Source organism: Sarcophilus harrisii, chromosome 1 (genome assembly GCF_902635505.1).
Source record: "Sarcophilus harrisii chromosome 1, mSarHar1.11, whole genome shotgun sequence".
NCBI lineage: Eukaryota > Metazoa > Chordata > Mammalia > Dasyuromorphia > Dasyuridae > Sarcophilus > Sarcophilus harrisii.
This window is the reverse complement of record NC_045426.1, coordinates 429,674,125-429,818,303: the sequence shown is the minus strand read 5'-3', so window position 1 is coordinate 429,818,303 and position 144,179 is coordinate 429,674,125. Positions and strand designations below refer to the sequence as shown.

Genomic DNA, 144,179 nt, shown 5'->3' with positions numbered 1-144,179 from the left:
ACCGCCAAATTGGCCTTAGGAGAGTATACATGACACCATATATTTTCAACTGTAAGAACTTGAACATATATGGAGGAACAGGGAATGGACCAGGAGTAGGAAAATCTGGGTTCCCATCCTAAATCTGGCATTTGTTTTCCACCTTGTTGTTTAATTTACTATGACTTTCTGCAATATGGGGGAAAGTATTGAAACAAATGATCTTCAGAGCCCCTTCTCCCTGTGCTAGGCAATATAAAATTTCCAGTGATTCTATGAAATCATGGGTCTGATTTTGTAATGAATTTCAAAAAACCAACTACTCCGAATTGCTTATTTTAAACATGAGAAAACTGAGGAATAGAAAGGTTAAGTAATTTGCCCAACATTACACAAATAGTAAGCATCAGAGTTGGGATTTGAACCCCAATCCTCAAATTTCAAACCCATTTTTTTCCTCTGGATGATGACAATGAACAGAACTGGCTGTCACTAGCCTATCAGAGGTGTCAGTTTTTCTCTCTTCAGTATAAGATAATATTGACAAGCAAGATAAGTATTCAAATAATTTGCATTCACATTCATTTGGAACAACATAATCATTCATTTTACAGATGAATAAAAACTAACTTGAAGACATTACAGGAGAATTGTCAATGATCAACCAATTGCTACATATCAGTATAAAGATTCAACCCCATATTTCTGGAATCTAGGGTTCTTTCTTTCCATTAAACCCTAATGCACTTTAAGTGTAGTCTTTGTAATTTTCACTAGGAATAATGCCAACCTAATCTGTCCAAGAGTGAGAAATTACTCCTTCTTGCAATCTACAGTTATCTCTTACATATTTTGATTTTCCTCACCATGATTTCAATATATTATAGTTCAGCATAAGAAATTAAAAGGGAAAATTTTAGGAGTTTTGCAGAAGCTGCAGGTGACACACAAAGGTCAGTAGGTGCCATAGAAAAAGTTTGCAAATTCAGAAATGCATAAAATATATATCCAGTATTATAAAATATCAATATATTTTACCTTTTGATACCATAATTCAGAGTTCTTCCCTAGTATTAATGGAGCCCCAAAATTTTACAAACATCATCTAGATTGTATCATGTCCTTAACCCCTTGGGATATGGAATGGGTAACTATACAGTCCAAATTTTGTATAATTTCAGAGTCAGACAGATTAAGGGATAATTCAAATGTTTACCTAAAAGTTTTATACTTACACAAAAACATAAGACTTTGGTATTTGAGTTTATTTAGACAATATCCAAATCTGACTTGCATAAATTTTAAGTCAGATCATTCTTTGCAAATTGAAAAGATCCACCCATAGCCTTACTTCTATGATGTAGTATGACATAAAATGCTTGCCTGTTATCTTTGATAACTCAGTATCTTTTTTTTCACATCTAAAGCCTACTGTCACAGGAGGATTTGGTATATTCTTCATTTTAAATATTATAGGGGAAATGTAGTGTATAGAGCACTAGCCCTGAAGTCAGAGGACCTGAGTTCAAATCTAACCTCAGACACTTAACACTTCCTGGCTGTCTGACCCAGGAAAAGCCATTTAACCCCAATTATCTTAGCAAAAAAAAAAAAAAAAAAAACCCTCTAATATAACAAAACCAATTTAGGGATAGGTAAACAAACTGTGGTATATGAATTCATGTATCTTGCATTTTTCTGAGCTAATCAAATTCTGATTTGCTCATAAAGCACAGAATCTCTGATAAGGACATGCCATTCTGAGTAGTCCTGTGCCAATGTCTTCCATGTCATATGTGGGAGATGTGCAGTTAAAAAGTCCACCCGAAAATGTTCATAGGGACTATTTGAATCTGACCTGTGGCAGAGCATTCTGACCTCATCTAGTGGCTAATAAGCTATAGCTGAATGACTGTAACTCAACGTTACCATAGTCCTCTTTGAGAAGAAAGGATAACAACCAAAAACTGGTATATGAATGTAATGGAATACTATTGTCCAATAAGAAGTGATAAACAGACAAATTTCAGAAAAACCTGGAAAAACTTGTATGAGCTGATGCAAAGAGAAATGAGCAGAACTAAGAAAACATTATACACAGTATTAGCAACGTTGTGTGATGATCAAATAAGAACGACCTAATTCTTCTCAGCAATACAGTGATCCTGAACAAGTACAAAGGACTCATAAAAGAAAATGCAATAAAGAACTGATTAACTCTAAATATAGATCCAAGCATGCTTTTTTCATGTAATTTCTTTTTCATGGTTTTCTTTTTATTTTTCACAATTGTTGCTAATATAAAATATGTTTTACATGATAATGCATGTATAAACTATATGAAATCACCTACCATTATCAGAAGAAGAGAAGGGAGAAAAATTTGAAACTCTAAATCTTGCTAAAAATTACCTTTACATGTAATTCTGGGGAGTGCTATTTTTCAAATGTGTGTGTGTGTGTGTGTGTGTGTGTGTGTGTGTGTGTGTAAATGCAGTTCTAGGCTTGAAGTGAATAAATCATTGGTCATCTCCAAAAATGTAGGAGGAACAACATAATAAAGAGAGAGGATTTCTTTTGTTCGGCTCCTCTTCAGAGTCAGCTGAAGAGTCACTAGTGATAGAATGATCAGTTTATCTGACCTGATCCTGTCTAGGAAAATTGCTCTTTTGGGGGAGTCAGTTTTTTTTGGCATTCTCATTTAGGCAATTTGAAAAAAGTTTAGATGACAAATGTCATGGAGGGATTGCCCTATCCCCTGCAGTCATGCAACTCATCTCTGGTACCTTCTTTCACATTTTTTACAAATTCCCTTGATATCTTTGAACTCTTATTCTTACAGAAGAATTTTATTATTTTTTCTTGGTCTATAAAATATTTTTGACAGTTTGATTGGTATGGCATTATGTAAATAGACTAATTTAGGTAGAATAGTCACTTTTATTATATTGGCTCAGTCTACCCATGAGCAATTAATAGTTTTACAATTATTTAGATCTGACTGTTTTTGTGTGAAAAGCATTTTATAGTTGTGTTAATATATGTCATAGGTTTGTCTTGGCAGGCAGATTCCCAAGTGTTTTATATTGATTCCAATTATTTTTAATAAAATTCTTCTATCTATTGCTGCTGTACCTTGTTGGTAATATATAGAAATACCAATGATTTATGTGGTTTTATTTTGTATCCTGAAACTTTGCTAAAATTGTTAATAATTTCAAGTAATTTTTTAGGTAATTCTCTAGGATTTTCTAAGTATAACATTATAACATCCACAAAGAATGATTGTCTATTGAATTTCCTTTCATTTCTTTCTCTTCTTTTATTGGTATGGCTAATATTTCTAGTACAATATTAAATAACATAGATGGGCATCCTTGCTTCTTCTCTGATTGAATTAGAAAGACTTCTAGTTTATCCCCATTACAGATAATGCTTGCTTATAATTTTATTACATTATATTATATATAATTTAAATATATTATTTTAAGGTAAGTTCCACTTATACCTATGATCTAGTGTTTTAAATAGGAATGGGTGATATATTTTGTTAATGGCTTTTTCTCTATTAATCGTATGATTTCTGTTGGTCTTGTTATTGATGGGGCCAATTATGGTGATAGTTTTACTAATATTGGATCAGCCCTCCATTCCTGGAATAAATCCTACCTGGTTGTAGCATATGATCCTTTTGATATATTACTATAACCTCTTTGCTAATATTTTATTTAAAATTTTTGCATCTATTCATTAGAAAAATTGATCTATAATTTTCTTTCTCTGTTTTGGTTCTTTCATAATTTGAGTATCAGTGCCTTATTTGTATTATAAAATGATTTGGTACTCTTTTTTTGCATATTTTCCCAAATACTTTATATAGTAGTGGAATTAATTGCTCTTTAAATGTTTGGTAGAATTCACTTGTGAATCCATCTGAACCTGGGGATTTTTTTTTAGGAATTTCATTGATGACTTATTCAATTTCTTTTCCTAAGATTGGATTAATTAAGTATTTTATTTATTCTTTGATTAATCTGTGAAATTGATATTCTTGTAGACATTCATCTATTTCATTTAGATTGTCAAACTTATTGGAATATATGCTACTGGATCTGTATCTCAAAGAGATCATAAAAAAGAGGATAAAGGACCCACGTGTGCAAAAATGTTTGTAGCAGCTCTGTGGTGGCAAAAAAAAAAAAAAAAAAAAATGGGAAATGATTCTCATCAATTGGGAATTGGCTGAATAAGTTGTGATATATGAAAATGATGGAATGTTATTATAATGAACAGCTGATTTCAGAAAAGCCTGAAAAGATTTACAAGAACTGATGCTAAGTGAAGCAAGAAGAACCAGGAAAACATTATACACAGCAACAGCAAGATAATGTGATATATCAGCTACTATAGATTTAGCTTTACTCAGAAATTCAGTAATCCAAGACAATTTTAATAAACTTTGGATGGAAAATGCCATCCACATCCACAAAGACAACTATAGAGACTGAATGTGAGTTGAAGCATACTGTTTCACTTATTTTCTTTTTCATGGCTTTTTCCCCTTTTGTTTTGATTTTTTTTTTTAAAGAAAATAAGTGACAAATAAGTAACTTTTTTCTTTTAAAAAGCTTTTTTTAACAATTGTCTTAACTTACAGATTTTACTCTAGCTTCTAAACTTTACCCTGTGTGTATCTCTCTGCTTCAAATGTTTCTTGTAAACAATTAATTGTAATAATTTGGATTTTAATCCATTCTGCTATCCACTTCCATTTTATCAGTGAATTCATCCTATTCACATTTATAGGTATGATTAACTGTTTCCCTCTATGCCATTTTTCTCTTATTTATCTCCCTCTCTCTCTTATTCCCCTATTTTTCTTCTGATCAGTGCCTTCCCCAATATATCCTCCCTTTTATTAGTCCCTCCTCCTCTTCCTATTATCCCCCCCATCCCCTTTGACTTCCCTATAAGGAAAGAAATTTTTATGTTCAACTGAGAGTATATATTATTCCCTCTTTTGAGTAAATTTTGGTGAGACTTAAATTTAAGCTTTGTGTGCCACAATCACCACCACACAACCCATCTTCCTCTCCATTATAATAACTCTTTCATGCCTCTTGTATGTGAGATAAATTATCCCCTTTAAATCCTCCCCATTATTTCTTTTCCCAATTTTTCTTTTAATTAACTAATTTGCCTTTTAAAATCCCTTTTAAGCTTTTCCAGGAAATTGGGAAGATAGATCTGAGACCAAATTACATTTTTCTTTGAAGCTTCAAATGTAGTCATTTTGACCCTATTATCCTCTTCTAAGTTTATGCCTTGATCCTCCCTGTAATCATAGTAACTTTTTTCTTTTTTTTAACAATAGCATTTTATTTTCCAAATATGTATAAAAAGTTTTCAACATTCATCCTTTCAAAACCCTGTGTTCCAAATTTTTCTCCCTTCATTCCCCCTTCCTCCTCCCCTAGACAGCAAGTAATCCAATATATGTTGAACATGAGTGATTCTTCTATACATATTTCCACAGTTATGCTGCACAAGAAAAATCATATCAAAAAGGGAAAAAATGAGAAAGAAAACAAAAAGCAAGTAAACAACAATTTAAAAAAGATGAAAATATAATGCTGTGATCCACATTCAGTACCCATAGTACATTTCCTGGATGCAGATGGCTCTCTTCATCACAAGTCTATTGGAATTGGCCTGAATCACTTCATTGTTGAGAAGATCCATGTCCATCAGAATTGATTATCACATAATTTTGTTTTGCTGTGTACAATGTTTTCTTGGTTCTACTCACTTCACTTAGTATCAATTCAGGCCAAGTCTCTCCAGATCTTTCAGAATTCATCCTGGTGATTGTTTCTTATAGAACAATAATATTCCATAGCATACATATACTATAACTTATTCAGCCATTCTCCAACTGATGGGCTTCTACTCAATTTCCAGTTCCTTGCCACTACAAAAAAGGCTGCCACAAACATCTTCATACATATATGTCCTTTTTCTTTTTTTATCATCTCATTGGGATATAGATCCAATAGAGACATTGGTGGTTCAAAGAATATGCACATACCTTTTGACCCTGCAATGTTTCTACTAGGCTTATATCTCAAAGAGATCTTAAAGGAGAGAAAGAGACCCACATGTGCAAAAATGTTTGTGGCAGCCCTCTTTGTAGTGGCCAGAAACTGGAAACTGAATGGATGCCCATCAGTTGGAGAATGGCTGAATAAGTTATGGTATATGTATGCTATGGAATATTATTGTTCTATAAGAAACGACCAACAGCATGATTTCAGAGAGGCCTCAAAAGACTTACATGAACTGATGCTAAGTGAAATGGGAAGAACCAGGAGGTCATTATATATGGCAATAACAAGACTATATGATGACTACAAGGCTCTCTTCAACAATGAAATGATTCAAACAAGTTCCAGTTGTTCAGTGATGAACAGAGCTATATATACCAAGAGAAAGACTGTGGGAACTGAATGTGGACCGCAACATAGCATTTTCACTCTTTCTATTGATGTTTGCTTGCATTTTGTTTTCTTTCTCAGGTTTTTTTTCCCTTCTAGGTTTTATTTTTCTTGTGCAGCAAGATAACTATGTGTTATATATATATGTGTGTGTGTGTGTGTGTGTGTGTGTGATTTAACATATTTAACATGTATTGGACTACCTGACATCTAAGGAGGGGGGAAGAGGGGAAAATTTGGAACACAAGGTTTTGCAAGGGTCAATGTTGAAAAAATCACCTATGCATATGTTTTGTAAATAAAAGCTATAAAAAATAAAAATAATAAAAAAGAATGGTTGGGCCAGTTCACAATTCTACCAATAATGCACTAGTATTACAGTTTTCCTACATCCTCTCCAATATTTATCATTATTTTTTTGTCATCTTAGCTCATCTGAGAGATGTATAGTGGTACCTCAGAGTTATCTTAATTTGTGTTTCTCTAATCAATAGTGATCTAGAGCACTTTTTCATATGACTAAAAATGGTTTTAATTTCTTCATCTGAAAATTGTCTATTTGTATCCTTTGACTATCATTTAGAGAAAGGCTTATATTCTTATAAAGTTGAATCAATTGTCTATATATTTTAGAAATTAGGCCTTTATCAGAACCCTTGGATGTAAAAAATTTTTCCCAGTTTTCTGCTTCCCCAATCCAGGCCACATTGACTTTGTTTGTACAAAAAAAAAATTAATATAATCAAAATTATCCACTTTGTATTTCATAATGTTTTCTAATTCTTTGGCCATAAATTTCTTCCTTCTCCACAGATCTGAAAAGTAAACTTTCTTTAGAAAGAAAGTAAGTCCAGAATAAAAGGCCTATTAAGAAAACTAATTAAGGGGGTGAGTCTGAAAAAGATTTTAGACTTAAACAGTGATTTTCAAACTTGTCTACAATAATAAAATTTTTAAGTTTAAACAAAACTTTGGCAGAACAATTGTTGTAAAATCCTGTAAAATTATTCTTTTTAATGCCTATTAATAAACATTATTGAGTTTAAAAAAACAACTTGTGGTATTTCAAAATTTTTTGTAGCATATTTGGAGAAACATTAATTTCTAAAGAAAATTAAAAAGAAATTTTTAATCATACTTCCAGCTTAGAAATGTCTGCTACTATTATATTATCATTCAAATTTCAACCACTATCACATAACTTAGGTTTGATTTATTTTCTCATTTTATATGTGTAGCTTTTGTCTTCCAAACCAGGTTATAAGCTCACTGAGAACAGAGGCAATATGGAATCTTGTCAGCCATAGTGCAGTTTAACTTGGTATAGATAATATCTAAAGGTTTGAATGCCATGCTAATGAATGTTGTCTTATCACACTCCTTCATGGAATTTGCTTAGGGGATGTTAATGCTAGAACAAGTTAAATTGTGATAGTTATACCTTGATTGCAAGAACATTGAGTACCACAGAATGGCTTAACAAGACATTCCAGTAAAACTGGTTTACTTAACTATTTCCTGAACACTTTCCATTCTTTCCAGCATTCCTGACTTTGCTTGTGTTGTTCCATACATAAATGCCCACCTTTCTCAGTTATGTCTATGCAATTCTTATTCATATTTTGTGTGGCTTTCAAATTGTTTTTAGCTTTCCAATGAGATTGTAAATTTTTTTTTGCAATAAGAACGAATGACCTTTATTTCCACATAAAAAATACTTGTTGAATGAGGAAACCAGAAAACTATAGTTCTGATGTTGAAGCAAAGCCTAGTCTGGATATTTCCCCACTTACAACTAATGCTAAGAATTTTCTTTTAAATGTCTTTTTTTGCTCACAAAAATCTATGATGAATGGGGACCCAGAAGCAAGAACGTGGTTTCATGGAGTAACAGAACTCATCTTTCTACCATAACATATTCCTCATGAGAGTTTCCCTAATCCAAGACCATCACCCTTTTTCCAGTTTTTTAGATTCTGCAACTTACTGTCTTCCTTCATTCCTCACTCCCGTTCATACTGCATAAACCATCAGTGGCCAAATCTCATTTCTATCCCCATCACATCTCTCACAAAAGTCCACTACTCTCCTAGTACAAAGTCAACAATCTAATTCTGGGGCTCATAATCTCAAATAAAATCAGCCTTTAAACCATATATAAGGATACTTGGGGGTTACATAATGAATTAGAAAGCCACATAATTATATTATTTATGTTGTACTGTATTTTAATTTGTTTCTTTAAATATTTTCCATTTACATTTTGGACAGCTTTGGACAGTGGATAGAGTTTCAGGGTCTGGAATCAGGAAGACTATTGTAAGATTACTTATTTCAAGAACACTTGGCCCTCTACATCTTCTGCTTTCTTTTGTTTTAGAACACAGGTGGTCACACCCTCCATGACTTCTCAGGAAGGGAGGTAAAAACACCAAAAAAGGAGGTGATCACATCCTCCCTGACTTCTCAAGAAGGGAGGTAAAACACCAAAGGGAAATGGAGAATCAAACCAGATTTTGTTAGCGGGTTTCTGAAGAGTCTTACTTGAAACAGGTATACATAAATCCATCAGCATGGTAGGTATTACACAAGCACATAGTAATATAACACAAGTTAGTAGTGATGTAGCAAACAACATGAATCAACATGAGGAATTATACATGGCCATAAGATAGTCCAAAACCAATCTATTGTTCATTACTTCATGTGTCAGGGAAGCCAATGATTCCTGCAAGTTTTGAAGTCCTACAACAGTCTCATCATATGTCAGGGAATCCAATGATTCCTGCAGATTTTTAAGTCCTGTAGTAGTCTCATCAACAATATAATATAGTTCTACAAGTTGACATCTTGTTGTAAGATTACTTGTTTCAAGTACACTTGGCCCTCTACAGAAGATTTATCTTCCTGAGTTCAAATCAGGCCTCAAATAATTTGTAAACTCTGGGCAAGTCATGTTTACCTCAGGTTCATCATTTGTAAAATAAGCTAAAAAGGAAATAGCAAACCACTATAGTTTCTTTGCTAAGAAAGCCCAAATGGGGTCATGAAGAGTTGGGCTGAAGAAGTCTAAATAACAACAAAATTTACATTTTAATCTGGTTCCAGTCTTACTGTGGAATGTTGGGTCTGCATGCAGCCTGTGGTCTGAGTAACTAACACCCAGACTATTGTCATAGTTGATTTGGTTTCTCTATCTCAAGTCTCTCTTTACTCCAATTCATTCACACAGTTTCCAAAGTAGCTTACCTGAAGTGCAGACCTGATCACATCACTCCCTGATACCTGTTATTCAATAAATATCAATGGTTTCCTTATTCACAAGGAGCTTACATGCTAATGTGGAAAATAACTATGATTCCATGTCTAAATATAATCATATACAAAATATGTGTTTTTGTGTGTGTGTGTGTATGTTTGAAAGACCACTATCCATTGAAGGGACCAGGAAAATCTTCAAGCAGAAAAATTGATCTTCATGTTAAGAAAAAGAGAGACACTATGAGGAAAAGGGTAAGGAAGAAGAGGAATGCAAGAAGGAAGGATGACTAGTGTAAAGGCACGAGGTGGAAGATTAATATCATATATGAGAAACAAAGAGAATACTGATTTGGTTACATTATATTACAGATTCAAGAGTAATATCTAATAAAGTTAGAAATATAAATTAAAGCCAGATTGTTAAAAGCTTTAAAAACTAAACAGAACAGTGCATCTTTTATCCTATAGGCAATAGGAATCCACAAGAGTTGATTAAGTAGGAGAGTGATATGTGCTTTTCCTTTATTAAAGAAAATTACCTAACTAGAAATGTGTAAAGAGATTGGAGTGATGAGAGACTTGAGGTAAGGAAAACAGTTATGGGAAGAGGAGAGAGAGTGGAGAAAAAAGGAGGAAGATAAGCAGTGAAGGAGAGGAGGGCATGAATATCAGACAGGGGAATATCCAGTGCAATGGCATGGGGGGAGGGAGGAGGTTCTCAGAGCAATACCTGGGGGAATGCCTACAATTAGAGGGCTTAATATGGATGGTGGACCAGCAACAAAGACTGAGAAGGATCAGAAAGGTAGGAGAATCAAGAGAGTAAATTCTGTGACAGAAACAGAAAAGAGAAAGGAGGGAGTATATGCAGGAGGAGAAGGTGGTCAATAGTGCCAAAAGCAGCAGGTGAGTCAAGAAAGGTAAGGACTGAGAATATACTATCAGATTTGGCAATTAAAAGATCATTAGTAACATTGGAGTGAGCAATGTGTGGGACAGTGACCCTTACTCAAATTAAAATCAAAGACTCTCAAGGCAAAAAGCAAAAAAGATTTATTATAATCTTGCAAGCAAGGACAACTTCCAATGATTGCAGTATCAGCATAGGAATACAAAGCACAAGCTGCAAAACACAGGATTATTTAGATGACCCTGATGAAGAAGCCCCCAACTCCTTCTGAACTTTTCTTCCATTGACTGGAAATTCTAGAATTACATAAAAGTTACCCAGAAACAAAGAATACTAGCCAATGACACACTCTTTACCATAATGCTAATTTTGGCAAAAAGGGCAGGGGACAACAGGAGGGAAATGTATGTTTATCTAAGATAAACACCTATGGTTTTAGTCCATAGACCAACTTGTTATTGCAAAGATATAAGTAATAATGAGGGTATGGGTCAAAGCCACATTCTTATGAAAGAGCTTTGCTCAGATTATAACATTCAGTCCATCCTCTTATGTATTAGCCTTTGAAGACCTCATACCATTTTTGATACATTTCTTCAACCATCTCCTCAGTCTCCAAACCTTCTGGGCTGGGCTGCTAAAAAATCCAGTGACTTAATTATTTGACCTTGACCTGGAGTCTAATGAGTCTATTCATCATATAAATTGGGGTTCTGTATTCCCAACTCCCATTTGGGGGCCACCTATCATCCCAACCCTTTGCATACTCAGTAATTGGAATAGGTAGGCCTTCACAAATAAAGATGCCTATCATGAGAGTCAGCAACAATAGAAAGGCTAATAGAAAACAGACAGACATATGCATCTAGTAACAGATAGATGACTGGACCAAATACTCATTTACCTAATTATTTAGGATATAAAGACCACATATTTTCAAATTGAAAACTGCAAGATCTTAAATATTTGAATTGTGCTCATGGCTTCTACTGACGTTTTGCTTTGATTATAGAAATTTGCTATAAGTGGAAAAAGCAAGGACATGATTACAATAGCATCAAAATTAAGTCCTTCTGGACTCAGCCTGAGAGTACAGACATTTCAGAATAAAGCATACCTAGCTAAGTTTGACTTTAGGACATTGTCACAGTTTTTAATCAATCATGCAGTAACAACTCCACCTAATAGCCAGACCCAGGTGGATTCTTATTCAAAGGAATGCTATGGAGAAACTGAGTCAGAAAAATCCTATTTTAAGCAAAGGCCAACGTTGTGTTCCCAACTCATGCCCAGATACTAACCTCCACCTGTAACAATTCAGGTCACACTCCTCTGAGTAGCTTGTGACATATTTCTTTCAGAAGGTGGCTTACTGACTTGATCCATCAGATAATCATACCTGAATTCAAAACTCTAAATAATATCAGCTACAGTCCCAAGAGATTTTATTCAAATAGCAAGTTTCATTAATCAAAGCTTCAGGTGAATTTAGCTCTCAAGGATCACATATCTTAAATAAATATTGACTATAATCTTACATTGATAACAGTAGGAGATTCATCCCAGAAATTCACAGCTTATCTTCATATCTAAGGATGGTTTTAAACTCAACATTACACAAATAATTTTACTTTAATATTCTCAATAATCAATCTGTAGCAAAACATGTTCAGGTATTAACCATTTTCAAAGGGATAAAGACATAAATAGATCACTGTTCTCAGAATCTCCCTAAAAAATGGGAACAGCTTTAAGATGACCCAATACAATCAATTAAAACTCACATCGAATATAGAAGTGGGTGGGAGTGTTCTAATTTTATATTAAAGAACCCTGTCAGAATTAACATTAATAATTTCTTCATCCTAAAATATGTCAATTCAACTTCCTACAATCAAGGAGTCCTTATAAACTTTTCTACAAACGGAAATAACAGGACAATGTCAATATTATTAAAATTCCTCTAAGCACAATTAATCTCCCTTCCCACCAAAAACATTCCTAATTGTCCTAGTGCAAAGTCAATTTTAGAGGTTATAAATTGTCTTTAACAGTCCATTCTTGAGGTACCTCCACATGTCCTTTAATATTAGTGTAATGAGTCCATCCCTTTTCAGCCTCCAGACTGTGGTCTTGGTCATCAGTAACCAAATAAATTCCTTCCCATTCTACTCATTCCAGGATTTAGTAATCACCCAGTCTCCTGGAATTTCAATCTCCAAGGGTGTTGGCTAGGCCCACAGTCCTTGCTTCCTAAGACCTGAAAGGGTTGAAGACACTGCCAGTATATAATTCTTTAAAACCTATCCTTTGTTTCAAAAAAGGGTTTCCCCTCCCAAATAAAGTAAACCAAACAACATTTCATATGGGGAAACTTCTGGGATCAGTTCTATTTTGTTTAACAAAGAAATAGGCAAACATTTGGTCCAAGGCAATTTAGTCTCTAACATCAATTTAGTAATCCACTTCTTAAGAACCTGGTTTATTCTTTCCACTTTCCCTGATGAGGGCAGATGCCCAGGTGTTTGGAAATGTGACTCCATTATTTCTTATAAAACTTTAGAAGTAAAGTATGTTCCATTATCAGAATCAATAGTTTCTACCAATCCATACTTACATACAATTTATTCCAATGTTATTTCATTAACCCCACTTAAAGCAGCAGAGCTTTGGGGGAAAGCTCCCACCCACCCTATCAAACGGTCTACTATAACCAGTAAATACCTCAGTTTTCCCACTGGTGTCATTCAGTAAAATCAAACTTGAACGTTCTGGAGCCAGGTTCCCCCTCTTTGGAGAGACACCTCTTCAATTTTTAGACATTATTTTTAGGCATATTACAAGCCTTTTAGATATTTGTTTTACAATTATACATATTCCTATATGCCAAATTTTCTTTCTTTGTTGACACTGGGCTGGGGCTGTGACTAGGGTTGTGTTGGCACAACTTGCAAACTAGCTGAAGCTGAACTAGCATGCAAGTTGTACATGAGGACTGCAGGCTGAACTCCCATTCTGGTATCACAACCTTTTCTGCTGACTTTCCAAATTGCCTTCAGCTAGAAAATATTCTATTCAATCTTTTTTGGGTATTATATTTAAAGGAATTTGGAGTGGTTTAGCTAAGAGGCTGAGCTAGTTCCTTCCTTTACTCTACTATCTTGACTCTGTCTTCCCAAATTTTCTTAAAAAGATACCACACAATCTAAGTTATATTTTAATATATTTAACATCTACTGGTCATCCTGCCATCTAGGGGAGGGGGTGGGGGGGGGTAAGAGGTGAAAAATTGGAACAAGAGGTTTGGCAATTGTTAATGCTGTAAAGTTACCCATGTATATATCCTGTAAATAAAAGGCTATTAAATAAAAAAAAATTTAAAAAAAAAAGATACCACACATTGCTTGAGCACCCCAATGACTTCGTTAATGCAATACAACTAAAATCTTCCTAATCATTGCCTTATTTAACATTCTCTTCCCATAAGGTAACATTAGGTATCCTTCAAATTTTTTTTGCTGCTCTAATATCTTCCAATTTTTCTCTTCCTTTTCTGAACCAGAAAGATTTAAGTTCCTGATAAGGCAAAATACTGTTGCTACCAGTTTTTAAAGTAGCAATGAACTGCTTTTTCTTTTCCCCCAAACTCCCTGAGCCTTCATTCACACTGTTTCCTTTCTATTTTTCTTTCTTATTCTGATCCAATAGTTTTTCTACTTTCTTCTATCACTTTTACTATGCAGAATATATTTTCTTTTCTTCTCTATTCCATTCACTCATCCTTGAAGCAAGGAAGGGAATAGTGAGGTTTGGAGAAAGAAACTTTCCTTCAAAATCTTTAGTCTTATCAATTGCTTTCCCAAATAAACTTTCTTGCTTTTAAAGCACCTTTTTTTTTCCTATAAAATTTAATAAACTTTACTCTTTGAGTAGAGGGAGAAAACAAGATAAAACTTAAAATTCATAATATAGTTAATATCTAAATAACTTTGGACCAAATTTCACAAAATTTATACCACATCTGGCAGGACTGAAAAAATTTAAAAGCACAGCCCATATAATTTTTACAAATTGCCTAATATACAATTTAGAAAACAACATGCTGGCTTAAATATATTTCATCCTCCTTCAACACAAATTGTCCCACAATCAGCAATCATAAGGCTGCATACTCACTCTCCTCAGTATTGAATGGCTCCTTTGAATTTACATATAGATTTAATTGTTGACACACTCAGACCTCAGGGGAATCTGTACTTTGGCCAGAAGACATTTCCTTCAGTGGGCCACCTACTCAAACAAAACAACAGTATTTACTTCATCCCAATTCTTAAATCTATTTCCTAAAGGACTATCTTCCAAGACACTAGGTTTTTAGAGCCAGCTACCTTAAATTGTTACTTTCCCATGGTTCACACTGTCTTTTCCCCTTTGATGAAGGAGGACTCACCCAATCTTACCAAAGAGAAATAGGAGCACTTTTACAGACTCAAACTGCTTAGAGTCCCTTAACATCCAAGGGAAATAGGAGTATTCTTATGAACTCTTAACTGCTTAGAGTCTTCCCAATCCCAGTCACCCCAAGCAGCTCACCAGTTTGTACAAAAAGGAAAGTACTCTTACAGAGTCTAACTGCTTAGTGTTCTCCAGCCTCACCAGTTTCTTGTCTACTTAAGTTGTACACATAACTTATGCGACTGATTCCAAATTTTTCTCCATTGGCTATCTTCTGAGGTGAATTAATCCTCTATCTTCACCAGCCTTGTCTGGAGCTCCATTTACTTTCATTTCTGCTTTTTCTGAATTTCTCTTCTTAGGAATTTAGCCAATAAAAGTGGGGGTTCCCAAGCTGAGTGAAAGGACAACCAGAAAACTTTCTGAAGGATACCTGCCCAAGGATTCAGTATGGGAGAGACCCCTCACAAACAGGAAATATCCTGGAATGAGCCCCCAAATCTGTGTGAAACCCTTCCACAAATTAAAATCAGAGATTCGCAAGGTAAAAATCAAAAAATAGTATTTATTATGATTTTGCAAAAAAGGGCAGATCCCAATGGCAGCAGTGTCAGTATAAAAGTGCAAAGCACAAGCTGCAAAACACAGGATTATGTAGACCCTAAGGTAGAAGCCCCCATCTCCTTCTGACCTTTTCTTTCATTGGCTGGAAGTCCAGGATTACATAAAATCTACTTTTTACTATAATGATAATTTTGGTGAAAAGGACAGGGGGAACAGGAAGGAAATGTATGTTTATCTAAGATAAGCAAACACCTGTGGTTTTTGGCTATAACACAACTTGTTGCAAAGTTTCAAATAATTATTAGCATATAGGTTAAGGCCACATTCTTATGAGAGATCTTTACTCAGTTTATACTATATAACAGTTTCCATTGAATACTAAAGATATAAGCCAGATTACAGAAGTTTGAAAAATAAGTGAAAAGAAAAGAAAAATGTTAAATAAGGTCAATTTTCAAAAAGAATTTGGCTAAGAAGTGATAAAAGATTTGAGACAATAGTGTGAAGAAATGGCAGGATCTAATGAAGTTTTGTTTTGTTTTACTATTAAAGACAGTAGAAACTTGGTCATGTCTAAGGCAATGGGGAAGAAACTAGTAGATAGGAAGAGATTAAACATTCTAGAGAAGCAGTGAATGTTCAGATTGCAGACAAAGATGACCAGAGAGAATGGGATGAACTTATCTCTGATAAAGAAACTGATCACCTCATAGAAACTGGGAGATAGAAGGAAACTAAGGAATAACGTCGATAAGTTTTGCAATAAAAAATATGTAGAAGTGGAAACACATTTAACATTCTTATTTTTTTCAGTAAAATAAGAAATAGGGATGTTGAATGAATGAACCAACATAAAACAACAATCTTTCTTTTCTATTCTTTTTTGTCCATATTCATTGGGGTGGGAGGATCTTATCTGAGGCTATAAGATATTCTTACCCTATTTTTTAGTTGAGCCCACAAAAATTTGTTACTGGATATTAAAAAAAAAATCTTAAATTTGGTGGAATCCAGAATATTTTTCCCAATGTTGGTTGTCTCACCAATTAATGAGAAAAATGATTGCTCAAAAAAAAATGTCTTTTTCTTCCTTGGAAAACTCTAATTTCTCCCAGCTTTGTCATTTAGCAACCAAACTTTTTTAATTAAGAAAATGCTGAGCAAGTACTTTTATCCACAGCTACTTTTTGGCCATGGACAAATGAAGACCAATAGGATGAGTGAGAGGCAAAATTTTGAAGGCAAGAAAGTTTGACTTCTGCAGATCCAGACTTTTTTTTCCTAACTCCTTCTACTTTCAATGACATTACCAATATATATTGTTCTTCAGTATCCAGTGTCTTCCTGCTTTCTGATTTCTTCCTCCTGTCCAATATAGTAGATCTATAAATCATCACTGTGTTAATGCCAAAGAAATTTAAGATAATCTAATTTTGCATTAAAAGAGATTACAAAAGATAGAGATAAAAGATTGAGAGTATCCACTGAGATCATGAGATCATTGAATCTAATTCCTTCATTTTACACAGGAGTAAACTGATTCCTGGGCAGATTCGCTAATAGGACCAAGAGAGTTGAGCTCAGATTTAAACCCAAACTTTCTAAATCCAGATTCTTGTTCTTTCCGCCATACCAAAAGAATACCTTCAAATCTTTTCTATAATTATATAATGAAATATTTTGTTTCTTGTCTAGAACCATCCAACTCACTATAGTGAGTAGTAGGAGAGATTTGGGATTTGGGAGAAGGAATTTGCTTCTATAGATTTGTGTAATTTGGTAGAAAGAATCCTCAATGAGAGTAAAGGGCCTTTAGTCTTTACCCTGAGCCTGCCCTATCAAGCTGCGTCATCTTGGACAAATCATTTAACATCTCAGTCTCATTCTAATATGAACTCTAAGGTGCTTTACACTTCAAATATGAAATTCTAAGGCTATCTGAAGGGTTTCATTTAATACTGCCCACAGAATACTGTGCTAGGCACTTGGGACTCAAGGGACGAGCAAAGTTTAGAAAAGTTAGGGTATGTAACCCAATGAAGATTATGGCACATATGTGCATGAGAGGTTCCAGAAAATTGCCATATGAATTGCCATTCCAAGCATAAGAATTGCTTGCTCACTCAGTTTGTGCAAAGCACTTTTCCAGGGACTAAGAGGATTATAAGAAATTAGAGAAAGATAGTGCCTGTTGAAAAAAATTTATTTCACTTTATGTTTTTTAAAGAATCTCTTCCATTTTCTGAGGGTCAACTTGGAAAAAAGGATTTTCTCTCCCATTCCAACCTGGGACATAACCAAAAAATATACACGTAAAAAAGACAATATGACACTAAAATTACATTATAAATGTCAAATGAATTCCATTAGAAGATGGATATAAGGGAAAAGGAGTAGTCCACCTTTACAAGAGTATAATATATATATATATATATATATATATATATATATATATCATAAGGTATGTGGCTAGAAACACAGAGAGGCATGAGATGATAGAAAATCTTAAATTACATGCCAAGGAGCTCAAATCTCACTGGGAATCACTGGGAAGACTGTTGTCAATAGCAACAGAATTCCAGATGCTGGGAAATTAGATTTAGGATTGCTGAGTATTAATTTCTGAGCATGAAGGTGCCATTGAAAATATATAATATGAAGCAACTTTCTCAGCATTGAGGTCAATTGTGGATACTAGAGAACTAACCAAGTCAAAAGGAAAAACTATAGACTTGCAAACTGTTTTTTAAAATAATACAACTTGCTATCATTTCTAGTTCATTAATTGTACCTAATTATTATACAGCAGGATGATTCTAAATATCATAATCTACACTTTATTTGTAAGTATGAAACTGACTTAAGTGTGCTTTATTTGAAGTTATACATGGAACACTAATTTTGTACACAGGTGTTCTTAATTTACGGTTTTGTCTTCAGGTATCATTATCTGCTGACAATTTTTAAAAATTAAGCATTCATTGTGTTAAATCATAATCACAAAAGTCAAAGGAAAATATATTTAGAGCTACAACAGAAATTACTGATGATCTAATCCTATCACCCCAATTTACAGATGAAGAAACTCAGGTTGAAGTTTGAACCCAGATATCGCACATCAAATTCAGTCCCTTCTTCATAAGGCCTCCATATGCTTATCATTCATGCCTAATTACCATAAAGTACAAAAATAATCACATATATATAAATATATACACACATATATGTATAAAAACATAATAGATGCTTCATATTTATGTATATATAGCATTTTTCTATTTCAGTTTTATCTTCGATGAGGTAAGGTCAATTAAATTCAATAAGAATGATTATTAAGCTCCCAGTATATTCCAGATATTGTGCCAGGAATTGTAAATACAATGACAAAAATAAAAAAGATTTTGCTTTAAAATACCTTCTAATCAGGGGAAGGCAAGTACCTTCAATTATGGAAAAACAATCAAATGAAAAATAAATATATAGTATTCTCTCAACTTCAGTCTCCCAGAATAAAGCCAGCAATATTGCCCTCTCAGGGTCCTAAGTATACACTAAATGGGAGAAGAGTGTCCTTAAATTATATCAGCTCAAGCTTTTATTCTGAGTGTTTTCTACTGTGGCTACCAGTCACTAGAACCATAATTTTGTTTAAACACTCAACATCAATTAACTTTATAAAAAAAGTATATTGAAGAAATTTATTGAAGTATAAAATACAAACTGATCCATAACTCCTTTCTATAATACCAAAAGTAAATAATAGAAAGAAGAATATATAAAGTATATTATAAAATAATTTTAATTAGTATTTTTATATCATATTCTCTGAAAAATAAATGATTTTGTTTATGCTCATTCTTATCACCACATTCATAATACTGAATCTTGGCTAGCTATTGTCAAAATATGTAATACAGCTATTCACCAGAAAAAGAAAAAAACAGCTGAACTTTTCCAGGTCACTAATAATTAGAGTAATGCAAATTAAACCAATTCTGAGACTTTACCTCATACCCTTCAGATTGGCAGAGACAAAAAAGAAAAAGAAAAATGAAAATGTTACAGGAGCTATGGAAAACAAATCATATCTTTTGATTTGGCTATACCACCAGTAGGTTTATATTAGAAAAAAAAATTAAGGAAAAGGATCTAAATTACCCAAATAGCTAAAAATAGTGATATAGGAAAGTAATGATATTTTATTGTACCAAGAAAAAAATAAATGGAGAGTTTTGAAGGAAAATCTGATTTGATGCAAAGTGAAGTGATTACTAACTAGAATAATTCACACAATAACAATGTTAGAAAGAAAAATAACTTTTAAATGACTTTCAAACTCAGATGAATGTAAGCACAAATTATGAGACCAGAGACTATGAATAAACATGCTATTTAATTCCTTCTAAAAAGGATTTTAAATCCTTTGAGAATTGAATTTTGGAATTTCATCAATGTGGCTATTTCTTTTACTAGATTATATACTTATTGTAAGGGTCATTTTTAAAAATTGTTCAGTTATGAGAGCGTAAGGCAAAAGAGATATGATAAAAATTTCCAAAAATAAATAAACAAATAAATAAAATAATTAAGAGGACCCAAAAAGTATTGAAAAAAATCATAATGGATAAAAGTTGATGGCCGCTTATTACCAAGAATAATGTGCTTGAAAAGTGGCATGAAAGATATCCTTAAGGACACTTAAGCTGGAACAAAATTGTATGATGATCAGCTAATATAGACTTGGCTCTTCTCAATAGTTCAGTGATCCAAGACAATTGTAATAAACTTTTGATGGAAAACACTATCAGCATCCAGAGAGAGAATGGTGGAGATGGAATGTGAATCAACACATACTATTTTCATCCTTTTTTTTTCTTATTTTTTTCTTGTGATTTTTCTCTTTTGTTCGATTTTTCTCTCCCCACATGACTCATATGGAAATATGTGAAAAAAAATAAAATGACATGTATAACTTAAAAACATAAAAATAAGTAATAAATAATTTTTTAAAAGGCATGTATCCTCATTCTCCAATTGATAAATGGTCAAAAGATATGAACAGACAATTTTCAGATGATGAAATTGAAACTATTTCCACTCATATGAAAGAGTGTTCCAAATCACTATTGATCAGAGAAATGCAAATTAAGACAACTCTGAGATACCACCTGTCAGATTGGCTAGGATGACAGGGAAAGATAATGCGGAATGTTGGAGGGGATGTGGGAAAACAGGGACACTGATACATTGTTGGTGGAATTGTGAACACATCCAGCCATTCTGGAGAGCATTTTGGAACTATGCCCAAAAAGTTATCAAACTGTGCATATCCTTGGATCCAGCAGTGTTTCTACTGGGTTTATACCCCAAAGAGATACTAAAGAAGGGAAAGGGACCTGTATGTGACAAAATGTTTGTGGCAGCCCTATTTGTAGTGGCTAGAAACTGGAAAATTAATGGATGCCCATCAATTGGAGAATGGTAGTAAATTGTGGTATATGAATGTTATGGAATATTATTGTTCTGTAAGAAATGACCAGCAGGATGAATACAGAGAGGCTTGGAGAGACTTACATGAACTGATGCTGAGTGAAATGAGCAGAACCAGGAGATCATTATATATTTCAACAACAATACTGTATGAGGATGTATTCTGATGGAAGTGGATTTCTTCAACAAAGAGAAGATCTAATTTAGTTTCAATTGATCAAGGATGGACAGAAGCAGCTATACCCAAAGAAAGAACACTAGGAAACTGCTTGCATTTTTGTTTTCCTTCCCGGGTTATTTATACCTTCTAAATCCAATTCTCCCTGAGCAACAAGAGAACTGTTCGGTTCTACACACATATATTGTATCCAAGATCTACTGTAACCTATTTAACATGTATAGGACTGCTTGCCATCTGGGGGAGGGGGTGGAGAGAGGGAGGGGAAAAATCAGAACAGAAGTGAGTGCAAGGGATAATGTTGTAAAAAATTACCCTGGCATAGGTTCTGTCAATAAAAAGTTATTTTTAAAAATTAATTAATTAAAAAAAAAGCCATGTATCCTAGGAAATGGAGGTGGGCCAGTCAAATACTGAGAACAAGGAATAGATAGCAAGAAAACAAACTTTGGGCAACTTTATGGAACAATGGACAGAGCACTGGGCCTGAAGTCAGGAAGAGATGAGTTCAAATCTGGTCTCAGGTATTTATTAGCTGTGTCATTATTAATTTCTATTTCCTCAGTTGATATATGGGGACATACCAGAGAAGGAAATGGCAAAACATTGCAGGATCTTTACCAAGAAAACCCCATGGACTACATAAAGTCAGATACAACTGAACAACTGAACAAGTCGAAACATAGCCTGGATTTGAAGATCTTAATCTGGTGCTGTTGAACTAACCTCATTTCATGTTCCTTCCCAGTTTTCCCATCAGGCCCCACCCTAATTTGTCATGTACAGGTTGTGCTCCATGCCTGGGCTCATATTGTGGCCCTACCCCAAACCCTCTCCCTTCTTCTTATTGGTTCAAAGACCCAATCTTTACGTTGCTACTTCCATGAAATATTATCCAGCTATGACAATCCACAGTTGTTTTTACTCTGTCTTCTCTAAATTCTTGCATCACATATCAGTCTCCCATATAAAACAGCTCTTCATCATGTATATATATATATATATATATATCTACTGGCCATTGATTGTTTAAATGTGTTTCATTTTCTATTTAAATCAACAAGCATTTAGTAAATGCTAATTAAATAAAGTCAACAGATTAGGCTCTTGTGAATACAGTCAAAAATGTTAAACTGTCCTTATTTAATAAGGAATATATATTCTACTGGAGTATAAATCCAGTATGTCATCAGATATGTAAATACTGGTTAATTAAATGCGATTGTAGCTACTGGGTTGAGGCAAAGTTTTCTAAAGAAGGTGGTCCCTGAACTGAGGATTCTTGGGAGAGAAAGTGAAGAATAAGCACAATAATTTTAAAGCCTGTATGGCATGCCTGCCATATACCTTTTCACTAATCCTCTAGACTGTCTCCTTAACCCTGGCCCACCCTCACACTGACAGTCTAGGAGAGGGGTCCTCAAACTTTTTAAATAGGGGGCCAGTTCACTGTCCCTCAGACTGTTGGAGAACAAGGCTATAGTAAAAACAAAAACTTTGTTTTGTGGGCCTTTAAATAAAGAAACTTCATAGCCCTGGGTGAGGGGGATAATCATCCTCAGCTGCCACATCTGGCCACGAGTTTGAGGACCCCCTGGTCCAGGATTTCAAGAGGACTACCACTTAGGTCCTATGAATGTGAGTGTCCTATGGCAAACCCTATTATGTAAGATTATACTCCTTGACTCATAAAAATAGTTCTCAAAATCCCATCAATGTAACTTTTATTTGTACAAAATCATCTATTTTCAATTGATGGTTCATTAGATTTTAATCATGATCACTTAATGCTAAAGTAAAAGTAATTACAGTCATAGCAATAGAAATACTCATATAAGGTGAATGAAGGAATAATGACTTTATCCCAATCCATACATAAATTCTATTACCAGTGCATCTGTGGAGAAGAATGAATACATACTTGTAAAAATGTTTCAGAGAGGCACTTAAGAGAGGAAAACCCTTTCAGGGTAACAGATTTGAAATAATAAATTTTAGTCTCTTCTTTTTGTCTCAAGAACTACCCATAAAAGTTCTTTGATGAGAAATAGGTTCAGTGTTAAACAGATCCTTCTACTATTAAACTGAGTAGATTACATTGTACTTGATTAACATCTCACTAAGTAGGATATTTCTGCTAAATTATTTGATCCACTGGGTGACGTCTATGAATCTTTACTTCCAAGTTGTTTCTCTGCTTAGTCAGACTTATTTCTCAACAGAAAATGTAGCATCTATTACTTTCAGCTACAAACTGGGCCTCTAAAGATTTTATCCAAAAGCTTTTATCTAAGGCTGGCAAAAGTTACCTCATTTCTGCTTGCAGGATTCTTCTTCTCCTTTTTAACCTCACAACAACAACCGATAACCAAACAACTAAGTATTTTCTGTCCTCTCTTCTGTTTTTTCTTTTCAGCAGAAAATCGTTATGGACAGCTAAAAAAATTCTCTCATTAGTATTCTTTATTTAGCAGCAGGTGGCAGTAAAAAGCACTCCAGGTCCTCATTGTGAAACAATTTATAATCTCAGAGTTTAATTTCAATAATTCCTTCCTCTAAAGCTTTCATCATATATGTCAAAGGTCACTCCTTTACCCAAACGTAGACAAAGTAATAGAAATAGGAAATTGATTTGTAAGTTTTGGAATTGTGAGCTAATTTGTCTGGAACATTGATGTGCTATAAAATTAATCTAGAAAGGTCAGGTAGAGCTATATTGTGTAGGACTTTAAATAGCAAGCTAAGCATTTTGTATTTTAAAGAAGTCACTGATGATGCTTGAACCAAAGGAATAATGTGTTAAGATCGGTACTTTAGAAAGGATATCTAAGAGCAGTTAGATGGCACAGGAGGTAAAGCATCAGCCCTAGATGAGGAGGACCTGAGTTCAAATCTGATCTCAGTTACCTAGTAAATTACATAATCCCATTTTCCTCACAGAAAAAGAAGGGATATCTGATAGTTCTATTGAGGCTGCATTGAAGACAGAGGGAGAGAAAGCAAGAAAACCAATGAAACTTTTGCAGTAGTTCAGGGGAAAGTTAATAAGGCCTTGAGCTAAGGTAGATAGCTACGGGAAAAAAAAAAAACCCCTCAATATTGTATTTTTCTTAAATTCCAAACAGCATATATCCTATTACTCAATAACTCAACACTCAAAAGTTCAACAAGTATTCTAAAGGCATACTGTGTGAAAAAAAACCTGGCCCAACTCTGGAGAATATACAAAATTTTGATAAGATAAATTGCCTGATCTCCTAGAGCTCACAATCTATCAAGCACAGTTTTATTTGTTTTTTCCCCCTAAATCAGACTTGATATTCCACTGGCACATGGAATTACTTGTGAAGATCTTCTGCAAGTGCAAATTTACATTATCTCTTCAATTTAAAGCCTTATGGAGCTGATTAAGACAGTAGAAGGACTGGGCTTATATCCCAAAGAGATCTTAAAGAAGGGAAAGGGACCTGTATGTGCACGAATGTTTGTGGCAGCCCTCTTTGTAGTGGCCAGAAACTGGAAACTGAGTGGATGCCCATCAATTGGAGAATGGCTGAATAAATTATGGTATATGAATATTATGGAATATTATTGTTTGGTAAGAAATGACCAACAGGATGATTTCAGAAAGGCCTGGAGAGACTTACACGAACTGATGCTGAGTGAAATGAGCAGTATATACCATTATATACTTCAACAACAATACTGTATGATGACCAATTCTGATGGACCTGGCCATCTTCAGAAACGAGATGAACCAAATCAGTTCCAATGGAGCAGTAATGAACTGAACCAGCTACGCCCAGCGAAAGAACTCTGGGAGATGACTAAGAACCACTACATTGAATTCCCAATCCCTATATTTTTGCCTGCTTGAATTTTTTATTTCCTTCACAGGCTAATTGTACAATATTTCAGAGTCCGATTCTTTTTGTACAACAAAATAACGGTTTGATCATGTATACTTATTTTGTATTTAATTTATACTTTAATATATTTACATGTATTGATCATCCTGCCATCTAGGGGTGGGGGATAGGGAGAAGGAGGGGAAAAATTGGAACAAAAGGTTTGGCCATTGTCAATGCTGTAAAATTACCCATACATATAACTTGTAAATAAAAATCTATTAAAAAAAAAAAAAAAAGATTGTAGAAGGTTGAATGATGAGGTCTAGATCTCATATGGGGTCTTGTAACTAAATGTGGGAGTTGTGAAATTATGATTTATTGCAAGTAAATGTTTGATATGTATACTATTTTATATACCTATATATATTGAGTCACATAATTTCTCAGGTATAAAGGAGTCATGAGTGGAAAAAGTTTAAGAAAACCCACTTCTTAAATTGAGTCAAGAAGTGAACCTAATACTCTCCCCTTCCTAAAGACTAAGGTAGAATAAACAGAAATTATGCCCCAATCCCTGAGTATTGATCTTGATTTTGTATATTTATTACTGCAATACCTATATATACACATTTACTATGTGTCACAGGCAGAACTGAACCCAGTTTTTCCTGATTCCAATGCCTGTTCTGCATACACTAAGTGAAGCTGCTTCACAATTCACACATATTAGATACTTGGAAAAATCCTTTGGGGCATTGAGATTGGGGAAAGGAGTGAATAATTTTAATGATCTCCACTCTGTGTTAGGTACAGGTCTTGCCCAAAGGTCTGTCATAGGCACAAGGAGTTTCAAAGAACAAAAATGATGGATGCCCAAAAGCTTTGCCCTACTCACTTGAACTATAATAAAGTAGTAGGACGTATTTCTGGAAGAAGACATTTTGCATAGTAAGTAAGCCATGAACTAAGCTGAGTGAAGGTAAGGGTTTTTTTCCCAGTTTTTTAAGTCCTGTGGTCCTAACAGGATGATTTCAGAAAGGCCTGGAGAGACTTACACAAACTGATGCTGAGTGAAATGAGCAGGACCAGGAGATCATTATATACTTCAACAACAATACTAGATGATGACCAGTTCTGATGGATCAGGCCATCCTCAGCAACGAGATCAACCAAATCATTTCTAATGGAGCAGTAATGAACTGAACTAGCTATACCCAGAAAAAGAACTCTGGGAGATGACTAAAAACCATTACATTGAATTCCCAATCCCTATATTTATGCACACCTGCATTTTTGATTTCCTTCACAAGCTAATTGTACAATAATTCAGAGTCTGATTCTTTTTGTACAGCAAAATAATGTTTTGGTCATGTATACTTATTGTGTATCTAAGTTATATTTTAATATATTTAACATCTACTGGTCATCCTGCCATGTAGGGGAGGGGGGGGGGGGTAAGAGGTGAAAAATTGGAACAAGAGGTTTGGCAATTGTTAATGCTGTAAAGTTACCCATGTATATATCCTGTAAATAAAAGGCTATTAAATTAAAAAAAAAAAAATTAAGTCCTGTGGTCCTGAGAAACAGGATTGGGGTTTAGGTCTTGTTGGTTTGGTCTGCCCTTTTCAATCTGGTTTTAAGAAACGGAGTCTCCAGATCCAAGAGTTCAAGCCATGGTGTTCTTGAAGGTAGGATTGAAAGCCAGATGTTGCTGACAGACCAACAGAATAGCCCTGAGAAACCAGAGGGCCAAAGACTCATAACTAGGAGAGCTTTGGACTTGGAATTTAGTGATATCATGCTATATAGGAACCGAATCAAGCTGTGAATGAAGCTAATCCTTCTCCCCTTCTTACAACTTGAGGTAGGGTAAAAAGGAATTATGTCTCTATCCCTGGGTATTGAATGAATTTTGTATATTCTTGCAATATCTTTAAAATAAATATTCCTTTGCAAAAATTATTTACAATCACTGAGATAATATAAAGAGGGCTTATGTCTTCCAAATATTTGATGGAAGATGTAAGACTACTAAAAAGATAGGAAGAGACAAAGTTGTAAAGAATTCTTATCTCAAAATAGGTGGGGCAGTGAGTGGATAGAGCACTGGGCTTGGAATCAGAAAGACTCATCTACAAGAGTTCAAATCCAACCTCAGACATGTGTGACCCTAAGTAAATTACTTTAATCTGCTTACCTCAGTTTCTTCATCTGTAAAATAAGCTGGAGAAGAAAATGGCAGACCATTCTTGAATCTTTACCAAGAAAACCTCAAATGGGGTCATGCAGACACAACTGAATAACAAACAACAAGATTTAGGAAGTTGTAGAATACTTTAATACTTGATCCAATACAAGAAAACATGGAGCATTACAAGACAGTCAAGCAAACAAGTTTTATTGAGGGTACATATTTATAATGAGGGCAACCAGAAAGAATGGCAGAAATTGGGGCCCTGGATGGAAGCAAGTCATCAAACCTGTAAAATCTGGTGAGGTTTTATTGCGTTCTTAGCTGCACTGAGCAAATTTTTAACATTGGAGGCAGGGAACAAAAAATCTGGAACTGGAACTGGTACTGAATCATACAAGTTACAGGATGAGGAGAGGGAGAAGGGAAGATTCCTAGGGAATTATAATGATAGTTGATATCTAAATTCTCCAGAAAAGAGATTTTTCAGTCTTTATAATTAGTCTAACATTGACAGATTTAACTCAGGGGATTTGAGCTTTCACAAAGCATCTTCATTTTAATGGGGTGAAGAAGCTACTAAAGTCCTTAAGGATTTAAAAGCCAAATAAGATTTTCATTTGACCCTGGAGGTAAAAGGGAATTTATTGAGTCAGAGAGGGGGATCTGACATGATCAGACCTGTGCTCTAGGAGCAACTAAGTATAGGAAGGGCAAAACTGAGGAGAGACTTGAGTCAAAGAGCACAAACTAAAGCCTTATGCAACTGTCCAGATGTAAGGTGATGAGGTTCTGCAGCAGAGTGGCAGTAGTTTTAAAAGAGAGAAGAGGTTGAAGAACAAGACTTGACAAGACTTATTAGTAAATTGAAGATGGGAAGTGAATGATAATAAGGAGAAAAGAATAATACCAAGTAATTATTACTAGGAGTTTTATGTGTGTGTGTGTGTGTGTGTGTGTGTGTGTGTGTGTGTAACTAGGAGTTAACTAGGCATTAACTAGGAGGATCTTAGTGTTCTCAACAATAATAAGGCAGTTCAGAAGAGGGAAAAGGAATGCATCCCAGACTCTTAGATTTCACCTATATCTCCTCAGTTGGGGAATGGCTGAATTATGTTATATTATCATGATGGAATACTATTGTACTATAAGCAAAGATAAGCAGGATGGTTTCAGAAAAACTTAGAAAGACATATCAACTGATGATGCAGAGTGAAGTGAGCTGAACCAGGAGAAAACAGTAATAATGATATTATAAAAAAAAATCAACTTTAAAAGACTTAACTCTAATTGAAGAGGTCAGTGGCAGTGCAGAGAGTTGTGAGAACCCCTTTGGTCGAAGCAGAGATCCTTTGTAAAGGAATTTATGAACCTGAAAAGCTAGACTGGCAAAAAGTTTATTATTGGCATTGGGAAGTCAGCCTTTGTTATGCATGAATACAAAGACTGAATTTCTTGATAGCAAGGTCCTGACAGAAGGATATAAAGTTTCTAGTGGAGGAGTCCTAGCAGAGAGAGAGAGAGAGAGAGAGATAATGTTTCTACCAGAGAAATCCTGACAGAGAGCTGAATAAGGTCTTGTAAGGGAAATAGGTGAGAAAGATAAGGGGTAATGCTGAAAGAGAATATCATTTCAGTGGGCAGAGGGTTGCAGCTGAGCAAGCTACTTTAGTTCTTCAAGGAGTGAACCCCAAGTTGCTTCTTTTTATAATTGAAACCTTGGCTAGAAGCTGGGGGCAGCTCTTAGTGGGGGCTGGGAGCAGTTTGAGCTGTAATCAAAATAAAAAATCTTGGAATTGAATGAGGGTCCCTGAATTAATCTCCAACTCCGGCTAAGTAGGAGTGGTCCTGTACTCACCTACCTCCCCCCCCCCCCCCCCCCCCCCCCCCCCCCCCCCCCCCCCCCCCCCCCCAGATAACAGAATGAAACCACTTTAGCTTGATTCCCTAGGACTGGTCTCTCAGGGGAGAGCTTAGCATTCCCCGCCAAAGTCAGAGAAAGAGAAAGAGTTTCAGGGCTCCCCTCATCATAATCATTTTAATGATCAACCATGGTTTCAAAGAATTCATGATGAAAAATTCTGTCCATTTCCATATAAAGAAATGATGGGGTCACAGTGCAGATTTGTATATTTTTCCTCTTTCTTTTTTTTCTGAAAAAATGGCTTATATAAAAATATTTTTGCATGACTTTATATGTATAATAGGCATAATATTTCTTCTCTTCTCCATGTGTAGAGGGCCAGTATTGAATAAGTCCATGATTAGTAAAAGTCTGATTCAGGTATTACTTGAGACCTACTCTCTATTAAGGCAAGCCATTCAAACTATTGACTCACCATCTCCCTAACAATGAATCATAAAGACATATTTGATAAATTTAGGATAATCTTGATGGATGATGCATGACAGGAACTAGGCATTTTAACTATACTATTTACCCCTTAACAATGAATTAAAGACATACTTGAGGTAAATCCATTAATATGATAATTTCTGCCATTTACTACTCTGTTTCAAATACTTTGGTATTGATAAACATCACAACTATTTTGTTGGTGTTGATGAGCATCACAACTATGCTATTTACAAGTCCCATGTTGATAAGTACCTTGGTATTAATAGTTAAGGTAGATACTGAAATGTCATAGTATGGATTATTCATTAACCCTGGAAGGGTTATATGATGTCACCTGAAGGTAGCTAATAATATTGTAACACTAGCTTAAAAGGCATATAAACCCTGGCACTCGGATTAATAAATGGAGATTGCAAAGCATATCTTCCACCTGGTCTCAGCTATTCATTCACACTCTTGGTATTCATTAGAGGTGGACTCCAATAGCCATGGGAGCAAGGAAGTGTAGGAAGGGAGAATTTGGAACCAAAAATAAGAATAAAATATAAAAGAAAATTAAACATTCTAGTTATTTCAACCAGTTCTCATTTGACATGAATAAATTTAATTCAACAAATATTTATTTGTTAAGTGTCCATTATATGGTTCTATAGGGATACAAAGACAGAAGTGGAAAAAGTTCCTACCCTCAAGAAACTTCTATTTTATTAGTTCTCAACTCCTCTTTATTAAGGGGCAGTAACTCTGCCATAGAAGAGAATAGTATTGCTTTTGTTGTGTCGAATGAGGAAGAGAAATGGGTGGTCACATTTAAATTCTTCTTTCCTAGAAGAATTATATCCAACCACAACACCAGTAGCAGCTGCTGCTTCAGTGCCCTCCTCATTCACCTCCACATAGGACTTATGGATGACTTTGGACACAGCCAAACCCTTTTGTATTGTCATTCCTGAAAAGTCAGCACTTTCTGTATCAAATATATCTGTCATCCCCATGGCTTCCAATATGGGCTTCAGAGAGTAAGTCTCTTCTACTCTAAACCGTGGAAAATGCAAAATAACTTCTTTTTGACTCATATTTTCAGGTTTCATTGAATTTAGTAATTTCTCAAAGGTGAGTCCTTGCTGTAACTACAAAGAAAAAAAAGGAAAAATGTCATAATTGTAACTGAAGTTTTAAATCAACAGAATTGTAAACAGTGTGTATCCGTGGAGAAAACTGGTTTCCATTCACATTATAAATGAAAAAAGAGAGAAATATGAATTAATAATATAAACAATGCTTTAAAAGTGTTCTCATCCCTGTTCTTCAGAATCAAGAGAGCTATGGGCAGCTGTCCACCTTCTTCCTTTCCCTTCCCTTCCCCACCCCCACCTTGTTCCTCTCCTGCTAAAGGATTCTTCTCTACTTTCTCCCCCTCCCTTACTTCACTCCTTTTCTTTACCTTTCCCCTCCTCTACCCCTTTCTCCTTATCCTGAGGATCCTGTATGTGCATACATGTGCAGAAAGGTATGTGAGAAAGGGGAAAAATGACTCATCCCAATTGATCAATACATCTGAAGACATATACAATGGGTGATACCTGGAGATCTCTCACCTCCAGGAGCAGGAAGAAAAAAAAAAACAAATGTCAGCTTAACTACATAACACTCAGAGGACAAGTTATTTGTGGCTGGAGATACTATCTCAGAGAATATTCCAGTTACTACAAGCTTGCTCTCGGTAGAAAGTATGTGATACTTATGGCAGAAGATATTGTGTCTGAAAACATTCCCTCTACTACAGCCTTGCTCTCTGTAAAAACATATGGAATCTCAGAGCAATGAGACAACAAGAGACTTTTGACATGATTCACAACATTTGATAACATTTCAGTTGCCTCAAGCTTGATCTCTGTAAAAGCTAATCTAATTTGAGAAAACTCAAACCTCTCATTTTGGTCATGTTTCATAAGAAATAAGGGTAAACTGAGGTATCAAAAAAGGTATCCTTTACTGTAATCAATCACAAGGAAGGTGATTGCCTATTTGTGGTTTCATAAACTTAAAAGCCATTGCTAAGAAAATGTTTGAATATACTCTGAGCAAAGGACTTCTGGTTCTTTACCTTCTCTAAGCCATCAACATCCCTAGGCAGCAATACAAACATACTTAGATGTTTGTTTGTATATGGTAGTTCAAGTATCTTCCCTGCAGGTTCCTCAATGTATCCCATATTGAAGAATCCTGTCCGTTTCATCATCTGTACAGGTCTGCTTGTGTCCTATAATAAAAGAAAACATAATTATCCAATAAATGCTTTTTTCCCTTAGAATTTAGCCTTTTAAAAATTCAATTATATCAAAAATGTCAGTATGTTTAAAAAAAAATAAACTAACAACTTCAGCAAACTATTTAGTTTTAACCATGGCTGCATGGGATTAACTAATTGATCGTTTTAGTATCAACTTTAGAGTGCAGGTTACCTTAAGAGCAGATTTCTCCAGAAAGATTCAGATTAACAATCCAGATCTACATTGGAAGTATTTCTTAGTCCTTTATTATCAGATATATAAATATAAGCATGAAGTCAAAGGATGTGAGACATACAGTTCTACATTAAAAAGTCTCAAAAATATAAGTTAAATGAAGCAATTAAAGAGTAGTGAGATGTATTTGAATGCTCAAAATAGTGGCAGGTTGTTATTTCTGCTTCTCACAAATGGAATTCTGGAGAAGCTTTGCAAGTAGTGTAAACAAAATGAATGGATTAATTTCAACAGATTCATTCAAAATCAACTATTCATTTTAATTTTAAAATAACAATCTTTTCAAGACTAAAATATTGTTCTAGAATACAGAATAGGAATTATTTCTCATACTTGTTCAGTCATATCCGACTCTTTGTGATCCCATTTTGGGTAAAGATACTGGGGTGGTTTACCATTTCCTTCTCCAATTCATTTTGCACATAAAGAACTGAAGCAAACAGCTTTAAGTGCCTGACCTAAGGTCACACAACTAGTAAGTGAGGTCAGATTTGAATTCATGAAAATAAATCTTCCTAATTCCCAGCCCAGGGAATCTTTGATTATACTTACTATCCATTTTCTTATTTCTAACATTTGATTATGCTAACTTACTATCATTTTTCATTTCTAACATGCATCAAGAGGAATGACATTAATAGGGGGTAATTTTTTTTTCTTTTAATGGATTGTGGACTATTTTTAAGATCAAGGGATACCTCTATAATAAAGCTAGAGTACTTTTCTCTTTTCCAGCTCCTCTTTATGTATTGTTTTCTCCCATTAGAATGAAAACTCTTTGAAGTTAGGGTATATGTGCAAACACATTATATACATATATATGTGTGTATATATATATATATATATATATATACATGTATATATATATCAATATTTATATAGGCATATACATCTATATGTCTATACATAGATGTGTAGAAACATAGACATACACTCTGTCTTTAACTTTCACTTTCTTAGAAAACAGCTGTCAAAAATATGAATGTTGATACATTAAACCTATGGGAAATAGGGGGTTAGGTTCCTGCAACCACCAGAAACTATAATTTTTCACCAAGAATTGTTGAAAATATACTTTTCTATATAAAATCCTTTATAGCAAAACATAGTTTTGACAATATGCTCTTTTCCTAACCCAGTAACCATGAAATAACACATAAAAACACAGTACACAAGTAAAGCTGGTAACATGTTAAACATTTTTTCTTGCTAGTAATTATAACCTTTTCTGCTGACATTTTTAATTAAAAAAATTTCAGACAATATTTGCTTTTTGTAACATGAAAACTACAATATCATAAATACTGTACAACAAATAAAATTCTTAAAACTAAAATATTTTTTAATTTGAATCTTACTGTCTATTGTGTCAGATGGTGGTGCAAAAGAGTTGTACTGCTTACTATACTTCCCTACACCTTTCTACTGTAGCTGCCCTCTGAAAATCAAGGGAATGTTGCTAGGACTCTAATCACTCAGCACTCCAACATGGTCAGTCCCATGTACCAAGTCTCGAGTTCTTTTTAAATGCTCCAGCTACCGTTCCTTCCCTCCTTTTTTCACTCTCTCTGCCACAGGAGAGTTTGGTACCAGAGTGAAGAGGCAGCCAAGATTTGCCTCTAGCAACATCCCCATTTGCTTGGAAGATTCCAAGCCTAGTCAGATCTCAATATCATCCCTGACATTCTGACATTCTATCTCTGCTGCACATAGCTGGGATTGTACAAAATTGTAAATGGTAAAATGAAAATAAAGGTACTAATACAATCATATGAGTGTTTAAAATCATGAAAATTGAAAGCAAGAATGCTAAATATTGACTATATATACACTTGCGTATGAATATGTATACATATATGTGCATATGTATGTATGTATGTATATATATATACACGCACTTAGACCAGTAGGTATATATAATATATATTATCTTAGAAATATTATATAATTTATAAATATATATTTTAGAGAGATATATTTATATCTTTATCTCTTTCTATATTTCTATCTCCAATATCCGTTTCTCTCCTAAGAATTAGTTCAGCATCACCTATTTCATATCAAACTTTTCAAAGTTAATGCCCCAAAGATATCTCAACTCAACTAAACTTATTATCTTGATTCAGGAGCCCTCTTCCAAATGTCCCTGTTTCTGTTAAAGGCACTAGCATCTTTCTGATTTCTCAGATTTGTAGCTTTAAAAACTATCCTCAACAATGTATCCAATCAGTTGCTAAATCTTGCTACTTTTACCTATGCAATACCTCTTGTATCTGATCCCTTCTCTCTACTTGTGGAGCTCAGGTACTCATCACTTCTTGCCTTTATTATTACAATAGATTTATAATGATCTCCCTGACTCAAGTCCCTCATCACTCTAATGCATCCTACATACTGGTACCAAAGAAATTTTCCTTACACAAATATTTGACCACATGTCTTCCCTAGTTACCAATTCTAATGGCTTCCTATTGCCTCAAGGATAAAAATCAAAATGTTTCAATTTAATTTTTATAACTCCTTACAATTGGCCCTAACCTATCTTTCAAACCCCCAAATCTTCTTTCCAAGTATAATGGGAATTATTTTTCTTCCTGCACTGTATAATCTAGCCAGTCTGTCTTTCTCTCTCTTCCTTGTAAATAATATTTCCTACTTCCATGTCTTTGCACTAAGCATGTAATGCACTCCCTCTTTATAGATATCTCATGGAGTTCTCTCTTCCTTTAGGACACAATTCAACTACTATCTTTTGTGTCTATTTTCTTTATTGTCTCCCTTTCTTGATTCCCTTCAAATACTAGTACCCTCCCTGGAGCCACCACATTTATAAAGGATTCCAGACTCGTGTCTGGACTCTCTGGATTCCTTCTTCTTACATGCTGTCTTGCCACTTTGGAGAAATCTCTGACAAGAGGCTCTCCTCTCCTTTTTGATGAATCTCTCTCAGGGATCACAATTTTAGGAAGGACTTTTCCTTCCTCCTCCTTTATATACTGTCTTCTCCCATGAGATTGAAAGTTCATTGAAGCTAAAACTATCTTGGATGATCATGTTTAAATAAGCAGCATTTAGCAAAGTACCTGACTCACATTAAGTTCTTAATAAATGTGTTATTTGTCAATATAACTCTCTCTCATACTATCTTTTATTTAATTGTGATGTATATTTTTAAAATTTATTTGTTTTATATTTATGTTATTGTAAAAATATTTTGAAGATACCCTATTTCCTGTAATGATTGCACTAGCATCCAGGATACTCCAGAATCACCCAGAGTCAGGATAAGCAAAAGTCTTCAGTCTTTATTCTTGGTCCCCAGATGCAGGATTGAACATGATGGAAGAAGAATCTCTGAGACCACCTTCCCTCTCGACTACCACCGAGAGTGTCCCTCTGGCTGGCTTTACTTTACGCCCAATCCCTCCTACAATCCTCTATACATCAATCATTGAGCCAGTATGGATAGTGGAAAGAACCATTTTCCAAGCATATGCCCATAGAGTATCGTCCAATCAGAAGTTAGCCTCAAGCGCTCAGCAGTCCTGACCTCCTGCATCAACTCCATAATTTCAGCCCTCTACAGTTTCCCAGAGCTAGGGCCCAGGAAGCAAGCTGTGTCCTGAATTTGGAATAACAATTATCCTTTGCACCTTGAAATTATCTCACCCTTTGGCAAAATGTCACTAAGGAATTTAGCTTCCCTTATTTCCCTGAGCCATCTATCTCATGTTCATAATCCCTGTTCCTTGGTACTGACAGGTATCACACTCCTGTTACCTCCCCAGAACTCTGGTTCTGTAATCCCACAGGGTAGTCACAAACCCTAAAGGTTGACACAATAACTATTCCCATGATACTCAAGAACATCTGTGTTGTCCTAAAAAATGTGAAACATGAAAACTGTCTCAAGACGTAAGAATCATTATGTAGTCCAATCCCTTTCATATATACAAGTGATCCCAAAATCAGCAGAGAAATGCCCTCCTCCTTGGGGGTAGAGAAGGAGGGTGAGGAAGCTCCCATTTGCAAATGTCATTTACCTCACTCTGAAATTAATTAAACTGCTGTTTGTATCCTGACTCTATCCTGCTCTATTCAGTTCTGGCTTCTCACAGGTTAAAGGTTAGTTCCAGGTCTGTTGACACTGTATGTGATTACACTTGTACTTTGTTGTCTCCTGCTTTAGAAATATAAACTCCTTTGTAGCAGGAATTCTTTCATTCTTTATACTTTTGTTTGCAATATCTACTACAGTGCCTGACACATAATAAGTACTCAGTAAATGCTAGTTGATTGATGATAAAATGAAGGAAATAACCTGGAACACAGTGTATTCCTGGTTGTCCTCAAATCACATCAGGTCTTATACCTATTCAAGGCTTTATTTATTTGCTTTCAATAAGACAACAATGCTTTCTATAAGACAGCTCCTATTCTTGAATTTGCCAAATCCCAGTTGTCCTTAGCCAGAAAAACAATCCATTTTGATTGATTTCTGGCATCTAGTGGTCCTGAGAGTCTGTCACTTTAGTTTTCTTTAAGATAACATATACAAAGCAAATATGGTGAAAGAATTATTTAGACTCCTGGAAGACTCTAGATTCAACTAACACAGACAAAAGTCAATAGAAGAGGTTTGCACTGAATAGCCAAATTAAATGCACCAACTACAGAGGAAAAGCCAGAAAGCCTGCAGCTAGTTTCAAGAACAGGGAAGAAATGGATTCTCCTCCCTGCTGCATCCTAGCATTGGCCTGAAGCTTCTGGAACCTTTTGCAGGGTGGGAAAAGTTTTGGGGGGTTAGGGAGCGGGCAGGGAGACAAGGAAAATGCCCACAAAAAGAAAAACAGGGAAAGTGTGCCTGGCATAGTGAGAAAGAACTAAATAAGGGGTTAGATTGGTTCTCGGTAGAGGTGTGCCACTGGTTAGTTGAATAAATGTGGATAATTTGCTTAATTTTTCTCAGTCTCATTACCTCATCGATAAAATAAAGGGATTATGCTCAATAATCTCTAAAATCCCTTCTTGCTCTAGATCAGCCAATATCAACTAATATTTATTAAGTACTTACTATGTGCCAGAAATTTTGCTAATTACTAGATCAATCATAAATTTAAGAACTTAAGTTAAATATTTATTAAAAACTACTATCTACTATGCCAAGGCAGCTAGGTGAAGCCATAGTGTACATAGCATTGGGCATGGAGTTAGAAAGACAAGAGTTAAAATCTGACCTTAGATGCTTACAAGCCATATGTCTCTGGGCAAGACACTTAATCTTGTGAAAAGGAAATGGTAAGCCAATCAAGCATCTCTGCCAAGAAAACCCAAATGAAGTCACATGATTTGGGCAGTACTGAAAAATGACTGAATAACAATCTTATACCCTGATTCAGGCCACATGTAGGTGGCCTGAATGCCACATCTAGGTTTAGTTTCATCCTGACCATTACATTTTAGAACTAATTTTGATTATTTGGAAAGCATAGACCGAGATGAGCAGCAAGTTATGAGAAAGTATCTTGAGAAGTTTAGCTTGTAGTGAGTATTCTCTTTAGGCATGACTTGGAGTAAATAGTCAATGGACTAAATAAGTAGTCTCCCAAATCTGTGAATCTATCTTGAAGAAATTTTTTTATAGTCATTAAATCATAGATCTAGAAATGGAAAGTTCTTCTGATGACTTATATTTCTAACTCTATTTTGCAGCTGAGAAAACTGAGGGAAAAAAAGCAGATTACAAGACTGAGAATAGGGGAAGTCCCTTAAGAAGTGAGATTTAAACTAAAAGCTACTTTTCTTTCCACTGTATCACGAATCATCATCATCATCACTATCATCAGAGATGTTTCATTAGTTATGGTAAATATGATGGTCTCCAAAGTTTCTTTTAACTCTGATAACCTAAGATTGTGTCCTAGGTTCCAGGAATATAACATCTAAAATAAATCTTTCTCTCAGAGTTCATCCATCTGGTTCTTCATACAGGATATAGTAATATCCTTTGTGCTTGCATGGAATTAAAAAAAATAGTCTTTATCTTTTCATTATTCTTTCCAAGTAAAATTTCCTTTGACTGTATCGTATGCTTTTCTCCTTAACTAGGATACCCTCCTTCATCTGTTATGATTTTTGAAAGCTTATCAGTCTTTAGCATGCAGTGCAAATTCTTCCACCACCACCACCATTTCCCAACCACTCTAACCCACAGTGATTTTTCCCTGCTGTAAACTATAATATTTCTTATCTGGATTCAGTAATTAGCTATGTAGTGTCTTGAGAAATCTATTCCAGTGCTTCCAAATATTTTATCTTTTGGTATCATCTTTACCTAAAGGAATTGTGCCTCTTAAAGATAATAGCTGTTTTTCATGATTCTTTGTGTGATACTTCTTCCTATATTGTCTGGCACATAGTTGATGGTTAGTAAATATTTGTTGTTTTGTTCCTTGGTTAAAAGCACTTGTAAATAAAGTCTTATGATATAAAAAAAAACTTTTTTCTAGTTTAGTAATATAAAATGACTATTTTTCTAACTTCCTGCAGATAAAACAGCAAACATTATTGAAAAGTTTAAACATTTTTGTGTTTGCATATTTTTTCTGAACTATGTTTTTTCTTTTTTGTTGAAAGGAAAGGCTTGCTGATTAAAGAAGGAAAATAAAGGTAGTATAAAAACAAAAGATATCTATTAAAATAAAATTAATAAAAGAAAATAATAAAAAGGAAAACAAAAGGTATCTTTTCAGTACCTTGCTTGTCCTGAAATTTGTTTCTTGAGTTTTTTCTTGCTTAAATTTCATGGCCCACTTTCCTTTGAAATAAATGGCATTTGCCAGTACCAGGACAGTAGTTGGGTCAATAGTACCTGCTGAAAATAGCTCCTTGATTTTTCCTTTGACAAAAATAAGAAGACAAAAGAATAAATATCACATTTTCTCTCTTTTTTTTTTGCATTTACAGAAACTGTGCCAAGAAGTTTGCCAACAAAGATTGCAGCATTCTCATGGATGGTTAATGGGACTAATATATAATCTCTGTAGGATAGACATGGGGTCAGAAAAAAGATTCTTCCACATTTTGAAACCACTCACATTTCCAAACAACTCTTAAAAAGGGATTGATAGGTCAATATCCTCCCCCATACCCACACCCACCCCTGGAGTACCAAAGGTCTCATCTCTTTTATTCAATTCAACCAAAATGTCTTCCATGTCTTCAAAGTACTACACTAAGCCCATTTAGATGAAGAGGTTTTCAATCTATGCCTACCCAAACATAATAGCCTTCAATGGTGGCACCATCCCCTACTAAAAAGCTGGACCAACCAGAATCATTAGTGGATTAGACAACAAAAATAAACATTTTGGAAAAAAAAAAAAACTTTGATTAATATTTCTTGGGAACAAGTCCTCTATCTCTAGTTCATTAGCAAATTGCCACAGGAACTATTTCTAACTTTAGTTAATCCCTTGAGCCAGAGGAGATTAGTTTCCATGAAGATAAGGGTTGAAGCAAAGCAAACACAAGAAGTTAGACTTTGAGGAGAAAAGGATATAACCCAAACATTGTAGATAAAAGATAAACCTTGGGGCCTAAATTCAAATCTAGCTTGGGACACTTACTAGTTATATGACTCTGGGCAAATCATTTAAACCTGTTTGCCTCAGTTTACTCATCTGTAAAATGAACTGGAGAAGGAAATGCCAGACTATTTCAACATCTTTGTCAAGAAATCCCCATTTGGAGTTTTCTCAAATAATAACAAAAAAAGGTTCTAAACTAGAAAGAGCATATGAGGAAACCCCTATGGTGGGAGAAAAAGACATTTTTGGAAAAAAGACTGATAAAATACCTCTACTTTATTGACACCCTTTTCCCCTGAGATTATTTGTTCCTTCTCACATCTCAAGTTCAAAGTATAAACCTGTGCCATTAGGATCTAAGTCACATATAGGAATTCAGGCTTCTAGGGAAAATTCAGTCAAACTACAACCTGTATCCCTAATCCCCACAGCTAATTCCACACAAATGGTGCATGTCACATAACATCATTCCACCAACTTCATTTGGAGTTGCTGCTCATTTAGAACTGGAGTAGAGCAAGGAATGCAATTAGCTCCATCCTGGCAGATGGGTTTCAATGCTATAGGACCCTGAGGAGTAGCAACCTTGATCAGACAAAAGAGTGTTCAAGAGGCTGGTTGGACTGCCCTGGGAAGGGAGAAGGGAGTCCTTTAGCCCATTAGAATATAGGGCTCAGTCCCCTTTACCCCATGCTTTCAGCTCTGAACTAGCACCATTTTAAATTCTTTACTTGATAAACTTTGCTGATACTCTGGATCCTTCACATTTAGAGATTATGTCCTTGCCAGAGGACAGACTATTAAGCAATGGAAAGGTCAAGGTTCCAGGTCATTGCAGAGGAGGATCAGACTATGTAAGAGCTAATATTGCACTTCACAGATCTTTCTTTTAGAAAATAACAGGTTTGTCTTTTCACTGCTGGAGACCCCTATTGGTCTAGTTACACACAGTGATAAACACTGATCATTATGGGATTGGAGAAAAGTATCAGTAACTATCACCAATACCTCTGTCTTCTAGAAATGAATCTGTCAAGGAGCAAGAACAGCTAAGGAACAGAGAAAGCAGTCTTTGAAATCACAAACAGTTATAGGATGGAAGTAGCAATATTTAAAAACAAACATAGGAGGTATGTAAATAGAGATATCCTAGATTCATCTTAGGTACCAGAAGTTTGACAAGTCATTGACCAATTCTTTTCAACAGCAGTGTTTGAGAGTTTGTCTACTTAACACACTCATTTCCAGATTTAGAAACCAAACAGTTTACCTGGATTATCACCAATTAACTAATTGGCAGAATTAAGATAGAACCCAGACTTCTTGGCAATTCCCAGCTCACTGATTTTTCTACTAGACAACTGTGTCAAATTTAATGTGCATCTAAATATTACCTTTTAGAAAAATCAAGAAAAGTAAAGCTTTTTTTTTTCTTATTTACCATTTGTTTGATCTTCAACCCATGAATTAATCTTCCTTCGACTGTCTTCAGAAGCATGTAAAAAGTCCACTGTTTCCAGTCCTGCTTGGTAGATATTCTTTACACCTTCTAAGTAAGGCTTTGAAACAACAGAGAAATATGAAAATATATATGCATGTATTGGCCAAATACAGGGAATAGAGAATACAAATAGCTAATGCCAAGGGGGAAAGTGTTATATCTTAAATGTTATGGAATGCAAAATATAAATATATAATATTTAAATAACTGTACCACTCAACAATCCTAAAACATGGTCCCAGTGGTTATAGACTTGGGGTTGGAAGAAACTTATAGTTCATCTAACCCAAATGCATCAGTTTGCAGATATGAAATTTCTGTAAAGAGAAGTTAAATTTGCCTCAGCTCACATATAAGTGACAGACAGAATTCAAGGCTAGGCCCTTTAACTCCAAATCTAACCCTCTTTTCCTTGCCCCATACTGACTCAATGGTAATTGGTCATGAGTTTCTGTGGTTACTCAAAAGGAAAATAAGGATCAGTCTATTTGGCATGTTTATCTGGAAACAGCACTAAAAGCAAATTAATAACCTATAAAATGTTTACAAGTACCTTTTTTAATTATAAAAGCTGTAGTTATAAATGTGGATAATTGACCTAGTGATAGATTAACAAAATGAGAACAGTTGCATTTAGATAAACAATTATAAAAAGCATATACTCCAGCAATGGGATGGGCAAAATAAATAATAAATAAATAACTGAGTGTGGATGGGTGTGGAACTGAATAGAAGAAGAGTTATGTTCTGAATAGTCTGCCAGAGAACAGACTATTAAGCAATGGAAAGGTCAAAGTTCCAAGTCATTGCAGAAGAGGATCAGACTATGTAAAAGCTAATACTGCACTTCAAAGATCTTTCTTTTAGAAGATAACAGGTTTGTCTTTTCCCTGCTGGAGATCCTTATTGGTCTAATTATATATACATATTGATAAACACTGATCATTATGGGATTGGAAAAAAGCATCAGTAACTGTCTGAAGAAACCATCTGAAGATGGTGGCATGAGAGTCCCCTGTGGGGTTCAGAAGGTCTCCTCTAGAGTTGAATGGTTTCTTCTAATAATCTCCCCATTGTTGGATATGGCTTCGAGAATTGACATTTCAGCACTTAATGGTCACCTAAATTGAACATAATGATCACATCTCTAGAGGTGGGAGGAACTATAAAGATTACCTAGTCCAGATCTGTCATTTTAGAAACAAGAAATGAGTTAGAGTGACTTGATCAAAGTCACAGAGATAGTCCATGGCAAAGCTAAGAGGTGATTCCATAACTCCTGACTTTCTAATCCAGTCTGATTTCTACTATACGTGGGTATCTTGACATTAGACATCTGGACCATTCTCCTCAAGTATTCTGCAGGTACAGACTGGGCTCATTCTTGGAACTTTAGAAGTCTCAAGAGAATCTAAGCTTTTCAAGCAACACTTCAGAGCAACTTGAGGCAAATACCTTAAACAAGTCAGCAAAAAGCTTGTAGAGATCTAGTTCTTAGTTATAAGAAGAAAACCTCAAAAAATGGATGCATTATAATGGAAATAATCCACCATTATAGTGACTACTTATTTTTGTTCTGAACCTATGACAGATTTCATATTATCACTGTAGTAAAAATTCCTCTCTTATTAAAGATTAAAGACCTGAATTCAAATTCTGCCTTAGACAGTAGCCTTATAACCCTGGGCAAATCACATAATCCTTTCTCATCTGTAAAACAGGAATAATAATTGAACTTATAACACAGAGTTGTGAAAAGGATCAACTAAGTTAATATGTAAAGTGCTTTGCAAACTTGATGCTTTATATGCATCATTATTATATATTATATATATTACATATTATCATTATTATTATCAACAAAGAATATTGAGAAAAATCTGATTGGATAGAAAAAAATTCATTGGTTTATCTACAATGTTACTATTGTCAACAATCAGGTTTTTTTTTTTTTTTTTTTTCTGATCCTTTGCTTACAGAGCAAATGTGATATGTAATTTAGACTCTTGATGGGACAAACTCCACTAAGCAGAGTCTTTTGCAAATGACTAATCATAGATATCATGTAAAATATATATGCTCATTGTAAATTACTAAATTGGAAATTGAGTTTCTGAACCTGAAAACCTAAGGACTCTGAGCCCTGAACACACAGAGAATCTAAAAAAGTGAAAAAAACTCCGAAAACCAGTTTGAAAATGCTAGACATGTGCCGTACATCTTCACCTGCTACTCTTGTTACCTCTATCAATTGAGTTGGTGTAGGTTAGAGAAAATGATGTGTTCTTGAGACCAATGTATTCCACATCTAACTTTAAATTATCAGTGATAAAGCCAGAGCACTTACCTGCAGGAACTGAAATGTCTGGCTTCCATAGAGTCTGTTAGCAATGGCCAATGAATAATCATCATTGGGTTTGTTGATTTCTGCTAAGAGGGAATGAAACTGGGAATGGACCTCTTCAGGTGTGCCGCATTCAGCCTTCAGGTAAAGAGAAGATTTTTGAGCTGATCCTAGACCAGGAAAAGCTTCCTTCTGCTCTCTTCTATGTATTTTTAATATGTCATGTATGCTTCTTTTTATATCACTGTCAACATCTCCCTCCCCCCACACACCCACACACAACTCTCCCAACCACTTCCACCCAAAACATGAAAACTCATTTGCAACAAATAAACACATGGCACAGTGGATAAAATGTCTTGTTTATCTCAGTTTTCTGATCCATAAAATTAGCATAAGAAAAGAATGACAAACCACTCCAGTATCTTTGCTACTTTTTAACCAAATAGGGTCACAAAGAGTCAGACATGACTAAAAATGACTGAATAATAACAACTATAGCTTTTTCTTTACGCCACATGCAGAGCCTGTTCCTATATCTTTCACATTTCAAATTTAGAATAACCAACTCTGGGTTTGAAGCAAATAATAAAGAAAGAGAGCTTCTTCCTTGAACATTAGAGGACAGCTTCTTCCCTTTTGAGTCAACAGAAGGATCCTGGACCTAAGGTACTTCTTTATCAGATGCTAGCCTATATCCCTTTTTGGGAAAATCAGCAAATCAGAAGAGCTAGTCTTTGTTTCTTTTTCCTTTTCCGACACTCACATTTGTGTAATGGGGGTCCATTTGTAGTATGTATTGGTTCATGGATGGGTCATCCAGTCCCTACTGTCATATAGCTTACCTCTGCTGATGCACCATGACTTTCTTCCATACTTGGCCTGACACCTTTTGTAACTTCATCTAAATGAAGCACCTGAAAAATATACAAAATATTGTTATAGAGGAGAGGAGGAAAGAAAATATGTGCATGTCTCAATTATAGATTTGGGAAATAATAGTAAATGGATTGTGGATATATAGCTGAAAGGGACTCTAGAAATAAAATCCAATTCTCTCATTTTACAACTGAGGAAACTGAGGCCCAGAGAGATAAGATGACTTTCCCATAATCACACAGAGAGTAAAATGCAGAGTTAGGATTTTAATCCAGTAATTTAAATCCAGCATTATATATATATCCATGTTTTATTTCATTCTCTCAGTTTCAGTTAAGACTCCTTAGCAGAGATGTTAGCATTTCCTAAACAAACAAAGTGTGTATATATATATATATATAATTGTGTTATGGGATCAGACCAAGGCTTTCAGATTCCTATCAGTTTATACTACCTTATAATTAATAATGGATACACTCTGTATACTTTTCAGATTATAAAAATAAAGTTACATTAAAAAAAATTTAAGCCCTTCTATCTAATTTGGTGTATACTAAGAAAATGCAAACAAATCTTAACCAAGTGCAAATAAGAATGTACTTCAACTGGGTGATTGAGACATGCCTTAGGCAAATCTAACATGAAAGTCTGATTTGTATGGCAGAACCAGATTTTTGCTATGCAAAAATTACCTTAAATTAGGACTTATTATAAAATTCCACAAGTCTTTATCTGGCACACAGTCTATAGAACAAACAAATAAATATATAAAATGAAGCAAAAAACCTTCTTTCTGTAACAAGACCACAAAATAGCCATTTGAGGAAATGAAACCAAACAGTTTGCACTTATTTACCTTCCGCATTTGAAATGCAGTTTTCTCTCTGGCTCCAAATAAGACCATGGCCATAACAACTGAGATACTCAGAGGGGAAATGACCACATTATCCTTCGCATTTTGTTGCAATTCTCTGAAAAGCTTAAAGGCAAATTTGGCATTTGCTTCACTGAAATAACTCATTGTCCAACTGCTGAGACCTAAAAAAAAAAAAAAAAGAAAAAGAAACCCCAAACCCTGAATGTCAATCAATCAGACCAAGTGCTGAAAGAAAGAGAGAGAGAGAGAGAGAGAGAGAGAAGACAAGAAGGAGAGAGGAGAAAGAGGGAGGGAAGGGAAGAAAAGAAAGAAGGAAGGAAGGGAGGGAGGAAAGAAGGAAGGGAGGGAGGAAGGAAGAGAAGGAGGGAGGGAGAGAGGAAGGAAGGGAGGGAGAAAAAAATTCTCACCTTCAATGATTTTGTCACCAGACATGGAATCAAAAAAACCTTGAATTCCACTTTTGATATTTGCTACTTATGTGAACAAGAGCAGGTCACTTTACCTGTCCAAGCTTCAGCTTGTCCATATTAAAAATAAGGATGATAGACATTAATCACAGGGCTGTTGTTGAAAGTAAATGAATTGGTATATGTTAGCATTCCTTTGGAGAGCTCACAGGGGTGATGAGTGAAGGCTCTACTATGGTGAAAAGGTTGAGATCCCAGCCATTTCTCACAGTGATGAGAAGGAGTGACCAGAGAATGAAATCAAAAGGCTCAAAAAGGAAGATTAGCTAAGAACCTCATTAAAGCCTCTTTTTCATTCTACCATCATGTAAAGCTTGTATAATTCTTCTGTGGACCCTGCCTGCCATGCAGTCTTGCTTATTCCTCTTTTGTGAACTATAGAGGCAAATTTTTTTTAAATCATTTTTAGCATCCCTGGGTGATTTTTATAAATGACTCCTAGCTCCTAAAACAATATGGAATAGAGTGGGAAGCACTTTGCAAATCTTTAAGTACCACACAAATGTCCATTATTTTTAATCTATGTTAATAGCCACTGATCACATAACTATAGCACTTTAGAATTTGCCAAGGCTACTTCTCAATCACCCGTAAATTGGAGAATGCAAGGATCACTGATTTAAAGCTGAAAAGAATCTTAGGGGTCAACCAATCCTACCCTCATATTTTAAGGAAGAACAGACTGAGGCCTGGAGACATTCAGTGAAGTGGGACAAGTACTCAAACCGCCCAGACTAGTGAATTTTATAGTCCAGAGCAATTAAATAAATGGTTGATAATCACAAATTTATTAAGTGTCAAGAGCAGGATTCAATCCTCAGTTCCCTGAATTCAGAGATCTCCCATGGTCTCCCAGCAGACTAGTCATTGGTTTCATTTTACAAAGGTTAGTAGTTCTATTCTGGGAGCTCTATTTACAAGAATATAACAATACAGAGACATAATAAGCACATTTAAATATTGCCAATGACCAGCAACAGGCAAAAGAAAAGCAAATGTTCTCAATTAAGATCATGGGAAAGGAATTTATTCCAAAAGTTTGTATGATTTATATTAGGCTTGCTAACATGCAAGAAGCATAGAACAATAAAATTATTTAAATTCTAGATTCAAGAGAGTTCTTGAAAATAATATAGTTCAATCCTCTTTTTTTATAAAAAAAAAAAAAAAGAAAGAAAATTGAGGTTCTTAGCAATTGAAGGACTTTATAAAGATCTTTCAGCTTAATAAGTTAATAGAGATAGAAATAGAACCCAGGTCCTTTGATTCATCATCCAGTATTCATTCCATTATTCCACACTAGCCATGACTCATTCATTAGCTTTGTTATTCCCAGAGCCTAGGCACAGTACCTGGCACATGGTAGGCTATTAATAATGTTTGTAGACTGATAAATAAGCATCTTTTTTCAGGAGGGACAAATTTCTTGGGTCAAAACTGATTTAGACAACAGAGTTAAAATATATTTTACATGACCTCATCAATGCTTTTAAAATACAATATATGGTAGGTCAACTGACATTAATCTTTGCTTCTGTTTTGCCTTTTTTGTTTGCTGAGAAGCTAGTCAACCTTAAAAACTTATATTCTTCTTACATGACTTCTTCTTCCCAAGAAACTATTTACAGTATATACTTTTGACAGAGTTGCATGGCAAGAGAATACCTTAAGAAACTTAGGAACAATAAAATAATAGTAAAAAAAATGCATTTACCTTCCTTTTTTCAGCTACAAAGTTACCAGTCAGTTGAGTGAATTTGAAACCTCTTTCTGACTGAACAACATATGTATAAACCCCAGGGTGGCCCCACCCATTCTACAGCTTGCCTGACTAGTGATTCATCTCTGTAGGGTGTGTGTGTGTGTGTGTGTGTGTGTGTGTGTGTGTGTGTAATCTATGGGACAACTTTGCATTAAATGAGAAGTGTGCAATAGGGGAAAGAGCATTAAATCTGAAGCTAGAAGAGCAGAGTCTGAAACTTAGACCTGCTAATTACTATTTGCCAAGTCACTTTATCTCTCTTGTCCTAAGTTTCCTCATCTATAAAATGGGTGAGACTTTCTAGCTCTAAAACAGGTAATCCTTTAAAGCAATTTACTTCTCCCCAATTTTTCTTTTTGAAAATTGAAAATTTCCACAGAGGGTTTGCATAAGGTGAGTTAAAACTTAAATGCAAGAGAAAAAAAATGTCCACTCATGCAGAAAAGACATTTTTTTGGATTAATAATTAATATTGCTTTACAAATAATTACAGGAGGGTATCTATAAGTAGAAAGTTATTTTAATTTCTTAAAAAATTGATGCCATTTACCATAAAAATATATTGTCATGGGACTGTTCAGGGATCTATCTACTTCATGTAGTGAGGCATGCCTCTACTACTTCGAGTCAAGGAGAAAAAAAACCAGGTGCATCTATATATCAGCAGGACAATCAAAAAGCAGCTGCACAACTTCTTAGGGTCACACAATCCTATTACGGGCACAGTGTTATGGTTTTCCCTTTACCTGTTTGACTACTCATTCTCAGTGTTCTTTGCTGGATTATCATTCGGTTTCTTCCTGCTAATTATGGGTAGCTCTCAAGATTCTATCCTGGACCCTTCTCTCTTTACTCTCTATACTACTTTTCATAGTGATCTTATCAATTCCAGCAGATTCAATTATTGCTCTGCAGATTATTCTCAGGTCTTTTTATCCAGCCTTAACATCTCTCCTGACCTCCAATTTTACATTTCCAAGTGCTTGTTGATGATCCTGAATTCAATGTCCTTTAATGATCTTAAATTCAACAGGTCCAAAACTAAACTCATCTTCAACTTTCATCCTCAACTTTTGACAGTCACTCCATATATCTGTTGCTAGCTCCAGTCTATTCTACCTTTGTAACATATCTTGGGTAGTACTGTTCTCTCCTTTGACCAAAAACCACCATCCCGGAGGCCTTCATCACTTTAAACCAAAATACTTCAATGACTTTCTGCTTGGTTTCCATGACTCAAATCTCTCCCCACTCCAATTCTCAGTTGCCAAAATGATTTTCCTAAAATATAAGTGTGATGATGTCAACCATTTACTTAATAAACTCCAGAGACATCCAGGTTCAAATATAAAATTGTTTGTCTGTTTGGCTTTTAAAGCCCTTGATAATCTGACCCCTTCCTACCTTTCCAGTTTGTTTTGAACCTTACTCTTCTCTATATACTCAGCTATCTAAGAAGATAGCCTCATTGTTGGTGGAATTGTAAATACATCCAACCATTCTGGAGAGCAATTTGAAACTATGCTCAAAAAGTTATCAAACTGTGCATACCCTTTGATCCAGGAATGTTACTACTGGGCTTATATCCCAAAGAGATCATAAAGAAGGGAAAAGGACCTGTATGTGCACGAATGTTTATGGCAGCCCTCTTTGTAGTGGCCAGAAACTGGAAACTGAGTGGATGCCCATCAATTGGAGAATGGCTGAATAAATTGTGGTATATGAATATTATGGAATATTATTGTTTGGTAAGAAATGACCAACAGGATGATTTCAGAAAGTCCTGGAGAGACTTACACGAACTGATGCTGAGTGAAACGAGTAGGGCCAGGAGATTATTATATACTTCAACAACAATGACCAATTCTGATGGACCTGGCCATCCTCAGCAATGAGATGAACCAAATCAGTTCCAATGGAGCAGTAATGAACTGAATCAGCTACGCCCAGCGAAAGAATTCTGGGAGATGACTAAAAACCATTACATTGAATTCCCAATCCCTATATTTTTGCCCACCTACATTTTTGATTTCCTTCACAGGCTAATTGTACAATATTTCAGAGTCTGATTCTTTTTGTACAGCAAAATAATGGTTTGATCGTGTATACTTATTGTGTATCTAATTTATATTTTAATATATTTAACATCTACTGGTCATACTGCCATCTGGGGCAGCGGGTGGGGAGAAGGAGGGGAAAAATTGGAACAAGAGGTTTGGCAATTGTCAATGCTGTAAAGTTACCCATACAAGTAACCTGTAAATAAAAGGCTATTAAAATTTAAAAATAAAAAGAAGAAGAAGAAGATAGCCTTCTAGTCATTTCTTAGACATGATATGCCATCTCCTGACTCCATGCATTTTCATTAGCTAGCCCCTCTGCCTAGAATACTCTACCTTTTCATTTTCACCTCCTGATTTCCCTGGTTTCCTTCAAACCTCAATTAAAATTTCATATTTTATAAGCTTTTCTTGGTCTCCCTTTATGTTAGCACCTTCCCTCTGAGATTATCTTCAATTTATTTTGTTTATATATTGTAAATGCATAATTATTTTCATGTTATCTCCCCATAAGGATGTGAACTTCTTGAAAGTAGGGACTATTTTTGCCTTTTTTGTTCTCCAGCACTTAACACAGTAGCAGATACATATATATTTAATGAATACTTTTGAACTTGATTTCAGATTCTTGTCCAGTTCTCCAACTAGTCAAAATAATACTTAAGGAACTGAATTATTTCAATATTGATATTCTCACAATAAAATTAGTAAACAAAAGGCAGTTCCAGGTAAATGGAAACATTGCTCAAAGATTCCTTAGAGAGGGAAATAAGTGAGTCAAAAGGATTGGTTTTCTCAGGTTGTCACAGAGAAGAGGAAACATCATTGCATGAGACACTTGGATCTTTTCACAGCATATTTACCCCCATAAAAAGAATATTTGTAAAACAACCACCCAAAAGAGAATGTAGGCTATGCATCAATATTAGAAGGCAGAGAAATATTGTGAAGAATTTGGTAAGATCCTTCAAATCAAATTCACATATATTTTAATGACTTCAATAAAGAACTGTCACACAAGGGGAAATCTACATCTTTTTCCCAGCAAGGAAAGTTTTGGGGTCTTCTCCCTATGCATTGACAAAGACTGAACTAACAATAATAATTCATAATAATAAGCCATAATAATCCAAAATCTATAATCAGACTAAGAGTAGCTGGGAAGAAATCAAGCTCTCCATGATTCAAAGTAGCTAAGATTTCATTTGGGGGAGAAACCAGTGTACTCACTAGGAAGTTTCCAAAAATTGTATAGGAAGTTCTTTGTTATTCTTTCTTATATCAATAAAATATTCCTTCTTTTATTTGTGGTCTCCATACACTCCTGCAGATGGAAATTAAGTCTTAGCATTCTGTGAGATATCCAGCAGATATTTTCCCATGAGGAAGGGAGATCACTGTCCAAGGAGTAAGAAAATCCCATAAAATCTACTAAAGTCCTATGTATCAGATAAGCATCCCAAAGCAAGAGTAACATATATACTTAAAAAAAAAAAGTTTTAGTCAAGCCTCTTTGCTTTTATCTAACAGTCATTTTTAATATATTCTTTCCCAAGTCCAACCATCCAGTAGGATTTCCTTATAACAAAGAAAATCAGTTAAATAAAATCAAAAGAGAGACAATTCCACACCTATAGTTCCAACTCTTCATGGAAAGGAGAGAATTTTGATTCTTCATATCTTCCCCAGAGCCAAGATTAGTCTTTAGGATTATCCCTTGGCACAGAGCAAACAATAAATGCTTATTGATTGATTATCTAGAATTCAATTTACACAATATTGTGTAAATTTTTGTGTAAATTTTGTGTAATATTGTGTAAATATTGTGTAAATTTAAAAAGAAAGTTTTAAATTAATTTTTTCAATTAACATGTTTTTTTTGTTTTCCCCCACTGGAAAAAAAAAATTATTGTAGCAAATATGTATAGTCAAAGAAAATAAATTCCCATATTTGATATTTCCAAAATGTTTTATTCTGCATATTTAGTCCATTATCATTTTGTCAGGAAATGGGTAACAGTTCATCATTAGTGTTCTATTATAGCTTTGATCAGAATTCTTGTCTTTTAAAGTTGTTCACTTTTACAATATTTTTATTATAATATAAAGTGTTTTCTTAGTCTTGCTCATTTCATTTTAAATCAGTTCATACAAATCTTTCCAGGATTCTCTGAAACTGTACCTTTCATCATTTCTTATTCCATTACATTCATAAATTACAATTTATTTAGTCATTCCCCAACTAATGGGCACCCCCTTAGTTTCTAGTTATTTGCCATCATGAAAAAAGCAGTTCAAATCTTTTTATATGTATAGAACATTTTTGTCTTTGATTTCTTCAGGACATAGACCTAGTAGTAGTATAACTTGAATATAGCTTTTATATAGCTTTTAAAAACTAAATTAGTAAGTTACCTATGAATTTGCATCAGTTTCTTTAATAGAATCAATAAGATTTGAGTTCAAATCAGATACTTACTTGGTTGTCTGACTCTGAACTAGTCCATATGGACTACATTTCCAAATTTCTCTAACTAGCAGGATGGCATTAGGTAAGTCACTGAATGACTCCAGGTTTCAGTTTCCTCACTTGTGAAGTGATTGTTATAAAACTTGTTTTGTCAACCCCACAGACTTGAGGATCAAATGAAGTAACCTGAGAGCCTTGTGAAATATATTGATTGTATGACCTGCACTCCCTCCTTCCACAAGAGGGCAGCAAGAATCTATCTTTGATGATTTGTCCTGGTGATTTCCCAGCTCAATTACTGAATGCTAAACAATTACCTGAAATCTAGGTTGTGTTGCTCTTTTATTTACTAGTATTTCTCAAAATTTAAATAAGTCAGATGCAAAATGGTATTAATCTGAAACCTTTTTTTTTTTTTTAATTAAATACTTCTCTCTTGTCTATCCTGACTCCAACTTTCTGTGATTTGTGCTTTGAAGATCTCTCTATAGAAGAAAAAAATTATAACAAGCTATTTTCTTATCGAGAAAGCTGAACTCTTCTCTACCATTCTTGGGTAAACTGGACATGACTTACAATAAGGAAGAATTTTTTAAAAGTTTATGTTTCCTGTGGAACTTTCAACAAATCACTTCATCTTTCTTGATTTGAGTTTCTACTTGTCTAAAACTGAGAATGTTGAATTAGATCAAAAGTTTTTAACTCTTGTTTTTTCCAAGTTCTCTATTCCATATCCTTCCAGCTTCCTTTTAAGTGTATCTTTCCCCTTTATAATGTCAATTCCTTGAAAGTATATACTGTCTTCCTTTCGATTCAGATTTGTATATCCGGCATTTAGCACAGTGATAGACATAAATATAGCTCTTTATAAACTAACATTTATTAGTTTACAAACTAATATTTATTAGTTGACTGGCAAACAATAGCATCAAAGATGGATTTAAGGGGGTCCAAGAACTTTGGAAAGGAAAAATTCACTTTAAATTTTTTTTTATTTACCCTTTTAATAAAATTTAGCATTTCTTTCAATTATGGATTATTTTAAAAAGAGGTCCATAGACTTCACCAGATTTCCAAAGGATTTATGATAAGTCTTCAAGTTAAGAACCCCTGCACTAGATAAATGATATTAAGAATTATTTCTATAGATATGTGATCTCAAAGCTTTTACACAATTCTAGCCTAGTGTGGTGTATAGAACTAACACTGTATTTGTCAGTTGATCACTTGAATTTGAAAATCCCAACTCTTTCAGCAATGGTGTGCTGAAATTGGTTCAAACAACTCAGAGAGCTACCTGTTAAATTTTTCACTGAGCATTTATACCTCACAAATCTGTAAAAAAAAAAAAAAAAAAAAAAAAAAAAAAAAAAAAAAAATCTACACATCTGAACCTGATTTAATGTTTTATTGATTGTCTAGGTGTTGGAGAAAATATTAGTAATATATATTTAAATTTAAAAGTGTGTTATTAGGTATATCCATCCTTTCCCCCAACCTGCTATAAACATTTACTAATATAGCCTTACTTTAATGTTATGATCTTAGGCAAATCAGCAAATTACTTCAACCTAAAGGACATCCTCTGCCACAAAATGAGAGATTTAGCAAGATAACCAATAAGTTCTCTTTTAGCCCCAACCTCTAAGATTTTGAGAGCAGCTACTATTATTGATCACTTATTTAATGGACTTTGGAAAGTAGGAAGAATTCTTTGTCAAAGGTAATAAATTAAATGTTGAACCCTCCATACCCCAATCTCGGGCCTTGCATAGCCTTTGAACATTCTTGTGAGATGTCTGGATAGGATAAAAAGTATAGCCTGTTATCATTGGAAGATCTACCTTTCTGTAGATCTAATAATAAAGACTTTATGTGGTACTTTAAGGTTTTACAAAGTATTTTACATCCATTACTGCATTTGAGCCTCTCATTAACACTATGAGGTATGCAGATGTAATTATATACATTTTAAAATACATTTAAAATGTTATTAATATGTTATATATAATAAAAAAATCATATGTTATTATATACATTTAAAATACATTTTAAAAATATACATATTTTAAAGATTAGAAAACTGAGGTGCAGAAATATTGTATCTGAGTACAACATTTGAACTTATGTCCCTACTAATTTAAAGCCCAAAGCTCTTTCCACTATGCCATGCTACTAATCGATGTTAACAGACTCACTGGTTTTTTTTTAAAATGGATTGTCAATCTTGATTAATCAGCAATCCAAAACTTCTTTTATGACACTATTCCTTTATAATTTTCTAAAGCACTTTTACAGGGTTTAAACTAGTCAAAATGGGAAGTGTTCTTGGGTACAATATATAGTAGTGGAGAAAAATTTGTATCCAGTCTGTAATTCTTATTTGAGAATCAGTCAAATTGCATATTTCCCAGTGAAGAATCAAGGGAAACAGTGCCCTCCATATAGAATAATACACAGAGGGCATTCAGTGTTCAAAAATTTTCTGCTCCATTTTGGCTCTATATTCCAGTAGCCTATAGGGAATCAATCTTACTAACCTGACCAGAAAAGTCAAAAACCATTGCCATGGGGGAAAAAAATCTGTTTCTATTACAAGGTTCTGCAAAGCAATCTGGGACCAAAACTTGAGAGACAAAGAAACAAAGGATCCAGATAGGTACTCTAGAACTATGGCAAATGATCTCCTGATGAATGGATTCCACAGAAAATCTTTCAGGTAAGACCAATTTAAATTGGTTACCAAAGGAGTTGAAAATCAGTGAAAGAAGGAGGCTTCAAGATATAGCTAATAAAGAGTGGGATCTGGAAGATCCAGGTTTCATTCTAACTTCTGATACATGTCAATTGAGTGTCCCTGAACAAGTCACTTAACTTACTTTTAGCATCAGCTTCATGATCCAACCATTCTGGAGAGCAATTTGGAATTATGTCCAAAGGGCTATCAAACTGTGCATACCCTTTGATCCAGCAGTTTTTTTACTGGGCTTATATCCCAAAGAGATCTTAAAGGAGGAAAAGGAATCCACATGTGCAAAAAATGTTTGTGGCAGTCTTTTTGTAGTGGCTAGAAACCGGAAACTGAGTGGATGTACATATATACCCCACATTAACTTCTAGTCAGTTAGGCTCACTTGAACTCTCCAGTCAGATAACTATAGTAAAATTGCATAAGAATCATGATAATTAATTAGACCCCCCATTTTAATCTAATCAGTACTAAAAAGTTTGATGTGCTTCCACAGGGATAGTGAATATAAGTTCTGTATATTACACCCCAGAGCTATAAACTTCTAATTATAAAGTTTACTTATCTAACCACAAGAATGCTGATGACCAAAGGCCAGAGGCCTTGACATGATATAGAAAGTCCCACAACTTATTTTTGTACTTCCAAACCACTCTCTCTTGCCCAACATGAACAGGTGACCATCTTGTGACTACTTAGTCAGCAGAGATGGATCATGCCTTGCCCATCCTGTGACTACTCATGCTAATGTGTCATTCTTGGCCTTCCTGGAGGGCCAAAATCAAGGTCTATTAACCAATTTTATTTTGCCTCTTCTGGGTGTTTGGGTATATCAAGCCCCATATAAGTAAGGACCTTAAGAAAGGAAGCATCTCAGATCATGAGGAAGATCTGAGATCCACTTTATTAGAGGAAGTCATGGCCCCTTTCATAAAGTGCTGTTGGCTTATAGTCTCTCTTGCAGTTTGGATAATTTTGGACTCCACAGAATCTAACTTTTGATCTAATAAACTCAAACTTAATCTTTAATCCTTGGTAAAGGATTAAAAGTACCTTTCTTGTTCGTTTAAGAAAAAAGCCTGTCAGCCTCCTTTAAAAGAAAAGCTGATGGGGCAGGTATATACTAAATTGGGAACCTAAAAGCCTCAATGATGTCTTCCCGATTTGGTTCTACAGATCTAATTTGGGTTAAGAGCCCTAGAATATGTCTATGTTTGGAAAGTACTCTGGCAATGATTTGGTCTACTCTTAAATAGAGAAAATAAAAACATTAAAAGGTACAAAGAGCTTCTCTGGTATTAAGCTGAATTGAAATGAAACAGATAAATAATTTATATAGAGAGTTTAGGGCAGAGTTGAGAATTAATTAGGAGATGTAGCCTCTTATTAATACAATATTTTTTAAAAAATCTCTTAAATCTGTAATCAAATACATCTTGGTAATACAATGAATAGTCAAATTGTCAGATTTGGAGTTATGAAATTCTGAGTTCAAATCCAGCCTCAGAAAATTACAAGCTCTGTGACCCTTGACAAGTCATTTAAATTCTGCCTTAATCTTATTTTGCAGTATCTCAATGTATTCCCAACTGCCTGGTGACCTCATAATAGAAAATCTCCAAGGAGAAATAAAATATAGCAAACTATGTAAGAATATAGGAAAGTGGATAGGTCTTCACTGTTGTAACAACTACTTGCTTTCCTTGGAGTTTTGTTTAAAAGGCCTAATTTCACAATTATAAAAATATTTGGTCACTTCCCCTTGTTTCCTGTCCTTTAACAGGGAGTGTGTATGTGTGTGTGTGTTTAATAAATCCTATCAGTTGCATTCCAAATACTCCCCTTTTTCCCCCTGGTTGTTCCCCTTTTCTTAATTCCTTCTATTCCTCATTTGTTTGGGTTTTAATAACTCAGAGTGAGTTTAAATAGTGATTGTGTCTGTTCTGACTAGATACTCTAAGCGTCTTCTCCCAGAATGATTCATTTTGGAAGTCACCCTAGGCCATTTTTGCTTCATTTCTTACCTAGTCTTTAATCACTGAATGGCTGACTGAGACTTGGAAAAGACATCAGCTTTAAAAAGCCAAGGTTTCCCACTGCATCTATGGCCATCTCCAGCCTTTCTGATTTGTGGTTTTGTTACTGGACTCAGATGACTCTGAAGTGAGAAAGTGAGATTGATGACTTTAATTCTGCCTCATTTAAATCCAATTTGCAAGTCAAATTGCAAGTCAAGACATCACCTTCCAGATGATTTTGATCCTTTTCAAGAACAAAGAACAAACTATCTCTCCTGTGAAACGTTTACCCATCTGTTCAAAGTTACTGCAGAATGCTGCTGATTGGCTGTGCCCTCTAAGTAGGCCTAAAAGGTTATAAAAGTCAAATCTGTATCCTAGGAAACTGAGGGTGTTATTTCATAAGAACAGTATTCCTTATCTCAGTAATACAAATTTCAATTTTTCAATACAATTTAAGATTTTCAGTTTGGCTTCCTATCTTTGACCCACAGTCATCAGATCCTTATTGACCAGTACATCTGTCCCAACAGGTATCATTTCTTGTGATCCAGAAAATCCCCTACATCTCCTAAGTTTTTGAGAAGATAAATTGAAATAATGTATATAAAGTACTTTGAAAACCTTAAAGTACTGTGTAAATATAGATATTCTTATTATTATTCTTTGTAGTATTTAATACCATTGTCCACCTTTTCCTTCTGGATCTGGTCTTGTGGCTTCTGTGAGAGTGTAATCTCAAGTTTTCCCTTCCACATCTCTGATTGCTGCATTTTTGTGTCTCTTGCTGATTCTTCACCCTTTTCTTCTCACTTAAATTTAGTGTTTTATCCTTTGAGGTTTTTCCTTCTCTCTATATTCTTAAGGTGTAGTAGATAGAATGCTGGGCCTGGAGTCAAGAAGTGTTAGGTTCAAATCCAGTCTCATGCACTTAGTAGGTGTACAACCCTAGACTGTTTGCTTAACCTGTCTGCTTCAGTTTCCCTCTCTGTTAATGGGGATAAAAATAATATCTACAATCAACAAATGAGATATTATTTATAAACAACTTGGCATAGTGCCTAGCACTTAGTAGGCATTTAACAAATACTTGGTCTCTTGCACCTCAACAATATACTGTAGAAATTAGCTATTTGACTAATATGAGAAATTCAGGGAGAAGGGAAAAAGTGGGAAAGAACATTTTAAATGGAAGAAGTCAAATATTTCTATTTATGAAGCCTCCCTTATGGATGAGGTTTATAATAACTCTTGCCCATCATAACACCTGGAACCCCTTTGAAATGAGGAATCATCCATACTAGATGATTTCAAGCTGTGAAATGCCTCAAAGGACATTTCTTCCAATTCCTTTATTTTACAAATGAAGAAACTGAAGCTGAGAAGTAAAGTGAATTACCCAAAGTCATAGCAGCTTCCATTTCTGGCTCAAAAATAAATGAAATTTTAAAACACAAGGATGTGACATTATTTCATACAGAGTTAAAAAATACATTTTGTAACTTGAAAAGAAAGTTCCTCTGGTTTTGGATGGTCATTTGTTAAACATTTACTGTGTTCTAGGCATCATGCTAAGTGCTGAGCATGTAAATAAATAAAACGATGTTTTAGTTTCTAATCTTTAGTATCACAGTATAGCTAGGCTTTTTAAATAGTCCTTGGATTGTCCTTGTACTTTTCCAAAACATTTGTTTCCTAATACATCTTGCTTTCCACTATCTCTAGGTTACATTGCAAAGGCAACATGTTTATGTAAGATCAAAAGGTGTGGGCCACAAGTTCTGATGGCTTTGCACAAAATTCATGAATTACACACAAACTCAGCTATATTAATTACACTATGGCAACTATTATGTCCTAGATAATTAAGTGATATTATAAAATACCTGAAATTAAAAACGAATAAGGAAATATTAAGTGACCTAATTAAAATCTTTGGAGTAGCCAAATAGTGTTCTATGTGAACCACAGACAAAATTAAGAATTCTCCAGCAGAGTCACTAGAACCTGTTTTTCAGTCAATAATTATCTTCCTACTATTAGCTTCCTTATCCTTTTTTTTTTTAATTTAATAGCCTTTTATTTACAGGATATATGCATAGGTAACTTTACAGCATTAACAATTGCCAAACCTCTTGTTCCAATTTTTCACCTCTTACCCCCCCACCCCCTCCCCTAGATGGCAGGATGACCAGTAGATGTTAAATATATTAAAATATAAATTAGATACACAATAAGTATACATGACCAAAACGTTATTTTGCTGTACAAAAAGAATCAGACTCTGAAATATTGTACAATTAGCTTGTGAAGGAAATCAAAAATGCAGGTGGGCATAAATATAGGGATTGGGAATTCAATGTAATGGTTTTTAGTCATCTCCCAAAGTTCTTTCTCTGGGCGTAGTTGGTTCAGTTCATTACTGCTCCATTGGAAATGATTTGGTTGATCTCGTTGCTGAGGATGGCCAGGTCTATCAGAACTGGTCATCATATAGTATTATTGTTGAAGTATATAATGATCTCCTGGTCCTGCTCATTTCACTCAGCATCAGTTCGTGTAAGTCTCTCCAGGCCTTTCTGAAATCATCCTGTTGGTCATTTCTTACAGAACAGTAATATTCCATAATATTCATATACCACAATTTATTCAGCCATTCTCCAACTGATGGACATCCATTCAGTTTCCAGTTTCTAGCCACTACAAAAAGGGCTGCCACAAACATTCGTGCACATACAGGTCCCTTTCCCTTCTTTATAATCTCTTTGGGATATAAGCCCAGTAGTAACACTGCTGGATCAAAGGGTATGCACAGTTTGATAACTTTTTGAGCATAGTTCCAAACTACTCTCCAAAATGGTTGGATTCGTTCACAACTCCACCAACAATGCATCAATGTCCCAGTTTTCCCGCATCCCCTCCAACAATCATCATTATTTTTTCCTGTCATCTTTAGCTTCCTTATCCTAAAAAATCCTGTTCTCAAGAAAAATTTAAAGTCATTTCTCAATAAATAACTGAACAAATGGCATAAACAAGAATTCTCATTCTCAAAAAGAAGTATAAACTTTACCATCATATGAAAGAATGTTTCAAATTAATAATAAGATACAAAATAAAATAACTCTGGAGTTTCACCTCATATCCAGCAAGTTGGCAAAAAAAAAGACAAACTATGACACTAGTTAATGTTGAATGAGTTGTGGATAGATGGATATACACTATATTAGTGGAATTGTAAATTGGTTTATCCATTCTGGAAAGCAGTTTGGAATTGTATTAAGAAAGTAAATAAAATATGCTCTAGGCATTAATTCAGAAATTTAGAAATTTTAGAAATTTAGAAATCCTATTGCTAAGAATATACCTCAAGAAGGTCAATAATAAATATTTATATCAACACTTTTAATGTTTTAGTTTTAGTTTTAGTAGCTAAGTACTGGAAATAAAGTACATCTTTATTACTGGTATAGAGATAAAGCATCACTTTATCACTTCATCATTAAGTGAATTGTGAACATAATAAAATATTGTGCTCTAAAAAGGAATGAATACGATATCTACAGAGAAACTTGGGAAGACATATGAACTGACACAAGATAAAATAAATAAAACCAAGAAAATAATATAATGAATAGAAAGAACCCCCATCACCAAAACTATTGAAATTTAGTACTCCCCAACGGAGGTATTATATATTGCACATGTTTGGGGACTTTTAAAACATTAATTTGGGGCAGCTAGATGGTGCAGTGGATAGAGCTCTAGTCCTGAAGTCAGGAGGATCTGAGTCCAAATCTGGTCTCAAATACTTAACATTTACTAGCTATGTGACTCTAGGAAAATCACTTACCCCAATTCCCTTGCAAAGATAAATAAATGTATTGATTGTGCTGATTGTTTCTTCTGTTTTATTTGTTTTTTTTTTTAATATATATTCTTTGTCCTATGAGATGGTTTTCTAGGAGGAAGAAAGAAAGATGATGGGGAAAACTTTGATGATATAAAAAACATCAATAAAAACTTATTTATATAAAAGAAATTGAATGACAATAACCAAGCTTGGCTCCAAAGAAGAGATATGACAAGATACCCTCCACCCCATTGTTACAGAGGTAAGGAGCCATGGCCATGGAATACCGCATGTAATGTCAGTTACTTTTTCAGTGTACTGGTTGATTTTACTGCAGAGGTTCCCCTCTTTTCTATTTCATGTTATAGGGAATAATCATCTATGAGAAGAAGAGATCTTCTTTTTCTCTAAAAGTTACATGTAAATATCTTTACTTAAGCAATCGTCCAAGTCACCCCTTCCATAAGGATATAACCCCAGTAGATAGAAATAACTGCAGCCCAAGCTTCATCATTCTTCCATTCTCTCTAAGCACTGAATTTTTCATCTGTCTGGTAAAGTGACCCCCATTCCTCCTGTGACCACCATCTTATGGTTAGCTCTGGAAATCTGCAGTTTCCCTGGCTTTGAATTTACATAATTATAAATCCCTTAGTTCTACAAATGAGCTACATTGTTTCAAAGGGAAATTTACTAGGTAACCAAAAAAAAAAAAGAAAAGCACAATTCAAAAGTGTAAAGATTTTTAAGTGTAAAGGACTTAAAAATCTTTCCCTAAAAAAAAAAAAAAAAAAACTATAAGTACAATTTGCTGGCAGAGTTGACCCATTCTTATTCTTTTTTGTATGTGTATTTGAAGATCCTGGTTAAAAAGAGACTTTTTTACTGGGTTTCTAAGGATTTCTACGTAAGTTGTTTCACCTTTCTGAGCCTAAGTATACTTCTCTGTAAAATGAGAGATATTTTCCATTTCAACAAATATCTATATCTATATAGATTATAGATATTTTTTTTTTTGGCTGAGGCACTTGAGGTTAAGTGACTTACCCAGGGTCACACAACTAGGCAGTGTTAAGTGTATGAGGTGAGATTTGAACTCAAGTCCTCCTGACTTCAGGGCTGGTGCTCTTATCTACTGTGCCACCTAGCTGACCCTACACATTTTTAAAAGTTTTTTTCAGTCATTTTCTGGGCTCCCTTTTCCAAGCTGTTGGCTTTTACCCAAAATTTACATAATTCTCTTGCATTGTTCTTTCTTCATTTCTCTTCTATCTCTCTTTTAAGATCCTTTTTGAATTCTTCCAAGAGAGCCTTTGAGGCTTGAGACCACTTTATATCTCCCTCCCTCCCCCAAACTCCCTTGAGGCTTCATATGTAGTAGGCATTTTGCCATTGGTGTTACCTCCTAGGTTTGTGTTCTGATCCTCCCTGTTTCCATAGCAGCTCTCTATGAACAGGTTTTTTTTTTTGGTTTTTTTTTTTGCCCATTTTAAAAAGTTGAACTCTGCTCCTGGGCACAAGGGGGATTGTCCCAAACTTTTTCTGCAGGAAGACAGAAGCCTCTCGCTGATTGTGCTAAGATCAGTTCTGCTGCAAGCTTTCACACTGAGTTGAGTGAGCCTGGCCATGTCCCCCCTGGGGGGTCCAGGGGCTCACAATTCACCTTCTGAAGTTGCATTGAAGATTTCATACTTAGTCTGCTAATCCACTGGCCTTCTGAATCAGGAGAGAATAGCCGATGCTGCTGTACTTTGGCTAGGAGCATCCTGCTAGATTTCCCACTTGGCCTCCCTGCACCAGGCTTCCTCTTGTTAGGCCTATGCTGGACAATGTTTCCCCTACTCATCCACCCAATTGAAACAGGCCTTTCCTGAAGTCCTTCCACAATATCTTAAACTGGAAAATTTTTATACTCCAAATGTTTGTGAATTCTGTCACTCCAAAATCTGTTCAGAGACTTAATCTAGTGTTAATTCTGAGGGAAGCTGGGAAGAGCTGACAATGTCTTTTCTACTCTCTACTATCTTAACTCTGCCCAAAATGAGAGTTTTTTTTTTTTCAATAGACAACCATTGAGGTTTCTTCTGATTCTAAAACCATTATTCTATGGCCCTATTACTTTCTTGCATTATTCCTAGAAATCCATGTTACTATCACTCCTGAAAGACCTGTTCTCAGGCATTTTTATGTCTAAGTCAGTATTCCCAAATATCCTGATTAGTCATAAAGTTGATCATATTATCCCCCCCCCCCCATTTCCATTTAATTTTATAAACTCCAGTGGCTCCCTGTTATCTCCAGGATCAAATACAATATTCTCTACTTGGCTTCTCAAGCCCTTTTTAAACTAGCCCCTTTCCTACCTTTTCAATCCTACTTATACCTCCCACATACTGTGAGATTCAGGAACTCTGGCCTCTTTGCTATTACTCAAACAAGTCTCTCCATCTTAGAATTCATAGTTTCCTTGGCAGCCTTCAATGCCTGGAGACCCTTCTCTCTTCCATTTCCTTGCTTTCCTACCTTCTTTCAAGTCTTACAAAATTTCATCTTTTGCACAAAGTCTTTCCTAGTTCCATTTAATCATAACTGAAGTTACCTCCAATATAACCATATACACATATACATATTATAGTCATTATGTTTTCTTGAGCACTTGAGTCAACTAACCTTTTCTTCCTATCTTAAAAGTCTTACTTCCAGTTGGCTCTCCATCCAAGTTTCTCTTTCCAGACATCTCAGATAATTAGAGGTGTCTATTCCCAGAAGAGAAATGAGGGTCACACCCTGGGCTTAATGAATGATCACACCTTTCCCACCATTGATTATCAACTTCAATTTGTTTTCCCAACTTATATCATACTTAGGTGCCTTTTCCTCCCCAAGTAAGTAACTTTCCATGATCCCATAAGGGAGTTGACATATAGTAATAATAATAAAGATAACATCCTCCCATGGAAAAAGAAGTCATTTCTTCTCCCATCTAGGACACAGTACTATTACCGAGTCCATAATCTAACCTAATATTATCCTTTTTGTTCACATCAGTATTTCCAAACCCATATTTTAATTTTATTACATCAACACATCCATCCTAACTTGTCTCGGGTCATCCTTCAATCTATACATATATAAGGAGGTGAGTGAATTTAGTAAGAGATTCCTTCACTATAGATTCCCATGTTCTATTCAGTAGTTGTGAAAAATTCATTCTAATCTACTCATTTGTAACTATCTCCATAAGAGCTTGTTATTTATTTCTAGTTATCTTGACAAGGTGCCAAAAGCATTGGGAATTCAAAACTCATCCTGAAATGAACTAGATTCCCTGTTGTTGTAATACTTGGTGGTGGTGGTCCTTCAGGTGGTCTCGATTTACATATGAACTGAATTTACGTGAGATAAGAGTGGACAAAATTGTCAGCTTAACTGTCTTTTCCAGAGTCACTGAAGTCTATTGGCAGAATGAAAATTGAGATGACTGGTAATGGCCCCAGATGCAATGAATGACCATAATATCTTCAATGCTGACCAAGTTCTAATTTTAGATTGACTATTTTATTAGGAAAAACATAGTAGAGAAGACATAATTAGAAGATAAAGAAGATAAAAAACATGATAAAACACAATAGAAAACTGGCTTTGTGCCAAGAAAACATGAGCTCAACTTCTGATAGATTTTTCTCTTCTAGATTATCAATCAGTAAACATTTGTTAAGCATTTGTTCATTATTTATTTATCCTAGCTCTGTGCTTATGTGTAACAAGTCCCTCAACCTGTCAGTTTTCCTAGAAACTCTGTGACTGACAAATTTATATTACTGAAGATAATCTCCCATACCAGATGTAACTCTTCTTTGACTTCATCAAAGAATGCTTGAATTAGCTATCTTGAAACTTAGAGCAGCAGGGCATTTGAATAAGCAATGACATATATTTTGAAGTTCTTGATGCAATGAAATACTTAAGAAAGGAAGGTGAATGATCTGGAGGCTGATCAATATATATGTCACTATCTATTGAATGCCCTGGCCTCCCACTCCATCAAATTCAACTCTCAGAAAGACAGCCTAACAGTACCAGATTTTAAACTATACTACAAAGTGGCAATAATTTTTTTAAAAAATCTGCTACTAGAAAATTTTAAAAAATTCAACTCACAGAAACCATACATTCATTCTACCTCAGCCACAAATAAAAATGATCACAACTTCAATCTCATCATCATCCATAATTCTATTACCCAAAACTCTGAAATTTCTTTCTCTAATCATAAATTCCTAGCTTTCCATCCTTTCTCTTGACTTCTTCCTATTTCTACTGGGAACTCCAGTCCCTCCACTCCTTAGTGCTCTCGCCATGCACTATCTTGTACTCTGGCCTCATTTTCCTTCCTTCAGCATTAATCCTAATTAATCAATTATACACTAATATAAACTTTTCATTCCTTTTCCCATTTGTCCTGTCCTCAGTCATTCCCAGTCAAATATCAAACCTGGGTTACTTCTACAACTTCCCTATCCCTTCCATGCTCTATGAAAAGTTGTATAACCTTATTAGTTTTATCTTAAATGAGTCTTTGCTGCGCTTCACAGTAATTCTTCTATTCTCCCGATAAACCATATAGCATGTTCTCAAAAATAGCCATTTCAAACATTCTCTTCTCTCTTTAAGCTACTTATATTATCTTCTATCCCTTTCTCTCTCAGCAAGAACTTTTCATGCTTTACCAAGACTATCTATTGTGAATTCCTTCTTCCCTATGCCATAACCTTAAAATTCCTTTATTTTGTTCTTGACTTTCATTTCCCTTACTCCATTCACTTTAACCTTTGATCCCATTCTCTCTTGCCTCATCTAGGAGTTTGTCCCCCATATCATGCCTTCTTTTTCTTAACTCTCTATCTTATTTAACTCTCTTATTTCCCGCATAATATATATATTCAGATCTCCCCTATTAGAAAAATTTTCATTTGATTTTTCATCCTCTCAAGTTATGTTTCACTTTTCAAACTTTCACATACAGTACTTAGAGATAATCAACATTTATTCCATTTCCTCACTTTCTATTCCTCAACCTCTTGCCTCCCATTTGGACTATTATAATAGTATTGTCATAGCCTTCTAATTGGCTTTTCCAGTCCCTCCTTTTATTTTCCACAAAGCCTCTAAATTAAAATTTCAAAAGTTTAGTTATGGTCATTCTTTTGAAAATCTTCCATGCTTCCCAGTTGCCCTAAAATACTCAACCTGGCTCATTTAAAATTGTCTACAATCTGTCTCTAATTTCTCTGTCTAGATTTATTTCACATTGTTCTTCTTTCCATGCACTATGTATTAGATAAGAGTTCAGAGTACAAATTAAAACATTTTTGGTGGGATTTTTTTGGACATTGGTAAAACAGAAATGTATTATATGTGACTATAATTTGTAATGGGTTTTGTTTTTCCTGACTTCTCACTGGATAAAGGATAGGGAGGAAGGAGAGAATTGAGAATTTAAAATTTTTTTAAAAATCCTATCCTTTGTAATCATTCCTAATCTATGCCTGTTGAGAGTCCTGAGTTTCATTTAAGGCTTAGCTCAGTGTTATCTCCTAGACATATCCTTTCTTAATACTTCCAATTGTTAGTGCTTTCTTTTTCCTGAAATTATATCTTCAGCAAAATGTACACTCCTCCTGGGCAAATTATTTCATTTTTGTCTCCAGACTCATAGCTCCTTGAATAAAGTATGTATTTATCATTTTTAATTGTGTCTGTCTCTTAATGACCCCATGGCAAACAGGGTTAAGTGAATTGTCCATTTAACTAATAAGTGTCTGAGGCCAGCTTCAAACTCAGGAAGATGAATCTTTCTGACTCCAGGCTCCTACCTTGACATCTATCTGTTCAATAGGTATTTAATGTTTACTAAAATGATAGAACCAAGTCATAAGACTATGTCTTAAAAGGAAAAAAAACTACTCCTCCTCTGGAAAAAATGAGGTCTAGGTGTAATATAACTAACCAAGGGAATGGCCACATGGTCTGAAAAGAAATAAGAGCACAAAAGGAATTGTTTAGAGGTTTAAATCTCTATGTATAGTGAATTTCAATTGTATGTATCATGACTGAACTCTTGAGCCTACACAGATTAAATTTGTCTCTTCTTCAATTTTTTCTATCAGTAGTACCTGAATTTAGACAACCTCTTGTAAGAATCAAGGTAATCCTGGGCCCAGAGAGACAAGTATTAGGACTAAATGTAACTAACATGGCAGCCCATTTATGATAGATCTGAACCTACACAAAGGATTGTTGACTGTGATAGAATTTTATATATTGCTATAGATTATTAGAGGAATGTAGATTTCTGGGGAAAATATTGTGACTAATACTACGGAACCCTCCAAGTCAATGGAGAAATATCCAGTTTTGGGGCTGCAGTTAGGCTATTTTTTTTTTGAAAATGAAAAATTATAAATGAGTACACAGGGTAGGTGGCATTGGATAGGAATGAAAAAGGTAGTAAGGCATTAAGACGAAATTTCCTTTATAAGATTTACTTCATGTCAAATTTAACCTCCCTCTAACAAGGTTAAGATGAATTAGGTTCTTGCTCTGGCATTAATGACTTCATATTACCCTGAATACCTATTCCCCACTAAAACCAGATTTGAAGAGAATTTGTTTTGCAGCCAGTCTGAATACCAGAGCTTATTTACTTGGGCTTAGCTACTAAAAGAACTTCAAGAGCAGTAATTTTTCAGTCTTTTTTTGCATGTGCCATGAACTCCTCAGAATGCTTCTAAAATGCATATACTAGGTAAAATTACAATGGAAACCAATTCTAGTGAAAGGGTTATCAAATATCAAAATTTTTTAAAAGCTTAAAGGCTACTTGTTTAAGAGGCTCAATGAACAAAAAAAGACTACAGAGGGCAGCCTTAGATCACTTGCTGGCAAGAAATCTGATCTGTACAAATGCCCCATGGAATCTTTATACTCTAGAGATTGAAACAGTAAAGTAGCAACAGCAGGGAAACACAGTTCCTAAAGAACATGCTGTGGAGAAGATGCTGGAACAAGCAAAGCCAAGAGGCAACAAGGTAGAGACATGACATGGAGCAAACTCAGACCTTATATTTTAATGATATTGAGTCAAATAGACAGTGAGTGTCTGGGAAGGTTGAGGCTAAGGGAAGAAAGTAGAGATACAGTGTGGAAGATTGTATAGGTTCCTCAGGTGATGCTCTCCAGATGGAAACTTGTTCAACCCTGTGGTGACCCTAAGAGCTTTCACAACTTGGGAAGGCCTCAATCTTTAGGATACAAGTCTGGATGTACAAACTTCTGTTGAAAAATTGAGACTACTGGAAAGAGAAAGTTATATTGACTATGGGTTCAGACGCAAGTTCTTTGTAGTTTTGTTTTTTGTAAAGTTTGATGTCCTCAGTCTTTTGAATAAGGGCTTAAAGTCCTCTTATCTTGCAGATATGAAGGCATGAGCTAAATTCAGTTGTCCTCAGATGTCTTATGAGGCCGCAAGCCAAAATGAGAAATGTTTAGAAAGACTAGTTTGTCTGCAACTAGAGCTCAAGATTCTTGGTGAGTTATGTTTTAACATAAGCATCTATCAACTCTTGTACTTGGGGGGGGGGGAGGGGTAAGGGGGAGGGAGAGTGAGGAATATTTGTCCTCCTATCAGAGAGAAGAATTGCTTTCTAAAACTAAGAACAAAGAGAACTATGATTATAAGTCACCAAGAGACTGGAAGGTAGGAGAACTTAACAAAGAAGAATCATAGGAAACAGAACCAGTGAATATTTGTAATTAAGTAACAAATGTAACTGGGGCCACTTCAGTTGTCCTGATCTTGGGGGACTCAGGTTCTGGAAGATTGAAAATGATGACTGAACAGATCTCCCTTAAATCCAATTTACATGCAAGTCATGGCATAACTTTCCAAATGACATGGTCCACATCAAGAATGAAGGACAAACACTAAGTGATAAAGATGTTTTCAGTAGAGGAGGGAACTATCTTCTCAAAGGAAGGAGTCAGAGGAAGTGAAGTCAAATAGTAACAAGCAAACAAATCTCTGCTTAATAATAGAAAAAAAAAAAAAACTAATAGAAAGTATTAACCTGACACTAACAATAGAATTCAGTTGCATTTCTAAGGCATGTATCCTATAGGACCTACTAAGATTTATCACACTTGATAACAGTAGAGGTGCTGTTTTCATCTCTATTGATGATAAAAGGAAAGGACTTCTGAAAGATATAGTTAAGAAGATAGTATCTGGGGAAAAGTTTTGTATTTCTGAACCATGACTTAAGATATAGAAATAATGATTACTAAGAAGGATGGAATATATCTAAACAAGGGCTAGTTAACCAAAAAATCTAAAGGCACATATAAGGTCAAGCACAAAATACTGAGAAACTGTCTAAGAGCCTACTTATTTGCTAGAGATTTGCTTATCTAATTTTAAAAAAAGTTTCTAAATGAAAAAGTTTTAAAGGAAGAAGAAACTTTTTTTTTATATAACTACCAAACTAGATACTATAGCCAAAAAATAAAAAAAAGCAAAAGCCCAGCAATCTGACAAAATTCAATTAAGGAGCTTACAATAAAACCCATGACTTCAAGTTTCTGTATGTATATAAATGCACAGAGTTTGGATAATAAACAAGGTATACTAGAGATCTAAAATTCAAGGAAGTAAATTTGACCTTACGGCTATCACTTAAGACTTGTGATAGGGTCCATGTCTAGAAATTACTTTGGAAGAACATGCATTTTATATAAAAGACTGAAAGGGGAATGGAGAATAGCTAATTAAGAGAATTTATTTTATGTGAGAAACAACCTAGGAGTCAGAAGGGGAAGCAGGGTGAAAAAGCACTTGAGCAAAAATCAGATGAAGGAGTATTGTTGTGGCAGTATGCTATGGGCTCACACATACAAAAGGAGGAAATAGAGGTCTCTGTAAATAGAATCTTTAAAAAAAAAAAAAATAACTCTAGCAAGAATGATACAGCTGTAATAACAAACTACAATTGCCCAGACATCTACAGCTTTCTCTGCCCAAAGCAGAGTAGCCAATTCTTTGGCTTGCCTTTATAACTTTATCCTTCAAAAGGTAATGGAAGCAACAAAGTGAGCTATAGTCTAGAACTGATTCACAGTAACAAAGAGAAATTGGTTAGTTAGTAGAAATAGCAACCTAGAAAAGTAACTATTCCATCTTAAAGTTGTGAAAAACTACCACACTCTCTGAGATAGGGGATAAAACAGAATTCAAAGTTCAGAGAAAGAGTAAAATTGTGCAAAAATGTCAGCCCAGGAGGGATAGAAAGCTCTCAAGGATGAAATTCTGAAGATATGAAAAGCAATTCTGAGAAGGAAAAGAAGGGTTAGTTTTAAAAGTCTCATGTAGATACACAAGTAACTCATTAATTAACTAATTTTTAAAAGGTTAGGTAATTGAGGGCAAATAAAAAAAGCATTAAATGGTACTATAAAAACGTTTTTAAAAAGCATTAGATTTCAGAATAAACTGAGACTAAGTCAGGAATATAAAGACAAAAAAAAAAAAAAAAGATGTATTTAGCTTATACTGATAAAAAGAGAAGAATAAAAGATGGGATAGTACCACTGCCTAGAATGAATAAAACTACAAAGACAAGCAATAACAATAATAAATACATAGCACTTTAAGGTTTACAAAAAGTGCTTTACATAGATTATCTCATTTGATCCACAGCAAAATTACTCAATTCTTTATTTCTCTTCCAAATGGAATAGTCTTTGGACTGGAAAAGACAGAACAAAAGTAGATAACAGATAACAGAAGCATAAGGATAAGCCAGAATATATTGGGAACTCATGACTGCATAAATTCAAGTGACTAGGCCCACATGAATTACTTTCCAGGGTATTTCACTTAAAAGAGTATGTGATTGCTAAACCCCTGTCAGTAATATTTGAAATAATAATAGTTGATATTTATCTATCTTTTAAGATCTGCAAAGCACTTTACATGCATCATTTAATTTGCACCTCATAACAACCCTGTGAAGTAAAAACAAACATATTTCAGGGATGGGGAAACAAGTTCAGAGAAATTACATGAGTTGCCCATGATCACATAACTAGTATTAGAGGAAAGACTTGAAATCAGATCTCATGGCTAGAATTTTTTCCAGAACAGACAGAAGTACCCCAGTCTTGGAGAAGGGTAATATACTGATTTTACACAAAGGGAACTATATAGGCCAGAGAGATTAACTTTGATACTTATCAAAATAACAATATTAAACAAGACATTCATGAATATCTGGAAAAGGCTGTAGTGCTTATAGGAAACCAACATGGCATCATCAAGAACAGTTCATGCCAAACTATCCATTTTCCTTTTTTGATAATTTTGCTACACTGATAAAAGGAATGCTAAGGATACAGTTTATCCAAATTTAATTTTTTTCAATTGTTTATTGAGATCTGAAAATTAATTTTTATTAGTTGAGTGATCAGGAATTGACAATTGGAAATTATACATTTTAGTGACACCAAGGCCTAGGCTCTGAGGTTTTGCTCAGCTTCTTCCAATCCTTAACTGGGTTTTATGGGAGAAGCATCATAAATAGAGACAAGGCCAGGTTAGCAGAATGGCTTCAAGTCATTACTTCCCAATCTCTGGACAAGCTGCTCACTTCTTGGCCAGGGTGGGGAAGAGCCAACACTTCAGAAAAAAAAAGTCCAATAAATAATTCCAGATAATACCATCCTATTATTACAAGTTTGAAAGTTTTTGTTCTAGGCTTATTTGTTTATGATCTAAGTTCTTTTCAATGTGTCCTTCACCTTCAATAAATAATCTATAATTTCCTATGTATGAATATAATCAACCAAGCAATCTCTCTAATCACATAGTTTAAGAAAAAATCCTCAAACTTTAAACAGCTTCATCTTGCTGCTGGAAGGGGAAATAAAGTTATACTGCTTCTCTCCTATAGAAGAGACTGCCAAACCCATCCAGAGAGTAGAAAACATCTAAAATATAATTTATGACATTGAACTAAGCACAAAAGCAGCTGTTTTCCTTAACTGGCTCATTAATCAAAGTCACCCAAACAGGGCAACTTTACCATTCAAATAAGTTTCTTTGGAAATTTCCCCTTCCTCAAAATAGTAAGTAGTCCTTTAAAACGATCCATGATTGTGTCCAAAAGTCTTTAAGGTCCAAATAAATGCTGCTTTGCCATCTCATGAACTAGACTCAAAGCTAGAAGTGGAATTATTGGGATGAAGAGGTACAGTAGTTCCACGTGGTGCGACTTCAATAATCCCTGGCCTGTCGATGATGCGGGCAGTCTGGTTACCTTTTTCCACAATGCCAATAATCCATGCTTGGTGACCCTCTCCATATTTAGGGGATCTAAGCTCAGCACAGAAACGAGCGGCATGCTCTCGGGGTAGACAAATCAGTAAACCTCCAGAGGTTTCTGCAGATGTTCCCTGGAGCAGACCAAAGCGCCCACTGGCCTTACTAATAGCGGCCATTTTGGCGATGATTGGAAGGTTATGAATAACAAAGGATACTTGACTTCTTTGTTGCTTTGCCAGGTTCTGAGCATGTCCCAAGATTCCAAAGCCAGTGACATCAGTGGCAGCATGAGCATTATAAGTGTGCATTAATCCAGCCGCAGTTCTATTCAGCATGGCCATACTAAACATGGCCTCTTGATAAGCTAATTCGACATCTTCTCTGGTGACCACCAATCTTATTTTGTTCCACCTCTCTGGATTATCCAGCCACTGGTGGGCATTGACTGCCACCTGAGTTCCTAAAGGTTTGGTCAGCACCAGCACGTCCCCAGGAACTGCACTATCCGGCATGATAAACTCATTCGGCTGACAGACCACAGTAGCCACCCCTCCGATTATGATCCAGGGGTTTACCACCGTCTGTCCGCCCGTCACTGATGTGCCTCCTTCCTCAGCAGCATCCCTAAAGCCTTTGATCATAAGAGGCATGATTTTTTCTCTTTCATCCTCATTCATCTTTTGGCTGACGCTGAGTAGCATCAGCATGTTATCGCACTCGGTGATGCCCATGGCGTAAAGATCGCTTAGCACGTTGGCGCAGGCAATCCGCCCCATCATGTAGGGGTCGTCAACCAGCGGGTAAAAGAAGTCCGTGGTCTGCACCAGCGAGAGCCCGCCGTGCCTCAGGGGGATCACGCAGGAGTCCATGCCTATGCCGAGGATGGGGGAGGCGGCGGGGGCGCCCGCCGCCGACGAAAGGAAGCCGGCCTCCGGCCCGGACTCCTGGGCGCCCGGCCCCGAGGACTCCTCCGTGGAGCTGTCCCCAAAGCCGAGGCCTAGGCCGAGGGCCCGCGGGGGCCGCTCCTCCAGCCGCTTCAGTCCCTCCAGGAGCGTGAGCAGCGCCTCCTGGGGGACCTTGCAGCCTCATCCTTTCATGTCGGAGAAGCTCGTCAGGCGCCAGCTCGGGCTCAGCCCCAGCGCCTGGGGCTCAAAGGGGCGATAGGAGCCCGCGAAGAAGCCGCCGACCGCGGGGGGGACGGCTCCGTTCCCAACCGTCGCTGCCGCCGCAGCAGCCATAGCGCCTGCTCAGTCCCCGCAGCCTGCGCCAGGCTCTCGCGAGGTTACTGGTAACTGTCCTTCCACCGAGCGCTCCTTCCGCCTGCTTTGTGACGAGTAGAATGAGGGGAGCGGCTCAGGCTGTCTGGTGCGCGAGCTCCCGGGCTGCCGCTGCTGGGCCGCAGCGCCAGCTCTTGCGCTGCCGCTGAGAGCCCCTGCTGCTGTGCGGGAGCGCGAGCGCCCGGGCTGCAGCTGGCTGGGTCTCGTGCCGCCTGATGCGCGAGCTCCCGGGCTGCAGCTGGGGGCTTCTGTTGCTGTGCCGAAGCGCGAGCTCTTGCGCTGCCGCTGCTGCTGTGCGGGAGCGCGAGCGCCCGGGCTGCAGCTGGCTGGGTCTCGTGCCGCCTGATGCGCGAGCTCCCGGGCTGCAGCTCTGGTCTTCTGTTGCTGGGCCGGAGCGCGAGCGCCCGGGCTGCAGCCGGCTGGGTCTCGTGCCGCCTAACGCGCGAGCTCCCGGGCTGCTGTCGCGGAGCGCGCAAGGAGTGGGAGGAGAGGATGCGGAATGAGCCGAACGGCCCCACGCAGAGCCCAGCTGCAACTGGCGCTAGGCCTTCTTGCAAAGAGGCTGCCCGTGCAACTTCCCTTAGGGGGGGAGGGACTGTGCTGGCAGGGCTGCTGCGGTTTTATCAATAATAAACACTGCTAGTAGCTAAATAATCAGCTTCTGATTGACTTCCTGGTGTCGGGCTAAGGAGTCGCCTCCTTCCGAGATAGGCAAACTGAGGGGTTAAGTGACTTGCGCAGGATCACACAGATTTTGAAGATAAGATTCAAATGGAGATGGCCCGGATTCCCGAGTCCAGCCTGCCACTGCCCCTTGTCCACAAAATAAGCAAAACTTTAACAGTAAAAGTCCAAAAAGGTATTAAATGAATTGGGTCAGTTTAAAAGATGAAATTTAATGGAGCCACATAAGTGAAAAATCTTTATGTTTAAAAACTCATTTACAGATAATGGCAGCTCCCCTCCTCCCCAAGAAAAAAAAAAACTCTGAGGCTTTTAATGGACTAAAATTCAGTATGAAGAACACTTGCATTAAGTCCACAGTACGTGATGCACTTTATTTACTCTGGCCAGACCCGATACCCAGAGCATTATATTTCGTTTTGACGGCATGTTTAGGAAGGATATTAATAAACTAGAGAAGATATAGAAGCGAGCAAACTAAGAGCTTGGAATGCATAGCTGTTTGAAGTCTGAGGCCATAAAGTGACTCAGAGCAGGGAGAAATTTGAATTCGTAATCCAGTCTCGGGCCCTTCTACCTGTCAGACCCTATGCTGTTATGCCAAAGTTCCCTTTTAATGGGGTGACCAGTTCCTCCAATTGTCCTATTTCGTAATTCTGCCTTAGGTTATAACCATCCCCTCTTAATGGTTGAGATAAAGGTTTTATAGACATTCCTTAATGTCATTAGAATATCAGTAACCTCCTTATCCTAGATTATCCCCACCTAGGTCCCTCCATTCATTATGTCATTGTTCTTGTTATTCCATAAAAGGCTTGCTGTCCCAATACTGGGGGCTAGCCGTGGGATCAACATGGATCCCAGTATTTCTCTCCATTTAATAAATTATTGAATTGGTCTCTAATCTCTGTCTTGCTCAGTTTCTTTGGCATTACAATAAAGTCACCAAAATACTGTACACCTCAGTTTCCTAAATTGTAAAAGAATAACACTCATCTCAGTATTGTGAAGAACAAAATAGATTTTTGTAAAATGCTTAGCAAAGTGCTTAGTACATAGCAGGAAGTTTAAAAATGCTTGTTTGCCCTTCTCCACCTCCCGATTCCATCCAACAAGTTTGTTGTTTTTTAAGAGTATCAACTACATCAGGAAGGCAAGTGGATTTAAGTGAGACAGTGCTATGCAAAGTCTCCAGTCTCACTCCTCCAGTCCAGAAAAATCCAGAAAACTGGAGATGAGCTGAATGCAGTGGAAGACCTTGGCCTTTTTAAACTAAAGTCTTTCCTAGATCTGTTTGTCTGAGGCAATACCCATTCAGTGACTAAGATTAGGTAAGAAATGAGGCAAAGAATGGTCTCTTTTACCTCGTCAAAAAAAAAAAAAAAAAAAAAAGAGGAGGAGGAGGAAGATCAATATGGGAAAGAAAGACCCTCAAGGTTTTTGGATGAAATAGAAACTATGGCTATTTACACTAACTCTGAGTCATCAGAACCCAAACAATGATCTAGTGTCTACCCCTGCCACCATTCCTAGGAATTGTAGCTATTTGAGCTAGACAACAGAAGACTACTTTGGAGAGATGTGATAATGATCTACACTTACTGTATAGTCTACTCTTCAAGGAGAGACTCCATTTATTTTTCTTGATATCAGTCAGAAAGTCTATATTTTTTCCCATAATGTATAAATGAATATTCTCATTTGAAATCTATCTTTGAATCTTTGACAATTCAACAACTTTTTAAGTTTTTTTTTCAAAACATATGCATAGTTTTTTTGCAAACCCTTGTGTTCCAATTTTTTTCTTTTTTCTTCCACCCTCTCCTCTAGGTGGCAAGTAATCCAATATATGTTAAACTTGTGCAATTCCTCTATAAATACGTCCATAATAATCATGCTGCACACGAAAAGTCAAATCAAAAAGGAAAAAAAAATGAGAAAGAAAACAATGCAAACAAACAACAACAAAAGCTAAAATACTATATTGGGATCCACACTCAATGACTACAGTCCTCTCTCTGGATGCAGATGGCTCTCTCCATCAATGTAACAACAGCCATCACAGCTTCTCTGGGACACCATGAATTGAATTCAATAATTCCAAAACTAGAATTTTTTTATACCCTTCTTTTATATCTTGATGTTTGACTCTGGGCAAGTCACTTAATCTATGCCCCAATTTCCTCAGCAGTAAATGGGGGTCATAATAGCATCTATCTCCCAAATTTATTATGAGGATTAAATTAGATTAATATTTGTAAAGAACTTATCACAATGCTAAGCACATAGACATTTAATAAATGTTTATTTCATTCCTTTCTACATTAACCATTTAAATAACATAGTCAAAGCTTATGTGGATTATACTTCACATCTTTCTTGTTTTGCTCAATAAAAAACAATTTTTTTTTATTACTTGGCAACATGATTTGGACATTTTAATTAGCAAACCATCTTTGTTTAAAGGAACATTTTAAAATCAGTACAGATGATATGTTAACAAGGAAGACATCAGAAAGGTTAACTAATCCCTCTCCCTATAAATGTGAGTTTTATTTCTCAGCATTTATAGTGGACAAAACATGATTTTTCTATGACTCAGATTCTGAGAAATGTCATCTTCCTTGTCTCTGAAAGGAATGCATATTTAGCATATTCCTGTTCACTAAGGAAAGGATAAATCTAATCTGATTTTCAACTTTTAGTAAGTGTTAATCTAGATGTATCTAGTTTTGTTTTTCGCACTTTAGGGTTTGTCTGGACTGCAGTACTTTCTGTAGTAGACACTTAAATGTATATTGAATGGAATTGGCATAGTGTCTGACACAGTGACTTATGAAAAGCATTTTTCATTTAACTATAATTCCAAGACTTCTGTTTTTCTTAAATTGTTATCTAATAGAACCTGTTCCTTTTCTGAGTACATTCACTTGTTTCATTAGTTACACAGAAAAACAAAATAAGAAAGAAAATAAACATTTTTCTGAACTTTGTTAATGTGGAAATCTTGGAGTGGGGAAGTCAATGAAGATAAGTGGACCTAGGAGCTGGCAGGTGAACTGTCAAGAAAGAAAGAAATTTATTGGCTATCGTGTTTCATGAACCCCCAGAAGAGAAACCGGAAGTGACGTTGGTTAATAGCTGGGAGTTAGAGCTGATGGGATTGGACAAATTACTGACAAATTCTAATACTGGTCCCTAATACGCATGTTATACCGTTTTCTTGCTATCCCATGAAGCAGAGGAAAATAGATCCATTCTCAAGGAGAGTAGACTTTGCCATAGAAAAGGATGGTGTTTGTTTTGTTTTCTCTGATGAAAAACAAAAATGGGTGATTGGCATTAAATGTCACATAAGGTGACACAGACCTTGTAGCGACCACGGTTCCTGTGGCAGCTGCTGCTTGGGTACCATCCTCATTAACCTCTAGAAATGTCTTGTGGACAGCTTTTGACAAATACAGATTAGGGCTTGAAGACATTCCTGTAAGATCACATTTGGCTTCCTCAAAGACATCTGTGATCCCCATTTTTTGGAGAATAGCACTGAGATCCAAGTTGCTTTCCATGGTGAACTGAGGAAAGGAGATGTCTACCATTTCATCATACATAATAGTAGGACTGGTCCATTCTGTTATTTTTTCATGAGTCATATTCTTTTCAAGCTACCAGGATAAAAAAATAAATAATTAGTGTTAGTAATGAGAAGTTTCTTTCCAAAAATTAACTCACTATCCATAGCTGCTGAACACTACAAGAGTTTTTCCCCAGCATTTTTGATTTTAAATTCTTCCAGGTTAGTTCTTTATTGATTTAAAAAGCTATCTTAAACACTTCTGTCCTCAATTGGAAGAGTGACATACAACCTGATCCTTTAACTATCTCTTTGGAGTTTAATTTTTTGAACAATCTATCCCCAGGATTCCAAGCAGCTTCCTATACCTCATATACCCCAGACAGATGAGTCTGGAAAGTCTAATGCTGAAAGTGAAGCATATTTCTCTGAGAAAAAGGTCTAGGCCCTTTCCATATTCTATGTCCACTTTCCCTTGATTTTTAATAGAAAGAGGTAAGATTTGAGACGGTATTAATTTTCCCTTTGATTATGAAGAGAAAAAGAAAAATCCATTTAGTTTGAATAGATCCTTATTCATGAAAGCAAGAATTTGTTGGATAGATATTTAAGAATAAATATCTGTTTAATTGATGAATGATTTGTTAAGTGTTTCTGATAGCTGAAGTACAATTGGACTTCAGAAGTAAAGTCATCAAGTATCTTTTCTAAATGTGCAATTCACAGAATCACAGAATTTTGGAGTAAGAATGTGTGGTTCAGAAATGATGAGGGGTCACCATTTAATAAAAAAAGCTGGAGAGATCTCTAGAAGCAAAGCAAAGATTATTATACTTTCTTGTGAGAAGGGCATCCCACCAGTCCAGCAGACAGTGGAAGGGAGGAAGCACTTCTGGGGCAGGGTTAACACTTTTAATCCTTAATGCAAATACACCTTCCCACTATTGACCCTCATCCTCATCCAAGAACACATTCTAATATGAGGATCATAAAATCCTCAAAGATCTTATATTCTAAAATGCGGGAACTACCCAAGAATTTGAACTTGACCAATAAGTACATAGTTGCCCATATTTGACTGAAATAGGGAGAAAATGATGTCATGGGAGGATAGCAGGAAGAGGACTTAAGTATGCCCTTGACTCAATCTTCAAAGTCCTTCAGGCCTATTCAAACTCTGAAGTAGATGAAGCCTTACTTAATTTTCACAACTGTCTTGAAAGATTTCACCTCATCTCCTTCAAGAAGGTACCTCTGGGACCTTCTAATCTGATGTGTACCCATTGCATGTCCCTGATAAGTGGTTATCCCATCTCTGCTTCAAGACCTACAAGGAATCATTCCATTCCACTTTTACAATTCTAATTGTTCATTCGTTTTTCTTTATATAAAGCTAAATTAGTTTCTTTTCAATTCCCACTCATTACTATTGGTTCTTCCCTTTAGAGCCAAGAAGAACAAATTTAATCCTTTTCCACATGACAATCTTTCACATTCTTGAATACATCTACCATGATGTCCCTCCCTGAGTCTTCTTTTCTCCAGGGTAAGACCCCCAATTTCAATACTCTTATGGCATGGACACAAGACTATTTACTATCTTAGTTGTTCCATCTCTGAAACTCCCTTGTTTATCAGAATCTATATTTAGTTAATTTGTTCACTTAATATTTCATTGGTTTAGGTAGTTCCCAGCAGAGAAATAAAAAATAATAATTTACTTCTTCCATTCCAGTGAAGTCCTCAGGAAGCAGCACAAACATGCTGAGTTTTCCCTTGATATACTTCATCTCAAGAATCTGAGTCTTTAATTCTTCAATATAACCAATTTTAAATGTATTCTGCTGTCTCATCATCTTCACACTTTTCTGTTCATTCTGTCAATAAAGGCAAGAAAGGTTAAGGGAAAACTACTACCCTTTCTCACAGACATTCAGTCTTGCTCATGGCTGCTTTGGGCAAATAGGGATTGGAACAGAATCTGTGATTTCATTGACTTTGAAAACTCCCAGATAAGGAATTTTTCTTTCTCAGAGCAGGTTAGCACTGTCTTTACAATTTACATTTTTAGAAAGTTACCTGGGGAAGGGGTGTCAACCTCAAATAGAAATGAAGTCCTTGACTGCTTATTGACTAAGAAAGCTACAAATTAACATTATTTATTTTGAAATTTCCTCCCTCCACGCCCCCAACATTTCCCAATTACATTTAAATCTGCTTCTGGTCCTACTTGCATTCCCTAGTTATGAGTTTGATATCTTTGACCCAGAAGAACTAAGAAGTTAAGTGACATGACCAGGGTCACACCACTAGTCTGTACAAGAGGTAAAACCTGATTGCTTTTTCCTGGTTTTGAGGTAGACTCTTTATCCATCACTCTGTGTTGTATCTATTTAATAATATTCTCAAAAATAATAATATAAAATAATTTTTTTAAATGACTGGTGTCTTTAGTGGAACATTTATTTAGAGGTTACTACCTTGTTTAGCCAAAAAGGTGAATCTTCTGTTTTTTCATGGTCAAAACTTTTTTCCCATTTGGCCTTATAGTAGACAGCATTCACCAGCACCAGGACTGTGGAATCAGTAATGTTGTCTTTGTCAAAGAGGTCCTTGATTTTACCTGAAGGAAACATTCTAAGTGTAAGATTTTGTTGTTCACTTGCTACAGCAGTGTCCAAGTCTTCTTAATCCCATTTGGGATTTTCTTGACAAAGACATTTCCTTCTCCAGTTTATTTTGCAGATGAGAAAACTGAGGCAAACAAACTAGGTTAAGTGATTTGCCTAAAGAAATGAGGAAAGTGAATCTTCCTCCCTTTAGGGCTGGCTCTCTGTCCACTGTATCACATGGCTGCCCATAGCTATAGTCAGATCACTGCTTTGGCTCTAATTGTTAGGGAAGTTTTCCTTCCATTAAGATTCTTTGAAGCTTACATATAATACTTGCTCAGCTTTCTTAGGAGAAATAGAACAAGTGTAATCTATTCCACATGAAAGCCCTTTAAATCTATAATAGATAGTATGTCCCTTCAAAGTCTTCTCTAGTTGAAACATCCCCATTTCTTTCAATTAATCCCCCTGTGGCAAGTTCTCCAGTCCTTTTAGCATCCTGGTGACTGTTTCTGGACATAACTTCTCAATTTCTTTCCTCAAAGTTGTCATCCAGATCTGAACACAACATTCAAGATCTGATATAACAAGATGTGATGTATCACAAAATAGTGATGTAACATTGTAGATGTAGTTATTTCCTTTGTTGTTCTAAACACTATAGCTTTCTTAATGGGGCCCAGGATAGTATTTGTTGGGGTCTGGCGGGGAGGGGTCCCCAGATCAAAACTCTTGATTCATACTGATTACAAGTCACCTGAAACATTCCAATTTCTTTCACATAAACTAATTTCTCACCATGCCAGTCTCATCCAAAACATATTCTATTTTTTAATTCATGCATAGAACATTGCCCTTATTCATATTAAGTTTCATTTTATTAGACTGAGCCCAAATTTCTAACCTGTTAAGACGTTTTGAGTCCTGGTGCTGATCTAATATGTTAGCTTCTCCACCTAGTTTTGTGTCCAATTCTTCTCTCAATGCTGCAAATTTGATAACCATGCTACCTATGTTTTTATCTGTTTATCACTAGTAAGTGTAAAGGGCAGGAACTAATGGTTATCTAGTTTAGCATGTGAGTTCTCTAGTTCAATATGATTGATTTAATCTTACAACAAAGAATGGTTCCCTAGTAATATAATGATTGGTTTATACTCAGTATTCTGTAATTGTAATTGTAATTGTAATTGTAATTGTAATTGTAATAGAGCATATAAACTGGGGACAAACTCAGCCAGAGGGAGACTTCAAGACAGATACCATCCTGATGGCTCTCCTGGCTTTATCACTTCTCCACTAAAGACCAAGGACTCAGGACTTGGTCCTCCAGAGAGCCAGTCTGAATACTATATTTTAATCACCCCGGTGTGGAGGCTCTAGAAAGTAATGGTACGTTTTGTCAACCCAACTTGGGGGCTCTAGAAAGCAGGACATTACATTTGGATGTGCAGACTGCTGACTGGTTGATTGGCTGAGACTGCTGACAAAGATTGGGAGACTGAAGGAGAAAATAAAGATTTTGGACTTTATTCCTGACTATTCTTGTGGTGATTATTCTGTTGAAACTATGGCTGGTCCTGAGACCTCCAGAAAGCTAACCAGAACACTACAAATAAGTATTATGGAAATAATAACTATAACTAATATGATGAACTTAACTCATATTATATATGAATATATGCTATATAAATATGATTAATAAATATAAAATATAACTAATAAATTATATGTAACATAGTAATAAATATAAATGTAATTATAAAGATTCAAAGATAGGTCCCTGAGTCACTAAACTAGATATTCTACTGGAAGCTGACATTTTAATCGACTATCCTTTGGATCTTGACATTCAATAATTCGATTTCACCTAATTGTAATGTTATCTAATCCATATCTCTCCATTTCATTCAAAAGGATGGTAAAAGAGATTTTTTAAAAGTATATTGCTGAATTCTAGGTCAACTATAATATAGCCCATGACTGACCAGCTTTGTAACTGCCAAAAAAAGAAATGAGATTCATCTGGCATAACTTGTTCTTGAGAAAACTGAGTTTGTTTTTTGTTTTGTGATCACTACTTCTTTTTCTAAATGTTTACTAACTCTACTCTTATTTTCAATTATTATTATTTTAATAACGTTTTATTTTTCCAAATATATGCAAAGATAGTTTTCAACATTCACCTTTGTAAAACCTTGTATTCCAAATTTTTTTCCCTCTCTTCCTCCCTGCCCCTTCTTCAAGACAGTAAGCAATTCTATATAGTTTAAACATGTGCATGCAATTCTTCTAAATATATTTCCATATTTGTCATGCTGCAAATGGGGAAAAAAATGAAAAAGAAGGAAAAAAAACAGCAAATAAACAACAAAAAACAAAGGTGAAAATATTATCCTTTGATTCAAATTCAGTCTCCATAGTTTTCTCTCTGGATGCAGATGGTTCTTTCTATCACAAGTCTTTTGGAATTGCCTTGAGTCACCACATTTTTGAAAAGAGCCAAGTCCATCACAGTTGATCATCCCATAATCTTGTTACTATGTACAATGTTCTCTTGGTTCTGCTTACTTTTTACAACATCAATTCACATTAAGTCTTTCCAGGCTTTTCTGAAATCAGCCTGCTCATCATTTCTTATAGAACAATAATATTCCATTATATTCATATATCATAACTTATTCAGCTATTCCCCCAACTGATGGATATCCCATTCCACTCAATTTTCAACTAACTCTACTTTTAATAATATAGTATAGGTTCTAGAATTTTACTAGGTTTTGAAGTCAAGCTTATTGTTTGCTGACCCCACATTTTTTTTTCTTTGGTCTTGCAGCATCTGATTCCTGTCATTCTTGATATGTCAAAGATTAGTAACAATAGTCTAGAAATCATGTCTGTAGTTCTTTCAGCATTATTTGAACTCATAAAACATAATATTTCCCCTGAAGCCATGATTACATGGACCATTTAATTGGCTCTTTGAATACTTTCCCTTACATTGCTGTTGACCTTTTTATTTAAAAAAGGCAACATGTTTACATCAAATGAGTATTGTCTTTGGAGTAAAAGGATCTGTCTTCCTATTTGAATCAAGTGCTTGTTATTTGTGAGTCCTCTGTCATATCTCAACATTTCTGAGTCTTGGTTTCTTCAGTTCCAAATAAACAGGTGGAGTACATGTCCTCTGTAGTCTTTTCCAGGTCTAAATCCCATCATATTATGTATACATCCTGTCTCCCCAATTGGATTATAAGTTCCCTGGATGCCTTAAACATTCTTGTATCCCACACAGATTCCAGAGCAGTGCTATATAGCAATAGTTAAGTAAATGTTTGTAGATAAATCAAAGACAACATGTATAAATAACTTCATTCTTAGGAATCCCATCAAGTAGCTTGATGGTCAATGAAAGTACTTGATAGCATATTGATTCTCTCAGTCCTGGGATACAAATGTGGTTAGAAAGCTGTTCAGTCTGGCTTGTGGCGTCAATAAGGAGCAGACCTGGACTTTTCCCCATGAAATGTCATGGATTCTCAGCCCTGTACCAAAGGAATTGGTTTTCTGTATTACGCATTAGGGGGAGAGATTTAGAACCATAGAATGGTAGATCTGGGAAGCATAGTCATCAATCATGTTCAACTCACTTGTTTTACTGATGAGGCAGTAAAACAAGCTTCAGCATTTTCCCCAAGATCACATAACTAGCTGGCAGAAAAACAAGCTAGCACTAGAATTTACCTCTATAGATCATTTTGATTTCTTTTAGGATCCAATGCAGAGGGCAGAATTAAAAAACAATATTTGTATAATAATAGCAACATCAGAAAGACAGCTTTGAGAGACTTAAGAATTCTGATCAGTTCAATGAACAGCCATGATTCCAGGGGACCAATGCATGAAACATGTTAGCCACTTCCTGACAGAGAAGTGATGAACTTGGGATACAGAATCAAACATATATTTTTGGACAGGAGCAATGTGGCAGTTTTGTTTGACCATAGTTATTTGTTACAAGGGTCTTGTTTTTCTTCTTTCTTTTCCCTTTTAATTTGGGGTTTAAGAGAAAATAAACATTCAATGAAAAATAAAGAAAATAGATGCATTAATTCAGATGTAACACCCCACAGTCTTAAGAACAGCCTTAATCTTAACAGAGTGAAACTTCTTACTCTACCAGTTTAAATATAATCATATTATTAGTATATCACAAAGGCAGTATCTTATTTCAAAATATAATAATGGAAAAAGTGGAAAGAGTATTGATCTTGGAATAGGAAAACCTGAGTTTGAGAACGATTTTAGGCAAATCATTTTAGCACTTCTGGGGCACATTTTGCTCATCTATAAAATGAGAGGGTTGGGACCAATTACTTCTAAGATTCCTTCTAACTATGATAATCTGTAACCTGCTTATTAGAGATAACCATAAGAATACGTAATTATCAAAGGGGAAATAATGTTGGAAAAAAGATCAAGGGGTGAGATGTAACTTCATAGATACTGGGTCATGGCCCACAAAATCACAATAATTAACTCTGAGGAAAATGTGGTTGGTATTCTAGACTATAGGTGAGCAACCTAGAACCTGTATTTAAAAGTGACATTTAAATGTGATTGGAGTTGAATGGACACATTTCGAGGTTTTATCCCTAGAAGATCCTGCCCAGTGACTTCTTAATTTAGACATGTCAAAATTCAAAGCATTTTGATTCCACCCACAAGTGATCTAATCACAGTAAAAACTGTGCCAAGAAAGGGAGAGGTCCCATTTTAATGAGAAGTTCTGCTGCCACTTCAAAATCAAACACTGGGTATTTTTTAAAGGATTATGTGTACTGATGCAGTTTCTCGTTTCAATTCATAAAAATATTCTATTCATACTACATTCAAATCTTTACATTCTCTGCTTTCTCATGTATCCCTCTTCACTCAGGACAAAATATAAAATATTGAAAGAAAATATTAGGAAAATTGGCCTTTATTGCTTTAGTTTTGTTTTGGCAAACCCATATCTCTGCAGAATTTAAACTCTTGTGTGGCAGCTGCTTTATACTTAATAGAAATAGAAATTCTGAATTTCTTGCTGGTGTTCTCCTGTGTCATGTTGATGTTTTCCTCAGTATACAAATAATGATGTTAAAGAAAAACATCTAGGTTCCATTGTCAATCCCGTTAGCACTAGCAAAGCAATTTTTCAAAACTCTCACTGGATGGTTGCCAGTAGTATGATATAGCAGGCAAAGCATTGATTCTAAACCAGAAAAACAGCATTTAAATAATAAGAGCAATATCAGAAAGACAGTTTTAAGAGACTTAGAAACTCTGAATCCCCAACAACTCAGTTGGAATCCCAACTCTAACACTTGGTCCATGATAATATATAAAACCTATTTTATCAGTTTCACATGTAAAATGAGAATGATGACACTGATTGTGGGGAGCGGGCACTAAACTACAGCCACATAAGGCCAACCTTGAATAGGTTGAATCTCCTGATCACATTATACCAAAGACTTCCTGAATAGGAATCTCCTAATCACATCCTAACTTTGAATAGGCAGATATCTAGGCATCCCCTAATCGCATCATAGAGCTTCCTGCCACCTGAAACATCTGAGCAGCTCATCCTTGGGCGGGATACCAACCCTTTGTCATGGACCCCCCACCCTGTACTGTGTTTGAACAACCCTGCCTTCTTTTCTACTGCTATATATATCTGTATTATTGCACCCATTAAAATGAGGCTTGATCAGAATGATTTGACTTGCCTAAATGCGCATCCCCTCTCTCTTGCCCTTATCTCTTTTCTTCCAGGGTCCACACACTTTGCCTCGCGGGCCGAGGCAACTGATAGCCCCAACCTGATAGGGTGGTCCTGAGGATCGGTGAGATAATTATGGAAAAGGCTTTTTAAACCATGAAATGCCATTTAGATGTCAGTTTTTATTGTCATTGCTGTTATTACTATAATTATTTATTTTAGTTTGTAACTTAGCAATCATTTATTCTCACCAGGCCTAATTTATTTCATTTTTAAAATAAAGGATTACAATAAGATGGACACTAAGATTCTCTTTTAGATCTAACTCATGATAAACATGCAAATCTAAAAATCTTTAGCTTTCCAACTCATACTAATGATTCTCACATTCTTACCTTGAGTTTGACATTCAACCCAGAAATTAATTTGTTGTCTGGATTTTTCTGTATCTTTTCGAAAATCCACACTTTCAATGGTTGTATGATAAAATTCCATCACATTATCTGAATATGCCTATTAGATTAGAGAAGTGGAAGATGTTACGACAAAATTATATATACTTAACTAGATCACCAGATAAGTAATCCAATAGTAGAGGGAAATCAGTCTCAGAAAATATCTATAGTCATTGGATATGGTAGAAAATGGGTCTTCCCATTCCTACTCATAACCAGTCTGAATCAGACAGTACCATTTGAGCAATTGCACTGAATTAATATAGTCATGAATTAAGGCAAAATTAGGGAATGATATATTCCTTTCTAAGCCAGTATTCCATGTTCAATTTATGGCCTATATACAAACTAGATATTTTTAAGTGACATAGACCATATCATCATTATCATCATCATCATCATTGGTATTATTGTTATTATTATTACTCCTGGAAAATCAAAACCCAGTATACAAAATCTCATTTTATCTGTAAGAAGGAAGTTTGATTCTGCTCTAAATTAGGAAATATCTTGGAATGTCATTTTTTCCCAACTCTATTGCATTATCATATCCTTCCACAAATTTAATTTTGATTCCTAAGGTTAGGGGCACCCCTAAATGGCAAAAATCATGCTTCCTATTGTAGGAATGGTTATAGTTGGATAAGGATTCAGTTCAATCTTCTCATTTTCCAGAAGAAAAACAAGGCCCAGGGAAATTAAGTGACTTTACAAAGCTAGTAAGTATCTGGTTGTAGGATTTGAATCTGGGTCTTCCTAATTCCAATTCTAATATCATTTCTGCTGTACCACTATTGTTTCTCTTTATGTTTAGAATGTCTCACCATAAGTTGACATGGAGCAAATGCACCCTGGTGGGTCCACCATTATCTAGAATCCATTGTTGCTAGGGAAGATAGTTGCTATGGTGAAAACAAGACTGGGTGTAACAACAGAATGATAAGCAAATTGAAATGCTTCTGGTCTAACCAAATACCTTGTTCGTCACTGATTTAGAATCACAACTATACTTCCTCAATCTCAAGTTTTGTCTCTTGTTACATACATACCCTCTCCCTTGTTTATCCTTCTAATATGTTTTTAACCTGGCTTCATCTTCAGATTTGTAGATACATAACATCCTACTTTCTCTGGCCTATGAAGTTCTATCACTGGCAACCCCAGCTAGACTTTGGCTTTTGTCGCAGATATCATTACTCTATATTATTTCTAAGAATTGTTATCTCTGGTCACTGATCTCTGCTTCTGATGCTGGTGCCCATCTTCACCCTGTAGACAAGAAGTATGGTACCTAGACATCTTGGCCAAAGCCTTTCCCCTTCTTCCACAGCAGGAAGGCTTCCGAGTGGACCATGCTGGCCATAGAACCACAACTTATGCTAGACAGTTAGGCCGTTAGAAATGGAATAATGAGCAGAAGAAACACTCAGAGACTTACTAGAGCATAAATTGGAGCTGTTTCAATGAGACAGCTGAGTTAGTTGTGGACTTCTGCCAAACTATGATTGAACATTTATGCAGCATTCATGGTATCTTTCTCAGAACTAGCAGGAGTAACACATGATTCTCAGCAATAGGGCTACAGACAGAAAGCAAGAACAGCAAGGAGCCGTCCAATGCATGAGAAAAACAATCATGGTGCAATATTCAGAAACACAGGCACAAATGGTTACCAGTCATCATCTCTAACATGTTCTTTTTTCCATCCATTGCATTGTCCTCAAGAGGAGCATTATAAAACACTGCTCTAGAAGGGAAAGAACTTCAAAACATACTTATTAGCTATGCTGTACTTACAGGACAGATTGGAAATTCCTGCTCTCCATACAGCCTGTTGGCTATACTCAGGGTGTAATCACATTTTATCCTGTCCAGCTTCTTGAGCAGGTTCCCAAAGTAGGAGTCAGAATCTTTATACCCATTACTCAAGGATGTCGTATTCTTGATAAGACATAATGAAATTGGAGTGTCATTAAACTGTCCCTTGAAAACATACTCTCTTCAGACATCTACTTATCATCATTCAACTAATTTCATTCAAGAACAGTAGTATTTCTATGTAGTTTAAAATTTTTAATTGTAGTATAGAATACTTAAGTAACAATGAATATTATAAAGGGAGCTCTTTAAATGGCATATTCTTTCATCTTACTGTATTGTCCTTAGAAGGAACACTAAAAAATTTTGCCAAACTTCATACAATCTTATCTGAATTTCAGGATCATGACCAGTCCTCTCACCAATATCTTCTTCATGCTGGATCCTCCACCTCTATTAACACAAGTTATTAAGTGATTTCCTCCAAGTTCATATACAGTAACTAACAGAAATATAGTTTGAACCCAGGTTTTAAATTTTTAGAAAAGTCATCCACAGTAGAAACTGTCAAAAGATAGAGAAAACTAAAAGAAACATGAAGCCCTAGATTAGACATGAGAATTATTATTAAACTAACCTACTAAAACAACCTGAGAGATGGCCTCTAGAGAATTTCTTAACTACTACAGCAGCCACATTTATGATAAAGAGCCCCCAAAAATTCTTTGCATTTATTGGGTGAGAATCATTGTGGAAACCTCCTTGAGCCTGCCCTTTTCTAAGTCACAGCCTCATATTACTCACAGAACTCTGAGTGGAGTAGTAATTCCCATCTTTCTAGCAATTAGCTATCCTTCATGCAATTTCAGGGAGAAGGGGAGGAATAACCAAATCAGTTAAACCAGGGCCTGGCAGCTGAGAGGAATCACAGAGATATTTCCAGCCTTACATTAGTTTTTTGTTTGGTTGGTTGATGTTTTTTCATAGATGCGTGAAGCCTAATGCTGTCTTGAGCTTTTATCTTTGAAGAAAACCCAACCAACAAGCCAGATGAAACTTTATTGAGAAGTGAAATCAGTAATACCTGTGTATTTGGAGGTTCTGATGTCTTTTGTTGGTCCCCTTGGTCTTCTTGACTTTTTCCTTTCGAAGAAGTTTCAGGTTCTGTGCTTTTGTTTTGTGAAACTTCATTGAAGTGTAGCACCTGCAGAGTGGGAGTGTGGAATTTAAAAAAAAAAAAAAAAAAAAAAAAGCCAAGAGCCAGAAGTCTTCATTTCTTAATGCTAACTCTATCCCTTAATAGTCAATGCTTTAGGAAAATCTTTTAACCTCTTGAAGTCTCAGTTCTATCATCTTAAAGTTCCCTACATCTCCCATCCCTACTCCCATATGCCATTTTCAGGATTGTTATAAGAATAAATAGAGAATATATTGTATTTAACTTTACTTTAACATATTTAACATGTATTGGTTAACCTGCCATCTGGAGAAAGGGGTGGGGGGAAGGAGGGAAAAAGTTGGAACAAAAGGATTTGCAACTGTCAATGCTGAAAAATTACCTATGCAAATATTTGTAAATAAAAAGCTATTAAAAAAAAAGAATAAGTAGAGATAAAATGAGTGAAAAGATAAAATTTCACATAATCTAAAAGTTGAAAAAAACCTCAGAGGTAATCTATCCCAACTCATACTTGAATATTATCAATCCTTTATTCATTCCACTTGGTCATCCAACCTTCCCATGAAGACCTCCAGAAATGTAAAACCTACTACTTTGTGAGGTAATCTATCCACACTGGGTAGTTCTTATTATTAGGAACTATTTCCCTAAATAAAGACTCAAATCTGCCACTATAATTTCCTACATTGTTCCTTATTCTGCACTCTAGAGCCAAGTAGAACAAATCTAAATCTACCTTCTCTATTGGCCTTTTAATATTTGAATACAATCATATCCACTCTAAACTTTCTCCACTATTAAACATATATCTATCCTTATCAGGAATGGTTTCCAGTCCTCTCACCAATATCTTCTTCATGCTGGATCCTCCACCTCTATTAACACAAGTTATTGATTTCCTCCAAGGTCATATACAGTAACTAACAGAAATGTAGTTTGAACCCAGGTTTTAAATTTTTAGAAAAGTCATCCACAGTAGATACTGTCAAAAGATAGAAAAAACTAAAAGAAACATGAAGCCCTAGATTAGACATGAGAATTATGCTTGTCTCCTATATGCCACTTGTGACAATTATGACAGTCCCTTATTCCCTCCTCTCTCCCCAAGCTTCAGCATTCTTATGTGTCAGATGAGAGCATTGAGCTAGTAGTTTGTTCTCTCAAGACTGTTCCAGCTTATAACATTCTGTAATTCAAAGACTTCAAGGTAGGTGAGGGTTTCCTATGGTGATCTTTTGCAGTTAGCAGTTATTTAGAACCTTATTAAAGGGCACCATTCTTAGATCAAGGCAGCAGGGTGATGGATAGTGTAGTGATTAGAATGCTGGCCCTAGAGCCAGAAAGGCTTGACTTCCTCTCCAAGATGATCTTGTATCTGTTTTATACATGCTTTTGTATTTGTCTGTAACATGCTCATATTGTTGCTCCCATTCAAATATAAGCTCCCTTAAAGGAGGAACTATATAAGTGGTTAATAAGTGTTTCTTGATTGATCAATCAATTCCATAGTCAATACTAAATCATGAGAATAAGAAACTGAAGGTATTGTGGGGTAGTGAATGGAGATCCAGTTAGTGGGTTTTTTTTAATCCCAGGTGAGTAAAAAATATGACATCTAGAACACAGTGAATGCTTAATAAATATATTCCTTGACTGAGCAAATCAACTATCTTACAACTACAATCAAACTTACAATCAACTAACTTACAAATCAACTATCCTTAGCAACATTTGCATGTAGAATCTCATTTGATCTAATCTATTTGACTCTCTACAAGGTTATTGAGTGACATCTGTGTACATGATCCTAAACTTTTTAGTTATTGCAAAGATTATATAGCATCTTGTAACACAATAAACATTATTTACATATATGAATGAGAATATTCTCTTTCCTCATGCCATTTTTCCTTTTCACCCCTTCTCCTAATTAAAAAAAAAAAAAGCTCTGTGTATAAACACTCACTCTGGCACGTACTAGTTGTGAAGTTTTAACTTCCATGAATGTAATTTCCTTATCTATTAAGTGGAGTTGATAATACTTGTGCACTTTTCTCAAAGGGTTATTGTGAGAATCAAATGAAATGATGGATAATTACTACCCAAATGAGACATATTATTATTATTATTATTATTATTTAACATTGAGGTGCTGTCTTCAAGGAGGTAACTATACAGCTGAAGAGACTATATATATATATATATATATATATATGTAAAAAACACTAGATTGGGAGGTAAGAAACTTAAAAGTTCTAGCCTCAGCTTATCTACAAACCATCTTTATGCCTTGTATTTGACTTGTCCACAGGTTTTCTCATCTGTAAATGATAAGATTGGCCTAAGCCTTTTCCAATTCCAAAAATCTCTATAAATCTACAAAAATACACAAACAGAAAAATAACATGCAATGGCAAGCACGATATCATGGTTACCACATGATTATTACAGATCATCACTGATCTTATGGGAAATCAGAGAAAGGACAGATCACCATAGCCTGGCAGAGTTGAAGAAGAAAGGCTTTGTGGAAGAAGTAAAAATACAATTGTGTTTAAAGGACTTAGTTCAAAGGAGAAGAAGGAAAGGCATTTTAGGCAGAGACAATATGACTAAAGTATGGAAGGAAGGAATGTGAGATAGTGAGGTCAGTGCCTGGGCAGGGTAAAGGATTCAAGTTCTTACACTGGGCCCTTATTCAGGCAGGAGAAGGGAAAAAGCAGTTATTAAATACTTACTATATATAAGGTACTGTGCTAAACACTTTGTAAATATTATCTCATTTGATCCACATAACAACTCTGGGAGATGGGTGCTATTATAGGTAAAGGTTAAGGTCCCACAGCTACCAAGTGTCTCAGACCAAACTGAACTCATCTTCCTGACAACATCCGGTGTTTAATCCACAGCTCCACCTAGCCACTTGGAGAATTAACTTTGAGTGCTTGCAATGAGAACAAAGATAATGAAAACATAGTAATAAGCACTTACTTCATTGATCTGATCTGCAGTACAGCCTTTAGCCCCTAGGCTGATCATGCCAAAGGCAACTGAAATACTCAGAGGACAGACGAAGATATTTGCTGGTTCATCACCTTTATTTAGTTCTTGAAAAAGATCCAAGCAAAAATTGGTATTGGCTGTCACGAGGGAGTCCATTGTGAAGCTAAAAGGCAAAGGAAAAAAGAAAAAGAGAAGAAGGGAGGGAGGGAGCAAAGGAAAAAAGGAAGGAAAGAACAAAGGATGAAGGTATAAAAGAATGAAGAAAGAAAGGAGAGAAAAAAGAAGGAAGGAAGAAAAGGGAAGGAAGGAAGAGAAGGCAGAAGAAAGGAAGAAATAAAGAAAAAAGCAAGGAGAGGAGGAAGAAAAAGAAGGAAGAGAAAAGAAAAAGAAAGAATTCTTAAATTAAAACATGTCACTCTAAATTCTGCAACATTTATCATGAGTGCTTATTCATTAGCATTTGAAAATATGAAAAATGAAGTCATAATCCTCCTGGAACCGATCTCCTCTACCACTGGTAGAATACCTTCAGGAGTCTGCTCTATAGGAACTAAAGTGAATTGTTGCTCTTCTCCCAGCTAAATGCCCACTCGAGTCAGCAGCCAAGAAAAGCTTCCTTTTCTATTTCCCCCTCAATGCAGTACTTGGCTCTTTCTAAACATGCTATCCATTTCAGTTCAAGTGTCAAATGTCCATTAAGACCCCACTGTCTACTATGCCTTGCCCTATATCCTGAGGATGCAATTTTAAAAAGCATATAATCCAAGGCCAGAAAGAGCATACACTCTAGTAAGAAAATGAGAAATATACATAAATGACATAGTAATATTAGGAAGTGAGAACTATACTGAGTAGTGGTTAAAAAGTCAGGAAGTATTTGGTTCATCTGATACATTGTCCAACTATAATCAAGTCATTTAAGCTCTCAGTCTTCAGGCAAATCTCTGGAAGGGTGCATGAAGAAGATGCTTATCTTGCATTCTCTTGCAAGTTCCTCACCAGAAGTGCCAGTACCAATGAAATTGCCAGTTCGATGGGGAAAAAGGGGGTGGGGAGATAGAAGATGATTAAATATATGAAAATCAAACAAAATGAAATGAGTGATTCACAGTGATAGAGATCACTTCTTGCTAGGGAGGTCAGAAAAGATGATACCTGAACCAGACTTCTTTGAAGGAGAAGTCTATCAATAACCAAAACTGGGAGAGGTAAAGAGATGAGTACAAGATAGGATTATAATTAGCTTGAACACACAGAGAAGCAGAACAAGACAAGTTCAGGAAATGACAAGCAATCTAGTTTGGCTAAGAAGAGCGATGCTGTGAAATGAGACCAACAGAGTTATTTAAAATGAGACTTAAAAGTGAGGCTCTAAAATGGAGTGCTGTCAGTGGGAATTGTTCCAACCCAGAATAGGTTCCTCCTTGGAAGGGAAGAAGCTCCCCATTATGTGAAGACTATGATGACTATTTGCTCAAGATAATGTAGAGTTGGATTTCTGGTCAGATGTGGATAGGCTCAAATGATTGCCAGCTTCTATGACTCTATGGAATAGACATTAAAAGTATTGTAGAAAGAGATTAAATTGGACTGGATCACTGATTTGGTATAGGCAATGACAATAAAGAATGATTCCAAGTGGCCCTTACACAAGTCATTTAACTCATCTGTCCCTTACTTTGGTGCAATAGATAAGAGCACCTAGAATCAGGAAGACCTGATTTCAAATCCATCCTCAGACACTTATTAACTGTGTGATCCTAGGTAAACCACTTGATCCTATTTGCTACTTAATTTAGGCCATCTAGATGTCACAGTGAATAGAGCCTGGATAATAAGAGAGATGATGATGCTACTGACAAAAAGGAGGAGTAAAGAAGTCCATAGTTTCAAATGTTAGTTCTGGGCTGGACATATTTGAAGTACAGTTAGAGGTGTCCAGCAAACTGTTGCAAATGAAGAGCTGATGCTTATGGAAGAGATGGGTACTAAAGCTATAGATTTGAAGGTCTGAAAGTACTATTCATAGAGAAGATAACTAAACCCATACAAAAAGATAACATTGCTGAGAGAAAGTATATAAAGAGAAAAAAGAAGACAGGATACATCTGTGGCAGTCATCCAAATTTAACAGGCAGGAGGAGAAAGAAGAACCAAGGTTACATGAAGATCAAGAAAGAGCTATCTATTTATTTTTGTTGTTGTTCAATTATTTCACTTATGTCTGACTCTCCCTAAATTCTTTTTGGGATTTTCCAAAAATACTGAAATGGTTTGCCATTTTCTTCTCCAGCTCATTTTACAGATGAAGAAACTGAGATAAACAGTGTTAAGTGACTTGCACAGAGTGACACACCTATTAAGGATTTGTTTATTCTTGCTACTCTATGTCTCCTGAAACTGGATTATATGATCTGAGATTATCGGCAATAAATTATTATTATTATTTATTTTTTGCTGAGGCAATTGGAGTTAAGTGACTTGCTCAGGGTCACACAGCTAGGAAGTGTCAAAGTGTCTGAGATCACATTTGAACTCAGGTCCTCCTGACTTCAGGACTCTATTCACTGTGCCACCCAGCTATCCCCTCCACAATAAATTATTATGACTTTCTTGTTGATCTCATTTTCATTATATCTTTAGTCAATTAATGAATTCCATTTCAAAAATCACAGAATATTAGAATTGAAATAGATCTTATAAATCATCTCAGTTCAATTCTACATTTTCAAGATAGGAGGATACTAAGACCCAAAGAGGTTTAGTGCCTTTTCAGAGGAAAAGACCCTGTCTTCTCTCCCCATATTCTGTTTCTAAGATAAAGTTTCTTAGAGACCTCCAAATTATTCCTTTTGTCTATTAATATCATTTTCCTAATGTCATTTCCTCCTATTGTTTATGGATTTAAAAAAACAATTACTTTTGGCCTTTTGTTATCTCAGTTTAGCAACTCAACTTTTGTGCCTCATTTCCATACTTCCTATTTTCTTGCATTTAGGTTAACATTTTCTCCATTGCAATAATTGGCTTATAATAGTTACTCAATGCAGATTTATTCATTTAAAATCCATACATCTTTTAAAATACTGAGAAGAAAATTAGAGAAGAGAAAACAGTCTCCAGTCAAATGGATGCCAACCAGCAAAAAATTAATTAGTGCTAATAGTTCCCATTAACATCACCAAATATGTATTGGCAATTTTAAAAATAGCATCATGGATTATATAGCTTTATGGCTCAATGATATGGCATTGTATTTTTTTTCTACAGTATTTTGCCTTGTTTATACTTTTCTATGTTGATATCTCATTTCCTAAATAGCTAGTGTGGGTGATTACTACACTAAATGAATTTCACCTGCTTTATAAGAAGAAAACAAGCTCAGAATATAATAAGGGTCTCAGTCAGAGTATTTCAAATAATATTTCTGGATCAGAAACATGGTTCTCTTTGTGAAATAGGATAGATTCTCATCTGGTCCTATGTAATATTCCAAATGAACCACATAGGACTGTTACAGATGATGGAAAAGACCAATTATTCTCAACCTCCAAAACCTCCAAGAAGAGCTAAAAGGTAACAATTAGTCATAGAAAAGAAGTTGTGATCTTGAAAGCAAAATGGAATAATTCAAGTATGGATGCATCCTTCCCTCTTCTCTGTAGCTAGAGGCGAAGTGTATGTTGTCACTGGAGATTTTTTTTAATATATTTTAGAGCCTTGAGACCTTTTCAAGCACTTGACTGGGGCCAATGGAGGCAAGAGCATGGTTCAAAGGAATCTGAGGATGGCAGTTCATTCCCATCTCTTTCTCTTAAAATTTGTATGACCTCACGAAATGAAAATTTCAACTTTCCTAGACTTTAGTTTCCTTATCTGTAAGATGAAGGTATTGAAATTAATAGATCTCTAAGGTATCATTTATTTCTAAGTCTATAACCCTAAGTATGTATATGATATATGTCCATCTTTTTATATAAATGTTAATGTATATTATTTTCTTGAATTCTACATTAAAATCAAATTCCTCACACATAGAAGTTACTTTGGTAGATTGACATCTTAACTTTTTAAACTAAAATTGTTAAGGTAATGTGTCCTTTCATTCTAGGTATTTAATAAATATCTCCACTTTCAAGAACTGTATGTGAGAGAGACAGACAGAAACAGAGACAGAGCAGACAAAGACAGAGAGAAAGTTTCTGAGGTATAATCAATTAGTAATCGAGCCACAACAAATTAGGGATGCAAAGACAAACATGAAAGACTTTGTCTTAGGGAAACTTAAGTTCTCTCAAAGAAGATGAGATGAATGGAATAAATACATACAAAATAAGTAAAAGGTAAATTAAGAGTGGGGGACAAGGTATCATCAGCCCTGAACATAAAAAGAGGTAGCATTTAGAAGATAGAACTTAGCGTTTTGAGGCAAACAAGAATTTCTAAAAATCAAAGGTAAAGTTGGAATGTGTTCCTGGCATGAAAAACAATTAGTATAAAGGTGGGAGATGATGTTATGTGTGAGAAAGCTACTTGGCCAAATCATAGAGTATGAGAAGTATATCATTGGAAACATAGTTTGGGTCTAGGTTATGAAATGTCTTAAATGCTAGATTTCATGCTAAAGACAATAGGGAGCCAGTAGAGTTTAGTGTGATATATAAAAAGTTTGAGAGAAATAGTTTCATTTTATTATCATGGTATTAGATAATCAATAAAAGGGGTCAATGCACTCTTAAATACGAAAGATCCCTCATGGAACCCAATCAATGGTTATAGGCCTTGGAAGAATAGGTGTTCCTGAAGGTACAAGCTGATTAATAATGGATGAGAAGAATGAATATTACAATGAGAACTGGACCCACTCTAATGACAGATTAGGGAATATGACTTTCAAAACTCTGTCACTCCCAGACCATCCCTAACCTTAGGCAATCTAAACAAAGAATGTACTTCTTCACAAGCCTGAGTAGAACACACTGGACTTCTCTACTTGGGTGGAATTCTCAACAAGTTTGAGGAGAAAGTCAGTCTACTCTCATAATTAGCAATGTCCTTTAAAAATTCTATCTTAGCATAGAATAAGGATCTAGACAGAAAAAAAAAAGACTGAATCTTCTCAATAGTTGGTTATTTAATAATTCTTTTTCTCATTAATCAATTAGTCAACAAGTATTCATTGAGCTTATTGAGTAGTATATGAGATAGGCAATCCTACACGTTAGAAAATATTGTAAGACATAATCACCAAACTCAAAAATGCCTGAGTTTTAAATACTAGTTCTCTGAAAGATTAGGAGACACAACCCATTTAGAAATTGCATTGTTTCATTGACCCTACCTTGTATATGTGAAGTTTGGGTTAAGGCCCTGATGATTTTCTTTATGTGATGATTAATCCTTTAAATTTTTTTAATTGAGGGGCAGGTAGTTCAGTGGATAGAACACCAGCCCTGAAGTCAGGAGGATGTGAGTTCAAATTTGGTCTCAGACACTTAACACATCCTAGCTGTGTGACCCTGGTCAAGTCATTTAACCCCAATTGCCTTAGCAAAAAAATTTAATTGAAATGGGGAAAAAAAAAGAAGAAAACATTTAATTCCTTGGTAATTATAGCTTTTATTTTGTTAGAGCAATTACTTCCAAATTTTCCATGAAAACTGAGAGTTTTCCAGATTTTCATGTGTATACAAACAGATAACTTGGACGCATTTAGCAATTCAAAATATATTCTATAATGTCTGCATACTCATTGTATTGTCCTTCTCTCAAAAACAATTTAGTATTACTCACTTAGTAACCATTGGTAATACTGAAAGTGGAAGCAAAAGGAAATGAAGACCAAAGCCACAAAAAATAAGGGTTAGTTTCTTTATGAATAATCATTAAATCCTACATAAGAGAAAATTAACCATGGTTGCCAAATCCATCCATGGAATCATAGAATGTCAGAGTTGGAAGGAACTTGTTATGTTTCAATATTACGATCTTTAAAAAATAGCAACATGCATTATTTGATTTTAAAATTCACTCAGATCCCTGTACTTTTGTCTAACATACTCTGCCTCTGTCATATTTTTCCATTGTTGGCATCATACTTTGTTGGATAAAAAAGAGTTACTCTAAATTCTTTAGAATCAAATTAAGAAATGACAATTAGACATGATTTCTTCAGGGCAAAGAAGAAAAAGAAGAGAAATTAGAAATATTTGCTAGATAATTTAGGTTTCAAAACAAACTTTATTGAATAAAAAGATGACTGTCTCAAATGATCAAGTGATCCAATTTGACTCAAGTTCACATTATATAACTTGAAATTTGCTTTTGGCTTTTGAGAAGAGGTAGCAGAAGATAAAAGAAAGGTCTGTCTAAAAGAGATAATTTATAACCAGAAAATCATTTGGAGAGTCTCATCTTAAATGTCATGAACAAACAAAACAACCAAGAAATCATAAAATTATATGCATTTTGAATTTGATCCTTACAATAATTCTGCAATGTGAATGTTATTACAATGCCATTTTATAGATAAAGAAACTGAGGCTGAGAGACTAAGTCTCTTGTCCTGGTCACAAAGCTAGTTAGTGTCTGGGGCAGGAACCAAACTCAAGTAGTGTCACCTCCAAGCCCAGCTCTATGTAGGAGACAACCTAATAACCTACATGATATGTTCATAAGAAAGGTTCATGGAAAGATCCTAGATGTCAGAAGTAATTACTGCCTGGAAGATCAAGAAGGTCATCTTAAATGAGATGGCATTTGAACTAGGCTTGAAATGATGGGTAGGAATTCAAAATGTATGAGGAGTAAGTATGTAAACATAATATGAACAAAAACTTAAGAGATAAGAAAACATAGGGACATATCACTGGGGTTCTGAATAGTCCAGGTTAGGAGACTCATTGATTATCTGGAGGAAAGTTTTATGAGATTAAGTCTTGAAAGATAAGGTGGCCTGGTATTTTGTAGGTCCTTGAATTTCAAGTTGAGTTGAAACACTCTTGATTAAGCAATAGGAAGCTATTGAAGGGTTTGAAGAGAGGAGGAACAATTTTATACATAAGGAAGATGTTTAGCAGTTTTACAAAGAATGGCATATTTTTTGGGTGGAGTAAAAGTGGAGGTTGGAAGACCTAATAAAAGCTTTCTGCTCCAATCTAGATATGTAATAAAGGAGTCCTATGTTAGTGGATATGGAAATAGAGAGGAGGAAATTGGGTGTACAATTGGCATGTCTGAAACACTAAGGGAAGAGCCAAGAAAAAATCGAAGAAAACAGCCTCAACTTCAAACAGATACAAAATGTGTTTTTCCATGAGAAACAAAGCAGCACTATAACAGAGGTGCTTCCCAAACCTCCAAAGTCTCTCTCTTCCTCTGTTCTGGCATGTTGTGCCAATGAGTAATAAATCAGCTTTGTTATTTCTCAATCCTGAAGTACTCAAATCAATGACCTATGCCTGGGTTGGTTAATCCCAAAGACCAGCTTGCTTACTTTGAAAGACTGGTTACTGTAAAGGGAACTCTCCCAGAGGGATAAATTTGAATAAGGAGACAATATATCTTTCATGAGAAGATGTTCCCTTACTGATAATTGTTCCCTGTCTCTGAGGCCAGCAAGCTAAACTGCTAACAGTCATGGCTTCCATTTTTAATTGCTTGGGAAAGGTTAGGTTTTTAATCACAAATAATTTTTAATTGAAGTCTATAAATCATGAATCATTTGTATAAAACAGTTTATATTTAGGGCTTTTCTGGTTCAATTACAATCTCAATTTTATATTGCAATAGCATCGTGTCCTTAGGAGACAATATTTCTTGTCTTAGTTAATATATATGCATTTCATTTGACAGTAGGTTTTTCTATGGGAAGAAAGTTTGTTCAGTAGCATTTGGGACTGTCTATCCATTGCAATCAGCTGGGCTTTGAAGGAAGGGAAGAAATTCCATAGACAGACATGTGGACTAGATCAATATTGTCAAATTTAGATAGAAACAGGACCCATTAAACTATACATAAAGATCCTTATGGTTCATATGTGATTTAGGAAACCACATTATCTATGTTTTATTTTATTTTTATTTTTTGTTGAATATTTCCCAGTTATATTTTAATCTGGTTTGAATTATACTAGGGAGTATTGTGGGTTGCCTGCACCCCACACATTTGACACCTCTGACTAGAGCATTCAAAGCATGGGGGACTCATTTCTGGGCCTCATATTTACTTAGAAGCATAAGATCTCCACAATGGGAATGGAATTCAGAGATTTAATCCAACTTCTTTCCTCATTTTATGGATGAATAAACTGATAATGACCTACTGTGAATGGTTTCTGGCTCCATCAATTTAGAATGCTATGTATTGCAGCTTCCTTGACAGTGTTCTGGGGACCAGAACATTACTCTATGGGCACCTCTATCTATTCAGTGATGGCAGAGTGATTTAAAAGTAAGGAAAAAAGGGCCCTCATTGTGGCCTTGGTATGGCACAAGTCAATGCAAATTTTTATCCATCATGACAGGGAAAATATGTTCTTGTCTCCTTGGAAATCTAATGCCTGGATTAAATTCAAATCTGTTAACTACTTGCCACCAGTATCATCTAGCCTTAGACTAGTGAGTATTTTTTGTTTTTATTCAATTATTTTCAGTTATGTCTGATTTTTTGTGACCCTGCTGGGGTTTTCTTGACAAAGATACTGGAGTAGTTTGCCATTTCCTTCTCTAATTCATTGTACAAATGAGGAAACAAACAGGGATAAGTAACTTGCTGAAGGTCACACAGCTAGTAAGCATATGAGGCCATGTTTGAACTCGGGCCCTCCTGATTCCATAGCTAGTGCTCTATCCACTGTACCACCTAGTTGTCCACTGTATTTTTTATTGGAGGCTAAAGAAATCTGATCACAGTGGGCACTTGGGTGAAGTAGAAGTTGAAAAGATAAAAGAGGCTCCTGCAAAAAGATTGGTCTCTATAATAACCTTTATCCATATCCCAAAACTAATTGCCAGGAAAAACTTGTACAACAATTGTGATTTATTTTCTTTTCTTCTTCTTTTTTTTTTTTAATAGCTTTTTATTTACAAGTTATATACATGGGTAATTTTATAGCATTGACAATTGCCAAACCTTTTGTTCCAATTTTTCCCCTCCTTTCCCCCACCCTCTCCCCTAGATGGCAGGATAAGTGACTCATTTTCAAAAGAAAATGCTCCTGTTAATAAATAGCTGTGTGGGCTCCAGATAAGTCACTTGACTTGACTTGGTCTCAATTTACTCATTTGTAAGATTATTGGATTAGGTTGTCTATCTGATCACTCTCATCAGGAAAAGTCAACAAGCATAATAATTTATAGACATTTAAGCAATTTAAAGATTTCAAAGTTCTTTATGTAAATGTAATCTATATGCCTCTCAATAACCTTGTAGAGCAAGTAACACAGAAATTGGTGTGCTTGTTTTTACAGATAAGAAAAGAGGGCTAGTTCACAATCACAAAGTAATTTAGTATCAAAAGCAAGATTTAATCCCAAGACTTTATCATTTCTAGGCTACACCACTCTATGCATTCACTATACCCTACCTGTCCTATAGCAGTTTTCATCTATGTAGCATCCATGTAGAATTTATTTTAATTTATTTTAATTCTCCCTTGCACAGCACAGGTTGCCCTCTCCAAGTAAAAATTTTTGGTCTTCCCTTTGTACCATAATAATTTAGATTTTTCTGGTATCAATTGTTTAATTGATATTAAACAATTATACATATTATGCATTTCTGAGTGTCTAAACATTTTCTGTATCAGCTACTGGCTTTCACATGTCTTTTGTGGCTTCCACAAAACTCTCAAAAAGTTCCCATTTAATTTCTCATGGACCTGAAAAATATCAAAACATAGATGGGGAAAGTTGCAATATGGAAGGGATAATTATACATCGTATATAAAAATTTGACTCTCCTTTGACTCTCTGGACAACTCTATGAAGTAAATATAATACCTAATATTTATACTGCACATTTTTTATTAAAAATTCCATTAATTCACTAAACAGATTAAGTGCTACTGAGGCAGCACAAACATATGCTTCATTGTGAATAAATGCAAAAGCATTTTTTAAGTACTTACTATGAGCTAGACATTGTGATAAGCAATGGGGATATAAATACAGCCAAGTAAGACACAAGATGATTTCTGCCTGTATGAAGTTTCATGAAGCTTATATTCTAAAAGAAGAAGACAGTCCATAAAGTTGACCAGAGATGGAAGAGGTAGAAATAAGACACAAATGACTAGAAGTTATAGTCTGACAAATGTATAAGAATACAAATGAAATGTTATAAGAGATTCCAGAAAGAAGAATTCCTGCCCATCTAGGGTTAGGGAAATGGAAATTCAGGCTTTGTGAAGCAGGTGTTCCTTGAAGAGAGAGAAAGGTTTCCATCAGCAGGGATGTGGAGAGCAAACCATTTCAAGCAGGAAGGCCAACATGTACAAAGATACAAAAATTAGAAAAGGCAAGACAATATGGCCACAGTGAGTGGTCAGACTGGACTGGGGCATGCAACAGATGATGAGCAATTTCTGATGAATTTGAGACATTAGCATGGAAGCTTAATTAAATTTAAATTAAATTAAATTAAAACATTAGCTTAATTTACTGGGACCAAGAACTGTATTGTATTTGCTTAGCAACAGAGAGTCATTTGAAAAATATGAATAAGAATGTGGCCCTATCAGACCTATAAAATAGGAAAATCACGCTCTGGCAAGGGTATGATTTTTGAATTTAAAAAGGGGAGAACCTTGAATCAGAAAGATTAGTTAGTATGCTACTACAGTAGATCAGGTGGGTGGTAATGAAGGCCTGTATTAAGATGATGACAATGGGAGGAGAAATGAAAAGGTGGATGGAGGAGATGTTGTGAAGATATATTCCACAGGAATTAGCAACTGATGGAATGCAGAAATTGAGTAAGAGGGTAGGGTCAAGGACAATCCCAAGGCCTCAAACTGAGTAATTGGGAAGGTGAGTGGTGTCCTTAATAGAAATAGGAAAGTTAGGAAGAGGGTTAGGTTTGGAAGGAGAATTCAGTTTGGGACATGTTTAATTCATGATGACAGTGGGACATCAAGGTGCAAGTATCAAGCTGGGAGTTGGAAATGCAAGACAGGAGCTCAGAATAAATCAGGTCTGAAGACATATAGATAAAGTCCTTCATCAAAACCATAGGAGAGAATAAATGAGATTGTGTAGAGAGGAAAAATAAGGTACCAAGAACAAAAACCTAAGGAACCCACATTTAATGTACAGGAAGAACTAGAGAAATAAAAAGATGATGGCTTATTAAAGAGCCAGGGGATTAAAAAGCAAAGGGAGAAGAGAGAGATTAAGGAGAATAAGGACTTTTTCATTTTTAAGTCACTAGATTTGGTTATAAGAGCCTGGTTGTTGGCTTAAGAAAGGGCGTCATCAATAGAGTATAGAAGATCTCAAGAAATCACAACAACTCTGTGAGGTAATATAAATATTATTAGTCACATTTTAGAAATGAGAAAATTGAAGTCCAGAGCAGTTGAATGCCAAAGTTCACATGGCTAGTGATTCCAAGCATTGTTCTCCCTATTTTATGGATTGAGATTTAAAGATATTACATGACTTGCCTAAAGTCATTTAGCTAATAAGCTAGACACAAAACTTACACTCAGATACAAGTCTTCTAGCTTCAAGTTTACTATGCTACCAGTGATAAATCAGATCAAATAAGATAAAAATTAATAAGAATAAATGTAAAATTCCACACTTTGTTTCATAAAGACCAACTTCACAAATACAGTCTAGGGAAAGCTGTGGCTAAACAAAAATTCATCTGCAAAAGACCTTTTACAAATTTGCAAAAATTCATTTCCAAAGGGGTTTTTAGTTGACTACAGACTCAGTTAACAGTGTGATATGGAAATCAAAAAACAGCTAATGTTTTCCCAAGCTTCATTAAAAATAATATAGTATCCAGAGAAGAGGAAATGATTATTCTGTATCACTCTGGTTCAGTTCTTCATGTCTGGAATACAGTAGTTGCCCCATTGTAGAAATGATACAGACAAGCTAAAGCATGTCTGGAAGATGGTAACCACCAAGGTGATTGTGCTAGCTATTTTATAATGTGATAAATGGTTCAAGGAGCTAGGGATGTTACTTAGAGAAGAGTAGACTCAGAGTGGGTATGATTGCTCTCTCCAGATATTTGAAGGTGACTCGATTTGGTAATCTCCAGAGTTCAGATCTAGGAACAACGTGTCAAAGATTCAGAAACACAGGTTTTGGCTAAATATATGGAAAATTTTCCTAACAAAGCTATTCAAACTTGAAATGAGCTGCTCCTATAGGAAGTTTTGCTATCCCCTCCCCTTCTCCAAAAGTCTTTAAACAACAGCTGAATAACAATTTGTTGGAGAGCTTATAGATTTTTATTCAATTTGGAATTGGATTATAAAACATATAAAATTCCTTCCAACACTTAAAATTTATGACTATGATTGCTCCCAATAGGTTGCAATGCCATTTTTGCCAATCTATGGCACGTTTATCTATTTGGAAAGCATATATTATTGCCATAGGAATTTTTTGGGGGGGAGAGAAAGGTGAGGCAGAACATGATAAAAAATAGCATTTAAAATTATTTTTAGTTTGTTTTTTCATCTGTACTAATCTGAACCAACAGTTCCATGTTCATTTTGTTTATATAATTGATATCCAATGTGGGGATAAATAAAAGAATCAGCGATCAGAGCACCATGATACCGACAAGTTATTATATAGGGAATTCTTCAAGTATATTATTTATATGACTTCTGTGTTGAGATATTTTATTGTGTTTTTTTTTCTATTGTATACTGTAACTAAAAAATGGTTATTGGTCTCATTACAGGATGAGCTGTATTTACTAAAAGAAATTATTATGGAAAATGAAAAATACCTTTTCAAGATGACATTTCAACTAAATAAATGTATAAACAGTAGGCAATTTGAGAAAAATCCACCACACAAAAAGGTGCTATATAACTGGGTGTGATGCACTCAATAAAGAACTTGAAAAACTTGTATAGTATTTTAACTCAGTCATCATTAACTTAGATCAAACTTAAAATAATTTTCTAGAATAATTAGGGCCCCTAAAGTCTATTTATCCCATGTAATTGTCATGGCTCTTTTGTGCAATAACTTAATACCACTCCCTCCATATCCAAATCATTTTCTTCTCTCAAATTCCATAGCATAAGCAAAATATTAGAAAATAAACTTTTTAAAAAATAAAAGAAATCTTAAGAAAGATGATACCCACAAGACAATCAATGCCATATTAGGATTTCCCTCTGACTATAGCCATACTTTTCACCATGTATACTGAAAAGTATGCTAGGTTTGGAGTCAGAGGGTTGGGATGAACTTGAACAAATTATTTAATTTCTCTAGATCTCAGTTTCCTCATCAGTAAAATGAGAAGGTTGGACTAGATGAGCTCTTAAATCTATTTTCATTCTTAAATCTATGATTTTTTTGGTCCTGTCTTACTTATGAACCTAAGTACAGAATTGTTTTCAAGTTTACCATATTCCCATAATTCATATTCAAATATCCTTGCATGTAAGCTTAGCATATAGATGCAAAACAAACTGATTTATGGTTCACATGATAATAACACTTTCTTCACCAAAGCAACTTTTGATTTTTTCCTTTTTTTTTTTTTACAGTAGTGCTATTCTTTACTTAGACTCAAACTCTTAGCATTTTAAAAAAAATTTTGACACTTCTTTGTCTCTCACTACCCACATGTAATCAATTACTGAGCCCTGCCAATTCTTCCAGAACAATAACTCCACCAACTTTCTTTTCCCACAGCAACCATGTTAGTACCATCTTGAAAAATGGAATTTCCTCCTTCCTCCAGTCTATCCATCATATCAGCACATGATTAATTTTCCTTATTCATGAATCTGATGATGTTGCTCCACTATACATAACTCTCCATTAGTTTCCTATTGCACACTAAATAAAATTAGACTGCTTACTTGGCCTGGGATTCAAGGTTGTTTACAATTTGCCACTTCTTTACCTGTCTAATATTATTTCCCATTACTTCCCAATATGAGCATTAAGTTTTAACTAGATTGAATTCCATGACATTTTCTACCATTTCATATATCTAGAATGCTCTCCCTTCATCTCCCCACTGAAATACTACTTATATTCTTAAAGACTCAGTTCAAATGTCATCTACTCCGTAAAACCATTCCTAATCTTTCCCACACCTAAGGGGACAGACTCTGACATGCTATAGCTCTTTGTACCTCCCATGCTATCATATCCTTTTCTGTACTATATTTTGTTGTATTACTATGTATTTATTGCAAATTTCTGTATATTTCCTATTCCTCCCTCCCTACTGGATTACATATAAATTCTATGAGAGCAAATGCCGTGTCTTAATTATACTTGTATTTTCCCTAGTGCCTATTAATTATAATAATTGTAATTAATATTTACATGGTGCTTTAAAGATTACCATGTATTTTGGGCATATTATCTCATTTGATTTGATGTGTCATCATAGTGCTTTGCATATAATAGGTATCTAATGAATTTCTGATTAATGGATAAGTGAATGAATGAATTTATTACAGCAAAACAAGCTCATCCTTTTAAAGTTAAAAACTATTCTTCCATGGAATTAAGTTGATTCATATATTAGCATTTTCTCATGTCAAATCCCAGAGATCACTGATGTCCAGATATCAGATAACAAGCAAAAATCCCCTCAGCTTTGACTCAAGAAAAGCTAGAAATAAAAATAACCTTACATGGGTTGATAGCTAAATTTTTATTTTAAAAAAACCTAGGTATTTTTATAACTTGTTGAAATATAGGAGTAGACTGAGGAACTAGACACTGGAGTATGAGTTATCCACTAAACTGGTGCAATTGTACTAATAATCACATTCTTCTATGTTACATTTTATGTATGTATGTAACATTCTGTTACATTGATACTCATTTTGTAGGCAGTATTTCTATAGTCAGGGATGACTCTTTATCCATTCTGTGATCTTCTCATAGATATCTCTGCTGCCAAAGACAATGGTTTCATACCCTTTATATTTTCTAAAAATAACCCAGTCACCAAATGGTGGCTTCAAACAAGAATGTTTCCTAAACAACAGTTGTTCAGTTTAACTGATTATTTTTTCCCTTCTGAGAATTGACAAATTGTATTTAGCATCATGTAAATAGAATAATAAGCTGTGTATAGAAGATTTTTTAAAAGCAGTCTTAGAATACCAAAACCCTAATGTAAAAATTTCCATCAAACTAGGAATGATACTGAATGGAATGACCAGATGCTATTAATAAAAATGTCTGTTAATCCTGTATAGACACAGCTATAATTAGAGGAAAGCCCATTTAGTAAAGAGCTTCCTAATATTTACAAAACATAGAATGGCAGCATGGTAATGAAGAAAGGAAACCCTACTTTGTTGGTCCCATGGCCCCATTTTTAATAAATATGGCTGATGTGAAAGGAAAAATGTGAAGTACTAAATAATATCACATTTTCACATGTTATCAAGTAAAGAATTCCATGAAAGCACTGTGGAAGATGAGGGGGAATTTATGTACCATCATCTTAAGATAATCATTGCTCAGTGCTCTATAAACCATAGGCACATTGTAACAGCTTATAACTTTTGACACTGAGTACTAAATTAAATGTAGACTTAATAAAATCAGTAGTTGATTAAGACCCTAACTCTGGCCCCAAGAAGTTGGAACTCACAGTAACTTAAGAAAAATGGCATAAAACATTTGAATTGCTCCAAACAGTGACTCTTCACATTATTTATCTGACAAGTGAGAGCCATTTAAAGGTTTCTGTGAGGAAGATTACGGGGATTCCAACTTAATTGAGCAAAAGTGAAAGTAGAGGCCCAAAGAGATACAATAACTTACCCATCTCCTTTCTTGTCCTGATATGTGGTAACATGCTTATCAGTAGTTACAACACCTCAAATATAGGGCAAAGTATTGCCATTAAATAAAATGGGTACTCTAGGATTGTCCTAGAAAAAATGCATCCAAGTTTTCTATCATCCATGTGTTTTCTTGTTTTAAGACCCACTACCAAATGAAATTCATCTGTACTTCATAAAATTCTCCTTTTTCTTCGAAACTCAAGCATCATCTTCTATGTGAAGCTCTCCTGGTATCATTTCATATATATTTGTACTTTTTTCTATATATACTTCCATATATCTTTGTTGTTTCACAGTTTGAATAAATAGCTATTGATTAACTGAATGCCTATTCCTGGAAAATGAGGATTGTTTTTATCCTTTGTTCTTGTATTCCCAGCACTAAGGACTATATAGAGTACTTAATTAATAATACTTGAGAATTGATTGATTGATAAGTAGCTGACATATTTTAGTCTCCTGTGTGATGCTTCTATTCAAAAGGATTTAAAATTTCAACTCATTCATTCTTTTACAATGTAAATTCAATTAACTTCTATAAGCATTTCTTTTCTCTGAAGTGAAATAAGAATGAGCAGCATGGTGGAGGGAAAAGATTCTTAAGTCTGGAGGCTCAAGGCCTAGGTTTGAATATTGACTCTGCTACCAACAAACAGAACTTGTCACCCTGAGCTTTCATTTCCTTGTTTTCATGATGAGGAGACTGCACTTTATGTTCTTCTAGGTTTAACATTTTCTGACTATGAAATGGAAAAGGATTTAGTTCTAGCTATCAATTACTTTTTTAATTTATCAGGTATTTGTGGACAAGGCAACAAAGAGGCATGGGGGCTACTGGTCTCAAATCCAAATTGTCTTTTGGTTTAACCCTTTATCACTAACCATATGACTAACATTTAATTTTTTTTCTCTTCTCAAAAACGCAAAATATCAGAACTGAAAAAAACTTTAGCAGTTATTGTGTCTAAATACTTTTGAGTGTGTTTGTGTAAGTGTGTTTGTGTATTGACGAATGCTTCTGACAGTCTAATGAAACCTATAGATCCCTTTTCAGGATAATGTTTTTTAATGAATAAAATAAAATACAAACTATTACAAAGTAGACTGATTATTTTGAAATAGAATTGTCAAAATGTTTTTAATGAGTTCATGGGCTATACATTAAGAACCTGTGATCTAGTCCAATCTTTTCATTGCATACATAAAGAAAATGAGGCTTTGAAAGATGAATTCACTTCCCCAAGATCACTTGGCTAATAAGTGACTGAATCAGTCCTTGAAGCTGGTTCTCCTGAGCTCTTGTCCAAAGTGTTTTCCATTTGGCTTGGCCACCTAGCCTTCTTTGTTAACCCAATTACATATTTTTCTGAATGAAGAGAAAAGGGAGTCTGATGATTATAGCATAATGGAAAATACATTTGTTTTGAGATCAGAGGATTCAGTTTCAAAAAACACCCTAATATTTATTATTTATATGGCATTGGGTAAGTCATTTAATCTCTCTGGATCTGTTTCCTCTTCTATAAAGGAGAGAGGGGGACTTTGAATTAGATGACCTCTGAATTTTCTTCTAGATTTTTGGTGTAAAGTCATTCAATAAGATTTTATTAAGCATCTGTTATGAGCTGGGCATTGTGCTACAGCCCTTGTCCTCAATGAGTTTGCATTCTAATAGGGAGGGGGGAGATAATATGTACATATATAGCTTTCTGTAAGGTAATGGAGTAGGAATGTCATTGCTAGCTTAAAGGAATCAGAAAAGTTTTCATATAGAAAGCAGTGCTTGAGGTAAACCAGAATGTCTTAATAGTAGAATTTATGAAAGGAATAATGTATAATGAAGCTGAAAAGATAAATGGGAGTCAATTTGTTAATGATTTCAAATGCCAACAGAAGAATTTGTAGTTGTTCCCAGAAGTAAGAGAGAGCCATTGGAGTTTATCAAATGGGAACACACAGTGGTCAAACCTATATTTTAAGATCTCTTTGGAAAAAAGGATTGTAGAAAAGAGAGATTTGAGGCAAGAGATGAATTGTGAAGTTATTCCAAGGAAAGAGGTGATGAGAGGGTAACTGTGGCACAAGTACAGAGAAGAGGTGTGGTAAGGGAGGATAAGGAGCTAAAGATGATGCACTTATAAACCACTCTTTGTAAAAAAAAAATTTCTGTGATTTTTCTGTTCTGTAGTTTGTGTTTTCTAAAATAAACATCATCTGTTGTTATAACCTCTAGAAAATAATTTTCATTTTTAATTCTATTTCCAATAAATTAAATAATAGGGATCACCAACTATTTTCAAATCAGTCTTAAAATTGTCTTTCTTAAGAACTTCTTACTTTGCAAGTATTTAACTTATCAAGCACATTTTTGCCAATATAGATCAATTCAGAGAAATTCCCTACAAATCCAACCTACAAATATCAATTACTCTCTTTTCTGTTTGGTAAGAAGAGTAAACTATGAAAATAACCATTTGTATCCTAAATGTACTTTTCTCCCCATGCTGAATCATTAATATATCCTCTCCAAAGCATCCATGCATGCAGCAAGAATTCATTTGCAGCTATGGTAACCAAGGGTTACCATGGTGATTACTCTGTTTGAGTACTGAATAGAACTAAATAATTGTTTAATAATTTCTATATAACACATGAATCTTTGTCACCACAAAATTTTCTAAACCTTTGAGAATATAAAAAATTCTGTTATAATATTATGCATTATTTATTACATATATCATAATATTCTATACTAATTGTCCAAAACATAGATATCCAAGTTATCTTAGGTATTCATTTTCTTTCTTGGGTTTCATTGTATTAAAAGATGAAACATAATTTTGTCCATTCTGTTAAGTTTACTAATTTGTTCAGCTATCCCTATACATGGTAAAATGGATAGTACATATTACTTTTTTTTCCTAAATTGGGGTGTGGAAGGCTAGAGGACAATTCCTGAATATATCAAAATAAAGAACAATCACTCTCCTTAATCATTAAGTTGTTCTATCTTCAAAAGAAAGAAACTTTCTGCTTCTTTAAAATAATCTGATTTTACTCAAATGATTACACTCTTAATTTAAACTATGATCCCTTTTTTAAAATCCTGTGATTTGGAATAATTTTATCAATAACAAACATTAATGGGGAAAAAAGAATAGAATTAAACTGTGCAGATGTTTACCTTGTTGTCTTCTAAGTTGAAGTTAACAGCTGGTCAGGTGAGTTTGAATCTGTGCTCAGTCAGTCACTTATTAAATATATGATGTCTTTGCCACTCCCATTTGGTAATGTTCCATTTTGGAACTGTAAGCTAAAATTATCTTTGATTTACTGAGAAAGGAAGTTTGCAAAGGCAAAACTATTTTTGAAATATTTTTCTCATGGATACTTGTCTCTTTCAAAATTTTAAAAACACGATAAAACTGATGACTATGAAGCATCATCCAAAAGAATTATTTGCTGTTTTAATAGTTGTTAAGACTACAACTAAATGAAATTTAAACTTCATTTTCTTATTATCAAATATGCTTACACTTGAAATTTATTTGGAAAGTTTTAATGGCTACTTTATCAACTACCTCTTATTTCCTGCCTTCTAAGTTTGCTAGTGAAGGAATTGACCTGCTTTTATCACATACTGATTGTGGAGATTTCATTATGATAGGTACCTTAATATCTTAGTACTAAGTAATAAAAGTGATAGTACTTAACACTTAATAATTAAAAAAGGATAAAACATTACCTTTTTCACCTTCACAGGAAAAAAAAAATTGAAAGACATTTTTGAGTTTTTTAATAGTATTTTATTTTTCCAAAAGCAGATAGTTTTCAACATTTATTTTTGTAAAATTTTGCATTCTAAAATTTTCTTCCTCTCTTCTCCTCCCCTTCCCAAGACAGCAAACATTCTGATACAGGTTAAATATGTGCAATTCTTTTAAACATTTTTTATTTTTGTCATGTTGTACAAGAAAAATCAGGTCAAAAGGGGGGAAAAGCCATGAAAAAGAAAAAAAAAATCCGTTAACAAAAAGGTAAAAATACTATGCTTCACTCCACATTCAGTCTCCATAGCCCTCTCTATGTGATTGACATTTTCCCTCCCAAGTCTACTGGGATTGTCTTGAATCACTGCATTTTTGTGAAGATCCAAGTCCATCACAGTTGATCACATAATATTGTTGTTACTATGTATACTGCTCTCCCAGTTCTGCTCACTTCACTCAACATCAGTTCATGCAGGTTCTTTTTGAAGGACACTTTTAAATCACTTGTCAACAAATGCACAACATATGTTGTTTATTGAACGTTAAAACTGAAGAGTTTAAATACCATCTGAGTCCTTTCATTTTATAGATGAAAAACATGAGGTCTACTGCCTAATCTCATTATGTGCCCAATACACTAAACTGCCTCCTATTAGTATAAGACAATCATACTGAGCATTTGGAGTGCTCAGTATGCTGAGGAAATCTATAAAACAAGTAAGGTGTTATTGTGGGAAACACTAGAGAAATTGGCAAACAATTACTTATCTTACACCTCTCCATTATTTGAAACCAAGTTTTCTCTCTGGTTTTCTCCTGACCAGATTTTGGCATCATTTTCATAATGACTTGGGATTTCCTGTGATGTGTAAAAGGAGAGGAAACATAGCTCTACCTCTCCATGCTTTGCACCAGTCTGTTCCTGAGACATAGCCACAGAATCACTATCTAAACATTGTTGCCACTGAAATGAGCCGTTATTCAGTGGTGAAAACCACACTGATTCTCTCTGGTTTTGTGGTTGACATTATTACTATGACTGACTGTCTAAAAATGATTCTTGCTCAGCCTCTAAGTGCATATGGTGATTCAAAATAATATTTGCATATCTAAAATCTGGGCTTGTTTGTTTATTCTTCAAAATAAGCAGGCACAAATTTGACAACAGAGGTGCTAAGTCCAAGAACTTGCTGTGCTGATTGTTAAATCAACTCTGATGGTATTGCTGAGAGTTTTAAAGTTGATTCAATCCTGAGGTCCCTAGCTTGATGTGCAAGGAACTTGAATATTTCTTGTCTTCCAGTGACTTGAAGAGAAATGGTTTTGTATCATACACAACACACATGCACATACATATATACACACAGAGTGCTTTGCAAAGACAATCTTTAAGATTCTATACAAAATGTAAATAAAAGGCTATTAAATAAAAGAAAAAAAAAAGATTCTATACAAAATGAGTCATAAGAATAACATCTATTCTGTGGCAGCTAGGTAACACAGTAGTTAGAACTGTGGAAAGATCTAAGTTGAAATACAATTTCAGATCCTGTCTCCTGTCATTTACTGGTTCTATAATCATGGTAAGTCACTAAACCTCTCTCATAGTTTTCTTATTTGTTAAATGGGACTAATAATAGCATCTACCTCACAGGATTGTTGTAAGGATCAAATTGTCAAAATTTGACAATTACTTGCCATTTAGGGGAGGAGGTTGGAGGAAGGGGGGGGGGAATGTTGGAATACAAGCTTTTGCAAGGATCAATGTTGAAAAATTATCCATGCAACATTGATGCATTGTTGGTGGAGTTGTGAATGAATCCAACCATTCTGGAGAGCAATTTGGAACTATGCTCAAAAAGTTATCAAACTGTGCATACCCTTTGATCCAGCAGTGTTACTACTGGGCTTATATCCCAAAGAGATTATAAAGAAGGGAAAGGGACCTGTATGTGCACGAATGTTTGTGGCAGCCCTCTTTGTAGTGGCGAGAAACTGGAAACTGAATGGATGCCCATCAGTTGGAGAATGGCTGAATAAATTGTGGTATATGAATATTATGGAATATTACTGTTCTGTAAGAAATGACCAACAGGATGATTTCAGAAAGGCCTGGAGAGACTTACACGAACTGATGCTGAGTGAAATGAGCAGGACCAGGAGATCATTATATACTTCAACAACAATACTAGATGATGACCAGTCCTGATGGATCAGGCCATCCTCAACAACAAGATCAACCAAATCATTTCCAATGGAGCAGTAATGAACTGAACCAGCTATGCCCAGAAAGAACTCTGGGAGATGACTAAAACCATTCATTGAACTCCCAATCCCTATATTTATGCCCACCTGCATCTTTTATTTCCTTCACAAGCTAATTTACAATATTTCAAAGTCTGATTTTTTGTACAGCAAAATAACGTTTGGTCATGTATACTTTGTGTATCTAATTTATATTTTAATATATTTAACATCTACATCATCCTGCCATCTGGGGGAGGGGGGGGGGTAAGGGTGAAAAACTGGAACAAGAGGTTTGGCAATTGTTAATGCTATAAAGTTACCCATGCATATAACCTGTAAATAAAAGGCTATTAAATAAAAAAAAAAAAAAAAGAAAGAAAAATTATCCATGCATATGTTGTGAAAATAAAAAGCTTTAATTAAAAAAAAAAAAAAGGGAAATTATGTTATAAACAGTTAGGTGGTAGCTAGAGGGGTAGACTTGGAATTAGGAAAAAAGACCTGAATTCAAATCCATCTTAGACACTTATTAGCTGTGTGAACTTAGGTAAGAAATTAAATCTCTCAAAGTCTCAATTTACTTCTTTATAAAATAGGTTTTAAAATAGCATCTACCTTTCAAAAGTGTTGTAAGAATCAAATGAGTAACATATATAAAGTTCTTTGTATACCTTAAAGCACTAGAAAATATTTTACAAATTTTAAAGCCCTGAATAAGGATAAATTATTCTTATGATAAATTTTGTATAGAATCATAAAGTTTGCTTTTACAAAGCACTTTCCTCAGAATTCTGAAAGGCAGATAGAACTAAAGCCCAAGTTTGCATAGCTTAGTAAGTGTTTTAAGAAAGGTTTCCTGACTAGAATTCTATCCACAGGGAACTATTGCTCCTTTAAATTGACTATTGTTAGTGAGCTGGTTTTCATTGGGAACTTGATTGACTCAGCATATAAAGTACATTTCAACAAGTATAGGATTAAGTAACTACTTCCAGGTTTTTCACTTATTCATCAGACATTATGGGCAAGTCTTATAACCTTTTAGAAACCTCAGTTTTCCTATATATAGAATAGAGATTTCTACTTTCTACTCTAGAAATTTCTACTCTCTACCCAAGTATATTATGAGGATTCACTAAATTGTTTGTCAAAAAAGCTAAGAACAAAAAAAAGTTATCTGAAGAAAAAATAGCATTTCCATATCAAACATTACTCAATAAAATAATTATTTTTTTCAGGTGTGTTTATGTTGTAACTCTAAGGAATTTATATATATATATATATGTATATATATAATTATACACATATATATGTATATATATATGTTTTTTTATCTGATTTTTTCTGAACTTCTATTTCTCTACTAGCCCCAACAGCTGGAAAGAACCTTAAAGATCACTAATACAGTGGTTCTTAAACTTGTTTTTCACTCACATCACTATATTCACCTCTGTGCGGACTATTAATACTGACTACTAGAAGTAGTGACAGTGTGAAAGAGTTGTGAGAAAATTAGTACTGTTTCCTATGGGATGCTCAGAGAATCAGTTTGTCAACACTATAGTTACCCTGCAATATAATTTCCAGAAATAAATGAACTTATCTACAGTGTTCAACATTTCTCCATTTGCTGTAAAGGAACAGCCTTAGATCATGTGGATTCTCTGATGCAGTTTCCAGTGTACTCAGAGAACCAATCAGTCAAAGAGGTTTTATTAAGCGCTTACTATGTACCAAGCAGGGCAGCTAGTTGGTATAGTGACAGGTCTGGAGGATAACCCTTCCCATAGTTTGTGCAGTCATGAGAGAAAGCAGAACTGTGTCTTTTGCTTCCCTCTACTCTATACATATTAAGGGCTTTTAAAAGGAGTGTTTCCATGATCTTCAATTGTCATGTCAGAACTTATGTAGGAAAATGGAATCTGCCATTGTCAGAAATCAAACAGTGAATTCAGCAAAATCTCCATCTCAGCTGTAGCTGGGGAGCCCTTCTTATCCTTCAAGGCCTCACTTAGGCCTTCTCCATGAAACCTTTCAGATGAAAGTGATTATTTCCTCCTCAGATATTCCTAGGACACTTTGTTTGAATCTCCTTTGACCCTATTACCTTCTACCATATATGGTATATATATATATATGGGTGTGTATATACACACATATATAGATATAGACATAGATAGATCTTCTCTCAGAAGATAATGCACTAATAAAAAATAAATATCTTTGTATTACTAGCTCCTAATATTGTGCCTTACATATAGTAGGAGCTTAAAGTTTAATCAAATTGAATTCAAAATTATAAATTCTTTATACAAATGGAATTGATTGAAGGAACACAGAAATAATGAGATAATAATTAATATGAATTCTGAAGAAAAGGAATGACATTGTGTTTTATGCAATCATTTTTGCTTGAATATTTAACACAGTATTACATGCTTATCTGGCAAACAACAAATAATTGTAGAATATCTGAATGAATATTTAATTGTCCGACCTAGATTAAACTGTGCTTAAAAAAAGAAAGTATTCTCAGAAAAATCTTGGAACCCAGATATTAATCTATTCAAATTCCATGTTGTCTTTCAACAGAAAAACTCAGGCAAATTTTAACTTCTCCTAAAGAAGAAAATCCTAATAATTAAAGCAGTATAAAGACATCAAGAATTAATAGTGAGTGAATAGTGAATACTTGAAGTATTCAGGTGAAGAATTAATGATCAGCTGCCAGGGATGCTCTGGAAGGCATCAGGAGAACAGACAAGATGATCTGTGAGATTCTTTCCACCTTTGAGATTCTGTGGTTCTGAGTGTCTGTCTATAATTGCACTGTCATTCTTACTATTCCAGTAGTTGGAACTTCCAATAGTTGCTGTGCTATAGTAGTAATGGTCTAGTGTCTTGAAAGAGTTAATACTCCTGTTTGCATTTTCTTTTACTGATTTTTCCCTTTTGTTCTGATTTTCTTTTCACAACATGAATAATATGGAAATGTGTTCAAAATGATTGTACATGTATAATCTATATCAGATTGGTTGCTTTCTTAGGAAGTGGGTAGGTAAGAAAGGGAAGATTTAGAGCTCAAAATCTTACAAAAATGAATGTTGAAGACTATTTTTGCATGTAATTGAAAAAATAAAATAATATTGAATTTTTTAAAAAGGACTTAATACTCCATCTTTAAAGTACAACTTATGACCAGTTGTCGTAAGTCACTTTTTTATAATGACTTTACTACTGGAAAGAATCTGGTTTACTTAAATTGTATTTTATTTACATAATTTGTAGTATAACATAATACAATACAATTCCTTGTTCAAATATTATTAAGCATTTTCAAAGCAGGCAATTTTCTGAGTCCAGAAAGGTTTTCTTACATGAAGTTCTGTAAACAGGTTCCCAAATCACATATTCCCTTCTGCCCTCCATCATATATATAATAAGCATTTGTTTTTCTTTCACTCAGTGAACAAACATTTATTAAGTATTGATTGTGTCCCAGATAATGATACATTGGTGATACAAAGAAAGGCTAAACATAAGAAAATCACATTCCTTTTATTTTTTTTTTCATTAAAAAGAATAATGTTTTTCCTAATACTCATCTTTCCCAATCAACTAAACCAAAAATAGGGGTGTATGGGCTGTTGAGGGAGGACCAACATTTCTGGGGAGAGGTGTGGTTGAGACTTTTTCAGGACTGCTCATCCACTTTTGGTATCCACCTTCACTTAACTCTCACCTATGGTTCCAAGAATATGAAGCATAGGCAGTGGCCACACCCTGCTAAAACCATGAGGATAGATGAGTTAAACCAGGTTGAAGGTCACCAACAGGCTTCAAATACATCTGTGACCCCAATGGAATAAGCAGATAAGAATATTTTGTTCCAGTGGTTGGGAAGGAATCTGAAAAAAGCACTATGAAGCATTTAGAGATTGGTCAAACATCAAAGAAACCAAGGTCAGCCTGGACCATTGAATTTCAATAATTCTGGTAGAGAAGGTGAGTTTGACAACCTTGTACAAATCTACCTCAGTTAAATCCAATCCTTATGTCATGTTGTAGGTCCTCTTCAAAAATGAAGATCAAACAACAAACAAAATAGTAAACAAAAAGGAAGAAAGAAGGAAAGAAGAAAGGAACAAAGGAAAGAAAGAAGCAAACAAACAAGCAAAGAAAAAAGGAGGGAAGCATAAAAAAGGATCTTTTTATCATATAAGTGTTGTCAGCAAACCAAATTCCCACATTGGTCACTTCCAAAATTAAGCTTCTCATTCTGCATATTAGGCCATCATCTTTCTGTCTTAAAATGGGCAGGATTATTTATCAGTCCTCTGGAATCCTATTAAATCATTTCATTGATCAGAGTTCCTTTTTTTCAGAATTTTCATTTTTTTACAATATATGCAATATAATTATTTATAGTGATATTTTTAAAATATTCAACATACTTAAAATAGCACAATATTTTAATGATATTCTATCAACAAGCATTTATCAAGAACTTTGGTGCCAGATTTTGAGCTAAATGTTGGGAAACAAGCACAAAAATATCACAATTCATACCCTTAAGAAGTTTATAAGATAATATTTATAACTCAACAACTTTATTGCTATAAAAGCAATTAGAAGAAGTATAAGTAGACAGAGGGTGTGTATATAAGGTAACTTTGATAGTATGATAAGCAAAAAAAAAAAAAAAAAAACTAAACAAAGAAAATAAAGGGGTGAAAAAGAAAATTTCCCTGGGAGAAAAAAGTGGGAGGAAAGTAAATGGGGTAAATTACCCCACATAAAAGCATGAAAAAGCTATTATAATGAAAGGAAAGATGGGGGTGGGCAAAACTTAAACCTTATTGTCATCAAAACAAGAAGGAATAACACACACTCAATTGGATGTAGAAATCTATCTTACTCTATAAGGAAGTAAAAAAAAAAAAGGATGGGGATAATAAAAGGGGAAGAGAGGATACTGATGAAAGGGAGGTTATGTTGAGGAAAGCAATGATTAGAGTAAAATTTATGAGGAGAGAGTGTTGGGAGTAAGAAAGAAAGGGGGATAAACAAATAAAAAACAGCTTGGAGGGAAATACAGCTTTCAAAACTATAAATACTAATGAGATGAACTCACTCATAAAACGGAAGTAGATAACAGAATGGATTAAAATAGAATCCTACAATATATTGTTTACAAGAAACACATTTGAAGCAGACAGATATTCACAGGTAAAGGTAAGGGGCTAGAACAGAATTTATTATGCTTTAACTGAAGCAAAGAAAGCAGGGTTAACAATCATGATTTCAAACAAAGCAAAAGCAAAAATAGATGTAATTAAAATGATAACAAAGGAAAATACATTTTGCTGAAATACACCATAGCCAATGAAGTCATATGTTATTATTATATTATTATATAGTTTATATTAAACATATATGTACCAAATGTTATAGCATCCAGTTTTTTTGAAGAAGTTGAATGAATTACAAAGAGGAAATAGCTAATAAAACTATACTAGTGAGGGACCTCAACTTTCCTCTCTCAGAACTAGGTTAGTCTAACCAGAGAAGAAGAAAGAAGTTAAGGTAAATAAAATTATAGAAAAGTTAGATTTAATAGATCTCTGGAGAAAAATGAATGAGAATATAAAAGAATATACCTTTTTTCTCAGCATTACCTACACAAAAATTGATCCTATATGGTCAATTAGGATATATGCAGAAAAGCAGAAATACAAAATGTATCCCTTTTAGATCATAATGAAATAAAAATTACATTAAGTAACAGCCAATTTGAAAGTTTAATAATTAATCAGAAATTAGATAATCTCACTCAAAAGCACAAATAGGTCAAAGAACAAATCATAGAAACAATTGACAATGTCATTTTAAAAAATGGCAAATGAAGCAATATGCAAAAATTATAGGATGCGGCCAAAGCAGTATTTAGGGAAAATTTTGTATTTCTAATTGCTTACATAAATAAAATAGTGAAAAATCAGATCAATCAATTGAGTATACAACTAAAAAAATAAATTAAAAATGCCCAATTAAACAATTGGAAATCCTGAAAACAAAGTAGAGATTAATAAAATTTAAAGAAAAAATTGAACTAATAAATAAAAACAGAAGTTGATTTTATAAAAAAAAAAACTATAAAATAAACTATTGATTCAAATTTGATTTATAAAAGGAAAGAAGAAAACCAAATTCCTAGTATCAAAAAATGAAAGAAGTGAACTTACCACCAATGAAGAGAAAATTTAAAACAATTATTAGAAATTATTTTGTCCAATTATATGCCAATAAATTTGGCAATCTAAATAAAATTGATGAATAGCTACAAAAAAAAATGTTATTTGGATTAACAGAAGAAGAAATGAAATACTGAAATAATCCAGTCTTAGGAAAAAAAAAATTGAATAAGCCATCAATGAAATTCCTAAGGTAAAAATACCAGGACCAGAAGGATTCACAATTGAATTAAACGAAATATTTAAAGTACAATTAACCCCCATGCTATATAAACTATTTGGAAACTGTAGGTAAGAATCCTACCAAATTCCTTTTACTACACAAATATGGTGCTGATAAACAAACAAGAGTCAAAGCAGAGAGAAAATTACAGGCTAATTTCCCTAATTAATATTGAAGCAAAAATTTTAAAGAAAATACTAACAAAGAGATTACAGCAATATATTACAAGGATCATCCACTATGGCTCAGGAAAATTAAAAAAAAAAAAGTATGAAACAAATTAAATATAGACCAACATCTCATACCATATACTAAAATAAGGTTAAAATGGGTGCATGTTTTATATATAAAAGGTAATAGCACAAGCAAATTAAGAGAGCATGGGATAGTTTATCTGTCATTTTTGTGGATAAGGGAAGAATTTAGGACCCAAGAAAATATAGGGAGCATTACAAAATGTAAAATATATAATTTTTAATATATAAAATTAAAAAGGTTTTGCACAAACAAAATCAAGGCAACAAAAATTATAAAGAAAGCAGAAAACTGTGTGGGGAGGGAATTTACAACAAGTATCTCTAATAAAGACCTAATTTCTCCATAGAGAGAGAGAACTGAGACAAATTTATAACAAATGCAAGTCATTTCCCAATTGATAAATGGTCAAAGAATATGAAAAGGCAGTTTTCAAACAAAGGAATAAAAGTTATCTATAAGCATATGAGAAAATGCTCTAAATCACTATTGATTAGAGAAATGCAAATCTAAACAACTGAAGCATTCACACCTATCATACTGGCTAATATTACTTTAAAAAGGCAGAAATATTGGATGTTAAAGAGGATGTAGGCAAATATTAACACAAATGTATTGCTGGTGGAATTGTGAACTAATCTAATCATTCTGGAAATCAATTTGGAACTATATTCAAAGAGCTACAAAACTATGCATACCCTTTGATCCAGTAATACTACTACTAAGTCTATATTGCAAAGGCATGCAAAAAAGGAAGAAAGACTTATTTGTAAATATTTCTAGCAGGTCTTTTTTTGATGGCTAAGAATCAGAAATTGAAAGGATATTCATTAATTGGGAAATGATTAAGCAAGCTATGGTATATGATTGTAATGAAATATTATTACTAAAACAAATGACAGGCAGGATGATTACAGAAAAACTTGGAAAGGCTTATATGAACTGATGCATAGTGAAGTGAACAGAACCAGGAGAACCTTGTACATAACAAAAGGAAGATTATATATTTATCAACCATGATAGACTTAGATAGGCTTAATTTCCCAGCAATACAGTGATCCAAGACAATACCAAAGAACTAACAATGAAGCTCACTATCTATCTCTAGAGGAAGAACTAATATTATTTTTAATACAGATTAAATATGCTATTTTTCACTTTTTCTTTTTTTTTTCCTTTTGTTCAAGTCTTCTTATACAAAATGACTAACATAGAAATGTCACACAAGTATAACCTATTTTTGATTGCTTACCATCTCAGGGAATGAAGAGGGAAGAGAGAGAGAGGGATAGAATTTGGACCTTAAAACTTTAAATAAAAATGTTTAAAATTTAAGAAAAAAGGAATGAGGTAACTAAAATATTATTAAAGTACTTTCAATATTTGAAAAATAGATAAAATGATGAGGGATATTCATCTAATTTAGAATGTGAATCTTTTTAGTGGAACTTATTTTAATAAAAATCTAAACTTAAAAGAGAAATTTACAACTTAAATAAAAGAAATTATATGTGCATATGTAAGCACACAAACAATGAATAAAAAATAGAAATGAGATTATTTTGGAAGGAATGCATTGGTAACTATGGGGATTAGAAAAGACTTCTTGTAAATGTTGGTACATTAGAGCATCTCTTTTCCTATAGCCTTTCCAACATTTGTCTTTTTGTTTTCTTTTTTTTTCCCTTTTAATTCCCTCTGAAGAAGCAGTGGGATAGTAGAAAAACATTGCATCTGGAATCAGAGGCATTCATGTTTAATCATTTTTAGTCTTGTGCTACTTTTAATGACCTCATTTGGGATTTTCTCAACAAAAATACTGGACTAATTTGTCATTTCCTTCTCCAACTCATTTTACAAATGAGTAAACTGAGGCAAACATGACTCGCTCAGGATTGAAGAGCCAGGCTTCTATCCATATAGCTGCTCCTGGAGTCAGAGGACTGAGATTCAAATCCTGCCACTGATTTTTGACTACCTGCAGGACTATAAGTAAATAATTTAATCTTCCTTACCTGTAAAATTTCCTTATCTTTAAAATGAATCCCTTCCAGTGATAAATGTATGATCTGACTTTCATATTTTGAGTAACTTATTTTCACAGAAAAGAAAAATACTCTAACTCTTGTGACTTACTAGAAAGAGGAATCCATAAACAGACCTGACTTTTTCCATAGGCACAACAGAAGTCTAACTAAAGAGATTTGAAATTGAGGTCACCAGAAATACCTTCCTAATAATCTTTGAATTATCTCTCTTTATTATTCATAGCTGAAACTACTTTAATAAGGGAAAAGTCTTTCCTTCTACAATTAGAAATATGTATATATCAAGGATCTGTGATTATATCAACTTCATAAACATATCCTTTTATATCTTAGTAGGTAAATCCTAGAGAGAAGCATTTAAGAGAACAAGAGAGTAATTTTAATATATCCATAAACCTTGGACCAGTCAGAAATGGGGATGACACTCTAGCCTCTTGCAATGAAAACCATAGTTAAATAGATCTAAGATCTTATCAATGTGAAATTCCTTCCATAATATAGATCATAATTCATTTAAATGTCTATCCTGTTCAAGTCTCCTTTGTATTCTTCCAAAATTTCCCATCTTGTTTTCTCCTCACATCACAAGAACACTCTGCTTTTCCACCTATTGTCCCATGATCTCACCAGCTGACAAGCCCATTTTCTCTTTCTGTAATAATATAATAGCAATAATATCCTATACTCTTCTTCTTCAGAGTTCCTCATTAGTCTCATGTTGCATCCTGATCATTCATAAACCTTTCCATTGTCTTTTGTAGAATGCTTACTCTTTACTCTCTGGAGGCACTGATGTTCCCAATCTCACTGTCATATGACAAGACAAGTGGAATATATATACTGGAAAAAAGGGAACTGTTATGGAAAGCTTGGGATCAGTAAAAATAGAAATTAAAAATAAAGTTCAAATAATAAAATGTATTTATTAAAAGATAACTTAGACCACTGGGTGTGACTGAATTTACAAAGTAGCAGATATCTATTCTTAAGAATGAGTTTCTGGGGCAGCCAGATGGTGGTAGTGGATAGAGCACCAGTCCTGAAGTCAAGAGGTCTTGGTTCAAATCCAGCCTCAGACACTTAATACTTACTAGCTGTGTGACCCTGGGCAAGTCACTTAATCCCAATGGCCTCCCCTTCTCAACCCCCCCCCCCCCCATCCTGTGCCCCCCCCCCCAAAAAAAAAAGAATTGAGCTTCTTCCTCCCCCTAACTAATATGATAGCATAACTACACTGGGAAATAAAAGGAGTACAAAGATACTAATTAATTAGATAATTTCTAAGCTCTCTTTCAACCTAAAATTCTCCAATTCTGTGGGTTTTTTAACCTACAATTTCACTCAAGCAGTATCAGTTCTCCATTTCAGGAATTTGAACTTTACCTTGAACAAGTCCCTAAGAACTTTCCACCCTTTCATAAATTCATTTCTTTTATCTTTTTTAATGTTCATGTTTCTCCCTCTTAGAGACTGGGAAGTTGGAGTTGCATTGCAAAAAAAGCTATGAGAAACCAGAGGAACAAACCACAGTGAAGAGCCAATGATCTTGCCTACTTTAACAACCTAAGTATTAATTTTTTTTCCAACCATGTTTCAACAAAGAGGATATTGCGAGTTTCATTAAATTTCATCTTAAGATAGAATCATAGGTTTAGACACATAAAGAACTTGGAAGCCATCTAATTCAACTCCCTCATTTTACAGATGAGGAAAGTCAAGTCTAGAGAAATTTAAGTAACTCAACATAGAGAAGTAATAAGTGACTGAGGTGATGGATTTGTTTGAATTTGTTTGAAAGGTTTTCTGAATCCAAATCCACCACACTTTCCACTGTATTATGCTACTTCCCACATATCTACCTTCTCCAAAAAGCATCCTCATGAAGCAAAAACAACATTAATTTATGTATTTTTCTATTAAAGCAATCCATGTGGAAAAACATAATTTGACCTTAGTTTACTTGTGAAGGTGTTAAGTATAGAGCTGGTAAGCAATTCCCTGAATGCTGTCTCATCTTTGTTTTGGTTATGAATCAGAATGAGTATCATACATCTATTTCCAAAGTGCAGAAACTTCCTTCAAAACAAAAGACTATGTAAATTTTGTGACTGTCAATCAGCACACAATTACCTCAGTGACCTCTTAATTAGTTGCAATTATCTCTAATGTCCCCAAAATTAGAATTATTGCTGTACCTACTTGAATATGTAGTCTGTCAAAATCTGGAAGGAAGGAGAGTAGGAGGAAATGAAAGAAGAAGTGAGAAAAGGAAGGAAAAGAGAAAGAAAATAGGGAAGGAAGGAAGGAAAGGAAAGGAGGAAAGAAGTAAGGATGGAAAGAAGGGAGAAAGGAAGTAAAAAAGAAAGGAAGGAAGGAAAAGAAGAAGGAAGGAAGGAAGGAAGGATGAGAGGGAGGGGGAAGGGAGGATGAGTGGAAGGAAGCAACGGAGCAAAGAAGGAAGGAAGGAAGAAACATTAAGTACCTAGTCTGTTCTAGGTACCATGCTAAGTGCTTTACAGATATCTCACTTAATTTTCACAAAAACCTTGGGAGATTGGTGCTATCAATTATTGTTCCAATTTTAAAAATGAGGAAACTAAGACAAACAGAAGTTAAGTGACTTGCCCAAGTTTATACACTTAGTAAGGGTATTATTCCAGATTTTAACTGGGATCTCCCTGATTCTAAACCCAGAATTCTATCAACTGCATTACCATAGTTGTGAGTAAATCATATTATCCTCACTAACATAATTTTTAAGGCTTTTCACAAATATTGTTGTCATTTGTTAACATGCTGCAATCTATTTACTTCTCTTTACACCTATTGAGCCTTTACATAGCCCTTTAAGTGATTTATAACATTAATCCTCTCCATATTAGGGCATCGTAAGATTTGTAGCCATAAGACTTCAACAAGAAAATACTGGTGCACAAGGAATGGGGTCTTATACAGAAAACTCTTGAGATCAATTAAAGCATAATGCAAATAAAATCCAGTTTCAACCTAGGATGGGCAGAGTAGAATTTGAATGTTTGTTTGAAAGTATATGTTGCATCCAAATAATTCATTAAGAAATGAATTTAAGGTTCTCAGATAGTAGAAAAAGCATTCTTGATAATTTAACCAATATAAATTATTGCTAACCACACATGAAGGAGTGGTTACTTGCAAAGGTACATTCAAGCTATGCCACTAAACTGCTTCCAGTTGCATTTGTCAGAACACCCAGAAAAATGATGGTTGTTAACCATCATCCCAAACTTATGGTAATAAATTAGAGTGAGCAAGAATGAATGATCTACTGTGTCTTGACACAACAATTTTGGAATAGAAGCAACACATAATAATACTTTATTTCCCTACCAATTATTGACTTTAGAATTACTGGAAAGTGAGAAAATTAGTGATGTGTCAAGAATCCACATCAGATTTGGAACGCTTTTTGTTTTATAAGAAACAATTTGAGAAAGCATTTCAGCACTGCAAGCACTGCATAGGGAACATATGACAAACGAATCTGAAGTTATTGGTATTCAAGTGTATACATCTCTGACATGGAAGGTCATGATCCATAGGCCTGAAACAAGACATTCTTTTTAGAATAATGTCCAGAATTTAAATAGCAAAGTTCTTTAAATCTGTTATTTCATTTTACTTATAACAATCTTGTTACTTTTGTACTATTTTTACAAATGAGGTAACAGGCTGAGAGACATTGAGTGATTCACTCAAATCTCACAGATAGCAAGAATCTGAGGATGGATTTGAAATCAGATCTTAACTACAAGTCCAACACTCTATCCACTGAGCAGCCCTGCTATCTGGAAGAAAATCAAAAGTGATGATATCTTCAGTTTTCTATTCTTCACTGAAGACCTGAATTAATTATAAAGGATCCTTCAACAACTCTCCCTAGGATATATCCATTTTGGGTAGAATCTGTTCTTTATTTCTTTAGATATTACCTATTTATTTTTATTAATTTCTTTAAAAATTCAGGATTCTTTCTTTTTTAATCTCAAGATTTTAAAGTCTTCAATAACAATTGCTTGAGGGAAAATATCCACCTATATTGTCTACTATTTAAGAAAGATGGGTGTGGAACTAATTTGTCATTACATTTTTCAATACCTTACTCAGTGGTTTCTATGATTGCTCCATTATTACCTACCTATAGTGTAACAACAGTTAGTCACACTAACATCTATCAAGGAGATGATTGTGCTTTTATGTAACAACCTAAGAATATATCTGAACATACCACATTCACTCATATTGCCTTGGATATAAAAGGAATAAAATGAAATGTACTTTATACGGTTTTTGTAGAAGCCAAAGCTTAAATTGTTTGACATATCACATGATTTCATATTTGATCCTTTTTTCTAGGAGGTACAGAATCACACAGAATTACATAATTGGGAGGAAGCTTCATAATTGGAAGGTCATAAAGGAATGCTTCTAGAGTCACAAGGAATTTCTAAGACTATTTAGTCCAGACTTTTCATTTTATAGATGAGGAAATTGTGCCCAAATCACTGACCTCTATTCAAGAAATAAAAATGCTAAAAATATGCCAATGAATAGTATTACATTGGGATTTGTATTTCATGAGTTTAAATATGAATATCTTCTTCTTTGAGTTTAGCGATATACTTGGATAAGGAATACTCTTATTGGCACTTGTACCTGACAAAGAAGTGGTCAATAAAGCTGAATGACTAGTTTTATAATTTGGTCCCATAATTTAAGAAGCAGAATTTGACCCTAGGTCCTCTTACTGCATCAATCAACAAGCATTTTTTAAGGACCAATTCTGTGTCAGGTACTAGGAAAACAAAGAAAAAGCAAAACAGTATGTGACCTCAAGGATCTTATACTCTAGAATAAGCAATGGCTACAGATAGGGATATATAAAAATAGATACAAGATGATTTTAAGGGAGAGATGCTAAGCTGTTGTCTTACCACTATACTACAATAATCAAATTCTACATAGTACATCTATGCAAAATACTGGAGGTCTTTCTCCAGTCCTTTCAATATTTTGAAGTATCTGTGTTCCACTCTTGCTATTTGGTGTCTCTTGCTAACTGACCAGGACCATCATTTTTGCTGGTCATGCTAAGTATGAATAGACATCCATGAAATAACAAATAGTGTAAAATGATCAGAACCAAGAGAACATCACATGTAATAACAGGAATATTGTTTATTATTATTATTAAAACTTTTTATTTATAAAACATATGCATGAGTAATTTTTCAACACTGACTTTTGCAAAACCTTCTGTTCCAACATTTCCCCTCCTTCCTCCCAACCCCCCAAATGGTATATAGTCCAATACATGTTAAATATGTTAAAGTATATGTTAAATATATATATATATATATATATATATACAGTTATCTTGCTGCACAAGAAAAATCAGATCTAGAAAGAAAAAAACCTGAGAAGGAAAACAAAAATGCAAGCAAACAATAACAGAAAAAGTGGAAATGCTATGTTGTGGTCCACACTCATTTCCCATAGTTTTCTCTCTGGGTATAGGTGACTCTCTTCATTACTAAATAATTGGAATTGGTTTGAATTATCTTGTTGTTGAAGAGAGCTACATCCAGTAGAATTGATCATCGTATAATTTTATTGTTAAGGTGTATAATGATCTCCTGGTTCTGCTCATCTCACTCAGCATCAATTCACGTAAATTTCTCCAGGTCTCTCTGAAATCATCCTGTTGGTCATTTCCTACAAAACAATAATATTCCTTAACATTGATATACTACAATTTATTTAGCCATTCTCCAATTGATGGGCATCTACTCAATTTCCAGTTTCTTGCCACTACAAAAAGGGCTGCCACAAACATTTTTTCACATGTAGGTCCCTTTCCCTCCTTTAAGATCTCTTTGGGATATAAGCCCAGTAGTAACACTGCTGGATCAAAAGGTATGCACAGTTTGATAACTTTTTCAGTATAGTTCCAAAGTGCTCTTCAAAATAGTTGGATCCATTCACAGTTCCACTAACAATGTATTAGTGTCCCAGTTTTCCCACATCCCCTTCAACATTCATCATTATCTTTTCCTGTCATCTTAGCCAATCTAAGAGGTATGTAGTGGTATCTCAGAGTTGTCTTAATTTGCATTTCTCTGATCAATAGTGATTTGGAGTACCTTTCCATACGATTAGAAATAATTTCAATTTCTTCATCTGAAAATTGTCTGTTCATACCCTTTGACCATTTATCAATTGGAGAATCGTTTGCTTTCCTATAAATTTCTGTCAATTCTCTACATATTTTGGAAATGAGGCCTTTATCAGAACTTTTCAATGTAAAAAATGTTTTCCCAGTTTATGACTTCCCTTCTAATCTTTTTGTTTGTTTGTTCAAAAACTTTTTAACTTAATAAAATCAAAATTATCTATTTTGTGCTCAATAATGATCTCTAGTTCTTCTTTGGTCACTAATTCCTTCCTTCTCCACAGGTCTGAGAGTTAAACTATCCTATGTTCTTCTAATTTATTTATAATCTTATTCTTTATGTCTAAATCAAGAACCCATTTTGATTTTATCTTGGTGTATGGTGTTAAGTGTGGGTCAATGCCTAGTTTCTGCCATACTAATTTCCAATTTTCCCAGCAGTTTTTGTCAAATAGTGAATTCTTATCCCAAAAGCTGGGGTCTTTGGGTTTGTCAAACACTAGATTGCTATAGTTATTGACTATTTTGTCCTGTGAACCTAACCTACTCCACTGATTGACTAGTCTATTTCTTAGCCAGTACCAAATGGTTTTGATGACTGCTGCTTTATAATATAGTTTTAGATCTGGTACAGCTAGGCCACCTTCATTTGATTTTTTTTTTTCATTAGTACCCTTGAAATTCTTGACCTTTTGTTCTTTCAAATGAATTTTTTTGTTATTTTTTCTAGGTCAGTAAAATAGTTTCTTGGGAGTTTGATTGGTATAGCACTAAATAAATACATTCGTTTGGGTAGTATTGAACTCTTCCTTATATTTGCTTTGCCTACACAAGAGCACTTAATATTTTTCCAATTGTTTAGATCTGACTTTATTTGTGTGGAAAGTGTTTTGTAGTTTTGCTTATATAGTTCCTGACTTTCCCTTGGCAAATAGATTCCCAAATATTTTATACTATCAACAGTTATTTTAAATGGAATTTCTTTTTGTATCTCTTGCAGTTTAATTTTGTTAGTGATACATAAAAATACTGATGATTTATGTAGATTTATTTTGTATCCTGCAACTTTGCTAAACTTGTGGATTATTTCTAAGAGTTTTTTAGTAGATTCTCTGGGAATCTGTAAGAATAGATTCTGTAAGATTCATATCATGTGCAAAGGGTAATAATTTGGTTTCCTCATTACCTATTCTAATTCCTTTAATTTTTTTTTTATGTCTTATTGCTGAAGCTAGCATTTTTAATATAATATTGAATAGTAATTCAATATCAAACTGGACAACCTTGTTTACTCCTGATATTATTGGGAATGGTTCCAATTTATCCCCATTACATATGATGCTTACTAATAGTTTTAGATAGATGCTACTGACTATTTTAAGGAAGAGTCCATTTATTCCAATACTCTCTAATGTTTTTAATAGGAATGGGTTTTGGATTTTATCAAATGCTTTTTCTGCATCTATTGAGATGATCATATGGTTTTTGTTAATTTGGTTATTGATATAGTCAATTATGCTAATAGTTTTCCTAATATTGAACCAGCCCTGCATTCCTAGTATAAATCCTACTTGGTCTTGATGTATTATCCTGGGGATGATTTTCTGTAATCTTTTTGCTAATATTTTATTTAAAATTTTTGCATCAATATTCATTATCAAGATTGGTCTATAACTTTCTTTCTTTGTTTTTGCCCTACCTGGTTTAGGTATCAGTACCATGTCTGTGTCATAAAAGGCATTTAGTAGTAGTCCTTCATTCCCTATTTTTTCAAATAGTGGAGTTAATTGCTCTTTAAATGTTTGGTAGAATTCACATGTAAATCCATTTGGTCCTGGGGATTTTTTTCTTAGGGACAACTCCCTTCTCGATTAATAGCTTGTTCTATTTCTTTTTCTAAAATGGGACTATTTAAACAATTTACTTTCTCCTCTGTTAATCTGGGAAATCTATATTTTTGTACATATTTCTCCTTTTCATTTAGATTATCAAATTTATTGGCACAAAGGTGGGCAAAGTAACTCCTAATTATTTCTTTAATTTCCTCTTCATTGGTGGAAAGTTCTCTCTTTTCATTTTTAAGACTAACAATTTGATTTTCCTCTTTCCTTTTTCTAATCAAATTTACCAAAGGTTTATCTATTTTGTTGTTTTTTTTCACAAAACCAATTCTGAATTTTATTTATTAATTCAGTAGTTTTTTTTTTTTTACTTTCAATTTCATTAATCTCTCCTTTTACTTTTAGAATTTCAAGTTTAGTATTTGATTGGGGATTATTAATTTGCTCTTTTTCTAGCTTTTTTAGTTGGAAACCCAGTTCATTGATCTTCTCTTTCTTTTATTCAAGAGATAAATTGAATAATTATCATTTTTTAGAGATATAAAATTTCCCCTTATTACTTCCTTGGATACATCCCACAAATTTTGGTATATTGTCTCATTATTGTCATTCTCTTGGATGAAATTATTAATTGTGTCTATGATTTGCTGTTTCACCTATTCATTCTTTAGGATGAGATTATTTAGTTTCCCTGAATGGATGTCCATCAGTTGGAGAATGGCTGAATAAATTGTGGTATATGAAAATTATGGAATATTACTGTTCTGTAAGAAATGACCAACAGGATGATTTCAGAAAGGCCTGGAGAGACTTACACGAACTGATGCTGAGTGAAATGAGCAGGACCAGGAGATCATTATATACTTCTACAACAATACTAGATGATGACCAGTTCTGATGGATCAGGCCATCCTCAGCAACGAGATCAACCAAATCATTTCTAATGGAGCAGTAATGAACTGAACTAGCTATACCCAGAAAAAGAACTCTGGGAGATGACTAAAAACCATTACATTGAATTCCCAATCCCTATATTTATGCACACCTGCATCTTTGATTTCCTTCACAAGCTAATTGTACAATAATTCAGAGTCTGATTCTTTTTGTACAGCAAAATAACGTTTTGGTCAGGTATGCTTATTGTGTATCTAATTTATATTTTAATATATTTAACATCTACTGGTCATCCTGCCATCTAGGGGAGGGTAGAAATTGGAAGAGGTGAAAAATTGGAACAAGAGGTTTGGCAATTGTTAATGCTGTAAAGTTACCCATGTATATATCCTGTAAATAAAAGGCTATTAAATAAAAAAAATTAAAAAATTTAAAAAAAAAAAAAAAAAAAAGAGATTATTTAGTTTCCAATTACCTTTTGGTCTATTTTCCCCTGGCTTTTTATTGAATGTAGTTTTTAGTGCATCATGATCTGAAAAGAATGTGTTTACTATTTCTGCCTTTCTGCATTTGATTTAGAGGTCTTTATGTTCTAACATATGGTCAATTTTTGTATAGGGTCCATGAATTGTCAAGAAGAAAGTGTACTCCTTTCTGTCGCCTTTCAATTTTCTCCAAAGATCTATCATACCTAACTTTTTTAGTATTCTATTTACCTCTTTAACTTCTTTCTTATTTATTTTGTGGTTTAATTTATCTAGTTCTTAGAGGACGAGGTTGAGATCTCCCACTATTATATTTTGCTGTCTATTTTTTCTTGTAGCTCTCTTAACTTCTTCTTTAGGAATTTAGATGTTATACCATTTGGTGCATATATATTTAGTATTGATATTGCTTTATTATCTATGGTACCCTTTAGCAAGATATAGTTTCCTTCCTTATCTCTTTTAATTAGATCAATTTTTGCTTTTGCTTGATGTGAGATCAGGATAGCTATCCCTACTTTTTTTTTTTTACTTCACCTGAAGTATAATAGATTCTGCTCCAGCCTTTTTCCTTTATTCTGTATGTATCACCCTACTTTAAATGTGTTTCCTGTAAACAATATATTGTGGGATTCTGGCTTTTAATCCAGTCTGTTATCCACCTCCACTTTATGGGAGAGTTCACCCCATTCACATTTATGGTTAAAACTCCTAATTCTGTATTTCCTGTTATCTTATTATCCCCAAATTATACTTTTCTCTTTCCTTTTCCCCTTATCCCCTTCCCCAGTATTTAACTTATGGGCACCACTTGCCTCAAGCAGTCCTCCCCCTTTAGAATCTCTTCTTCTTTCTTATATCTTTCCCCTACTATTTTCTGTATTTCCTTCTATTTAACCTACCCTTTCCCTTTTTGCTTTTCCCCTCTTACTTTTCAATAAGGTGAAAGAAGTTTCTCTGTAAACCAAATATGTCTAATATTTTCTCTTTGAGCCAAACCTAATGAAAGTAAGATTCACACAATGCTCACTCCCCTCCCTTCTTTCCCTCAAATACAATAGGTTTCCTTTGCCTCTTAGTGAGATGTAATTTCCCTCTTTTTAACCTCCACTTTTCCCTTTTTTTTGGTGCAATCCCCTTTCCATCTCTAGTTCCTTTTTTATATTATAACAGTAAAATCAAATTACACATGCACTCTCTATGTATACGCATAACAGAAATACAATTCTCAAGAGTTCTTTTTATCTTTTTATGCTTCTCTTGAGTCCTATATTTGGAGATCAATTTTTTTTTGTTTAGCTCTGGTTTTGTCATCAGAAATAAATGGAATTCACCTGTTTCATTGAATGCCCATCTTCTACCCTGGAAGAAAATGTTCAGTTTAGCAGGATTGTTTATTCTTGGTTGCTCAGTATTTGAATTGGTTTTTTTGGCTGCTTTTAATATTTTTCCTTGGTCCAATAGTTCTGAAATTTAACCACAATATTCCTTAGAGTTTTAATTTTGGGGTCTCTTCCAGGAGGTATTCAATGAATTCTTTCAATGGCTATTTTACCTTCTGATTCTATGACATCTGGGCAGTTTTCCTTGATGATTTCCTGAAAAATTATTTTCCAGGCTGTTTTTTTTTCATCATGGTTTTCAGGAAGTCTAATAATCCTTACATTATCTCTCCTATATCAATTTTCCAGGTCTGTTGTTTTCCCAAGTAGGTATTTAACATTTTTTTCCTATTTTTTTCATTTTTTTGGTTTTGCTTGACTGATTCTTGTTGTCTCATCAAGGCATTCATTTTCATTTATTCAGTTTTGATTTTTAATGAATTATTTTCTTCATTTACTTTTTTTACTTCTTTTTGTTTTTGTCCAATTGAGTTTTTAAATGAGTTGTTTTGGTCTATGTAATTTTTTATCATTTCACAAATTTTTTTAAGGAGTTTTTTTTTTCCAGTTCACAAATTCTGTTTTCCTGGGAGTTCTTTACCTTTTCTAATTCACATATTCTGTTTTTCAGGGAGTTTTTTTTCCCAGTTTATCTTTTAGTGAGTTATGTGCCTTTTTCAAACCCTCTTTCAAACTTTTCCTTTCCTTTTCCCATTTTTCTTCTAGCTCTCTTTTAAGATCCTTTTAAATTTCTTCTAGGAGTGCCATGTGTGGTGGGAACCAGATTATATTCCCCTTTGGGGCTTCATCTGGAGACAATCTGTCTTTAGTCTCCTCAGGGTTTGAAATCTCTTCTTCTCTTTCTCTATAGAAGCTATCTCTAGTTAGAGCTTCCTTTCCCTTTTTACTCATTTTTTTAAAAGTTGGCATCTGCTTTTAGGGCAAGAAAGTTCTAAGCTTCCTTTACAGACAACAGGAAGCAGCAGCGGCTGTGCTGGGATCATGCTGAGTCACTCCCAGTGCTGGATGGGTGTGGCCAGGTCCCATGAGACTCAGGGGATTGGAGATTCACTTTTTTGTGTTTATGTTAGATGTTTTATAACGTTTCTGCTAATTTACTGGTTTGCAACCAGGTCAGAGTGGCCAACACTGTGGTAGAGTTCTCCCCATAAATTCTTCAGCCCCACAGAGACTGCACCCCATCCCCAGTCTGCTCAGCCTGCGCTGACCTCCATGTTCTGCCTCCCTGCCTGCACCTGGCCACCTCCAGAGCCTGACTGAAACAGACATTTTCTGGTGATCTTTGAAATTATCTTCTGCTGACAATTTGCTGCACTCCCAATATTTGTGGATTCTGCCGGTCAAGCACTATTTCAGAGGCTGACTTTCATAATTAGTATGAGGGTAGTAGGAGAGTTCAGAAAGAAATGTGTGTCCTCTTCACCATCTTGGCTGCACCAGGAATATTGTTTTAAGAACAACTTTAGTGACTGTTATTTTGACTATTATAACTACAAAGGACCTATGAAGGAAGAGGCTATCTGCATTCAGAGAAAGAACTAATAAATAGAAGTGTATGTAGAATGATTTTATATATACATATATATGTGTGTATATATATATATATATATATATGTGTGTGTGTGTGTGTGTGTAGACACACACACATATTTGTGTCTAATGGTAAGGCAGAACAGGAAGGGAAGAGAAAGAAAAAAACAAAGTTATATGACAACTTTATTATACATTTAAAAAGGATAGCAATTTATACAAAATAAGATGTGTAATCTTATTTATACTCATTTTTCTATTTATTCTATGTTATGGAAATGCTTGTTTTATTTCTCAAGTTCAGAATAAAAATTTGAAAAAAAAAAGAAAAAGAAAAAATATGAATCAAAGCTATACCAAGATTAAGAATACTTCTACTATATTATGCAGATTTCACCTCCTCTGTAATTTGTCATCAGAAAACACTGAATAATTAGAGGATTTGTTCTAGATCACAGAGCCAATATACATCAGAGGCAAGACTTGAACCAAGACCTTCCTCATATGAAAGCTAGTTCTCTATAATAACATAATAGAGGCCATGTTGTCTCTATTTAAGAAAAAAAATTAAAATTGGTAAAATATCACTGAAGGAATATGGGAACAAATTGGCAAAAACTGAATTACTTTAATTTTGAAATTAGATAACTTATTCCTTAACATTGTTTAAATAAGTCATTTGTCTTTTGGTAAATTTTGGTAAATAATGAAAAATGTCCTTATTCTTTGGGCAACACAATTTAGCTCTCTAAATTGTTACACAGAAATAAGTTGTTAAGTCAACAGCAATCAAAGAGTATTTGTGGAATTTTCATGGGTGCATGGCAGTTCTCAGGCACATGTATTCAAGAATGAACTCAGCCCTTACCTCCACGACTGTCAGATGAAACGTATATGTATTTAACAAAATTATATGAACACAGAGAAAATAATTAGAGAAACCGTATTGAATCTGGGAGGTGAGAAAAGGGAAGATAAAGAGGACTAAATAGAAAAAGATTTTAGAGGATAGACCTTGAATTATTTAATAGGAGATCACTGTGGCTCCATTGGAGCACAAAACCCTATTTGTTAATGGTGCTAATTATCCAGTGGAACTTTGAAAAACATAAAGAGGCTACATAACTCCTATTCTTGCTCTCTCATAAGGATTGGGGATAGGGACAGGAAAGCAAAGTAAAGGAAGATCCTAATCTTTGATCCAGCCAAAGGCCAATATTTAAAGGCTTCTTTCCAGATAATCTCAAACTTTCAAATCTATCAGACAGAAAATTACTTTTCCAAGTATGCCTTTAGTATTGTATGAGGATGAACAGTGAAATTATTGATCTGATAACTCATTGGTAAAGTATGGGTTCAGAAAAGATGATTCATAACAATCACCTCCTACCAGAGAAGTGATGGATTTAAAATCAAGAATGACAGGCATAATTGGCCAATGTGGAATTTTCTTTTCTTTTCTTTTCTCTTCTTTTTTATTCTTTTCCTTCCTTCCTTCCTTCCTTCCTTCCTTCCTTCCTTCTTTTCTTCCTTCCTTCCTTCTTTCCTTCCTTCCTTCCTTCCTTCCTTCTTTCCTTCCTTCCTTCCTTCTTTCCTTCCTTCCTTCTTTCCTTTCCCTCCTTCCTTCCCTTTCTCTTTCTTTCTTTCTTTCTTTTTGCTGTACTATTAGGATTTATTTAGTGTGAATATATTGGGAGCTTTTAGACAGGTAAGTGATGTAATAAATAGAGTTCTAGACTTGGAGCCAGAGACCCAAGTATATAATCCTCCCTTGAACATTTACTGTATGACCCTAGGCAAGTCATCTACCTCTTTTAGCCTCAGTTTCTTCATAGAGAAATAATAATGGTAATTGCTGTAAGTAATAACAGCGCCTACTTCACAGGGTTGTTATGAGTATAAAATGAATTGACATGCAGAACTTTGTAAATGTTAAGGCACCATATAAATAGTAGCTATTCTTTTTCTTTTATTTTTCAATGGGAGAGAAAAGGAAATGGAAATGAGAAATTATGATTTTTTTTTTTTTTTTTGGTAATGACTGGAGTCCTAGATATGGAGGTAGTTATATGAATGGAGAGGAGACCAGGTGTTGCGGAGGTAGAACTAAAAAGACCTGATTGTATATAGGAGGTAAGGGAAGGAGTTGAGAATAATACCAAGTTAACTACTCAGAAGAAAAAGAGAAATATGGAAGAGAAGAATTTGGAGGCATTGGAGAGAAGGAAAAATGGACTTTGCTTTGAATGCCTTGGTTTTGAGAAACTGAGAGGAAATTCAGATAAAAATGTACAAGAGAAAGTGGGAAATGCAGGACTGTGGTTCTGGAGAGAGATTAAGGTTGGCTGTATACATTTAGATCTATATAAAAGTAAAATGCCATATATGTTATTTTTCTCAGGATTCTTTTTCAGATATAGGTAGGATTAAGAAAAAAATGTCTAATTCCAGTTAACCATTCCACATTAAGACTTTCCCCATCATAGTTTCAAAATATTGGCAAAAGAAATTAGACAGGAGTTTGGGAGGAATTTTGCAGAAGCTGCAGATGATATGAAAAGACCAGCAGACAGAGCAGAAAAAATTTAGAAACTCAAAAGTGCATAAAATATGTGTATAATACTGTATACTATCAAAGCATTTTATCTTTTATTATCATAATAATTCATATTTTTCTCTGATACAAAGGGCGGGACAAAAATTTTATGTAGATTTTCTATATCATGTGAGTGCCCCTAACCCTTGAGATGTGAAGAGAATAATTATAGTGATCCACGGCCTAATCAATAATCAAGATCCAGGGTCTAATAAAATGGTTTCAATGATGCTACTGGGTTTTGACCATGATCTGGATAAGAAAAGTAAACACAAGTTTAAGGCACACACAAATTTTGTTCCATCGAGCCCATCAGATGAAAAGAAGAAAAACCTGATGAACCAGTGGGTTTCAATCTGAGATGTGTGTTTGAAAGGCCCTAACAAAGTAAGTTAAAGAACAGTTAAGTGGAACAGTGAACAGATCACTGGCCCTGGATTCAGGAGAACCTGACTTTAAATCAGATCTCAGACACTTACTAGCTATGCAAATCTGGGCAAATCATTTAACCCCAATTGCCTCCAAAAGAAAAAAAAAAAATGTAAATAAGTTAGTAACTATAGAGCTTAGCAAAGTTGTTACACTGAAGGCATCTAAGCAAGGTGCCCCAGCCCATATTCCCTAGAGTTTCACTCAACAATCTTGAAATAAGAAAACTAGTGGAAGAGGAAGTATATAAGGTTTTGGGAAGAATGATGAAAATATCAGAAGAAAATCAACATCTAAGAAAAGTTCAGAAAGGTAGCACACACAAATAAATCTGGAGCAAGCCCAGCCATGTCTTTCAGAAAGAATGTTGTCAGTCTTCTTCCTTCATTACTTTTGTAATCAAAGTTATTTTCATTACATTTTTTCCTAGGGAAATTCATCTCGAGTAAAGCATGCAGAGACTTTTTTGTTTACCTATTATTTCTTTGACAGCATAGCCCATGTTGACTATATGTGTGGGTGTGTATTTGTGTGTGTGTATGTACAATGTTATATAAGCTTTGCCTTTAAGAATCTCTTATAGCTAGAAAACACAATTTAAAAGAAACTGTTCAGCTATTGGGAAAACGTATATTATTCAATCATCAATCACAGGTATTCAATCATTTATGAAATTTGTAAAAAAAAATGATAGATTTTCACTATTCATTAGAGAAATGAAAATTAAGACAATTCTGAGATACCACCCACACCTCTCAGAATGGCTAAGATGACAAGAAAAGATAATGATGAATGTTGGAAGGAATGTGAGAAAACTGGGATGCTAATACATTGTTGCTGGAGTTGTAAACTGTCCCAACCATTCTAGAGAGCAATTTAGAACTATGCCCAAAGGTCTATAAAACTGTGCATACCCTGTGATCCAGCAGTGTCTCCACTGCATCCCAAAGAGATCATAAAAGGAGGCATTGGAGAGAAGGACCCACATGTGCAAAATGCTTGTAGCAATCCTTTTTGTAGTAGCAGGAAATGGAATCTGAATGGATGCTCATCAATTGGAGAATGGCTGAATAAATTGTGGTATATGAATATTATGGAATATTATTGTTCTGTAAGAAATTACCAACAGGATGAATACAGAGAGGCCTGGGAAGATTTACATGAATTGATTCTGAGTGGAGTGAGTAAAACCAGGAGAACATGCAGCAGTAAGATTATACGATAATCAATTCTGTTGAAAGTGCCTCTTTTCAGCATTGAGTTGATTCAGACTAGTTCCAATGGTCTTGTGATGGACAGAAACATCTACACCCAGAGAAAGGACTGTGGGATTGTGTGTAGATCACAACATAGTATTTTCACTTTTGTTGTCGTTAGTTTGCATTTTGTTTTCTTTCTCATTTTTCTCTTTTTTTGATCTGGTTTTTTCTTATGCAGCATGATAATTATGGAGATATGTATAGAAGAATTACACATGTTTAACATATATTGGATTATTTGCCATGTTGAGGAGGGGATAGGAAGGAAGGGAGGCATAAAAAAATTTGGATTAAAAGATTTTACAAGAGTACATATTGCAAACTATCTATGTAAATATTTGGAAAATAAAAAGCTTTAATAAAAAAGAATGGTGGATTTTGAAATATTAAAAAACATAGTGTTCTTTCTCAGTGTTTGGAGTCTTATAAATTTTATTTTAATAAACACTTTACATTGATCTGCTGCTGCTACCTCTTAAAATAGTATTTATTTTGATTCAAAACATGAAATCACAAATCTATTTCAAGAAAACTTATATTTTGCCTCTGTTAATATTATTGGATAATTTTCTTTATTATACTGTGTGAAATAGTTGCTGACTGAGTTTTCTATTCTCATGATCCTGTCCCATGACATTTAACATAAAGACCTTGTCCACAGATTTAAAAAGAGGCTCCCTGAGATCGCAGGCCCACTAGAATTAAAGCTTAGAATTTGAGTTCAATACCCTCATTTTGCAAATACAAGAAATCTAGAGAGGTAATTATTATTATCTAAAATTACTCATGCAAAGAGTGTAGATAAGAATTGAAACTAGGTCTCAACACTGTTACTTTTATTTTTGATGTGGGTGAATGGGCAGGAATGGACCTGTAAGAATCTAAAAGAAAGTGAGCCAAGACAGCAGATTAGGGGCAACTCAGCTGAACTCTCTCAATATTCCCCTCTAAACAACTTTAAAATAGTGCCTCAAATCAAATTTTGAAGCAAAGAGCCAACAAAATTGGTCAGAGTGAAATATTTTTCCAGAACAAGAAAACTTATCAGGTCATCAGGGAAAATTAGTGACATGGTATAAAAGCCTGTCCAGAGCCCACATATTTGTTGGCAGAAACAGCAAATACAGCAACAGCTTCAGGAGCTCTTGACTCAGAGATGATGAGGGGGTCAGACAACTGATCAGAAAGAGATTACATGGGACCCTTTGCTTTTACTGGGTATACCTGACATTGAATGATAACTCTATTGCCCATACACAGTTTTGGGTTGCTGTTACAAAATGGAGAAGAGTGCTGGGAGTCAACTATGTGGCTGCAGAGAACTAGGGGAGCTTCCTTGATGAACACCAGAGCACAGACCAGAAAAGCAGTGACCACACATTTCTCCACATCACAACATCTTGGAAGCATCAAAAACTTACAGACCCCAAAACTGGCTCTGAAAACAACAACATGAAAAAGCCCAAAGCTTGGAACAGTGCTTCCCCATCCTCAAGTGAGCAGAACCCAACTTCAGTATAAAATTCAAAAAAGAAATAAGTTGGGGAAATGAGCAATCAACAACCAACAACAACAACAAAATGACCATAAAAAGCAGTGTCAGGGAAGATCTAGAAACAAACAAACAAAAAAGATAATGTGAAAACAGCTATTCCCTCCCCCCCCCCAAAAAAAAAAACCTCTCAAAGAAAACCGTTAATTAGAATCTGAGTTCACCAAGAGTTCCTGGAAGAGGTTTTGTTTGTTTGTTTGTTTGTTTTTTTAAAGACATAAAAGTGGTAGAAAAAATCAGGAAAAGCAATGAGAGTGCTGCAAGAAAATTAAGAAAAGATAATTAACATCTTGGCAAAAGAGTCACCAAAAAAAAAAAAAATGCCGAAGAAAATTACACTTTAAAAAAATGAATTGGCCTAATGGTGAGTCATAAAGCCTCATTGAAGCAAATAATTCCTCAAAAATTAGAATTGGGCAAGTGAAGTTAAAGACTCCTTGAGACAACAAGAAATAATAAAACAAAATCAAAAGAATGGAAAAAAAAGAAGAAAAATGTGAAATATCTTAACAGAAAACAAACAAACGAACAACTGACTTGGAAAGTAGATCAAAGAGGAAAAAATTAAGAATTATTGGACTACCTGAAAATCATGATCAAAGAAAGAGCTTAGCCATCATATTTCAAGAAATTTAAAAAAAAAAAAAATGCACTTTTAGCTTAAATTCAGAGGGTAAGTTAGAAATTGAAAAAAAAATCTATCAATCATATCCTGAAAGAGATCCTCAATGAAAACTCCAAGAAATATTACAGCCAATTCCAGAGCTCTGATGTCAAAAAGAAAATAATCAAAACAGACAGAAAGAATAAATTCAAATATTGTGGAGGCATAGTCAAGATCCCACAAGATTTAGCAGCTTCCACATTAATGAATCAAAGGAAATATCATATCCTGGAAGGTAAAGGAGCTATTATTATACCCAAGAATAACCTACCCACTAAAACTGAGAATAATCATAGGAAACATGGATATTTAATGAAATAGAGGACTTTCGAGCATTCCTGATGAAAAGACCAGAGTAGAACAGAAAATCTGACATTCGAACAAAAACCTCAAGAGAAGCATAAAAAAAATAAAAGTGAAAAAGTAATCAGAACTATACCCAAAAGTCTATGAAACTGTGCATACCCCTTGATCCAGCAATGTCTCTAATGGGCTTTTATCCCAAAGATATCAGAAAAATGGAAAAGGACCCACACGTGCAAAAATGTTTGTAGCAGTCCTTTTTGTATTGGCAAGGAACTGGAAACTGAGTGGATGCCCATCAGTTGGAGAATGTCCAAATAAGTCATGATATATGAATGTTATAGAATATTATTTTTCTATAAAAAATGATCAGCAGGACGATTTCAGAGAGGCCTGAAGAGATTAGTGACGCTAAGTAAAGTGGGTAGAACCAAGAGAACATTGTACACAGCAACAAGAAAATTATAAGATGATCAATTTTGATGGACCTGGCTTTTTCCAACAATGAGTGATTCAGGTCAGTTCCAATGGTCTTGTGATGAAGAGAGCATCTGCACTCAGAGGGCTGTGGGAACTGAGTGTGGATCACAAACATAATATTTTCATTCTTTTTGATGTTGTTTGCATTGTGTTTTCTTTCTCATTTTTTTTCCTTTTTGATCTGATTTTTCTTGTGCAGTATGATCATTGTGGAAATATTATAGAAGAATTATACATGTTTAACATATTGGATTATTTGCCATCTAAGGGACAGAGTGACAATAAGGGAGGGGAAAAAATTTGAAACACAAGGTTTAGCAAGGATGCATGTTGAAAATTGTCTATTCATATTTTTTTGAAAATAAAAAGCTTTAATAAAAAATACATTAAAATACCTTACAACTTCAAAAAAGAATAATCTCTAAGAATTAAACTTTAAATTCATAAATGGGAAGATGATACATGTAATTCCTAAGAAGTTTATCATTATTTAAGTCAGTTAAAAGTTATATAGAAAGATGTGAATGTGAGTCAATCATATAGAAATGATCTCTAAGAAAAATGAAGGAATGAGAAAGAGAGAGGCACTGAGAGAAGAATAAGAGAGAAGTAGAATGGAGAAAATTTTCTTACATGAAAGAAGCACACAAGGAAGAACTTTTTCAGTGAAGGGAAAAATGGAGGGAGAGTGGCAGACAATGCTTAAATCTCACTCTTATCAAAACTGGTTAAAGAGAGAAGAAAATATATACATATCCAGTTATGTATAACAATCTGACTCGCCCAATACAAAATCAGAGAGGAAGAAGATAAGAAAAAAGGGGAGAGAATTTGATAAGAGGAAAGACTGATTAAGGGAGGCAGTGGTTAGAAGGAAAATAGACTTCTAATGAGAAACAGAATAAAAAGAGAGAAGAAACAAGAAAATAATAATAATAATTGTGAATGTGAATGAGATGAGCTCAATCATAAAACAGAAGTAGATAACAAAATGAACTAGAAATCAAAATCTAACAATACATTATTAATATGAGACATACTTGAAACAGAAAAACACAGAGAGAATTAAGAGACTGGAGCAGAATCTAATATACTTCAATGTAAACTTTAAAAAGGCAGAAATAACAATTA

At 34.7% G+C, this 144,179-nt stretch overlaps 3 protein-coding genes across 3 annotated transcripts; all 3 read right to left on the bottom strand.

Annotated features, from left to right (window-relative positions):
• Positions 1-29,321: 29,321 nt before the first annotated feature.
• On the bottom strand, positions 29,322-47,711 carry LOC100915997 (serpin B4). The gene is made up of 8 exons (XM_012541226.3): positions 47,632-47,711; positions 45,430-45,611; positions 44,540-44,611; positions 43,698-43,832; positions 41,291-41,408; positions 39,016-39,158; positions 31,840-31,995; positions 29,322-30,862 (listed from the first exon to the last, which is right to left on the bottom strand). Exons 2-8 carry the CDS (start codon positions 45,592-45,594, stop codon positions 30,461-30,463), a joined length of 1,191 nt encoding a protein of 396 aa, XP_012396680.1. The 5' UTR covers positions 45,595-45,611; positions 47,632-47,711; the 3' UTR covers positions 29,322-30,460.
• Positions 47,712-70,578: 22,867 nt separating this feature from the next.
• Positions 70,579-73,528, bottom strand: LOC100921663 (selenide, water dikinase 2). The gene has a single exon (XM_003759816.4). It carries the CDS (start codon positions 73,442-73,444, stop codon positions 72,086-72,088), a length of 1,359 nt encoding a protein of 452 aa, XP_003759864.3. The 5' UTR covers positions 73,445-73,528; the 3' UTR covers positions 70,579-72,085.
• A 2,927-nt stretch (positions 73,529-76,455) lies between these two features.
• On the bottom strand, positions 76,456-111,851 carry SERPINB12 (serpin family B member 12). Its single transcript, XM_031946181.1, has 8 exons — positions 111,792-111,851; positions 92,565-92,739; positions 89,478-89,597; positions 88,373-88,516; positions 86,516-86,633; positions 80,222-80,364; positions 79,463-79,618; positions 76,456-77,832 (listed from the first exon to the last, which is right to left on the bottom strand). The coding sequence occupies exons 2-8, from the start codon at positions 92,730-92,732 to the stop codon at positions 77,428-77,430; spliced, it is 1,254 nt and encodes a 417-aa protein (XP_031802041.1). The 5' UTR covers positions 92,733-92,739; positions 111,792-111,851; the 3' UTR covers positions 76,456-77,427.
• Between the last annotated feature and the right edge of the window lie 32,328 nt (positions 111,852-144,179).

Coding starts and splice junctions, on each gene's coding strand:
- LOC100915997 (XM_012541226.3), bottom strand. CDS start 45,594: ATGAGTTATTTCAGTGAAGCAAATGCCAAATTTGCCTTTAAGCTTTTC. Junction 39,159..41,290: donor GGTTGAAGATCAAACAAATG/GTAAATAAGAAA, acceptor TTTTTGTCAAAG/GAAAAATCAAGGAGCTATTT. Junction 30,863..31,839: donor ATGTTGATGGCTTAGAGAAG/GTAAAGAACCAG, acceptor TTTTCTTTGTAG/TTACAGCAAGGACTCACCTT.
- SERPINB12 (XM_031946181.1), bottom strand. CDS start 92,732: ATGGACTCCCTCGTGACAGCCAATACCAATTTTTGCTTGGATCTTTTT. Junction 89,598..92,564: donor CTGCAGATCAGATCAATGAA/GTAAGTGCTTAT, acceptor CCCACTCTGCAG/GTGCTACACTTCAATGAAGT. Junction 77,833..79,462: donor ACTTCACTGGAATGGAAGAA/GTAAATTATTAT, acceptor TTATCCTGGTAG/CTTGAAAAGAATATGACTCA.